This window comes from Delphinapterus leucas, chromosome 18, assembly GCF_059928025.1.
Source record: "Delphinapterus leucas isolate spDelLeu-1000000601 "Yukka" chromosome 18, BTC_Dleu_Yukka2, whole genome shotgun sequence".
NCBI lineage: Eukaryota > Metazoa > Chordata > Mammalia > Artiodactyla > Monodontidae > Delphinapterus > Delphinapterus leucas.
In genome coordinates, this window is record NC_143146.1 from 44841229 (window position 1) to 44985407 (window position 144179).

Here is a 144179-nt window from a genome sequence, read left to right on the forward strand (position 1 = left end):
GGTGCTCTGGCTCACTCATGCCCAGGGGAGGGAGGAGTACAGTAGTTATAATTGGAATGCAGGGCAAGCCTGCGGTGGCAGAGGCCAGCATGATATTGCAACAGCCTGTGGTGCACCATGTATTCCTCCAGGGAACTAGTCCCTGGATCACAGTACCCTGGCAGTGACTTGTTGCACAGGCTCCTGTGGTGGTGTGGATAGTGACCTGTGCTTTCACACAGCATTCTTGGTGTATGCAGCAGTAGTGTTAGCATTTCATGCCTGTCTCTGGGGTCTGAGCTGATAGCCATGGCTTGCATCCATCTCTGGAGTTCATTTAGGCAATGCTCTGCCTTCTGTGGGCAGACAGAGAAGGAATCCCCTCACCTCACACACCCCCAAAAAATGGTCCATTACTTCTTCTGCAGTTCCAGACTTTTCCCCTGGCTTCCTCCCGACTACCTGGGGCATGCTAGTCCCCTCAGGCTGTCTTCACACATCCAGCCCCAGTCCTTTCCCTGGGGTATGATCTATATTTCCTTTTTTTGTGCCAGTACCATACTGTTTTGATTACCCTAGCTTTGTAGTATAGTCTAAAGTCAGGGAGCCTGATTCTTCTAACTCTGTTTTCTTTCTCAGCATTGCTTTGGCTATTCAGGCTCTTCTGTATTTCCCAATGAATTTGAACATTTTGTGTTCTAGTTCTGTGGAAAATGTAATTTGAAGGTGATTGCATTGAAGATATAGATTGCCTTGCAGAGTACAGTAATTTTGATGATATTAATTCTTCCAGTCCAAGAATGTGGTATACATTTCCATCTGTTTGTGTCATTGTCAATTTCTTTCATCACCACCATATAGTTTTCAGAGTACAGGTCTTTTGTCTTATTAGGTTGGTTTATTCCCAGGTATTTCATTCTTTTTGATGCAGTGGTAATGGGGATTGTTTCCTTAATTTCTCTGTCTGATCTTTTATTGTTAGTGTACAGAAATGCAACAGATTTCTGTGTGTTAATTTCATACCCTGCAACTTTACCAAATTCATTGATTAGCTCTTATAGTGTTCTGGTATCATCTTTAGGATTTTCTACATGTCCTATCACGTCATCTGCAAACAGTGACAGTTTAACTTCTTCTTTTCCAATATGGATTCATTTATTTCTTTTTCTTCTCTGATCACCATGGCTAGGACTTCCAAATCTATTTTGAATAAAATTGGCAAGAGTGGATATTTTTGTCTTGTTTCAGATCTTAGAGGAAATGCTTTCAACTTTTCACTGTTGAGTATGATGTTATCTGTGGGTTTGTCATATATGGCTTTTATTATTTTGATGTAGGTTCCCTTGTATGCCAACTTTCTGGAGAGTTTCTAATATGAATGGATGTTGAATTTTGTCTAAATCTTTCTCTGCATCTATTGAGATGATCATATGGTTTTTATTCTTCAATTTGTTAAAATAGTTTATCACTCTGATTGATTTGTGAGTATTGAAAACTCCTTGCATCCCTGTGATAAAGCCCACTTGATCATGGTGTATGATCCTTTTAATGTGTTGTTGTATTCAGTTTGCTAGTATTTTGTTGAGGAATTTTGCCTTCTATGTTCTTCAGTTATATTGGTCTCTAATTTTCATTTTTATTTGTGGTATCTTTGTCTGATTTTGGTATCAGGGTTATGGTGGCCTCACAGAAAGAGTTTGGGAGTGTTGCTTCCTCTGCAACTTTTTGGAAGAGTTTCAGAAGGATAGGTGTTAAGTCTTCTGTAAACGCTTTATAGATTTTGACTGTGAAGCCATTTGGTCCTGGACTTTTGTTTGTTGGATTTTTTTTTTAATCCAACAAATTTTGGATAGAAATTTTGATTGAAAATTTGATTCTCCATTCATATTTTTCTTGTAATTGTCTGTTCATATTTTTCTATTTCTTCCTGGTTCAGCCTTGGAAGTTTGTGCCTTTATAAAATTTGTCCATTTCTTCTAGGTTTTCATTTTATTGGCATATAATACATGTAGTAGTCTCTTATGATCTTTGTATTTCTGTGGTGACAGCTGTAACTTCTCCTTTTTCATTTCTAATTTTTACTGATTTAGACCCTACCCCCTTTTTTTCTTTTTGATTCTGGCTAAAGGTTTATCAGTTTTGTTTACCTTTGCAAAGAACCAGCTTTTAGTTTCATAGATCTTTCTATGGTTTCCTTCTTATTTCATTTATTTCTGCTCTGATATTTATGATTACTTTCCTAGTAACTTTGGGTTTTGTTTCATTTCCTTTCTTTCAATTAGGTGTAAATTCAGATTGTTTGAGATTTTTCTTGTTTCCTGAGGTAAGATTATATTGCTTTAAAATTTCCTCTTTGAAATGTTTTTGCTGCATCCCAATGTTTTGGGTTGTCCTATTATCATTTTCATTTGTCTCTAGGTATTTTGTGATTTTCTCTTTTTGTTTTTTGGTGATCTACTGGTTGTTTACTACCACATTTTTTAGCCTCCATATGTTTGTGTTTTTTTACACTTTTTTTCCTGTTATTGATTTCTAACCTCTTAGCATTGTGGTCAGAAAATATGCTTGGCATGATTTCAATTTTCTTAAATTTACCAAAACTTGCTTTGTGGCCCAGCATGTGATCTGTCCTGGAGAATTTTCTCTATGCACTTGAGAAGACTGTATTCTGCTGTTTTCACATAGAATGCTCTATAAATATCAATTAAGTTCATCTGGTCTAATGTGTCATTTAAGGCCTGTGTTTCCTCATTGATTTTCAGTCTAGAGGATCTTCCCATTGATGTAAGTGGGGTGTTAAAGCTGCCCCACCTTTATTGTGTTACTGTCAATTTCTCCTTTTACGGCTATTAGCAATAGCATCATATATTGAGGTGCTACTATGTTGGGTGACTATATATTTACAATTGTTATATCTTCTTCTTGGATTGATCCCTTGATCATTATGTAGTGTTCTTCTTTGTCTCATGTAATAGTCTTTATTTTAAAGTCTATTTTGTCTGATATGAGTATTGCTCTTCTAGCTTTCTTTTGATTTCCATTTGCACAGAATAACATTTTCCAGCCCCTCACTTTCAGTCTGTATGTGTTCCTAGATCTGAAGCTGGTTTCTTGTGGACAGCATATATATGGATCTTGTTTTTATCTTTCAGCCAGTCTATGTATTTTGGTTGGAGCCTTATTCCATTTACATTTAAGGTAATTTTTGATATGTATGTTCTTATTACCATTTTGTTAATTGGTTTGGGTTTGTTTTTGTAGGTCTTTTTTCTTCTCCCCTCTTTTGTTCTCTTCTCTTTTGATTTGATGACTTTCTTTAGTTTTGTGTTTGGATTGCTTTTGTGTGTGTGTTTTGTTTGTATCTATTGTAGATTTTTGGCTTGCAGTTACCATGAGGTTTTGATATAGCAGTCTATAGATATACATACAAGATTGTTTTAAATTGCTGGTCTCTTAATTTCAAATGCATTGCTACTATCCTGCATTTCTACTCTTCTGTTCTCATGATTGCTGGTTTTTATATCATATTTGTGTGTGCATGATTTTCTACCTTTACTCTATGTTTATGTTTACACATGAATTTTCCCATTTGTTGTTTTCTTGTTTCTTGTTGTGACCTTTTTCTTTTATGCCTAGAGAAATACCTTTAGCATTTGTTGTAAAAGTGGTTTGATAGTGCTGAATTCTCTTAGTTTTTGCTTGTCTGTAAAGTTTTTGATTTCTATGTAGAATCTCAACAAGAGTCTTTCTGGGTAGGCTATTTTTGGTTGTAGATTTTTCCCTTTCATCACTTTAAACATATTGTGCCACTCCCTTCTGGACTGCAGAGTTTCTGTTTTAAAATCAGTCAATAACATTGTTGGGATTCCCTTGTATGTTATTTGTGGCTTTTAAGATATTTTTGTCTTTAACTTTTGTCAGTTTGGTTAATATATGTCTCAGTGTGTTTCTCCTTGGGTTTATTGTGTATGGGACTCTCTGCACTTCTTGGATTTCAGTGAATGTTTCCTTTCCCATGTTAGGAAACTTTTAGCTATTATCTCTTCAAATATTTTCTCAGGCCCTCTCTCTATCTTCTCCCTCTGGGACATGTATAATGTGAATGCCAGTGAGTTTAATGTTGTCTCAGAAGTTTCTGAAAATGTCTTCATTTCTTTTCATTCTTTTTTCTTTATTCTGTTCTGTGGCAGTGATTTCCACTGGTCTTTCTTCCTGGTCACTTATTCATTCTTCTGCCTCATTTATTCTGCTATTGCTCCCTCCTTGTATACTTTTCATTTCAGTTATTGATTGTATTGTTTATCTCTCTTTGCTCTTTAAATCTTTTAGCTCTTTTTTAAACATTTCTTGTATTTCTAAGTCTGTGGCTCTATTCTTTTTCTGAAATTTTGAATCATCTTAACTATCCATATTCTGAATCCTTTTTCAGGCAGATTGCCTATCTCCACCTCACTCAGTTGTTCTTCTCAGGTTTTATGTTGTTCCTTCATCTGGAAATATTTTTCTGCCATCTCATTTTGTCTTATTTTCTATGTTTGTAGTCTCTTTTCTGCAGGCTGCAAGATTGTAGCTCTTCTTGCTTCTGTTGTCTGCCCCGTGGAGGGTGAATTTGGTCCAGGGACTTATGCAGGCTTCCAGGTGGCAGAGTCTGGTGCCTGCTCACTGCTGGGTTGATCTGGGTCTTCTCTGGTCAGCAGGGCCATGCCAAATGGTGTGTTTAGAGCCAGCTGTGGGCTCAGGATGACTTTAGACAGCCTGTTTGTTGATGGGTCAGGCTGTGTTCTGACCTTGTTTTTAGTTTGGCCTGAGTCATCCCAGCACTGAAATCTGCAGGATGTTGGGTGAGGCCAGGTCTCAAAGCCAAAATGGCAAACTCCGTTAGAACTCACACTGATGAAGATTCGCCATGGCCTCCACCACCAGTGTCCTTGCTTCTGCAGTGAGCCACAGATGACCCCTACCTCCCCAGGAGACCTTCCAAAACCCACAGGTAGGTCTGGACCAGGCTCTTATGAACTCACTGCTTTGTTCTTGGGCCCAGTACATGTGAAAACTTGTGTGTGGCCTCCAAGAATGGAGTCTCTGTTTCACCCAGTCCTGTGGAGCTCCTGCACTCAAGACCCACTGGCCTTCAAAGCCTAATGCTATGGTGGTTCCTCCTTCTGATGCCAGACCTCCAGGCTGGGGAGCCTGACTTGGGGCTCAGAACTCTCATTCTGTGGGAGAACCTCTGGGATAAAATTTTTTTCCAGTTTGTGGTTTACCCATTTGGCAGGTATGGGATTTGACTAAATTGAGAAAACTCCCCTCTTACCAAGTCATTGTGGCTTCTTCTTTATCTTTGGATGTAGAATGCCTTTTTTGGTAGGTTCCAGTCTTTTTTGCCAATGGATGTTCAGCAGTTAGTTGTGATTTTCATGTTTTTGTGAGAGGAGGTGAACTCAAGTCCTTTTCCTCCACCATCTTCTACCCTTTTTATCAATGCCTCCCTTGCACAAACACCAATGATTTGCAATGATAAAGGTTATACTCCATTTATAGTTATTATAAAATATTATCTATATTCCCTGTATTGTACAATATATCTTTGTAACTTATTTTATACCTAATAGTTTGTATAGATTGATGTTTTTAAGTTAATGTTTCATTAAATAATGCTAACACATTATTTAACAAGTCAACATAAAAGACTTCTGCTTTTGTCTAGGACTGAGTAACAGGGACTTACTTGGCTTACTGCCCTCCCCCTCCCCCTGCCCACTTAAAGAACTAGAAAATTAGATAAAATATATAAAACCAAGAGCAGAATAATTAAAACTTTTAGAAGCTGATAAAACCAAGTACTGGAATAAATGTGGTACAACTGGAACTTTCAGAATAAAGATTGTACAGCTACTTTAGAAATCATTTTGGTAGTTTCTTATATTTAACAGTTAATGTTACTCAATACAGCAATACTCCTAAGTATTTACTCCAAATTAAATAACACGTGTGTCCATAATATCTTTTATTTGAATCATTATATTTGAGTCATTCAAAATAAACATTTTTTCTTTCAGCTTTATAGAGATATAATTGGCATGCAGTACTGTGTAAGATGTCCTGCATAATGAGTTGGCATACATATATCATGAAATGATTACCATAATAAGTTTAGTTAACACATAATGTACAACATGATGATTATAGTGAACACTGATGTGTGGTATGTTTGAATATTGTTAGGAAACTAGATCCTAAAAGTTCTCATCACAGGAGGAAAAAAAAACATTTTTTTAACAATATGAGGTGATGGATATTAACAGCCATTTATGTTTATAGTTTCATTTAAATTTAAGGAATATCATATAAATTATATTATTAAAATTATTTGCACATCATGACAAATACATTAATATAATTTATAAATATTCAATATTACCAGAGCTGATAAATAATAAAAGAAATCCATTTAAATTTATAAAAAATGATTCAGAAAAAGACAAGGAAGAAATGTTTTATGACAAATCAATAAATTATTATAATATGTAAAATTATAACTATAATTTATCTGTATAGAAAATCAACTTTTTCTATTAATATTTTCATTGTAAATAGTAAATCTTACTATGCTAGTTTTACTTTGCTTTGGTGATATAAAATTTATATACAATTTTAAATTAACTTGTATGTAAATTTAATATTTTTATAAATTGCCTAAGGCATGTTAAGCTGCCTTACATATAAAGATAAATTGCTTAAGACATTCTAATTTTTACAATGAACTAGAGCTCATTCATACATTCATATGTAAGCACCTGAGATAATGTAATTTATGTGTCTTAAACAGACATATAACTTGTAATAAAAATAGAAGCATAATTAACAAAATGATGATTTTGTACTGATTAGCAGGAACATTTTGAGATTAAAGAATGTAGAATTAAGCTTTTGGTCCCTAGTATTCTAAAAGATTATGATTAGTTTCCTTCCTTCGAGTCATTAATTGGGCATTAAGTTGGAAGTGAGAATCCTCTTTAAATGATTTATTTACCAATCTTTAAAAAATTATTTATTAATAAATTTTAATTTTTGTTGCGTTTTGTTTTTAATCTTGGGGCATTCTTACAATTCGTGGTAGGAGAAGAAAAATATCAGTAGTTTGTATTCTTTCTATTTAATGAACTATTGATGACTATAACACACGTCAGTGGCATATTCTTTTTTCCAAATCCAAGAAAATGTAATGGCATATACTATTTATTTTTAAAAGAAGAAAATGCTGGTATGATGCTGAATATAATGTCATTTTTTTATGAGCACTTTCAAGAAATACCTCCCCTCAGCTGACTCTATATTATCTGAGATCCTTATTGATACACACAGGGCTTGCTGCCCAAGAATGAATCCCCCCCCTTTATTATTTATTTATTTATTTATTTATTTATTCCTAGCTGTGTTGGGTCTTTGTTGCTGCGTGTGGGCTTTCTCCAATTGTGGCAAGCAGGGGCTGCTCTTTGTTGTGGTGTTCAGGCTTCTCATTGCAGTGGCTTCTCTTATTGCAGACTACAGGCTCTAGGAGCACAAGCTTCCGTAAGTGTGGCACACGGGCTCAGTAGTTGTGACACACAGGCTTAGTTGCTCCGTGGCATGTGGGAACCTCCTGGACAAGGGCTCAAACCCATGTCCGGTGCTTTGGCATGCGATTCTTAGCCACTGCACCACCAGGGAAGTCCTGAATTCTCTTTTTATCTGGAGAGATTCTAGCCTTTCCTTTCTTATCTCTTTTCATCCACTTTTCCCTAATGTCATTTTTTAAGTTACAGAACCCTATCCAGGATAGCATTTTCATTTGATGATTATGTCTCCTTAGCATCCTCTTGGCTGAAAGAGTTTTTCAAATTTTTCTTATTTTTGTTAACCTTGAAAAATTTTGAGGAGTACTGATGAGGTATTTATGTAGGATGCCCCTCTACTGGAGTCTGCTGATAATTTTCTCACGATTAGACTACTGTTACGTGTTTTTTGGTGAAAAATTAGAGAGCTAAAATACCATTTTTGTCACATCATATCAAGGATATGTACTATCTACATAATTTGTCACTGTTCATGTTGATCTTGATGACCTGCTTGAGATAGTAGTATTTATCAGGTTTTGCCACTGTAAGGTTATCTCCACCTTTCAATAGTTTAATTTTGGGAGGGGTCAATACATGTGCCCATATTTAGGAAATAAGGACTTATGCTTTCCTTCCTTTAAAAAAGAATGTACACATAAATGATTTGGAATTTTTCTATATGGAGATTTAACACTTTTCTCCAGTCATTTATTCAATCAATAGTTTATATCAGTGTGGACTAAGGGATATTTATTTTATACTTTGAGTTATAATTCAATGGTAATTTAATTTTTTTTGACTGCTCAAATTGTTCCAACTTTGGCCATCAAGAATTCTCAGTCAGCTCCTGTATCTCTTTGACATACCCTCATCAATATGGTTTTGTTGTTCTTGTTGCTATTTGTTATTGTTGTTGTTTGTTATTGATCAATTTCTTTACTTTCTGGCACTGTAAGATGCTCCAGACTCATCTTGTATATTTCTTGCCTGCATCGTAGGATCAGCCATTTTCCAAGGAGCCCTAGTTCTTTATACTGAAAAAAGTATTAGAAACTAAGACCTAGGCACTAGATATGTTCATTGCTAATGTTTTCATTGTTTATTGATCCTCTTAGCTGACAAATTAAGGATACATATTTGTGTGCCGTAACCTAAATATCTTTAATTATGTCATACATAAGCATTTATATCCATATTAAGCTACATATGAGTTAATCCATGGTCACAGTGCATAATTTTTTACACACTATTGGATTCAACTTGCTAACATTTTGTGAAAATCCTTGTATTTTTGTTCATGAGAGATATTGGTTTATAGTTTTCCTTTCCTTTAATGTCTTTAACTGGTTTTAATACTACGGTAATGCTAGCCACATAGAAAGAGTTAAGATATGTTCTCTCTGCTTCTATTTTATGGAATACTTTACTGCAAATTGATATCATTTCCTCCTTAAATGTTCAGCAAAATTCACCAGTGATACTGTCTTGGCCTGATGCTTCTTTTGGGGAAGATTATTAATTGTTGATTCAATTTCCTTAATAGATATAGGCTATTCAGGTTATGTATTTTCCCTTTGTGGGTTTTGGTTGTTTGTGCCATTCAAGAAATTGGTCCATTTTATCTAAGTTATCAAATTTATAAAAAGAGTTAATATAATTGATAAAGATCTATTGTCATACAATGGAGAACATATTGTTAATTGCATAGGAAAACACACTCCACAATTCTGCAACTATCAATTTAGAAAATTTTATTGAAAATTGTTGAAAGGTCAAATATTGTATTCTTCCAGTGTATAAGTTGTACTCAACTTTCTTAGCACTAACATTGAATTTTCAGCACTTCACAGAATCAAAGTAACATTTTTAGTCAAAGCAGCTGTAGAAGTGTCTGTTCATGTAGGTGAGGTAAAGAGTAGAGTCAGTAATAGTCAAGTTACAGTGTTGGTAATCTGGCAAAACAGTGATGTTAAGAAGATTTATATTTTAAGAATAAAATATTTTACAAACTGTAATTCTGCAATGTATGATTTTTATACCTACTTACTAAAAAACTAAGGAAATGCATATTAACTTTGAATAAACTAACATGAAAATAGGAATGTATTTTAAAAAAAATTATACAGCAGGTTCTTATTAGTTATCTATTTTATACATAATAGTGTATATATGTCAATCCCAATCTCCCAATTCATCCCACCGCCACCACCCTGCTTTCTTCCCTTGGTATCCATATGTTTGTTCTCTATATCTGTGTCGTTATTTCTGCCTTTTAAACTGGTTCATCTGTACCATTTTTCTAGATTCCACATATATGCGTTAATATATGATATTTGTTTTTCTCTTTCTGACTTAGTTCACTCTGTATGACAGTCTCTAGGTCCATGCATGTCTCTACAGATGATGTAATTTTGTTCCTTTTTATGGCTAATATTCCATTGTATATATGTGCCACATCTTCTTTATCCATTCATCTGTCAATGGGTATTTAGGTTGCTTCCATGACCTGACTATTGTAAATAGTGCTGCAATGAACATTGGCGTGCATGTGTGTTTTTGAATTATGATTTTCTCTGAGTATATGCCCAGTAGTGGGATTGCTGGGTCATATGGTAATTCTATTTTTAGTTTTTTAAGGAACTTCCATACCGTTCTCCATAGTGGCTGTATCAATTTACATTCCCACCAACAGAGCAAGAGGGTTGTCTTTTCTCCCCACCCACTCCAGCATTTGTTGCTTGTAGATTTTCTGATGGTGCCCGTTCTAAACAGTGTGAGGTGATACCTCATTGTAGTAGGAATGTATTTTTACTAATCTACAAAAACAAAAGATTTACTAAATTATTAGAAAGACTTTAAAATATACAGAGACATATTGATCATTAAGGAGGGATTCTACAGAAAAGCACTTACTAAGTTATCAACTCTAGGGAAGATCAGTTCAAAGATGAATTAGATGCCCAATATGGGGAGAGATGGCAGGTATAAGAAAAAGATAAGGCTTAACACTTACTGATAATAATGGTTTGTCTTCATCATCTAATGCATTTGACAGAAATTAAATTTTTATAAAAATTTTACCCATGAATAATTACCCAGAATAATTCAGCTTAATTATTCTGTGTACAGTAGAGGCTTTTTTAAACTATGCTATTCTTATTTTGTCAAAATATTATCTTTACCTTTTCTTCATGGCAAATGTTTCACACTCTCCACCCCAATACACCTACAACTAAGAGCAGCATACTTCATTAGAGAAAATATGTAAGATTTCTGTTCAAAATCTCAGCAAAAGCTAATTTTTTTAATTGACTACAAAATTTAAAAGATTGATCTGAAGAATTGAGTTGTTACACTCATTCCATGATGATAGAGTATGATATTATTTAATAAACATTGGCTGACAAATTACTATTAAAATGCAACATTTCATTAAGGAGGGTTTTTTCTTTACATATCTGAAAACTAGTAGAAGTGTCTGAATTTCCTAATATCAGAAACTACAGTCTTCTTAAAGACAAAGTCTGTAAAACAATTTAATGCTTAGTGTTTGTAGCATACAAGGCAACTTAGTGCAGAGGATAATTTGACAACTCAATCTAAGCAAGAATAGTGGTTACTGAAAAATAAGTCTTTAAGAATTTCATAAACCCAGATTCACCAATTTTCCATTTACCATATATTGGCAGAAAAGTTGTCAAAAACAGTGGGGATTTATTCTCCAGGGAATGCATTTGTTGTGTAACTGATCAGTAGGCAAGTTTTACTTACATTTAAATCTCCCACAATCACACACTTGGTGGCCTGAATTTGGGCCACTTCAAGGGTTCTGAGAGAGAAGCAGAAGGAGTTAGTTGGCTCCCCAAGGCTTCACATTTATACTGTGAAATAAAATTCATATTTTATGGCAAGACAAGAAAAATTTAAAGATAAAAAATTTTCTCTGCCCTTTGTTCTCCTCTCTCCCCCCGCTACTGTGCACTGTATCTGCATTAGGCATCAACCAAAGCTCCCCCATTGGCAGAAATACCTGCTCATCAATAAAGAGCAACATTCTCCTATCATCAACAAGACAACTCCTTAAAAGACAACATTTCTTCTTGATCTTGTAAGGGACAACCATGTTGCTTACATCTGGATTGTGTAAACTGTCAATAACACACCATTTAACGTGCAGCCCTCTGTCTCAAAAAACTTATGTAACTGTGCCTTGACTTCTAACAGTTGGAACAGTTCTCAGACCTTTCTGAGATGCTCTTCCCAGGTTATAATACTCAAATTTGGCTCAAATAAAATTTTACATTTCTTTCTTAAATCAACTGATTAATGTTTTATCGACAATGTTAAGTGGTATTTTCCAAACCAGATATTTATTGATTAACTTCTTCCTATATAATGTTGCATGTTTAAGAGTGAAAGTGATAGACTTAGAATATCTGACTTAAAATCCTTTATTAGCTGTCTAACATTGGAGGTTGAATTTGCATCTCAGTGGTACAGTTCCCTTATCTGTCAAATAGGTATAGTAGAGTTAATATAGTTGTAAGTATAAAATAAGGTTATATATGTGAAGTACAAAAATAGTGTCTTACTTTCAGTAAGTATTCAATATATACAATTTATTAAAAAATTAGTATTACTACAACTTCTCAGTTTTCCTCCCACATGGCTTGAAACATCTATTATTATTCATCCTCTCCTGGGAATTAGTAGCAACATTACCTGGGAACAATAACAACAACAACAACAACAAAACAGCAGTTACTTCACTTAAAGGGAAGTAGTTAACCCATAGCACAGAAGTATTTATATGTTTGTCCCTTAAGGAAGGGCTGTGAAAAAGGCACCATTACTTGGGTTTACAACAGAACCCTGTAGATCTTGGGGAACTCTGGGTAAGGACCTCAGAGCCTAAACTGATATTCATTTTTTCTAGAATAAATAACCAGTATGACATTTCTCAATCAGTAACTGATTTTTCATAAAAATACATTCATCTACTCCTGGGATATAGTTTTTTGATTAAATAATAATAACAATCAATCATTTGCAGTTTGTTTTGCTTGAAAAGAGAGATTATATCTATCAGACATAGTCTAGATTTTGCAGAGTGGTAAGAGTTTTGGAACCACACATTTCTTATGCACAGTTTTCAATATCATATTAACTGAATATTAACCTAGGATAGCAATTACATACAGTTGACCTCTTTAGAGGGCAAATGTCTCATGGAAATGGTAAAAAATCCATAATGAATAAGCATTCAAAACATCAGATAGTGAAAAAGATATTCTAATCAAGCCTCTCCAAATCAAATATGTGTATAATGAAATTTCTTATTATTTATGCTTTGTTAAGAATAAATTATTTTTCAGATATTAAAACCAGGCCTGGTCAGGGCTTTTGCCCTTTTCTGAGGAAAAAGACTAACTTATTGCCAAAACTACTGTTCTAAGTATCCAGTGATGTATTAAATTGTTCATGAATTCTTCAGACAAAAAATTAATAATATACAAACTAAACCTTAATCTACTTTTCTCTAAATCATTCAATTTTCAAAATCTTTAAAAGTAAAATACCCACTAGGGTATATATATGTGTGAGTGCAACCTATTAGAATTTCAAATTAAGGTAAATTATGAGATAGATCATTTTGCCTTACAATGTGTGATGAAATTTTAGCCAACTGGCATCAAATCTCCTTTATAACAGCACCACAGTTTTTTCCTATTATGATAATTTTAAAGCTTAGTTTTCTAGACTATTCCACATATTTAATTTTACCCTTTAATATAAGTGGTCAGAATCAGATTCTGTTACTTGTGTCCAAAGTACCATAACTAATACACAGTCTTTCAAAATTTTATTGTCCACACAGATTCCATTACACTATAGAATATAGGTAATTCTGACAGAATGAAGAAAAATTTTTAAGCCTGCATATTATAATTTCCTTAGAATATGTCAAGTTCTAGTATCTTACATTTCTATGGCTGTACATGTAACAGAGATGACCAGAAGTCTTTATCTCTTCAGGATAATTTTCTCTTGATACTTTTTGACTTACATCATCAGCAATAACTTCAGCATTTTAAATTGAGTATAACACATTAGCTAAATGGTACATGTTATTGTTACAGGTACATGTACTGTTACATACAAGAAGTATGTGAGCAATTGTTTGGTAATCTAAAGCAATTAGTTTGGATGGTAAAATATCGGAACAACATAAAAATCTCCTGTGTGTTCATGACTTTTGTGATGTGAAAAGAAAATATCCAAGTGTGAAGTGTGGGAGGATTCAAAATTTCCTCTACCTTTTTTTTTTTTCTTTTTTTCAATTCTGTTTGAATTTTAATTGCATTTAGGAATGGTTTAGTGATCTCTAGCCTACAAATCAATAGTTCTCAACTATTTCTGTTTACAGAATCAAATAAGTTACCTGGAAATATTAGAGGAAAACTATTTCTCTAGAATTCTCTGATTGATTAGAAGGCATTTTAAATACCTTCTGCCATCCATTTATCTGGATATTACCAAAAGGTAGCATAAGTGATTGAAAAGTGTTGGATAGAAATTAGAATATCCAGATTTAGTCTTATTATGAAATTTGTGTTCTTGGTTTCCTCATGTGATAAATGGGTGTAATATGTCATCCAAGTGAGAGTAACTATTGAATGCATCATAAATTCATAAATATTTGACAGAGCTTGTGACATGAAGTCATATGTATTCAGTTACCTAAAAAAATCTAAGATCTTTTATGGAATAAAAGAGAAAAAGATTAAACAATTCATTGGGGCTAAAAGACAGCTCTCAGTCTAGACTCTTGAACTGATAAAGTTCAAAAGCAACATTTAATTGGTTAAATAATATATGATTTTATAAGATATGCATTTTGTCAAAAAAAATGTAGTCTATCACCAAAAGGTGATAATCACAAAAAACAGACATCTCAAGTTAATGATTTTAATGCTTTTTTATGTATGGGAAGATGCAAGAATCTGGGTTCATTGAAATTATTTCTTTGATACGCATCTTAACTACCTAGGGCCAGTATCCTGTTTTTCTTCATCCTGAATTCCCTTCAGGGTGCACTGTTGGGGGGTGGATGCAGTGGCTGATTGCTTGATAGTGGCAACTAAAATGGCAGGCAACATTCTGTGTTCACAGTACCTCCTCTTTGTCATAAATTTGACCAAGGTTTGGGAGGAATTTCACGACCAATTTTTCCCACAGTGGTAGGAGAGCTCATTCCTAGATCAGGCGAGAATTCTAGTGATAAGCCACTCAATGAGTTAATTTTTGGATTAGCCACTGTTGATAACCTTAAATTCTCTGGATCACCTGTCTTACTCCTCTATTATGATCCAGGAAGTGTTTTCTCTTTTTGCTTCTTCCCAAGTCTAGAGTTGCACTACTACAATTATTCTATGTGGAGTTACACACACACACACACACACACACACACACACACACATGATTCATTGCCTCAAGTCACCTAGCCATCATTTATTTTGTCAAAGAATGGCTACACATTAGGTAATGAAAGAGATAACAATCTTATGAAACAGACATGATATAAGTAATACAGCTAGTAACATTAATAAAGTCATAAATAAGGACTTAAGTAAGCCATGAGCTTCTGGAACCAAACCAGCTCCCTAAAAGATCACCACGAGTAGGAAGTGGATCAGATAAAGCAGAAATCTGATTTTTCATGTGAGTTATTAAATGTGTTATATTAGAGAATACATCTGATTTGAAAATACAAAGTTCAGTTTGAATTATAGTCCAGGTGCCTCCTTGAAATGCTGTTACAATGTCAAGGGCCATGTGATTTTGTAACACAGCTTTCCTCATCACAGAGATCTCAGAATTCAGTAGGCTAATATCCATAATATCCTGGTTACTATCATTTAAGGCCTTTGGGTAAAACCTGTTAAGGCTTCAATGTGGATGATTACATCTCTCAATTCTATTGAAGGCACAAAAATAGCTGCTAAATGATCATACTAGTGGAATACAAATCTCTTGGTCCATCAGGCTCCTATTAATGACAAATTTGCAGGAGTCATATCTAAATTGGCATGCTAGTGGCCTTGAGTTCAAGGAAATCCTAAAGTACATCTTCCTATCCATCCTGGTGAAAGCCAGGGCCATAGATTAGTGCCAGAAATCCACTGAGTTTCATTAGATGAGACCCAGTATATTTCTTGTTGCCTGACTCAATCTGTTCCATACCAATTGCTATCTTTAAGGGAAATGATACATTGGCATATTTGATAATGTGCCCAACCTAATTTTCTAGTGTTACTAGGCTGATTATCTTTAGGATGATTTAATTGTTCTTAACATGGGTGGCCTTTACACTTAAATGTCCATAACCTGGTGTTAGCAGTATAAATTCATCCCATAACTGAGGGATGGCTCCTCCTAATAATTGGGAAGTTATACTTTTGACTGACGTTAATTCATTATTTCTGTTTGAGCTTGAGTAACTTTAAAGGAAACCTCATACCTATGGCCAGGGTCAGATCAAGTGTCCTTGATTGGCCAAGTGAGGCTGTTCCATCTAGTAATATCAACAGGGGCTCAAACAGAACTACAATTTATTTCTTCTAAAATAAATTTTCTAGGGGCCATCCAATCAGAGCCTTGGTGAGGAGAAACCCACCAAGGTAAACCAGATATATTGGACATAGGTAAGTGACCAAAAACTCAACAACTATTTTCTAAAATTTGCATAGGATTGTGCCCATGATAGAAAAACATTTGACTCATGTGCAAAGGTCCAAGAAGTTAAGATAACATAAATAATCAAACAGGTCAGGTTTGGCATTTTGAGATACCTGTCTTCTTCTGAGGTCATTTTCTTCTTGTCCTGGCATGGGTTTTTCTTTCTATTAGTTATTTTAAGGTGAGTTTGAGATCAGCAGTTTTCTCTATAGACCAGTCTAGTTCAGGGGCCCTTTTTAGGTGGGAAATATAAATCCCAGAATGAATTACCTTCAGTTTTGCTGTGTGTAAGCTAATTAAAAGAACCTGATAATGGCCCTTCCATCTAGGTTGGAGAGATATCTTTGAAAGATACCTTTTTCAGTATACATAATTTCCTGGTTGTAGGTCATGGGGTATCTGATCTTCATTTGAGGATAGATTACTGTGTTAACCTTCAGAAACAAGTTTAGAATGTCCTGTTGATAATTCAATTAAAGACTTGCAATAATATACTATATCCCCTTTCAGTAATATAGGTTCATCTAATACTTTATTCAGTACCATTGGTCTCCCTGTGATAATCTCAAAAGGAGAAAAAATGATGTTAGCCAAAAGAGGTGGACTGTGAGTTTGAGGAGGACCAATGGAAGGGCTTTAGACCAGGGAAAGAAATAAGCAATCATAATCTTAGGCAATTAAGTTTTAATTGTTCTATTGTTCTTCCTACTAACCCAGAAGGCTGAGGGTGATAATCACAATGGAAATGTTGCATAATTGGCCAAATATTACACATTTAACAATGAGTTAACTCATGAATATATTGTAAAATAAGATATTGAGCTCCAAATGGAAGGAGAAGCTTCCAATTTGAGCCTATTCACAGTTGCTAGATCTGAATCTTCCTCCCTTTTGGGTCCAGATATCATTTCCTTTTTCTGGCTCTATTCCCTGAAACTTTAACAATATGTCAGTAAGGTTACTGGGAGACTAAAAAAGAAAGCAATGGTTAGTTGGTTGTTGACTTGTAAAGTCACTGTTTTGTCAAAGTGATCAGCCATAATTTCCTATTGCTTTTGCAGCGTCAGACTTTGAAAGAACTGATACCTTAATAATATCAAGCCCACTCAGCAGCACAATTGCATTTAATAATTTTGCTACTGGTTTCCCATTTTCAATAGGCTATCCTGAGGATGTTAAAAGTCTTCTTTGTTTCCAAAGCATACCAAAATCATGTGCCACTCCAAAAGTGTAGCAGCTATCTGTGTAAGTATTAGCAAATTTTCCTTTTGCCAAATGGTAGGTTTTATTAGTGCTATTAATTCAGACTGTTGGATGGAAAAGACATTAGGCAAGGGAGCATTTTCAAAAATGAACACTGGAGAAGCAATGGCACAGCCAGCCTGGTTTCATGAGGTCCTCACAGATATAAGCCATCAGTGAGTAATATAAAATCAGGATTATCTGTAGACCTATTCTGAAGGTCAATTCTAGGAGATAAAAGATTGTTAGTTAAAACAATACCATCATATTTTCCATTAATGACGTCTCTACCTTCTAGGAGAAAGGTGGCCAGATTAAGTTTGTTACACCTGTGGGGAGTTATGTTTGGTGAGAGCAAGTCAATTTTATGAGAAGTTAATAAGCTTGCTGAATAATGTTGTATGTGAGGAGACATACAGAATGGGGCACAAAAAAAGTGAGAGGATGACTCATGACTCTCTTTCTTGTGGTCTGACACAGCACAGCTGTTGCTGTGACAGCTTAGAGACAAGAGGGAAGGCCCTTAGGTATTGAATCTAGCCGTTAGCTGTTGATCAATATCCTATTGGTCAGTAATAACCACCATGTTTCTGGGTTAATACTCCTGATGAGACACCCTTGTTTTCATGTACAAAGAGAAAAAAAGGTAAATCATAATTTGGATGCCCCAAGACTAAGGCCTTTGACAGGACTATTTTTTAGGGAATCGATGGTTTCATAATGTCTGTTTCCTAGCAAAGAGTTTAAGGTTGGTCTTTTGGTTTTGGTTTTGGTTTTGTTTTTTTTTTGGCCACACTGCTCGACCTGTGGAATCTTAGTTCCCTGACCAGGGATTGAACACGGGGCTCTGCAGTGAAAACACTGAGTCCTAACCACTGGACCACCAGGGAATTCCCAAGGTTGGTCTTGTTTAAGCAAATGATAAAATGGTTGAGCCACTAAAGAAAAAAAAATAGAATCTAATTCCTGCAGTAGCCTGCAAGGCCTAAAAATCCTCCTAATTTTCTTTTGTCTTTTAGGTAGGGAAAGCCAAAATGCCTTTCACTCTACCTAGATCAATTAAAAGCCCGTCTTTAGATATAATATATCCTAAATATTTCACATTAGCCTTATAGAATTCTGATCTTTTATTTTTGGACACTTTATGTCCCTTTAAAGTAAGTACAGTGTGTCTTGCTGAATATTTATCAAAGAATTTTGATAAACAAAACAGCAAATCATCTACACACTGTATCAAAGCTGACTTATGAGGAAAATCTAGATAATCTAAGTCTGCTCTTAATATCTGGGTAGAGTACGTGGAGCTTTCAGTATAGCCCTGTGGCATGACAGTCCACATATATTACTGTTTATTCCAAGTGAAAGCAAAAAGATATTGGTCATCAGGATGTACAGAAATACTAAACAATGCATTGCAGAGATTTATCCCAGAAAAGAGGGTCACTATATTTAGGAATATGGTACACTAAGTTACAGGGATTCGGCACTACAGAAGGGTGAGGAATAATAATAACATTGATAGATCTCAAATCTTATACAATTTTCCAACCCTTGACATTAGTTTTTTTGTTTTTTGTTTTTTTTTTCCTGCACAATGGGCGAATTTCAAGGGTTGGTGCAAGGCACAATAAGTCTTTTCTCAATGTAAGCTGATATCAAAAGTTTTATTCCTTCTATGGCTTCCTGCGTCAGTGGTTATTGATCAATATTTGGCAGGGGTTTAATTTAGTTTATGGTAATTTTAATGGGTGATGCCAAATGGATTTTCCCTATGTCAGTAGGATCAAGTGTCCATAATTCTTCAAAGACTAAGCTTAGCAATTTTTCTTACTCTGTATAACCCTCATTATGGCTCAAAAACTGTACATGATGAAAGAAATCTGATTGAGCCTTCAGGTCTAGAAACATTTCTCTCTTAAGAGTAAAAGAAATATGAACTTCATAAGTTTCTAATAAATCTCCATGTATCAGGTGAATAGGGGCACTATCTACTAGGAAAAAGGAGTGCTTTCCTTTAAGTTCTCCTAAATAAAATTCTAAAGGTAATGACTTAAGAGACTTCATACACACATTAGAACCCACTACCATCTGCACTGAAGTATTATTCAGAGAGGGAGGCTTTGATTTTGGTAGGGTTTAAGACTGAAAAGGTGACCCCATATATATTAGGGCTTTAATTGTTTCTCATTTTATTATCATGGATAATTTTCCCTGGGCATTAGAGAAGAGGAAAGACTCTCCAAGTTCCCTCTGAGCAGTCTTATTCTTGTTTAGCTTGGTATTCTAGTCTGAAATCCAGTTTTCCCTTGAATCTCTATTTTTCTACAGTCCCTTCTCCAATGACCTGACTTTTTACAGTAAAGAAAAATACTAGGTTCATGTCAGATGTAGACTGAACAGGATTTGTTAAACGTAGACTGAACTTGATTACTTAACTGGTACAATTGAAAATTCATACTGTCAATAGATGTATTTCTCTCCTTCTCTTTGATGGTTTTGGAAACTAGGTTGGCCAGTAACAAGGGTGATTGTATGTAATACAAATCAACTTAATTTGTGTATTTTAGTTAGACTAGCCAATGCCTCTTCCATGCCTTCTAAAAACGTTGAGTTAAGCAAAGGATCATTTTGGTGCTTAGAGAATGATTCAGATGTCATGTCAGAATATTGTTTAAAAGTTTTCTCAAGCTTCTCATAATAATGTGGAATTGAATCATCTGCTAAATCTTTTATACTGCTCAATCTTTGTCCAGTCTACAATTTTCAGAAAAAGCTCTGAGATAAAGTTTATTAATTTATGAGCTAATACTTTGCATTCAACTCAAGCCTGTGGAATAGGCAAATCAAAATCCCTTAATGGGTGTTTTCTTTTTTTTTTTTAAACATCTTTATTGGAGTATAATTGTTTTACAATGGTGTGTTAGTTTCTGCTTTATAACAAAGTGAAACAGCTATATACATATATCCCCATATCTCCTCCCTCTTCCGTCTCCCTCCCTCCCACCCTCCCTATCCCACCCCTCTAGGTGGTCACAAAGCACCAAGCTGATCTTGCTGTGCTATGCAGCTGCTTCCCACTAGTTATCTATTTTACATTTGATAGTGTATATATGACCATGTCACTCTTTCACTTCGTCCAGGTTTAGCCTTCCCCCTCCCTGTGTCCTCAAGTCCATTCTCTATGTCTGCATCATTATTGCTGTCCTGCCCCTGGTTAGTTAGAACCTTTTTTTTTTTTTTTTTTAGATTCCATATATATGTGTTAGAATACAGTATTTGTTTTACTCTTCCTGATTTACTTCACTCTGTATGACTGACTCTAGGAAGATCCACCTCACTACAAATAGCTCAATTTAGTTTCTTTTTATGGCTGAGTAATATTCCATTTCATATATGAGCCACATCTTCTTTATCCATTCATCTGTCGATGGACACATGTTGCTTCCATGCCCGGGCTCTTGTAAATAGAGCTGCAATGAACGTTATGGTACATGACTCTTTTTGAATTATGGTTTTCTCAGGGTATATGCCCAGTAGTGGGACTGCTGGGTCATATGGTAGTTCTATTTTCAGTTTTTTAAGGAACCTCCATACTGTTCTCCATAGTGGCTGTATCAATTTACATTCCCATGAAGCATGTGAAGTATTCCCTTTTCCACACACCCTCTCCATTATTTATTGTGTGTAGATTTTTTGACGATGGCCATTCTGACTAGTGTGAGGTGATACCTCACTGCAGTTTTGATTTGCATTTCTCTAATGATTATGGATATGGAGCATCCTTTCATGTGTTTGTTGGCAATCTGTATATCTTCTTTGGGGAAATGTCTGTTTAGGTCTTCTGCCCATTTCTGGATTGGGGTGTTTGTTTTTTTGAAATTGAGCTGCATGAGCTGCTTGTAAATTTTGGAGATTAATCCTTTGTCAGTTGCTCCATTTCAAAATATTTTCTCCCATTCTGAGGGTTGTCTTTTGGTCTTGTTTATGGTTTCCTTTGCTGTGCAAAAGCTTTTACATTTCATTAGGTCCCATTTGTTTATATTTGTTTTATTTCCATTTCTCTCAGATGTGGGTCAAAAAGGATCTTGCTGTGATTTATGTCATAGAATGTTCTGCCTATGTTTTCCTCTAAGAGTTTTATAGTGTCTGGCCTTACATTTAGGTCTTTAATCCATTTTGAGTTTATTTTTGAATATGGTGTTAGGGAGTGTTCTAATCTCATTCTTTTACATGTAGCTGTCTAGTTTTCCCTGCACCACCTATTGAAGAGGCTGTCTTTTCTCCATTGTATATTGTTGCCTCCTTTATCAAAAATACAGTGACCATAGGTGTGTGGGTTTATTTATGGGCTTTGTATCCTGCTCCATTAATCTATATTTCTGTTTTTGTGCCAGTACCACACTGTCTCGATTACTGTAGCTTTACAGTATACTCTTGAAGTCAAAGAGCCTGTTTCATCCAGCTCCATTCTTTCTCAAGATTGCTTTGGCTATTTGGGGTATTTTGGGTTTCCATACAAATTGTGAAATTTTTTGTTCTAGTTCTGTGAAAAATGCCATTGATAGTTTGATAAGGATTGCATTGAATCTGTAGATTGCTTTGGATAGTATAGTCATTTCCACAATGTTGATTCTTCCAATCCAAGAGCATGCTTTATCTCTCTGTTTGTATCATGTTTAATTACTTTCATCAGTGTGTTATAATTTTCTGCCTACAGGTCTTTTGTCTCCTTAAGTAGTTTTATTCCTAGGTGTTTTATTCTTTTTGTTGTGATGGTAAATATGAGCATTTCCATAATTTCTCTTTCACATTTTTCATCATTACTGTATAGGAATGCAACAGATTTCTGTGCATTAATTTTGTATCCTTCTACTTTATCAAATTCATTGATTAGCTCTAGTAGTTTTGGGATAGCATCTTTAGGATTCTCTATGTATGGTATCATGTCATTTTCAAACAGTGACAGCTTTACTTCTTTTCTGATTTGGATTCCTTTAATTTCTTTTTCTTCTCTGATTGCTGTGGCTAAAACTTCTAAAAGTATGTTGAATAATAGTGGTGAGAGTGCACAACCTTGTCTTGCTCCTGATCTTAGAGGAAATGGCTTTTATTTTTTCTGGCTGTGGATTTGTCATAAATGGCCTTTATTATGTTGAGGTAGGTTCCCTGTATGCCTACTTTCTGGAGAGTTTTTATCATAACTGGGTTTTGAAATTTCTCAAAAGGTTTCTCTACATCTATTGAGTTGATCATGTGGTTTTCCTCCTTCAATTTGTTAATATGGTTTATCACATTAATTGATTTGCTTATATTGTAGAATACTTGCATTCCTGGGTTAGACCCTACTTGATCATGTTGTATGATCCTTTTAATGTGTTGTTGAATACTGTTTGCTAGCATTTTGTTGGGGATTTTTGTATCTATACTCATCAGTGATACTGGCCTGTCATTTTCTTTCTTTGTGACATCTTTGTCTGGATTTGGTATCAGGGTGATGGTGACCTCGTAGAAGGAGTTTGGGAGTATTCCTCCCTCCGCTATGTTTTGGAAGAGTTTGAGAAGAATAGGTGTTAGACCTTCTCTAAATGTTTGATAGAATTCACCTGTGAAACCATCTGGTCCTGGGCTTTTGTTTGTTGGAAGATTTTTAATCACAGTCTCAATTTCAGTGCTTGTGATTGGTCTGTTTAAATTTTCTATTTCACCTGGTTCAGTCTCAGAAGGTTGTGCTTTTCTAAATATTTGGCCATTTCTTCCAGGTTGTCCATTTTATTGACATAGAGTTGCTTGTAGTAATCTCTCATGATCTTTTGTATTTCTGTAGTGTCAATTGTTACTTCTCCTTTTTCATTTCTGATTCTATTGATTTGAGTCTTCTCCCTTATTTTCCTGATGAGTCTGGCTAATGGTTTATCAATTTTGTTTATCTTCTCAAAGAACCAGCTTTTAGTTTTATTGATCTTTGCTATTGTTTCCTTCATTTCTTTTTCATTTATTTCTGATCTTATCTTTGTGATTTCTTTCCTTCTGCTAAATGTGGGCTTTTATTGTTCTTTTTTCTCTAATTGTTTTAGGTGCAACATTAGGTTGTTTATTCGAGATGTTTCCTGTTTCTTAGGGTAGGATTGTATTGCTATAAACTTTCTTCTTAGAACTGCTTTTGCTGCATCTCATAGGTTTTGGTCATCTTGTCTTCATTGTCATTTGTTTCTAGGTATTTTTTGATTTCCTCTCTGATTTCTTCAGTGATGTCTTGGTTATTTAGTAGTGTATTGTTTAGTTTCCAGTGTTTGTATTTTTTACTGTTTTTTTTTGTGTAATTGATAGCTAGTCTCATAGTGTTGTGGTCAGAAAAGATACTTGATACAATTTCAATTTTCTTAAATTTACCAAGGCTTGATTTGTGACCCCAATATGATATATATTGGATAATGTTCCATGAGCACTTGAGAAAAAAGTGTATTCTGTTGTTTTTGTATGCAATGTCCTATAAATATCAATTAAGTCCATCTTGTTTAATGTATCAGTTAAAGCTCGTGTTTCATTATTTATTTTTATTTTGGATGATCTGTCCTTTGGTGAAAGTGGGGTGTCAAAGTCCCCTACTATGATTGTGTTACTGTCAATTTCCCTTTTTATGGCTGTTAGCATTTGCTTTATGTATTGAGGTGTTCCTATGCGGCATGCATAAATATTTACAATTGTTATATCTTCTTCTTGGATTGATCTGTTGATCAATTGATCTGTTGATCATTATATAGTGCCCTTCTTTGTCTCTTGTAATATTTATTTTATTTTTTTATTTATTTACTTTATTTTTATTTATTTACTTTGTTTTAAAGTCTATTTTATTTATTTACTTTATTTTAAAAGTCTATTTACTTTATTTAAACGTCTATTTTGTCTGATATGAGAATTGCTATTCCAGCTTTCTTTTGATTTCCATTTGCATGGAATATCTTTTTCCATCCCTCACTTTCAGTCTGTAGGTGTCCCTAAGTCCTAAGTGGGCCTCATGTAGACAGCATATATACGGGTTTTGCATTTTTATCCATTCAGCCAGTCTATGTCTTTTGTTTGGAGCATTTAATCCTTTTACATTTAAGGTCACTATTGATATTTATGTTCCTATGACCATTTTCTTAATTGTTTTCGCTTTTTTATTGTAGGTCCTTTCCTTCTCTTGTGTTTCCTGCCTAGAGAAGTTCCTTTAGCATTTGTTGTAAAGCTGGTTTTGTGGTGCTGAATTCTCTTAGCTTTTGCTTGTCTGTAAAGGTTTTAAATTTCTCCATCAAATCTGAATGAGAGCCTTGCTGGGTAGAGTAATCTTGATTGTAGGTTTATCTCCTTCATCACTTTAAATATGTCCTGCCAGTCCCTTCTGGTGTGAAGAGTTTCTGCTGAAAGCTCAGCTGTTAACCTTATGGGGATTCCCTTGTGTGTTATTTGTTGCTTTTCCCTTGCTCCTTTTAGAATTTTTTTTTTGTATTTAATTTTTGATACTTTGATTAATATGTGTCTTAGTGTGTCTTTGGAATTGTGTCTTTGGAATTATCCTGTATTGGATTTTGGAATTATCCTGTATTGGACTCTCTGTGCTTCCTGGACTTGATTAACTATTTCCTTTTCCATATTAGGGAAGTTTTCAACTGTAATCTCTTCAAATATTTTTTCAGTTCCTTTATTTTTGTCTTCTTCTTCTGGGACCCATATAATTCGAATGTTGGGGTGTTTAGTGTTGTCCCAGAGGCCTCTGACACTGTTCTCAATTCTTTTCAATCTTTTCCCTTTATTCTGCTCTGAGGTAGCTATTTCCACTATTTTATCTTCCAGGTCACTTATCCATTCTTCTGCCTCAGTTATTCTGTTATTGATTCCTCTAGAGAATTTTAAATTTCATTTATTGTGTTGTTCATCATTGTTTGCTCTTTAGTTCTTCTAGGTCCTTGTTAAATGGTCCTTGTATTTTCTCCATTCTAGTTCCAAGATTTTGGATCATCTTTACTATCATTACTCTGAATTCTTTTTCAGTAGACTGCCTATTTCCTCTTCATTTGTTTGGTCTCCTGGGTTTTTACCTTGCTCTTTCATCTGCTGTGTGTTTCTCTGTCTTTTCATTTTACTTAACTTACTGTGTTTGGGGTCTCCTTTTTGCAGGCTGCACATTTGTAGCTCTGTTGTTTTTGGTGTTTGCCCTCAGTGGCTAATGTTGGTTCAGTTTCTTGTGCAGGTTTCCTGGTGGAGGGGAGTGGTGTCAGTGTTCTGGTGGATGAGGCTGGATCTTGTCTTTTGATGGGCAGGACCACATCCTGTGGTGTGTTTTGGGGTGTCTGTGACTTTTTTTTATGATTTTAGGCAGCCTTTCTGCTAATGGGTGGGTTTGTGTTGCTGTCTTGCTAGCTGTTTGGCATAAGATGTCTAGTAGCTTGCTCACCGTTGAGTGGAAATGGGTCTTAGTGTTGAGATGGATATCTCTGGGAGATCTTTCATTGTTTGATATTACATGGGGCTGGGAGGTCTCTGGTGGACCAATGTCCTGAATTCAGCTCTCCCACCTTAGGGGCACAGGCCTGACATCTGGCCAGAGCACCAAGATTCTGTAAACCACATGGATCAGAAGAGAAGGTACAAAAAGAGAAATAAATAAAGAAAAAAAAAGTAAAATGAAATAAAGTTATTAAAATAATAAAAGTTATTAAAAATAAAAAACATTAAAATGTAATTAAAAGAAAAAGATCAAACAAACCAAAAAACAAATCCACCAATTATAACAAGTGCTAAAAACTATACAAAAACAAAGAAAAAGAAAAAAAGAATAAAAAATTAAAAGGAACAGACAGAACCCTGGGACAAATGGTAAATGCAAATCTATACAGACAAAATCACACAAAGAAGTCTACACATAGACAATAACAAAAAGAGAAAAAGGAAAAAATATATATGTATATATAAAAGAAATAAAAAGGAAGAGGTCAACCAAATCAATAAACAAATCTACCAATGATAATAAACTCTAAATACTAAACTATTGTAAACCTAAAACTATAAACAAATTAGATTCAGAAAGCAAACCCCAAGTATACAGGTGCTCTCAGAGATCACCACCTAAATTTTGGGATGATTCGTTGTCTATTCAGGTATTTCAGTGATGCAGGGTACATCAAGTTGATTGTGGAGATTTAATCCACTTCTCCTGAGGCTTCTGGGAGAATTTTTCCTTTCTCTTCTTTGTTCACACAGCTCCTGGCTTTCAGCTTTGGATTTGGCCCTGCCTCTGCATGTAGGTCGCCTGAGGGTGTCTGTTCTTTGGACAGACAGGACGGGGTTAAATTGGCAGCTGATTAGGCTGGCGTGACGTTGCAACAGCCTGAGGGATGCTGTGTGTTCTTTCGGGGAAGTTGTCCCTGATCACGGGACCCTGGCAGTGGTGTGCTGCAGACTCCCAGGAGGGGTGGTCTGGATAGTGACCTGTGCTTGCACACAGGCTTCTAGGTTGCTGCAGCAGCAGCCTTAGCATTTCATGCCTGTCTCTGGTGTCCACGTTGATAGCCACGGCTCAGGCACATCTCTGGAGTTCATTTAGTCGGTTCTCTGATTCCCCTCTCCTCGCACACCCTGAAACTATCGTCTTTTTCCTCTTAGGCAGTTACAGGCTTTTTCCCGGACTCCCTCCTATCTAGGTGTGACACACCAACTCCCTTCAGTTTGTGTTCACACAGCCAACCCCAATCCTCTCCCTGAGATCTGACCTCTAAAGCCCGAGCCTCAGCTCCCAGTCCCCACCCGCCCCAGCGAGTGAGCCGACAAGTCTCTGAGACTGGTGAGTGCTGGTCAGCACTGATCTTCTGCGTAGGAATCTCTCTGCTTTACCCTCTGCACCCCTATTACTGCACTCTCCTCTGTGGCTCTGAAGCTTCTCCCCTGCCACACACCGTCTCCACCAGTGAAGGGGTTTCCTAGTGTGTGGAAAATTTTTCCTCCTTCACAGCTCCCTCCCTGAGGTGAAGGTCCCATTCCCATTCTTTCTTTCTTTATTTTTTTAGTATCTTTATTGGAGTATAATTGCTTTACAATGGTGTGTTAGTTTCTGCTTTATAACAAAGTGAATCAGTTATACATATACATATGTTCCCATATCTCTTCCCTCTTGCATTTCCCTCCCTCCCACCCTCCCTATCCCATCCCTCTAGGCGGTCACAAAGCACCGAGCTGATCTCCCTGTGCTATGTGGCTGCTTCCCACTAGCTATCTATTTTACGTTTGGTAGTGTATATATGTCCATGCCACTCTCTCACTTTGTCACAGCTTACCCTTCCCCCTCCCCATATCCTCAAGTCCATGCTCTAGTAGGTCTGTGTCTTTATTTCCATCTTACTCTTAGCTTCTTCATGACCTTTTTTTTTCTTTCTTATATATGTGTTAGCATATGGTATTTGTTTTTCTCTTTCTGACTTACTTCACTCTGTATGACAGACTCTATGTCCATCCATCTCACTACAAATAACTCAGTTTCGTTTCTTTTTATGGCTGAGCAATATTCAATTGTATATATGTGCCACATCTTCTTTAGCCATTCATCCAATGATGGACACTTAGGTTGCTTCCATATCCTGGCAATTGTAAATAGAGCTGCAATGAACATTTTGGTACATGACTCTGTTTGAATTATGGTTTTCTCAGGGTATATGCACAGTAATGGGATAGCTGGGTCATATGGTAGTTCTATTTGTAGTTTTTTAAGGCAACTCCATACTGTTCTCCATAGTGGCTGTGTCAATTTACATTCCCATCAACAGTGCAAGAGGGTTCCCTTTTCTCCACACCCTCTCCAGCATTTATTGTTTCTAGATTTTTTGATGATGGCCATTCTGACCGGTGTGAGATATCTCATTGTAGTTTTGATTTGCATTTCTCTAATGATTAATGATGTTGAGCATTCTTTCATGTGTTTGTTGGCAATCTGTATATCTTGTTTGGAGAAATGTCTATTTAGGTCTTCTGCCCATTTTTGGATTGGGTTTTTTGTTTTTTGTTATTGAGCTGCATGAGCTGCTTGTAAATTTTGGAGATTAATCCTTTTGCCTCTGTTTTTTCTTTTGGCCTGCCCAGGTATGTGGGGACTTTCTTTCCTTTTGGGAAGTCTGAGGTCTTCTGCCAGCGTTCTGTAGGAGTTCTGTAGGTGTTCTGTAGGAGTTGTTCCACATGTAGATGTATTTCTGCTGTATTTGTAAGGAGGAAGTTGATCTCCACTTCTTACTCTTCTGCCATCTTGAAGGTCTCTCTTAATGGGTGTTTTCATCCTGTTTTCTCTATCTATTCATTTGTCTTACTTTCAGAAACCAATGGCTCTATTAATTGATATAGATCTGAAAACCTGGGGTTATAGGTTTGAACAGTTAACTCAAATTCTGTAGCAAACCCCAAATAGAATCAGGAAAGCTCTAAGTTCTGCTCAGGTTCACAGTTTTTATGTAAGCACAAATGACTGTCTGCCACTTCCTGTAATAAGTTTCTCCTAAAAAGAAGCTATATATTTTTCTGATTTTACGTCACCCTTTACCTGGGGAGAGGAAGCAGCAGGAGGTGGGTGATGGAAAAGAGGAAGACATTGTCTTGGTTAGGTGGTTCAGAAAAAAAGAGGATATGAGGGAGGAGCAGAGGGAGAGACAAAGTTAATTTTAGGGACTTGTTTTCTGTTCTGATATTGTTTCAAGCAATATTTTTTTTTTGGTTCCTGAAACAAAGTTTCTTTATCATTACCTTTTTAGAACATTCTAAATACCAACTGAAATAAGCATTCCATTCAGTCTCTTTGATCTTATGGCCAGGATGCACAAAAATTGGGGGATATCCAAATAATTCCAATTTGGCCATTTTAGGTTGAGATCTCCTTTAGTATAGTTTCTCCAATCAAGTATTTGCAAGTATGAATTCCATATATATGGTGCATAAATCTGGCTGAGGTGTTAGTTGGAGACTGGCAATCTGTAGCTCCTTTTTCTTTTGCTTTGTAAGCTTTGTTCTCCTTTCCAGGGTTGGTTTGTCAAAATAAAAACACTAGTGATGATTGTGTGGTGTGCCAACATGCTATTTGGGAGATTAACTCCTCTAGGTGTCACCCAAGAGTCACTTCAGCTCTCATGTGTCTCAGTTTCTCCCTCAGCCATCTAAAACCACCCTGGGTACTTGGATCACTGAGTAGCCAGCTCTTGTATATTGTCCCTGGACAAGCACATTTTTAGTTAGATGAGTGGGTTTCTATATGAGACTGATACACAGTATGAGGACTTGCCCCCTCCACTCCCAAAAGTTTCTCAGTGGCCTGAGAAAGTGAATGCTGGCTGAGAGATGTCCTTTCTTCCGAGCTGAAAGCTCTCATGAGATATCTTCCCTTTTATCCTGACAAACTCTTTTAAAGTTTTCAATTCAAGGAAAAATGGCAGATCAGTCTCCTACTTAATTACCCATTTCAACCATACTCAGTGGCTTTCAACTGAGAAAATCTCCCCAGTGTTTTTCAATGGAAGATAAACCAGGTACTTCTTCTTGAACCTAAGTTCAAGGAAACCTACTCCTCCAGAGAAGAGTTTAACACCATAGGGGAGATCCAAGACCCAGGAGAGATTCACTCAAATTCATCTGGAATCACCAAGGAGGCAGATGGACCCGAGAGGCTTCTGCTGGTACCAATGCTCTGAGTTCTTGTAGAGTTCAGGTGAAGAAGAGAAGTCTGATTTTAGTTGGTCACCAAAACTATTGACTGAATAAAAATGTACAATCTAAAAGTTGTGAATTATGTTTTATTAGGAAATTTTACTGAGGGTTATAGCCTGGGTGACAGCCTCTTGGATGATTCTGAGAAACTATTCCAAAGAGGTAAGGGAGGAGGCAGGATATATAAGAGTTTTTGCTAACAATGTATATAGTGGAACATCAAAAGATTACTGCTAGTCACAGAAACAGGCACCTCAAGTTAATGATTTTAGTGCTTTTCTATGTATGGGGAGATTCAAGAGTCTGGGATCCTTGAAGTTATTCCTTTGATATAAATCTTAATATCTACAGCCAGTACCCTGTTTTTTCTTCATTCTGAATTCCCCTCAGGATGCACTCTTGGTGGGGGCTGCAGTGGCTCAAGGATTGATGGTGACAACTGAAATGGCAGGTGACATTCTTTTCCCAAAATTGTAACTGGAGATTTAGAAATCTTAAGGTAGGTGTGGCAATAACACTCTTGGTTATGTCAAAGAGGAAGAAACCTTAGGCATTGGATTGTGTCCTGCCATTTAGATGGACTTCCAGACTGGTTATTTCTGAATAAATTCCAAAACCTTGTTTAAAATGACCTAAATAAATTAGTGTGAAATACAACATTTATTATTAGAATTCATTTAGGTATTTATTAGTGTTTTGTAAGGGATAAAAAAAGGAAGAGAGAAAATCAGGTTGTTGATACAGTGAAGCTTTACACAGCAGTGTAACAACTTTCTCTGGGCAGTCACTCAGTATCAAGCAAGAAGCTGATTATCTGAGCAGAATTAGATATTTGGGCCGCTAGAAATGGTATCTGTCATAGGATAATTTACATAGAAAAATAAATGATAGAATAAAATTCGTAATATTTTCTCCTCTCAGCTGTTTTGAGTCTGATGGGAAGGAATTGTTTAGGTGATACAGTCTCTGAAATGTTTCTGCTCTTGTCCATGCATATTAGGTTTATTTTTAAAATAATGTTGCAAATGTTTCCTTCTTCCCTAAAAAGAAGCTTTGGGTAAGGTAATGTGTTGGGAAAAAATACATCTGCTTGAAGACATATAGTTATTTTCATATCAATGGAAATGGCTGCCTTCTGATCTGTATGATTTTCTGAATACCAGTACCATACTGCTTTAAATATTGCAGATTTGTAAAATAAATATATTTTAAAATCTGGAAATATGATGCCTTCAACTTTTTCTCTCATTGACATTTATTTTTATTATTATTATTTTTTTAATTTATTAAGCAATACCTATTTATTTTCCTCAGCACCTTCTCTGTGCTAGGCATGAGTCTGTTTTACCTACATCATTTCATTTAATTGCATTATCACCCCAAACTCAGAAGAGAAGTAACCCATTCAGAGGTCCAACAGGTAATGGTTCCTGACATTTGTAGTCAGGTGAGAACTGGCATCCCACAGTTCTCTACAGCACAGATAACCTTGACCTTGCATTGCCATGTGGATAAATCCCAAGGCCCCTGGATGATGTTACAGTTATGAGCATCCTGTCTTCTGAAGCAGGCCAGTGTTGATTTGCTATAGCTCTTAACAATTCACCAGCAGAGAAAGTAAAGAAAGAACTCTCCTACACCAGAAGAGGGATCTTTCATTATTTTTATAGCAGTCTCTATAGGATAGGAACAGCCTTGCCATTGGAAACTGTATGCCGTCTGTGTTCATCAGCATAGTACATTTATAATCATTTTTAGATAAACTTTTAATATAATTTCAAAATTTATAGAATCATTTATAATTTATTTTTTTCAGTTGTCTTTTAAATCATATATGAGAAAAAAGGACTTACAAAAATAAATTTATACTGTCTTTTATATTTACATCTGTAGTTACCTTTATCAGTGCTCTGTATTTCTTGTGTGCATTTGAATTACAATTTAGTGACATTTTATTTCTGCCTGAAGGACTCTCTTTCTTATTTCCTCTAGAGGAGGTCTGCCAGTAAAAAATTCTCTCAGTTTTTGTTTTTCTGGGAATGATTTAATTTATTTTTCATTTTTGAAGAATAGTTTTGCCAGATATGGAATTCTTGGTTGAGAGATCTTTTCCCACCTTTAGCTCTTTGGATATGTTTTTCCATTGTATCCTGATCTCCCTGCTTTCTGATAAGAAATCAGCTGTTAATCTTACTGAAGATCCCTTGTACATGATGAGTCAGTATTCTCTTGAGGCTTTCAAGATTATCTTTTGTCTTTTGACTGTTGTATTATGATATGTCTGGGTGTGGATCTCATTGAATTCATCCTATGTGGAGTTCATTGAGCTTCTTGGATATACAGATTAAAGTTTTGGATCAAATATGGAAAGCTTTTGGCCATTAGTTCTTTAAATATTATTTCTACCCCTTTCCTCTGTCCTTCTGTTCCATTATTCTTTTGTTGGTAGACTTGATGGTGTCCCATAGGTCTCTGAGCCTCTGTTCATTTTTCTTCATTTTTTCCTATTTCTTATATTAGATAATATAAATTGCCCAATCTTAATGTTTTCTGATTCTTTATTTTGCTTGTTGAAAACTGTTGTTGAGCTCCTCTAGTGAAACTCCCATTTCAGTTATAATTTTAAACTCCATAATTTCTACTTGATTCCCTTTTATACTTTCTATCTCTTTATTGATTTTCTCTATTTGGTAAGACATGATTCTCATGCTTTCTTTTAGCTCTTTGGACATGGTTTCCTTTAGTTCTTCGAACATATTTAAAAGAGCTTATTTAAAATCTTTGTCTAGGCTGTGTTTCCTCAAGAACAGTTTCTGTTATCTTTTTTTTTTTCCTGCAACTGGGCCCTACTTTCTTATTTGTTTGTAGTTTTGTAATTTTTTTGGTTAAAAACTGGCCATTTAAAATCATCAAATGATTTTGGAAATCAGATCTCTACCCTCCTGAAGGTTTTCTTTTTCTACTGTAATAATTGTTTGTTTGTTTAGAAACTTTTCTCATCTAATTCTGTAAAGTCTGTTTTCTTTGTTATGTGTAGTCATTGCAGTTTCTACTTAGTTAGCTTAGTGGTCATCTAATGATTGGACAGAGATCTTCTTAAGTATTTGCAACCAATAAATCTCCTGGTATTTGCCAAAGGGCCCTGTGTGTGTGTGTTGTGAGCATGTTTCCCACAGTTTCTTTGTAACTATCACAGTGTCTAGAACATCATTTATGCTCAATAAATATTTTGGAAATTGAATTGAAGACTATAGGAAGCTGATGAAAGTTACAAGCAATATAGAGGTATAATATGTGGGTAAAATATAGAAGGTTGACACTCACTATTCATTCCCAATTTCTGTGCTTTATTTAATATAGAAATTAGAAAATATAAACTGTATTTCATATACAGTCTTTAGTGAGGATTCTTGATGTAAATTAGACCCTGTTAATTAAATGTGTTCATTAAATATTTAGGGAAAGACAGATTTCTTTTTGTTGCTTTAAAATTTTCTGCTAAAAATTAAAAAAATAAAATTTTCTTCTAATGAGCAAAAAAATTGTAGATGTGTGAATTTCTTGTGGCAACATTGGTGGTGAAGACTATTCTCAGTATTTCATATCTAGTTTCTCTATTCCTGGACACCAAGAGAAAGAGAGGCATTGCCTATTTCATTTTTCATTTCTTGAATTATAGTAATGGCAGGGTTTTTTATTTTGTTTGTTTGTGTGTGTGTGTGTTGGGGGGAGGAGGGTCCTTGAAATTATTAGTTATAAGAGTAGCTTATTACATTCCATGCCCCAGAGCCTCAAAGAATATATAAGCAGCTATATCCTTGTATTAATATGTTTTCCTAAAATACTGAGATTATTTTTTCTTTTTCAATCTCAATTTTGAATGACACAGTATTGAAGACAGAAATGATTCCAGGCAGTTAAGGAAAGGAATGAACTTGATTATTTGAATGAGTTATCATTGAAGGCAGTCACTATCTGGTTATTAAAAAGTGAGACACTAGTAGATTATAGCAAATTATGCCAAAATAATTACTTAAATTTTACTTAGATGATCATCTGAAATGAAGACTCAATTAAGATAACTCTTTGAAAGAACACATCTCAAATGTCTACTGCAATAAAACTTTGACAGTAATGAAAATCATGCATGGACTGTCTCCTTCTTTCTTTACTAGAAAGACTAAAGAAAGAAAATAACAAGTGCAGGATTTTAAATTAGTGGCTCAAAACACAAAAAGAGAACTGGAGCAATTCAAATATCCAAAAATATATATTATTTCTTGTAATTACAAGGCTGTTTTCACATAATATCAATTCAGGGTCTGATAATGTGAGTTGCTGGATTACCATGTAAATTTATTTCTTCACATTCTTGCCATATGTATTATTTAAAATTAGGAAATTTATGGGATAAAGTTGGATGGTGAGGATTGAACTGATAATTTATGGATGAATTTGAATAATTGTGAATATAACTATATGATGGGCTTATCTGATGGTCTAGACTTGGCTTATTTAGGAATACTGTAGTGATTGATCCTAAGAGAGTTCCCTTGCAAGAGTATGACAAAGGACCTTATGTGGCATCTCAGCTATTTCAATCACTGTCACATCCATAAGTGGGCCTAACATACAATCAGGAAGATAAGTGCAAATTTCAACCTGAAATGAGAAGGCTTACGTGACAAAAATATTGTAGCATTATTCTAAAATACCAGTAGAAATCTGGGTGATATTTGTGGAAATTTATTATCTGTTTGTTAGAAGTAAAAAGAAGAAATACATATTTAAATAAGGCCAAATATATCTAAGGGGTATACTGAACAGATATTGTGGACCCAAAAGACTAACTTGAGCATCTGCAAGTGGTTTTGAAGTTTGTTCAGGTGGTTGACTGAAATCTGGACTCACTGGGGTTGGAATATCAGATACCCCTTCTATCTTGTAATAAGAAGAGTACAAATGATGAACAAAATAGAAATATTCAAGTAGATTATCATATAAGACTTGATCCCCTTCACCTTAACTATATCTCACAAGAAATCCTAAACATTTAATTCAGTCAGGTGATGAAAAATAAATTGAAGAGGAAAAGACCAGCATCCTTAAAAAGCTTTGCAATGCCCAGTTGGAAGGTCAGTGGTCATAGCCAGTCTTAGCTGGCTGGGGCTGTAACTGGATGCTGCTGACTCCAAGTCTCTAAAAAACAACTCAGGTGAACATCTTACTGTTTAGGTTACATGGTCCTTGGAGGACATGACCCTCAGAGCCTCAGAATACCCGGTGAAACCAGTCTCAGGTGAACCTACTGAAGCTTACCATGTTGCAGGCATGGGAATCAGACCATGTAGATTCCATACCATTAGCCACTAACTAGATGTCTAACAAAGAAGACATAGCCAAAAAGCACACTATAAGAGTAATGCTAGACAGATTAGTTCAAGATGGTGGAGTAAAGGACATGCACTCACTCCTTCTAATGAACACACCAGAATCACAACTAACTGCTGAACAACCATCGACCAAAAATCTCTGGAACCTACCAAAAAAAGATAGCCTACATCCAAAGACAAAGGAAAAGCCACAAATGTAGGAGGGGTGCAACTGTGATAAAATCAAATCCAATACCCACCAGGTGGGTGACCCACAGACTGGAAAACAATTATATCCTAGGAGTTCTCCCACAGGAGTGAAAGATCTGAGCCACAGGTCACACTACCCAGTCTGGGGGGTCCAGCACTGGGAGGAGGAGTCCCCAGAGAATCTGGCTTTGAAGGCCAGGGGGATTTGATTGCAGGACTTCCATAGAACTGAGGAAAACAAAAAGTCCACTGTTGGAGGGCACACACAATATCTTGTGTGCACTAGGACCCAGGGGAAGAAAGCAATGACCCTCATAAGAGACTGGGACAGACCTACCTGCTAGTAATGGAACAGGTCCTGCAGAGGCAGAGGGCTGGTGTGGCTCACTGCAGGGACAAAGACACTGACAGCAGCAGTTCTGGGAAGTACTCATTGGTGTGAGCCCTCCAAGAGGACACCATTAGTCCCACCAAACAGCCTGTAGGCTCCAGTGCTGGGTTGCCTCAGGCCAAACAACCAATAGGGCAGGAACAAAACCCCACCCATCAACAGACAAGCAGATTAAAGTTTTACAGAGCATGGCCCTGCCAACTAGAGGGCCAAGACCAGCTCTACCCACCACCAGTCACTCCCATCAGAAAGCTTGCACAAGCCTCTTACATAGCCTCATCCACCAGAGGGCAGACAGCAGAAACAAGAAGAACTACAGTCCTGCAGCCTGCAGAACAAACTTCACAGTCACAGTTATACAAAATGAAATGACAGAGGATTATGTTCCAGATGAAGGAGAAAGACAAAACCTCAAAAAACAACAAAGTGAAGTGGAGACAGGCAACCTACCATAAAAAGGATTCAGTATAATAATAGTGAAGATGATCCAGGATCTCAAATAGAATGGAGGCAAAGAAGAAGAAGATACAAGAAATGTTTAACAAAGACCATGAAGAACTAAAGAACAAACAAATGGAGATGAATACAATAACTGAAATGAAAAAATACACTAGAACGAATGAATAGGAGAATAACTGAGGCAGAAGAACAGATAAGTGACCTGGAAGACAGAATGGTAGAAATCATTTCTGTGGAACAGAATAAAGAAAAAATAATTTTAAAAAATGAAGATAGTCAAAGAGACTTCTGGGAGAAGATTAAACGCACCAACATTCACAACATAGGGGTCCCAGAAGGAGAAGAGAGAGGACTTGAGAAAACATTTGAAGAGATAACAGCTGAAAACTTCCCTAACATGGGAGAGGAAACAGTCACCCAAGTCCAGGAAGTTCAGAGAGTCCCAGGCAGGATAAACCCAAAGAGGAGCATGCCAAGACACATAGTAATCAAACTGACAAAAATTAAAGACAAAGAAGAAATATAAAAAGCAACAAGGGAAAAATGACAAATAACATACACAGGAACTCCCATAAGGTTATCAGCTGATTTTTCAGCAGAAACTCTGCAGGCCAGAAGGGAGTGGCATGATAAAAAGTGATTAAAGGGAAAAACCTACAACCAAGAAAAACCTACAACCAAGAATACTCTACCCATCAAGGCTTTTCATTCAGATTTGACAGATAAATCAAAAGCTTTACAAACAAACAAAAGCTAAGATAATTCAGCAGCAGCAGACCAGCTTTGCAACAAATGCTGAAGGAACTTCTCTAGGCAGGAAAAAGAACAACAACTTAAAACAGCCTTGTACATAAGTAGACTGTAATATCAAAACCTCATGGGAACAGCAAACCCAAAACCTAAAATAGATAAAAACACAAAAAAGAAAAAGCAACCCAAACACACTAGAGATGGTCATCAAACCACAAGAGAAGAGAACAAAAGAGGAAGGGAAGAATAAAGACCTACTAAAACAAAACGAAAACAATTAAGAAAATGGTAATAGGAATATACATATCAAAAATACCTTAAATGAAACTTGATGAAATGCTCCAACCAAAAGAGGCAGACTGGCTGAATGGATACAAAAACAATACCCAAATATATGCTGTCTACAAAAGACAGACTTCAGACCTAGGGACATGTACAGACTGAAAGAGAGGGGATAGAAGTAGGTACTGCATGCAAATGGAAATCAAAAGAAAGCTGGAGTAGCAGTACTCGTATCAGACAAAATAAATTTTAGAATAAAGACTTATAGTAGACAAGGAAGGACACTACATAATAATCAAAGGATCAATACAAGAAGAAGATACAACATTTGTAAATATATTGGCACCCAACATAGGAGCATCCCAATATAGAAGGCAAATACTAACAGACATAACAGGAGAAATCAATAGTAACACAGTAATAGTGGGGGACTTTAACACTCCACTTTCATCAATGGACAGATCATACAGAAAGAAAATCTATATGGAAACACAGTCCTTAAGTGACACATTAGACCAGATGGACTTAACTGATGCTTATAGAGCATTCCATCCCAAAACAGCAGAATACACTTTCTTCTCAAATGCACACAGGACATTCTCCAGGATAGATCAGATGCTGGGCCACAAAGCAAACATTCTCCAGGATAGATCACATGTTGGGACACAAAGCAAGCCTCAGTAAATTTACGAAAATTGAAATCATATCAAGCATCTTTTCTGCCACAACACTATGAGATTAGAAATAAACTACAGGAAAAAAACCTGTAAAAACACAAACACATGGAGGCTAAACAATATGGTACTAAATAACCAATGGATCACTGAAGAAATTAAAGAGGGAATCAAAAAATAACTAGAGACAAATGAAAATTAAAGTACAATGATTCAAAACTTATGGGATTCAGCAAAAGCAGTACTAAGAGTGAATTTTATAACAATACAATCTTACCTCAGGAAATAAGAAAAATCTCAAATAAAAAACCTAACCTTACACCTAAAGGAATTAGAGAAGGAAGAACAAAGGAAACCCAAAGTTAATAGAAGAAAAGAAATCATAAAGATCAGAGCAGCAATGAATGAAATAGAGACAAAGAAAACAATAGCAAAGATCAATGAAATTAAAAGCTGGTTCTTTGAAAAGATAAACAAAATTGATAAACCTTTAGCCAGACTCATCAAGAAAAAAAAAAAAAGGAGGACTCAAATCAAAATTAGAAATGAAAAAGGAAAACTTACAACTGACACCACAGAAATATAAAGGATTATAAGTGACTACTACAAGGAACTATATGTCAATAAAATGGACAACCTGGAAGAAATGGACAAATCCTTAGAAAGGGACAATCCCCAAAGACTGAACCAGGGAGAAATAGAAAATATGAACAAACCAATTACAAGTACTGAAATTAAAACTGTGATTAAAAAACTCCCAACAGACAAACGTCCAGGACCTGATGGCTTCACAGGCGAATTCTATCAAACATTTAGAGAAGAGCTAACACCTAACCTTCTGAAACTGTTTCAACAAAAGGCAGAAGAAGGAAAACTCCCAAACTCACTCTATGAGGCAATCATCACCCTGATAAAAAACCAGGCAAAGATACCACAAAAAAGAAAATGCAGGCCAATATCACTGATGAACATAGATGCAAAAATCCTCAACAAAACACTAGCAATCCGAATCCAACAATACATTAAAAGGATCATACATCATGATCAAGTGGGATTTATCCCAGGGATGCAAGCATTTTTCAATATCTGCAAATCAATCAGTGTGAAAATCCACATCAATAAACTGAATAATAAAAAAACATATGATCATCTCAATAGATGCAGAAAAAGTTTTTGACAAAATTCAGCATGGATTTACAATAGAAACTCTCCATATAGTGGGTATAGAAGGAACATACCTCAACATAATAAAGGTCATATATGACAAACCTACAGGTGACATCATACTCAATGGTGAAAAGCTGAAAGCATTTCCTCTATGATCAGGAACAAGACAAGGATGTTCACTCTCAGCACTTTTATTCAACATAGTGTTGGGAGTCCTAGTTATGGCAATCAGAGAAGAAAAAGAAATTAAAGAATCCAAATTGGAAAAAATGAAGTAAACCTATCACTGTTGGCATTTACTATGACATTATACATAGAAAATCCTAAAGACACTACCGGAAAACTACTAGAGCTCATCAGTGAATTTGATAATGTTGCAGGCTACAAAAGTAATGCACAGAAATATCTTGCATTCCTATACACTAACAATGAAAGGTTGGAAACAGAAATTCAAAAAACTATCCTATTTATCATCACCTCAAAAAGAATATGATATCTAAGAATAAACCTACCTAACAAGACAAACACCTGTACTCCAGTAACTATAAGATGCTGATGAAAGAAATCAAAGATGACACAAACAGATGGAAAGATATACCATGTTCTGGGACTGGAAGAATCAATATAGTCAAAATAAGTATACTACCCAAGGCAATCTACAGATTCAATGCAATCCTTATCAAATTACCAATGGCATTTTTCACAGCATTAGAATCAAATATAAATAAATAAATCTTAAAATTTGTGTAGAGACACAAAAGATCCCGAATAGCCAAAGCAATCTTGAGAAAAAAAAAACAGAGCTGGGGGAATCAGGATCACTGACTTCAGACTATATTACAAAGCTACAGTCATCAAAGTAGTATGGTACTGGCACAAAAATAGAAATATAGATCAATGAAACAGTATAGAAAGCCCAGAAAGAAACCCACAATCCTGTGGTCAATTAATCTATGACGAAGGAGGCAAGACTACACAATGGTGGAAGACAATCTCTTCAATAAATGGTGCTAGGAAAACTGGACAGCTACATTTAAAAAAGTGAAAATAGAAACTTCTTTAACACCATACGCAAAAATAAGCTCAAAATTTATTAAAGGCCTAAATGTGATACCAGACACTATAAAACTCTTAGAGGAAAACATAGGCAGAACACTCTCTGACATAAATCTCAGCAATACCTTTTCCAATCCATCTCCCAGATTAATGGAAATAAAAACAATAATAAACAAATGATAACTAATGAAGCTCAAAAGCTTTTGCACAGCAAAAGAGACCATAAACACAATGAAAATACAACCCACATATTGGGAAAAAATATTTGCAAATTATGTGACCTGCAAGGGATTAGTCTCCAAAATTTACAAACAGCTCCTGCATCTTAATACCGTCAAAACAAACAACATAATCAAAAACTGAGCAGAAGACCTAAATAGATATTTATCCAAAGAAGACATACAGTTGGCCAAGAGGCACATGAAAAGATGTTCAACATCACTAATTATTAGAGAAGTGTAAATCAAAAGTAAAATGAAGTACCACCTCACACTGGTCAGAATGCCTATCATAAAAATAAACTCACAAACAATAAATGCTGGAGAGGGTGAAGAGAAGGGAGCCCTCATACACAGTTGATGGGAATGTAAACTAGTACATACACTATGGAGAACAGTATGGAGGTTCCTTTAAAACTAAAAATAGAGCTACCATATGATCCTGCAATCCCACTCCTGGGCATATATCCAGAGAAATGTATGGTCCAAAAGAATACATGCACCCAACATTCATTGCAGTGCTGTTTACAATAGCCAAGACATGGAAGCAACAGCAATGGATAAAGAAGTTGTGGTACATATATACAATGGAACATTACTTAGCCGTTAAAAAGAATGAAATAATGCCATTTGCAGCAACATGGATGGACCTAGAGATTTTCATACTGAGTGAAGTGTCAGAGAAAGAGAAATATTGTATGATATTGCTTATATAAGAAATCTAAAATGAAATAATGCAAATGAACTTACTTACAAAACAGAAACAGACTCACAACTTAGAGAACAAACTTATGATCACTGGGGGGAGGAATGAGGGGGGTATTTTGGGAGTTTGGGACTGACATGTACACACTGCTATATTTAAAATGTGTAACCAACAAGGACCTACTCTATAGCCCAGGGAACTCTCCCCAATATTATGTAACAACCTGAATGGGAAAAGAAGTTGAAAAACAATAGATACATGTATATGTATAACTATACATATACACTTTGCTGTACATCTGAAACTATCACAACAATGTTAATCAACTATACTCCAATATAAAATAAAAGTTTTCTTTAAAAAAGCTTTGCATTACCTATACTTGCAGGCTGTGAAAGATGCTAGAGGACAGATGGGCTCCTGAAGCAGTAGAAGCTAAAAGACAGCATATAATTACCAGACACTTTACTGTAATAATCAGCAGTGCTGAATAGTTATCAGAATGGTTTTATACAGCAAGATTTCTATTGAATTAGTCATGGGATTCCAGAAAGCAAAACACAGCCAACATCCCCAAATCCTATTTGAGATATATATAGATATAGATATAGATATAGATAGATATATAGATATATAGATATATAGATATATAGATATATATAGATATATAGATATATAATAACTCTAAATTAGTGCATAAGTCTATATATAAGCCATATAATAGAGAGAATAAAAACTTCTCCCACAAATAGCTAGATAGTTCACTTGATCTAGAAGAAGAGACCTAGGATTCTCAAAAAAGTTTTAATGACAGTGTTACAAGGATACACTGCAAGTTTCCCTTCTACCATTTGCCAAAGGTACTCAAGATTATTTCTGAGGACAGAATATATGGGGAAAGGGATATATATATATATATATATATATATATATATATATATATATGTATATACATGTAATATGCTAGCACTTAAGCACATTTTAAGACAGTGCCAAGGATGGTACTAATATTCACTGTATTCTTTTCTGCTATGCATTTGCAACACCCTCACATCCACAAACAGAGGACAATTTGACTTAAGAATAACCTAATGAAGCTGTAAAAATTATTCACCTTATTGACATTTGACTACATTTGGCAAAATGATAAGTCTGCAAAAGTACTTCTGCTTCAAGTCAATGTTGCATGATTGTCTAAAGTAAAAGCACTTATGCACTTGTTTCAGTTACATGTTGAACAAGTTTCTTATTTTAGACAAGGTTTTCATTTAAAAGGATGGCTGCTGGAAAAATTATAGTAATAAAGGCTTAGGCATTTTTCTGATATTTCTTTGAAAATACATAAAGTGAGTTGAAAAATTTGAGAGCATTTTTTGCCAGTGACAAAATTGTAGCTTTCAAATGGAAAGAATAAAATTCTGCCATTGGCAACAACATGGATTGACCTCGAGGGTATTATGCTTAGAGAAATAAGAAAGAGAAAGACAAATGCTGTATGTTATTACCTATATGTTGAATCTAAAAAATAAGACAAACAAATATAACAAAATATAAACAGACTCACAGATATAGAGAATAAACTAGTGGTTGCCAGAAGGAAGAGCGGTGGGGGAAGGGGCAAAATAGATGAAGGGGATTAAGAGGTACAAACTACTAGGTATAGAATAAATGTTACAAGATGTAATGTACAGCACAGGGAAAATAGTCAGCATTTTATAACTTTTTATGAAGTATAATCTATAAAAATATAAAATTAATATATTGCACATCTGAGAGTAATATAAACTTGTAAGTCAACTATATTTCAATTTTAAAAAGTTTATTAGATGCTGCAGATTTCATTGAAAAAAAAACATTTTCCAAGTTTTGTTGGAGTATCAAAGAAGACTAGTCATAATTGTCTGGAATGCTATTAAAATGTGCCTCTCTTTTTCTAGCTACATGTCTTTGTAAGACTGCGTATTCTTCACATATTTTAAAGGAAATTGCATACAAAAATTGATTATGAGAATTCAACTTTGTTCTACTAATCCACATATTAAAGTGGTTTACAGTATTCTAAAACAAGGCCACTCTTCTCACTATATTTTTGAAAATACTGTGGGGAAAATTTTTCATAAAATTATGTATGATAAGTGACAACTTATCCTTATCCTTCAATGTTTTATTACTTGAATTTAAATGAATTGATAAATGCACATTCAACAAATTTCTTGGTTTTAATATCTAATGCAATATATACCTATAGATTTTACACATATAAAAAAAGTTCTTTGGGGTCCTCAATAATTTTTTAGAGTGCAATGTGACTCTGAGACCAAAAATTTTGAGAACTAGACAAATTCAGCAACTAAAGTTCCTGATGAGAGTGATGTCATCAAGATGACAGAATAAGCAGTTTTCAACTATAGTCTGAGGGGTCACAGTCAGACCAACTAGCAACTATCCATAGACAGGATGCCTATGTGAGAATCCCAGAAACCAAGAGTGAAGCTTAAATACACCCTTGGACCACAAAAATGAGAAAACCACATTAGAGGGCTAAGAGGAGCAGTTTCACTTTGATCAAATTTCCCCTCCCCAAGGCTGACACAGTGCTACACTGAAAGGATCCCCTGTGCCTATGGTTTTTCCAGGGGGAAAATAGAGAAAAATTGGACTTCCAGCTCCTCAGCATTACCGAATGCTTCCTGTGAGGTTCACTTATGTCTTGCCTAACAGGGATCACTGGGGAAATCAATGGAGCTAGATCACTAGGGATCAGCTACTGATGGAAAGAGGGGCAGCTCACAGCAACCAGCATGCATATCTCACTGGACTACATTTCTGCTTACAGCAGTTCCCAAGTAGAAAGCCTAGCCAATGACTCTGCTGATCTTAAGAGCTGAGCCAGTGGCCCCATCTGGCCAAGTAGTATGGTTGACAGCTCTACCTAATTTTGGACCCTAGTCATTGACATCTTCCAACTGTGGAACAAATCCTACTGCCTGCTAGACAGGGAAGCAAGTCAACAGCCATGTACAAATTGCTGAGCATAGCCTCTAGCCCCTCGTGAGCAGGGAGACCATCAGTGACCATGTCACAATCCCAGAGTCCATTCTATAAACCTGTACAGGCAGAGAGCCAAGCCAGCAGCCCCACCCAAATTTGTAGCATAACTTCTGTCCCCACCTTACCAGGGATCCTGAACAGTGACCTCCAGTGAAGCTGGACAGTCTCAGAGCACAGCACACTGTACTTTCCAGGTACAGAGCATGGTTGCTAGTCCTGCTTAATTTCTGAACACAGCCTATGACCTTGCCTAGGCAGGGATCCCTGTCAGAGACTCTACTCAATCACAGATAGTAGCCTGCAGTCCCCCAAACGAAGGAGCCCAAATAGCAAGAGGAGAGCATAGCCTTCAGCCCCAACCAAATAGCAGAAAAAGCTGTTGGCTGTTCCTGAACAGGCTGTCTGGCCAGTGATCTATCCACTATTTGAGCCCATCCCATGGTCTTGGCCAACTTCAAGGCACAACCTCTGTTCCTACCTGATCACAGAGCACAGCTTGATAATCCATCCAGTCACAAAATCTTGCCTTCATGCTGCATGAATGCAGAGTCCATCCACCACTACCATCAAGATAAGGTCAAAAGCTTGGGAGCTACCAAAGTAAGGGTGATTGCAGAGCCCAGTCTGTAGCCCTGCCCAATTGCAGAGTCCAACTACAGACACTGCCCTGCCTAGGAACACAGGCTGTGATACTGCATACCAGAGGTGATTATGAAGCCTGGCAAGTGATGCCACAAGACTGTGGACCTCAACCAAAAGCCCCATCTAATCATGAAGTACAGCTAGCAGGCCAAATTGGATAAGGACCATAGCCAGCAAGCCAACCCAAATATGGAACCCAGCCAGCAGTCCCCAATCAGATCACACTGAACTAGAGATCACAATAGAACATGACTTGCTTCAGATGCTATCAGCTGACCCATCCAGAATCCCAAGCTATGTTAACGGATGAAAGTCTTTCTTTGCTGAAACAAACCTGTAAATACTAAAAGAGGAGGTTGCTTCCTCAAATGTGTGGATAACAAAGCAAGTATACAAAGTCCACAAAGAATCAAGTAAACATGACATTTCCAAAGGAAACTAATAAAGCTACAACTAATAAAGCTGACCCTAAAGAAATGGAGATCTACGAACTGACAAAGAATTCAGAATAATCCTCTTAAGTTCAGTGAACCACAAGAAAATGCAGAGACAGCTAAAGAAAATTAGGGGGGAAAATGCATGAACAAAATAAAAAGTATGGCAAAGAGATAAAAACCAAAAAAAAACCCAGAAATCCTAGAGCTGAAGAATGATTGAACTAAAGAATTCAATAGAGAGCTTCAACAGCAGACTCATCCATGCAGAAGAAAGAATCCATGAATTGCAGACAAGTAATTTGAAATTGTCCAGTCAGGGCAGTGAGAAAAAAAAAGAAGAAGAATGAAAAAGAGGGGAAAAAGCTAATGGGACTTATAGGAAAACATGAAGTAAAACAACATATGACTTATATGAATTAGGAATCCCATAAAGAGAAGAAAGAGAGAAAGGGACAGGAAGTCTATTTCAAGAAATAATGCCTGAAAACTTCTAAACATGGGGAGAAAAACAGACATCCAGATTCATGAGACTGCAAGGACCCCAAATATATTGAATCCCCAAAGGGATAGAATGGGGTACATATAGCTAAATTTTCAAAAATCAAAGACAAAGAGAATTTTCAAAAGTCAAAAACAAAGTAACAAGAGAAAAGAGACTTGCCTCATACAAGTGAAATCACATAAGATAGTCAGTAGATTTCTCAGCAGAAACTTGGAAGTCCAGGAAAGAGTGGAATGATATATTCAGAATATTGGAAAAAAAATCTGTCAACCAACAATGCTAGCCTGGCAGAGATTTCTTACATAAATAAAGAAGTAATAAATCCTTTCTCAGACAAAAAGCTTAGGGAGTTTATCACCATTAACGTGCCTTACAAGAAATTCTAATGAGAGTTCTTCAAATTGACATGAAAGGACACTAAATAACCATATATATATATATATATATATATATATATATATGAATATGTAAAACTCACTGCTATATGTAAATATATAAAATGAGTCCCTAATATTGTAATAGTTGTGCCTCAATAACTTTCAACTCCAGTTTAAAAGTTAAAAAAATGAATGTATTAAAAATAACTATAACTACAATAATTTGTAACTGTATTCCAACGCAATAAAAATGTAAGCTGTAACATCAATAATCTAAAATGTGAGCGGCGGAGAGGTATAAAATTTCTGCATGCTATTGAGCTAAAATTTTTATAGGAAAACTTTTGCTTTAAGGACACAGAAGAGTGAAAATTAAAGGATGGAAAAGATATTCCAAGTAAACAAATACTAACAAACTGAAAAGGGAAATAAACAGCATTTCAATGATGGTAATTATTTAATACCTGAATCTCAACAATGGCTAAATCATCCAGGCAGAAAATCTATTATGAAAGAGTAGATTTCAAAAACACTATTGAACTAATGGACTTAACTGATTATATATATATATATATATATATATATATATATATATATAAAACATTCCATCTAATAACACCAAACACATTCTCTCAAGCATGCAAGAAACATTGTTCAAGATAGATCATATGTTAGACAACACAACAAAGTCTTAGCAAATTCAAGAATTTTGAAATTATATCAAGTACCTTTTTGACCATAATGGTATGAATTAGAAATTAATAAAAGGAAAAAAATTGGAAAAGTTTGGAAATTAAACAACATAGTCCTGAACAACTAATGAACCAACAAAGAAATCAAAAAGGAAATCAAAAATATCTTGAAACAAACAAAAATGGAAATACAAAAATGGAAATACAGTATACCAAAATGCATGGGATGTAGCAAAAGCAGTTAAGAGGAAAGTTTATAGCTATAAATGCCCACATTAAGAAAAAAAAAGAAGTATGATCTCAAATAAACAACCTAACATTACACCTCAAGGAACTAGAAAAAGAGAAACAACTTAAGCCAAATTTGGCAGAAGGAAAGAAAAAATAAAGATTAAAGTGAAATAAATAAAATAAGTACTAGGAAAACAACAGAAAAGATTGATGAAACTAGAGTGGTTTTTGAAAAGATAAACAAAAATGACAAATCTTTAGCTGGACTAATCAAGAAAAAAAAAGAGAGCTCAAGTAAATAAAATTATAAACAAAACAAAACATTACAATTGATTCAGTAGAAATACAAAGGCTCATAAGAGACTACTATGAACAATTGTATGCCAACAAATTGGAAAACTAGGAAAAAATAGATAAATTCTTCAGGCTAAGGGGAATCTAGCAACTTTGAAGATGTTTGTGTGGGCTCACTTTTGTAGGTTAGAGATAATATGTGAATGTCATTCTTACAATAGAAATAATGTGATCCTGGAGGAACAGAGGCCAAGTTTTGTTAACTATCTGAGAGAAGATGAGCACAGTTGCCGCAATAAGCCAAGGCATAAGAATAGTAACACAAAGTATTGTTTAAGCAACCTCTAGTGATGGTTAATTAATCACAAAGTCCCTAGAAATGAAATAGGCACACTATTAAGCTGCTGCTTGATATATGTTGGAGAAAAAATTTAAACATTATAATTCAATTCACAGTAATGGGAATTCATGGTCTGTTTTTTCAGTTTCTAGAGCTAAGTTAGTTCTCAGACCTGGAATCCTTTGACTGAGGTGGAGAAAGTATCATTTTGAGGAAAGATCCTGTTTCATAGTCACATGTGTATTCCATGAATCTTCCTTAAGTTTTGCTTGTTTTCCAGGTGAGTGTAAACATGGGAAAGATAAATAGCTATACCTTTAGGATTATTAGATACCAACTCTGAGCTTACATTGACTCTGAGAGACTCGAAATGCCATTGAGGTCCAAAGGTAAGAATGAAGACTTGAAGAGTTAGGAGTTAGATAAAGACTTAGCCTCCTGAAATACTAAATACTAGAGTAAGTAACAAATAATATGTATATGTACATATATAATGTGTATATTTATGTATAAACAATTTATATTTATGTGTGCTATTATAATTTATGTCATATATAATAATTTGAGACATATATATCAGATTTTGTGTAGATATATACATATATAGCAGCTGAAGACAAATTTTAAATTGATTTTTATCTTAAATAAATTTGTTTTTGTAATGTTGGCCTCTGATATTAAGGAACCTTTTAGCTTTAATTAGAAATATTCTTCATATATATTTTTGGTTATGCTCTAATTTACCCTCTACACATTAGGAAGGGAGAAAGTGATTTATTATATTAAACAGAAGAATCAGATTTACAATTTGAATTTTATTATAAAAACTTGGAGTATCTAAATGCCTTTCTACCTTCTTGAAAATTTAGTACTAGGTGTACTAATAAAAGCATGGCAACAAATAAAACAAGTGTTCAGAGCATCAAGTCTGTTTATCAAAAATTCTTTCCCAACCCTATAAAATAAATAAGCTACAAGGGTAAATTGTACAACATAAAGAATACAGCCAAAGTTTTATAATAACTGTAAATGGAGTATAACCTTTAAAAATTATGAATCATAAGTTGTACATCTGTAACATATAATATTGTATATCAGCTATATCTAAATTTAAAAATGAATAACTAAATAAAAAGAAAAAATTATGTAACCATCCCTATTGAGACCTGTAGTCAAAAGTGTTTGAATTCCCCTCCAAATTATTTGTGTAGCTTTCAAATGAAGATAACTAAATGTAAGCAATTTTACTTCTATAATGTTTCCACATAGTAGTAATCATATTTACATTATAAAATATTATAATTTTAAAGATTTAGGGGTTTTGATGAATAATGAGTTGGAAAACATCAGGAATATTCTTTTGTTAAAAATTTGAACAAAATACTGTTCTGTATACTCACTTGGTAAGCAATGCCCTGTTTAAATTCAAAATTTTTTTAAGTTTCAAAAAGTGCTTACTAATTGCAAAGTATCTTAGGCATTGATAAACTATAGTTCCTATGTAAATAATTTATTGTTATGGTGTTACTACATAACAGTGAAAAATCCCAGTGGTTTACTGAAGTAAATGTTTATCATTTATGCATCTGAAATCAGCTGGGGTTAGTTAGGAGATATTGACTGCCTTTTTTGGATTGACTGGCTAGGGATTGACCTATATTTTCTTTAGCTGACCTATATTTTCTTTCCCCTCAATTTGTGTTTCATCTTTCAATAGGTTCTCATGCTGTCTTAATCAATGTTCTCCAGAGAAACAGAACCTATAGGATTTGTGTGTGTGTGTGTGTGTGTATGTGTGTGTGTATACAGGAGAACCTATGTTCCAATTCAAGTCTAAAGACAGTTGACTATAGAAGAAAGAAGAGTCAATGCTGCAGGTGAAGTTTAAAGGCAGTCTGCTGGAAAATTCTCTCTTATTTGAGGAGGCTGGTCTTTTTGTTCTATTAGGCTTTTAACTGATTGGATGAAGCCTACTCACATTATGGAGGGAAATCTGCTTTACTCAAAAGTCCACCAATTTAAATGTTAATCCCATCCAAATACACCCTCACAGAAAGACACAAAGTAATATTTGACAAAATGTCTGGGTGCCTGATGCCACAGACATGTTCGCACATAAAATTAATCACCACACATGGAAATAGCAGAGGCTTAGGAACAAAAGAGAAAATATGCAAAACTTCTTCAGCTATAGGCTCAGAACTGGCATGACATAATTTCTGCCACAGTCTATGGGATGAAGTGGGCTTCCCTGGTGGCACAGTGGTTGAGAGTCCACCTGCCAATGCAGGGGATACAGGTTCGTGCCCCGGTCTGGGAAGATCCCACATGCCGTGGAGTGGCTGGGCCCGTGAGCCACGGCCGCTGAGCCTGTGCATCCGGAGCCTGTGCTCCACAACAGGAGAGGCCACAACACTGAGAGGCCCGTGTACCGCAAAAAAAAATAATAATAATAAAATAAAATAAATCTATGGGATGAAGCAAATCACAGAGTCAACACAAGTTCAAGACATAGGGAACAAGGCACCAACACTTCAATGTGAGGAATTTCAAAGTCCTACAACAAAGTGTATGAATACTGACAGAGGTGATTATTTGAAGTTATTAATGCAATCAGTCTAAAATATTTTTTTAAATATTTGGTATGATTTTATTTTAACCAATGCTTCTTCATTGCCTGATTTTATCATACACTTAGATGAATAATTCAGAATACTTTCTTACAAGTAAGTCCAGGTAAGATTTGTGAGATTTAAACTGAAGAGATGTTTGTCAGTCCTTGAAAAATGATTAACAAACATATTATACAACTTGCCAGATATGCAAAATAGAGTTAGAATTTTTAATTACTATAGTAAAGAAGTCAGCCAGACGTTTAGTTATCTATCAACAATTTTGTAGCCTGTAGAGTATATAGTGTTGAGCTGACTGAGAATTTATGTACTTTATTCCCTGACTTAAAGCTGAATCCCCAAGGTTTAATGATTATATGATGTAAATAATGAGCATTTGAATTTCATATTTTTGTTCTGAGTGATGCTCTTTACTTTTTCTTCCTTCATAGATCATTTTATAGAAGGAAAGTGTTAGATACATCCACATAAATGATGCCAAAGAAAATTTTAAAAACTGAAGCAAGGTAAAAATAATTTCATATAAATATTGACAGGAATTGTTTTTTAGGTTAAGAAAAATTTTAGTAATAATTTTATTCATGCCTAGCACACCAATATTTGAAAAATAATGTAAAATTGAGAAAAAAATGTATGAAGAAACTTTCTAATCATCTCTGAAAGTGAATACTGAAAGGAAAGTAGTTAAGAAGAATACTTATTTGTAATTGATGTAAAGTATGTATTTAAAACTTTTCTTCTCTTTGTTGTAAATGTTAATCTGATTTGATAATGTTTTAAAATTTTATTATTCATGAGGAATATTTTTACCATGCTTATTTGAAAAAGCTTTAATTTTTTTTACCATTTCCTGTCTTTAGCTTAAAATTTTTCTTCCTAAATGGTAAGAAAGACACACTCTCTTATAAATTTGAATAAATTATGCATACAAACAGCTAGAACTTGCCATATATTTGGTATTGCACATTGGTTTTCAATATTGGTAAGTGACTAGTATTATTCTTGAATATAATTAACTGAAGTATAGTCAATCAATTCTCTGATACAGTTCACTGATACATTTTAACTATATAACGTTATCTTTCTAAATCAGCATTTATGTTACCATTTTCAGGGCAAATCAAAGCTCCCTCATTTTTCTGGAATTACATAGAGAAGAGACCTGTTGGTCTCTCAGTTTAATTCATGATGCCTGCAAGCAACAAGAAAGCAAACAAATAATTTTTTAACCATACTTCAAAGTTGTAAGTAGTTGCAAAGATTTAGAGACAGGTAAGAACTTTTTCCAAAACATTTAATTTCTCTCCAGCTCAGCTTCCTTTTAACAAATTCCAAAATAGACAATTTGATCTTGTCAGAATATATAAAAAGAATAAACTTTACAATTAATCTTCATATTCAAATCAAAGATTATTTTTTTTAGAACAGTACCATCTGAGTAACAGCTCTTTGTAGGATGTTTGCACTTTTTGAACTACTGTAAGCCTAATTAATCTGTCAATCTTCCAAATAATCAGAGGAACCTAACTTTCAGGCAGCTATGTGCCACTGTGAAATGTCTTGGACCTTCACATTAAAAATTTCAGACTACATAAATCCTATGTTCCAGAGGCAGAAAATTTTCATCCCCATTAATAATTAAGAACTGGCCTATAATAACAAAACCAAAATAGTTTCAAATGTATTCCTCCAGATTCAATCTCTTAGTAAGGAACAGTATAGGATCTGGAAAAAGTCCAGAATTACCTCAGTAGAAAAATCTGAATATAATATTTTTTAAAGGAAAACTACAGATGAATACAGTTCTTTAATTGATACAAATTAAAAATATATATTTGCAGAAACAATTAAGCAATATGTAAAAATATAATTTTAAAAGGTCAAATTGGGTATAGTCCAGGAATTCAACACTAGTATAACATTTAAAAATCTATGGACTGTTCCACTTCAAATTAGAGAAAAAAATGTATAATTATTGCAATAAATTTAAATTGCTTGATAAAATTTATATCTATTTTTGACAAACAAAAATATTTTTTAAAACTACAAACAATTTAAAAAGTCTTTATCTAATAAATTTAATGGAAAAATGATGAAAATTTATCCACTCTTTGAAATCAAAAATGTGATAAAGGGCTTCCCTGGTGGCTCAGTAGTTGAGAGTCGGCCTGCCAATGCAGGGGACATGGGTTTGTGCCCCGGTCTGGGAAGATCCCACATGTCGCAGAGCAGCTGGGCCCATGAGCCATGGCTGCTGAGCCTGCACGTCCGGAGACTGTGCTCCGCAACGGGAGAGGTCACAGCAGTGAGAGGCCCGCGTACCGCAAAAAAAAAAAAAAAAAAAAAAAGTGATAAAGCTACTTGTCACTCTCCCTTCTATTAAGAATTGTACAGGAGGTAAAATCAATAAAACAAGAATGAAATAAGAAGAAATGAAGTATATAAAAGTATAAATTTTAAAGTCTGCAGATGACACATTTGCTTGTAAAGTCCAAAGTAACATGCAACTAAACTATTAGAATGAATAAGGAAATCTTCAAGGTCTCCAGGAAAATGAAAATATGCACAATTATTTCTCTGTATATTAACAACAACAAAAATAGAAAGCAAATATTTTAAAATTAATGTCTTTTCAAAACATTGAAATTTTAAAAATAATATCTTTTCAAAACATCAAAAATCAGATACTGGGACTTTGTGTTTCTAGTTCTGCATGTAAGGATCTTGGAATTTACCACTCTTTCTAACAAGTAAACATCTGAACAGACTGAAAAATTAACAGTTCTTCTTGGATTTGTAAGAGAGAGCAAGACAAAGGGCACATCAGTGCTCCCAAGACTGAAGAGACTCACAAGTGGAAACAGCCTCAAGAATCAGTGTCAGGGTCAAAAATCATGAACTGTAATTGACAGATTGCTGAAGACTCAGTGTGGACAACTCTGAAAGTTCAAAACCCCAGGTGAATCTAGTCAACAATACTGTGAGATTCACCTTGTAGAGCTCCACCAGGTTCCCACAGTAAATATAGGAGAAAAAGAACCCTATCCAGTTTCAGGTAGGGGAGAGGAAAGAAACCATTTTGAAATATTCCAGAGAATTCTGTTCTTCTTAACAAGTCCTGTCCTCAGGTGAAACTAGTTACCTTATGTCTGAGCAGGTGGGGGTGTTATCAGACTCTGACCTCAGGGAAGGGAAATATTCAACTCCAGCCCACTCTAGTCATCCTGGTCCATCTAACGGGTAGAAAAAAGAAAAAAAATGGAAAAACACTTGTGAAGTTCACAGTCCAGAGTCACAGGCTTACTAAAAGACTGAGACCCAATCTTAGGACTATAGAATGCTGTTCCTCCCCACACACCTCACCACCACATTACTAAAGATCTTTTTACAGCATTTCCCTTTAGCCAGTACATCATTTTCCAATATCAAAAAAACAAAACAAAACAAAACAAAAACCCAAACAAACAAAAGAACTAAAACATATGAAAATGCCAAAGACACAGTTTGAAGAGATAGAGCAAGCTTCAGAAACAGACATGGCAGAAATGTTGTAATTATTAATCAAGACTTTTAAAGAGCTATGATTAATATGCTTTAATGGGCTCTAATGGATAAAGTAGACAGCATGTAAGAATAGGTGGGCAATATAAGCAGAGATGAAAATCCTAAGAAAGAACCAAAAAGAAAAGCCAGAGATAAAAAAAAACTCTGGCCTCATAACAGAAATGAAGAATGCTTCTGATAGGCTTACTAGTAGAAAGCGCACAGCTGAGGAAAGAATCTCTAAGCTAGAGAATATATTAATAGAATCACTGAAAACTGAAAAGCAAAGAGAACAAAGACTGAGAAAAACAGAACAGAATATTGGAGGACTGTGGGAAAACAACAAAATGTATAACCTACATATAATGGAAATAGCAGAAGTAAAAGAAAGACAAAGGAACAGAAGAAATATTCGAAAGAATACTGCCCTTGAATTAATGTCAGATACCAAACCACAGAAGCTAGAACAACAAGCAAGATAAATGACAAAAAAAAAAAAAAAAAAAAAAGCCACACCTAGGCATATCATTTGTAAACTATAGGGAATCAAAGATAAAGAAAAAAATCCTCAAAGAAGCTAGAGGAGGAAAAAAAGCTTATCTATAGAGAATCAAGGGGAAGGGATAAATTGGGAGTTTGGAATTGACGTATACACATTACTATATTTAAAATAGACAACCAATAAGAACCTACTGTATAACACAGGGAACTGCTCAATATTCTGTAATAACCTAAATGGGAAAAGAATTTGGAAAAGAATACATATATATATATTTATAACTGAATCACTTTGCTGTATACCTGAAAGTAACACAACATTATAAATCAACTATAGTCCAACATAAAATTAAAAAAAATAAAATAAAGGTTACATCTGACTTCACTTTAGAAACCATGCAAGCAAGAAGAGAATGGAGGAAAAAATATATAAGGTGTTGAGAGCAAAATAACACTAGCTTAGAATCCTGTACCCTGGAAATTATCCTTCAATAGTGAAGAAGAAATAAAGACCTTCTCAGAAAAACAAAAATTGAAGAAATTTGTTTCCAGCATAACTGCCTTGCAAGAAATGTTAAAAGAAGTTCTTTAAAGAGATGAAAAATAATATTGGTCAGAAACTTGGATCTATATAAAGTAAGAAAAAACATAGAAAAAGGAATAAGAAAGGGTAAATTAAATCTTTTATTTGTCTTTTTCTTAATTGATCTAACAGATAATACCTTGTTTAAAATAATAACAAAAATGTATTCATTTATGTATACACATTCATTTATGTATACACATAATTTATGTATACACAGACATATATATATGTATATATGACTATGTACACTTACATTGTATTATTTTATATAAGTAAAAGGAATGACAGCAAGGGACAGGAGTAAAATGAATTTTTTGTTATTGTAAGGTACTCACAACACCCATGAGGTAGTATAGTGTTATTTGAAAATGAAATTGGATTAGCTGTAAATGGTGCAAAGTCAAGGGCAACCACTTAGAAAAGGAAAAAAAAAAAAGTATATATTCTAAGAAAAGAGGGAAGTGGAATTATATAAAATGCTCCCTTAAAACCACAAAATGAAGAAAAAGAATAGAAGAAAAAATAGGCACAAAGAACAAGAGCAACAAATAAAAAAGAGGAACAAATGTAGATATAATCCAACTATGCCAGGAATCACTTTGAATATCAATGTTCCAAATGCACCAGTTAAAAGAGAGTAGCAGAGTGGATCAAGAGACAAGACTCAACTATATGGTGTTTACAAGAAACTTATTTTAAATTTAAAGACATATATGGATTAAAAGCAAATGGATAGAGGATAATATACCATGCTAAAACTACTTAAAATAAAGTAGGAGTATGTATATTAATTTTAGATGAGCAGAATTCAAAGTAAGGAAAATTGTCAGGGATAAAGAAGGGCATTACATAATGATAAAGGGGCCAGTTCTCCAATAAAACATAATTTTTACATGTATGCACCTAACAACAGAGTGTCAAACTATATGAGGCAAAAACTAACAGAATTGAAAAGAGAAATATCAATAGATAAATCCACTATCATAGTTGGAGACTTTAGTACCTTTTTTTCAGAAATGGACAGATCCAGCAGGCAGAAAATCAGTAGGGACATAATTAACTCAATGATACCATCAGTCAACAGGATATAATTGACATCTATAGACTACATTTTGTCCAAAGACAGCAAAATATGTAGAGATTAAATAAAACACAGATAAAAGAAAAAAAATCTCAACAGAAATTTTAAAATATTTTGAACTAAATGAAAATGCAAACACAACATCAAAATTTGTGGAATGCAGCAAAAGCAGTGCTTAAAAGGAAAATTCATAGAATTGAGTGCATATATTGAAAAGAAGAAAGATTTAAAACCAGTAATCTAATTTTTTACCCAGGAAATTAGAAAAAGAAGACCAAATTAAATTTAAAATAAGCAAAAGAAAAGAATGAGAATAAGAGCAGAAGTCAATAAAATTGAAAACAGAAAATCAATAGAGAAAATCAATGTAACCAAAAATTAGTTCTTTGAAAAGATCAATAAAATCAATAAGCTATTGGGATTAGGTGAGCTCATAAGAGTGGAGTCCTCATAAATGATATTAGTGCCTTTATGAGTCTTGAGAAAGCTGTTTTCTCTTCTGCTCTAATGCCATGTTTTCTCTTCTGCTCTCTGTTCTCAATACCTGGAGAGAAATTGTCATTCTCTAACATATAAGAGGTCTGTTATTAGAACCCGATCATGGTGGCATACTGATTTTGGATGTCCAGCCTCCAGAACCGTGAGAAATAATTGTCTGTTGTTTAAAAGCCACCGATATTTTTGTTATAGCATCCTGAGCTAAGACATGTAGTGAACATTATTTTTCTACTTCTCCAAATTGCTCAATTATACTAATTTTCCTCCTTTATGTGCTTTTTTGAATTTGTTTTACAATTTATTTTCTATTTCTTTTCTTTAATATATTTTTATATTTTTAATTAAAATTAAGTTGTATTTATAAAAGCAGATTTCAGTATACTTAGTGAGGCATGTAGTTAAACAGTTTTTCAGTTGCAATATTTATCATCACTAGATCATATTATTCCAAATACAGTCTTTTTTTAATGGGTACCTATTGCTAATTTTATCTTCCCTGCAGAACAATTATTAATGGGGCACTGTGCTTTATTACATGACCACATGCCCTCAACCTCTTTCAATGGCCTTCATTTTCCTATTCTAGTAACTGGAATATGATTCAGAAAGAATTAATAGTTTCTGTATTATTATAAATTATATCTCTTCAAGAAATTTGACCATTATCATGCCTATTATGCACAATTTATTTATAGAGAATGCATCTCAAAAACACAGAGCTACTTCACATTTTAAATCTACTATATAGATGTTTATGATAATACTTTTCCCCCAAGTACTCTGAACTGTGAAATTATTGTCACATACTTTCTAATTCTAGATGTTTAAAAGATTATTTTGTATTAAGTTATGGCTGAAAGTCTCACATGCTTAAGTGCTTAAATTAAAATTATTAAAAGTATATTATTTTTCTATAACATTTTCAAGTAATAAATTAAATATTTTAGAACATTTAAAATACTTAAACAATATTCAGTGATATTTTTCTAAATTTTATGTATTTCTAATTTATTTTAAAAATTTAAATGTATATTATCTTAAATAAGGAGATTCTTTAATAAGAAAATTAAAATGGCCTTTATCAGAAATGAAAATAAACTTATTTTCAGAAAAAACAAACTACTAACATTTTGGGCTATGTAATCTCAGGATTATTTCCATCTGTATGTAACCCCTCTCTCGACTACACAATTTCTATATTCATAGGAATATAATGAAATATCTTCAGTTCTTTAATGTTTTAAACTTAGAAACAAAATTTGAGATTCTATCAACAGATTGTGGAGTGAAGCAGATTACAGGCTTACTCTCCCAATTAATGTTGAAATGCATTCAAAAAAAAAAAAAGAAGAAAGAAAAGAAACAGCCAAATAAATAGGAACAAACTGCATGCTGTGAAATCTGAAAAAGAAAATAAAAGCATGAGCTAAATAAATAGTATTCTGGCAAAGAACGGCAAGACCCCTAACCCTAGCTCTGAAAAGAAGATGGAGTGTTGAGTGAGAAAGAGAAACACTCAGAACTGTCAAAAATTTCTCACAACTTTGAAGAAAGTAGAATTGGAGTCAGGGAGGTAAAGTATGGAAAATTATGCCTCTTTCTCCCCTATGATTTTTGTTCTGGGTTCCGGTGAGATCTATTAATGGAAATATCTTCTTAAAAAGGGCATGTCAAACAGTCAATGTGAACAAACACAAAGGTTGCCCCTGAAAGTATAGGTGCTAGGCTCCACACATCCACTCATTTATTCATTTATTTAACATATCTTTACTGAGTGCTTTCTTAGTAATAGCAACTATTCTAGACATTAGTACTAATGACAAAAATGAGATATCATGGGTTTAAATTCTAGCGGGTGAGAGAAATAAAGACTGAAACTATAGAATATAGATTACTTCATGGCATGGTAAATGATTGAACTAGATCATTAAGGATAATGTGATAGAGACTAACTAGGATGAGAAGGTGGGCACCATTAGACAGGGTGGTGAGGCCTCTCTGAGACAATAATTGTTGAACTGTAGCCTGAATGAAGGATCCAGCAGGGCAAAGATCCAGCAGGGAGATAGACTGATACACACAGAGGTCAGAGGAAGAAAAAGGGCCTGAGGGGAAAACAGGTTCATCAAGTTCCCTGACTAGATAATAAGACATCCATAGCAGAAGCTTCAAGAGGGGAAAGAGGTTAGATAACACACACCACAGAAGAGCTGGGGTTTTATTTGAAGAGGAATTGGGAGTTTCTCCCAATGACTCTGCCCCAGGATGCAGGAAATGCAGCACTCCCTTGGGATTTGGGGAGACAGACTGACCACAGGGTGGACATCAACTCTCAGCTCACCAGGAAAGGGCAACCGCATTCTCGCTCCTTGGACCCTCAGCATCATCTTCCTGCTTTTTGTGAAATGTACAAGCCTTTAATATGCTTTAAGTAAATGAAGAAGCTAGAAATTCAGAAACATAACCAAACACATATGGAAACTTGATTGTTTTCCATTATTAGTGGGGAAAATGTACTATTCTTATTATAAACAGGATATAAAATTATCTTTCCACATGAATTAAATAAGATGAAATTATAATATATATAACTCCATACACAGATATGATTTGTGGTGACTTAAAAATATAAGAAAAGAATGAAACTTTAAGTTTCTTGTATTTTATTATTTATAACTAAAATCTGTTTTACAGAATGACAATGTAAACAAAGTTAAATGACAAACCGCAGAGACTGAGTATGTTTCCAACAAAAGCAAATAAAATTTAAAAAGATAAATTGTAATATACAAAGAATTCACCCATAAATAACTTTTAAAACAGACTAATTATGTAAATGACAGTTTCTAAAAAGGGGACACAAGCATATGCAAATATATTCAATCTGAAGGACGTTGGCCAAGACGGTAGAGTAGGAAGAACTTGAGCTCACCTCCGGCCATGGGCACACCAAAATTACAACTATTCACAGAGCAATTATTGATGAGAATGACCTGAAGATAAGCATAAAAGATCTTCTACAACTGAAGATATAAAAAGGAACCACAATGAAACTGGATAGGAGGGGTAGAGATTCAGTACAGTCAACCCCACATACCTGGTTAGGTGACCACAAATGAGAGAATAATCACAATTGCAGAGATTCTCCCCAGGGAGAGAAGGATCCAAGCCCCATATTAGGCTCCCCAGCCTGAGTATCCTGCACCAGGAAGGTGATCTCCCAGAATATCTGGCTTTGAAAGCTAGTGGAGCTGGCATTCAGGAGAGCCAGAGGGTTGTAGGAAACAAGAGACTCCATTCTTAAAGGCACACACAAAATCTCATATGCTCTGAGACCCAGGGAAGGACAGTAATTTGAAAGGAGCTTGGATCAAACCCACTTGCTGATCTCGGAGAGTCTCCTGGTAAGGAAGGAGGCAACTGAGACTTACCCTGGGGACATAGATACTGGTGACAGTCATTTTGGGGAGCTCATTTTACCGTGAAAACACTAGTGCTGGCAAGAGGGGTTTTGGCATCCTCCCTCTAGCTTATTAGCACTGGAACTCAGCTCTGCCCACTAGACAGTTAATGCATGAGTACTGCATTAATGAAGTCACTGTACTTAAAGGGCAATCTGGCATCCTTGGAAACATGCTGTTCCACCTGAGCACTGTGGTGGCCACTTCTTCTCTGCACCCAATCTGCTATATCTACTGAAGGGTCATTGCTAGCATTCATACCTGATCATAGGGCATCAGCTTCCTAATTGCTGAAGGGGGGCGGTTGTCAGTGATTTATTAGCTGGGACATTGAAAACAGTGAGGACTGCCTCAGGCACTTGCAGGTGAACCCACATGTCCCTCCACACATCCTGACTCCACGAGGTCCCACACGTGAATCTTCCACCCCTTGACTTCCCGTTGTGCAAGCAATACAGTTAATGTCTTTAGAACAGCCCAACTGTTAGTGCAAAGGATTAATGGCCAGTGCTCACGAATGAACACTAGTCAAACCCACTGGCTGCTGTGATTTATTCCTTCCTGAGAGGCTCAATCTGTGTTTACTGCTAGGAGATGTAGCTCTATGGGGGTATATCATGTTTCTTCTCTCTTCCATAGCTGGGACCAAAATCCTATGGATACTCTCTCCTTCTGCTGTCCTTGACACAGTGCCTGAACCATAATTTCTGGAATTCACAGATACATCCAACTCAGGGTGATAACAAGAGACTTAATCTACTTCCCTAGTATTTTTGTCTTTTCAAAAGTGGTTGCTGCCCAGACTCCCAGTCTTACATGTGCCATCTCTTTACCAGGCAGTATAAGGGACAGAGACACTGTAGCAGGTAGGGAATAAAAGTCTTCCAAAACCCCCAAATTCCTACAAAGACTTGCAATGATTTCATGTTCTTAGGAGTTGGACAGGCTTTCACAATATCAATTACAGCTTTAGTGACAACATGCATCTCACCTGACAAAATGATTCCCCAAAACTTACAGAGGTGCTTCGGTCTTGAATTTTCTATGGGTTTGCTGCCCATCTTTTCCCTGGCAAATGTTCCAGCAAAGTCTGCATAGTGTCCTGCAGCAGGGGCAAGTCTTCACATGTTAACATTACATCATCAATGTTATGGGTCCATTTTTACTAATGTGGGAAGGAGAATAGGGACAGGCCTCTGGCTACCAGCCTACAACATATCGTAAGGCAATGCAAGCAGCTTTAGGGAAGGATTTGAAATGTTTATTATTGTCCCTCCCCCATGAAAGCAAATTAATCTTAGCTATCAGAAGCCTGTACTTGTCAAAGTCTTTTCCATGAATTTCCTTGAAGATGAAATAGTTTTACAGGAACACATTTTGCCAAAGCATGAGAGTAAAATAATAACTATTTGCAAGTGACAAAACATTAAAAATGACTATGGTTAAAGGACTGATGAGAGCTCATTATAAGGCATTTGACAAAGGAATTTGGTTAATCACATACATATTAAAATCATAAATGTTAACATTATACCAGGACATAGCAGAGTTTTAGAATTTCATACAAATATACCCTAAAGAAAGTTTAGCATCATTTTTTTTTCTTTTTTTTTTCTTTTCTTTTTTTTTTTTGTGGTGCGTGGGTCTCTCACTGTTATGGCCTCTCCCATTGTGGAGCACAGGCTCCAGACGCGCCAGCTCAGTGGCCATGGCTCACGGGCCTAGCCGCTCCGTGGCATGTGGGATCTTCCCGGACAGGGCACAAACCCATGTCTCCTGCATCGGCAGGCAGACTCTCAACCACTGTGCCACCAGGGAAGCCCTAGTATCATTTTCTATTTGACAATGTTTCCCATGAAATTTAACATATGCAAAATGTTATATAATTGTAAAAACTTAGCTCTTTTAAATGAGAAGACTCTGTTTTCTTAAATAATCAAAAACCTGATAAAGACAAAACACAGAATCTCTGTTGTCTAGACAGGTTCCATTGAAAGTAAGGAAAAACCTATGTTTACAATGTATTATTAACAGCAGACCAATAATCTAAGACAACTTTATCCTTTTAATGGAGAGAAAACAAGATTCTAATTTTTCATCAGTGTACTTTTGATACTATAATTCTCTTTTTTTCTTTTTAACTTGAATAAACCTATTCTTAGTTTGATACACATAAAATTCCTTTCTCAATATTCCTTTTTTACCTTACAAACCTTCCATATAACTGTCTATATCCATTCAGTTTTTGTCCTATCATTTTTTTTTTATTTTGAAACAATCATTTTACTTTCTTAAAGAAAGGACAAAATTACTTTCTTTTTTTCTTATCAAACACACACACACACACAAACACAAAATCCTATGTTCTTTATATTTTTCCTTATCCCTCCTCAAAAAAAACAAACAAAAAATACACATTCTATTTCTCTTACCTATTTTTTACATAGTCATTTCCTATCACCCTTATTACTACTAGTAGTTTTGGGAGAAAAAAAAATTCAGCATTTTAGAAATCTTTTACAAATATTGACAATACCCTCCATAGGTAGTAAAGCATCACATATGCACAACCTAGGTAGATAGGTAGATAGATAGATAGATAGATAGGTAGATAGGTAGATGTACAAAAGTATACATACAGACACAAATAGAAACCCCATAGTTGTCATTCCATATATTGTATATTTTGCTTAGCATCCATGCTTATATATAATTATTTTCTTTATTTAAAAAAAATATAGTGAGTGAGAGAAAAATCTGGGATGGTGCAGTAAATGCTGTCAGTGTCTCTGACTAATAGTTGTCCTAATGCATTTATAGAACTGTTCCTTGAAGCTTGGAATAAGCAATGGGCTATGGCAGTTGAGATAAAAGTTTCATAATTGAATCCTAAGAAGTCTTAAATCCTAAATCCTTAGAATCCTAAAATGAAGTCTTTCAGAAAAGTCAGAGAAGTTTTATTACATTAAAGCATATTATAATGAATTTATTAGGTAAGACTAGATAACCCACCAGATGATCATGTTTTCTTCATTAAAGTAATGAGGAGTATGCTAATAAGATCTGAATAATATTGGTAGATTGTTTCAATTTCCATATTTTGCTTGTAATATTGTAATACAGTTTTATACGATGTTACTGTTGAAGAAAACTTTGTAATGGATACAGAATATCATCCTGTATTATTTCTTACAAATATATGTGAATTTATAATCATCTCAAAAGTAAAAGGTTAATTTAAGAATAAAAATTAGCTCCTGGTATACTACAAGGCCTAGGTAGAAACTAAGAATATTATCGGGAGACATCAAATAATTTTGTGCTCACAGTTGCTCATTACGAGTTCGGTTTTATAAAGCTCCATGTTATTAGGTCAAGCAGGTGCAAAATAGTCCATAATACAATGCAAATAGTGCATATAAATTAAGACCAAGCAGATCTGAGGGTACATAAATGGGTGATCAAGACTCCCATTAACCTCAGTTATAATAATGTCTCTTCATTGACTCATGTGTATAGATAGCCTCATGAGTAGTTTTCTTTAACCAACAAGTGAAAAAAGAAAAAAAATCAGTCCTGCTTTATAGAAAACTCAACATGTTACTGTGAAGAGAAGATGGAAAGACCCATGTAGGGGTTACCTGAAAGACAGGCTGAGGTGAAATTGTTCCAAAGAACATGGGCATACCTTGCCATTAACTTGGTGAATGAATCGCTGAGGCTGATGGTTCAGGGGTCTGGGAAGAGCAGGATAGGACAACCCAAAAGAGAAAACTCTGTGATAAAAAAATAATGAGGACAAACCTAAGAAAGTACAGTGCTCACCAGACAGCATATCCTGCAGAGGAGGTATTCAACAAACAGAAAGAAAGAATGCCTCTCCAGTGGACGTCCCTTTCTCTGACCTCAGCCATCCCAAATGTGTTCACAATAGCACATGGACATCATAGCTATGGTATCATAGTTATGGTATCAGGGATGAATGCTATACATGGATCCAACAGCATGATCTACCACCATCTGCAGCTGCTAAATATGCAACCTGTCAGCAGTAGGAATGGACACTGAGTCCCTGGATATAGGACCTCTCAAGGAAACCAACCAATTTCTTACTGGCAAGTTGATTATATTGAAACGCTTCCATCCTGAAGAAGATAGTAATTTCTATATTGATTCATGTTCTATTAAAATGGATTTGTTGAACCTGTCCACACAACTCTACCAGAACCACCATCACCATTGCAAACATCTTATTTAACAACATAAGATCTCATGTAACCTCACCTCAGCCCAAAAGACCTAGTTTTAGATGTGAAAATTACCATTTGATCACAATCCACTGGATGTGCTATATACTGCCTCACTTGGAAATTTATGGTCTGACAGCACCTTGAAATGGCCTCTTCAAGGGTCAGATAATACCACATTAAAGATGTCACCCTAGGGTTAGAACACCATTATTCAGTATCGGTATGCAAGTTATAGTACTATGTCCTTAGCATAATAAAAAATTGGATCCATATAACAGGTGTAGAATTAGCAGTGACCTCTGTCACCACTACTCTCTGTGATACACTTTGGTTTTGTGTTTTACTGCTTTTAAATTTTTAGACTTGGTAGAATTACAGGCGTGGGATTAAAAAGGTGGAATGTTTTCACTTGTAGACATAGGTTGCATGAACCTAAGCAATGATGTCAAAGGGTCACTTTGGACTCCTCATGTTAGTTTACCTACAGGAGAAAAAATAAATCAATACATTTGTGAGGATAATCAACCCTGAATATCATAAAAATGTAGGATTGCTACTAAGTAACAGGGGAAGGAATGAGTAGATTTGAAACTCCGGAGATCTACTAGGGTGTCTGTTTGTGCTCCTATACTCAGTAAAATGGAAAATTGTAGTAACTGTAGCCTGATAAGAATGAGGAGATTAGGGATTCAGAATTCCACTGGATAAGGATTTAGCTAACCCTACCAGGCAAGCAGTCTAAAACAGGAAAAGTGTTGCCTCATTTTTAACCATTTATTTGTACTTCCTAAATATTAACTTTAATAATCAACTGTATATAAAGTATAATAGTCTTATATCTGTAATATGTATGGCATATAACTTGTGTGCATGATTAGTATTTGTCTGATGTGCCAAACATCCTCATCTGCTTATGGCTCATTTCATCCCCTAGAGGAAAACTCCACTGGTCTGTCTGCTGCCACTACTTAAATTGAGGACCCTACAGATCCACCTTCCAGTTCTGTGTATTCACAGTAACAATGGAGATCTTGAGAGGTCCACTGTTAATTGTCTTATGATTTTCCAGACCCTATCACGTTTATTCATCAGTGTGGGGAAAGTCCCTCTAAGATTGTCCCACTCCCCATACCAGAATGTTTTATGCTTTACTGGGGAGGAGATAAAATTATGAGAAGAACAGTGACTGCCTTCAGTTTCATAGGTGATTATTACATTAATAAAAATGTTTGTAACATATTAGCACTGCACTGATGTATTTCCCTTACTTTTATAACCTTGTAGTAATTTTGAAATATATCTGGTAGCCACTGCGAAAAGGATAGAGCTTTGAACTTTATAAAAAGTTTTTCATGAATTGGGAGATTGGGATTGACATATATACACTACTGTGTATAAAATAGATAACTAATGAGAACCTGCTGTATAACACAGGGAACTCACTGCTCTGTGGTGACTTAAACAGGAAGGAAAACTAAAAAAGAGGGGATATATGTACATGTATAATTGACTCACTTTGCTGTACAGCAGAAACTAGCACTACATTGTTAAGCAACTATGCTCCAATAAAAATTTAAACAAATGTTTTCATATTTCCAAAACATTTCAGATTTTCTTGTTTATAGTGCATATCAATCTTTGATGACTTCCTTGGTATTTTTTAATAATTTTGTTGATATATAATTTATATACCATGAATCACACTCATCAAAGTGTATAATTCAGGACTTCCCTGGTGGCACAGTGGCTAACAATCCATCTGCCAATGCAAGGGACACAGGTTCAATCCCTGGGCCAGGAAGATCCCATATGCCACGGAGCAACTAAGCCCATGCACCACAACTACTGAGCCTGTACTCTAGAGCCTGTGAGCCACAACTACTGAGCCCGTGTCCTGCAACTACTGAAACCTGCACGCCTAGAGCCCATGCTCCGCAACAAGAGAAGCCACCGCAGTGAGAAGCCTGTGCACCACAACAAAGAGTAACCCCTGCTCGCAGCAACTAGAGAAAGCCTGTGCGCAACAATGAAGATCCAATGCAGCCATAAATAAATAAATAAATAAATAAACAAATTTATTAAAAAAAAACAAAGTGTATAATTCAATGATGTTTAAGTATATTTACAGAATACATCACAAGAATCTAATTTGAAATGGTTTTCGTCACCCACAAAAGAAACTTCATACGCAGAAAGAAACCTCATGCCCATTTGTATTCACTCCTGTGGTCCCTCACAACCTTAAGCAGTCACAAGTCTACTTTTTATCTGTACAGACTTAACGTTTCCAAACATTTCATGTAAATTAAATCATACAAAATATACAATGTATGGTCTTTTACATCTGCCTTCTTTCACTTAGCATAACATTTTGAGATTGCTAGACATTTTATGAAAAAAGCAAGGAAAAAAAAACTACACTAAAATATAGAGACTCTTTGAAAAGGTTGATGCAAAAAAATATAGCATAATGAAGAACAAAATTTAATTTAAGATGTCTCTTTAATAATTACATTTCTAATTTTATGGCAACACCACTATGAAGAAGAACATGTTGCTGTTATATACCAACCCAACACTATCATCTCACCAAAAATAATCTCATTTTATTTTATGAAATATTTCCAAGGTCCAGAATCCACTAATCATATATGTAAAATAAAATGACAGGCATTTAGGAAATGAAACCTGAAAAATATTTTATAATCAAAGGCCTTGAGAACTACCTGCACTCTAGAATATCTAAGTAATGTAATTTACAAGTGATGCAAAGGACAATTATCTTTATCTACATCTAGTTAATGATACTTAAATTTGAAAGAGTGCTAAAAACTGTCAAAAATCTTCAAAATGCAGTACTGTCCTAGGTCTTTTTTGACACCTTTGTAGAAGAGTATAATTTTGTATAATTTTTCCTAACAGAGTTATCAGGATGAGACTATTAAGTATAAAATCTAAAATGCATAAAGAAGGTAAGATTATAAAACACATAATATGTCTATGCTGAAATATTTTACTTTTTAAAGATATTCCCCAAGTTAACATTAACAGAATTACCTCCAAAATTACCTTTATTCTATACCTTATACTATACTTTCCCCAATATGTATACTGCAATGCCTGGCCTGCGGACTGATGTTTTGTTCCCTGACTGTGGCTAGTGTTAGCAATTCAGAGTGAATAGCTGTGCAATGAGCCCAGGCAGGAAAGAAGGAGCTGTAGGGACTTAGACTTGGCAGATTCCTGTGACTGAACTAGACTAACCAGAGCTGAGCCACTGCCCTTGTGGAGCCATGTGAACTTGGGCATGAAACACATCAGAATAGTAATGAGACACTAAAGCCCTGTGACCTGCACTCTTTTTTTGGCCTCAATCTTAGGATAAAAAAATATAACACATATAGAACAAAGGTCAGGAATAATTAACACAGTCAGCAAGAAGCACAATTAAATAAATACACAATAACAAATTCAAACAGCATATATGAATTTTACTCCATGGACGTTTTTGTGCAAAAGCGTCAAATTGGCATATTTTCTTGTATCAGATAAAATCGTAATGGTCATTGCCTTAAATAAATGTGTGAAATTCAGTCATTGAATTGTTTTCTATTATGATTCAAGCAAAAGTTCATACAAAAGAGTAAAGTTAGAAAATTATAGAAAATCAACGCAAGATTCCTGAAGATAAAGATTGTCTCTGTAAACCATTTATCATGGGAAAATACCTTGATAAGAATTCAGCCTGGGCTTCCCTGGTGGCACAGTGGTTGAGAGTCCGCCTGCCTGATGCAGGGGACACGGGTTCGTGCCCCGGTCCGGGAAGATCCCACATGCCACGGAGCGGCTGGGCCCGTGAGCCATGGCCGCTGAGCTTGCGCGTCCGGAGCCTGTGCTCCGCAACGGGAGAGGCCACAACAGTGAGAGGCCCGTGTACCGCAAAAACAAAAACAAAACAAAAAAAGAATTCAGCCATCTATTAGGTAATAAATTCAGTAGTCTACTGTTGTTTTAAAAAATTAAATTTTTATCTCACCATGAGAAATGTGGAAATTATCCTTACAAAATGTCAAAATGTATTTAAGCAGTGACTGTGCTACTCTGAGAAGAATGAAGTTACCACAACTGTGTTAGCAATTACTAATGCAAAATGTGCTAGTTTCAACTGTATAACCTTGTTAATGAAGTCTGAGAAGCACAAGACAAAAATTTAAAAAAAAAACAAAACTTTTCTTTGGATAACAGAAGGTAATAGAGGCAAACATATGTGTCTTATTGCTAACATGTTGAAACAAGAAAATATTTGAACTGCATATAAATCTCTGTCATACACTTTGTTTCTCTTAAGGAAAAGGGGCAAGCAAATTAGAGCCATTTGGATAACAAACTAAAATTTTGATTTTAATTTAGAGTCATGTATTCTTTCAACAAATATTTTATGAGTGTCTGTTATGTGGCAAAGTAGTTTGGCAACGGGATTATAATATTCCAAATGTTGGAAGAACTTATATTCTAGTACGAGAGACAGGCAAACATTCATAAAATGTTAGTGCATAAGACAGTGCAATAAGATATTACAGAGAATACCAAAATTGAGAATATCATACTATTGAAACGAGTGTGGATTAGTACCAGTTACCAAAACAAAGGAAAATGTAGTGAGTTTTCAATAACTAAAGGCATTCAACCTAGACAAATGACTTTTATCATTAAATTCTGTTTCCAATTTGTGTTAAAGTGTCCTTTGTTTTATGTGTAAAATATTAATAAATAGAAACCGCAATTAAATAGAGTCTGAGACCAGAAGGGGGAGCTCTCACACCCTGGAAAGATAGCAGAGCCCAACAAGCAGAAGAAAGACTCCTCTAATTCCTGGCAAGGACTCAGGCAATGAAAAGCCCTGCCTTTGTTAACTACAGTCCTCCCAGCTTCCCTTTTCTCTCTATAAAAGCATTTTCCTTCTTTGCCATGTGGGGATTTGCACATGGCTCGCCATGTTTGCAGACCTCAAATTGTAATTCTCTACTGATCCCAAATAAAAACATCTTTGCTGCAGAAACATCTGGCAGTCTATTTGTTTTAGGTCAACACCTGAACCTAAGTTAACTATGAATGATGATATTTTAATAGACTTACATGAAAAAATAAAATGCGGGTAATCTTCTTTTACTTCCCATCCTTCTATTTTTGATATATAAAATTCAGGGAAATACTGATTTGACATACAGTGTGTGCACCAGTTAATACCAAAATCATCCTCTCCCAGGAAACTTGACAGTATGTAAGTACCTGTGAGGAAAACTCTATTACTGTTGAAGAGTAAACCGTTAGACTTTAACCTTTTAGGTTTAAAGAAACTTTGTAGCAGATGATGTTTGTCCAGACTCTCACCACTCAGCAAAACACAGGTGGAGGACTAGACTCACTTCACAAATCACAAAAAATCACTGCTACCAAGGACCATCATCAACATTTCACTTCCACCGCTAATGAGACAGTTGTGAAAATGGCAGTGGAGCATAATGTCATCCTCAAAAGTCACCTCCGTGTACACATATGGCCTGGAACTACATGTACAGCTCTGACTGAGGTGTTGAATTCTTACCAAGTCTAATTCATGAGCATATGTAATTATACCTGCATTTCCCAGAGGTTTTTGGAAATTTTGGAAATTTGTGGGAAATTCTGTAAAATTCCAAGTTAATATATAAGTGAAGGACAAGAGAACACAGATAGATGGGCCCTCCTTTAATAGGACTTCCTGAAATGAGACTGATAGTTGTAGTGGAATTGGGATATCAACATAAATGCCAACATAACTATATCACTGACTTTCCCACCCCACTAAATGACATTTCACACATTTTTATTTTTCTGTAAATGTTCCCACTAATAACCTTGTCTTATACTCCACTGAGAAAAGAGCAGTAACCTTAAGAAAATACCTTAATCTGAAAATTAGAGAATTTATTGATCTACCTTGTTTTCAAACTTTTCTCTCTGCCTTGTCTCCTGTTATAGAAGTAGCATTGCTTCTATTAAGTAAATCACCCTCTCCTAACTTACCCAGTACTTCCTAAGGACTTCACTTCTACTATACTCTTTCTATATCTACTTCATCATCAGTTTTTTTTTAATTTGTTTTAGTTCATAAGTTACTCATTCTATTCAGAAATACAAACATTCTTTAGAACCTCTACCATTGCAAAAACAAAAACAAATCAACCATAACTTGACATCTGCTTCCTGTTTTTCTGATCCCTTCACAAAATGACTTATCAGAAGAAATCCTTAAGCTCATACTTCCCCTGTCTCATTCTCATTCTTTCAGTCTCAAATCAATCATCTATAATAAGGGTTTGGTCTTGTACATTTTGTTAAAACTTCTGGGTTTTAGGTCACCAATGATTGGATTAACACACTTCCCAATTTTCATGAGGCAGCTTGCTTTACATTTATTGCTCTAACTAAAAGTTAATAGTATCCCTTTTTATTCTCAAAGTTACCTAGTTGGACAATAAGTTATATATGTAACTCTACCATGATATCTATTTTGTCATATAGAGTTTATTTTTGACTGTAAGTCAGTAACAGCCAGCAAAGATGAACCTACGTTCTTTTAAAATTTTCTTTCCTTTGTTCCTATGACATCTCATGCTCCTGGTTGGTCGACTGCAGTAAAACTTACCAAATTTTCCCTCTGCTCTGTTACACTTCCCATGTTCTTTCAATTAGTGTCATGTAACAGGTTCTAGACAATAAAATGTGTGGAAAATAATGTGAGTCACATATATGACTCTTTAGTCCTTTTCTTATTAAAAAATAAATTCTTCAAATTGTGCATCTATGAGATGTTTTAGCATCCATCAGTGAGGTTCCTATGTGACTATATGACCATCACCTGATCACCTAGGTGGGACAGAAAGCATGAATGAGAAATAAGTTTTAGATGTTGAACACTGATATATTAGAGTTGTTTGTTACAGAAATAAACCCTGGCCTATTCTGAATAATATACCTACCTTAATTTTTTTTCATTTTCAATTTTTATCCTGGGTCTGCCTCCTTTACTTGACATTAAATATATCACACTATCACATTACAGGATTTGATTTTCTTCCTAACACTACTTATCAATTTGTTTGCTTCTGTGATTGTTTAATCCTTACCTAGAATGCAAGCTTCATCAGAGATTAAAATGTATTTGCCTTGTTTATCATTTGATCATCAACTTTAGAACATTTCCTGTCACAAAGTAGTCACTTCCTATTTTCAACTGAATGAAAGAACCTGAGACATATAATTCAAAATACCTAAAATATTTTTATTTGTGTAGCTATTTTTAATTTTGAAAAGTTTTTACTAGAAAATGTCCAAGCCCTTGCAATTTGCATTAGTGGGTCAATAATTTTCAGCCCAGGAAAGATTCCTCCCAAAGTGGCCCAATATGGATAATTTATTATTCCACTTGTTTTAACCTGTTTTCCAAGGCTACTAGTTAACTATATGCTATGATTTGAATGTGTCTCCCCACTCCCCGCAAAATTTATGTGTTAAAATACTAACCTCCAAAGATGACGGTATTAAGAGATGGGGCCTTTGGGTGAGGCTTAAGTCGTGAGGATGGAGCCCTCATGAGATGAATTAGTGCCTTATAAAACAGACTCCAGAGAGCTCCCTAGCCCCTTCCACCACAGGAGGACACAGCAGAGGAGGTGCTAGCTATGAAAAAGAGAGTGGGCTCCCACTCTCTGGGGAGTATTCTGGGGTTATATTCCCCAGAATATAACCATGCTAGAGCCTTGATCTTGGACTTCCCAGCCTCTAGAACTCTGAGAAATCAATGATTCTTGTTTATAAACTCCCCAATCTGTGGTATTTTGTTATAGCAGCCCTAATGGACTAAGACACCATAGTTACATAAAGTTACCTTGAACATGTGTTTTCCAAGTTGCTAAATATCTGAAAACATCTTTATCTTTTATCATATATTATTGACAACCTAAGTTTAATATGGCTGGGTCACAACACTTTTCTTTCAAACCATTGTAAACTTTGCTTCATTAGCTTCTTTTTCTGGTATTAGTACAGAAAATAATGAAGACACTCTGATTCTTATTCTCCTAAAATAAGCTCATAATTTTAATATTTTTATTTTAAAATATTTTATGTGTGAATTTTAAAAACTAAAAATAATTTTGTCTAAATATGGATCTCTTTTCATTAAATTTGAGAGATGAAATGATATAAATTCTCATTGGTAGGAATAGGCTCTTTTTTAAAGAATAAACTTTTTTTTTCTTTGATTATACCTTTTATATGCCCTAATCAACTGAAAAAAATGCACAACTAAAAGTTGAGAATTATGTTTTATTCAGTGGGATTTCTGAGGACTTCAAGCCTGGTAAGCAGCTTCTCAGACAGCTCTGAGGGACTGTTCCAAAGAGGTAAAGGAGGAACCAGGATATATGGGAGTTTTGCAAAAAGACCAGGTAGTCTGAACTTCAAAATATTACCTTTAATTTAAAAAAACCCAGACATCTCAAGTTAATGAATTTAGTGTTTTTCTACCTATGGGAAGATGCAAGGGTCTGAACTCATTGAAATCATTCATTTGATATGCACCTCAGCTGGCTAGTTGCAAAGATACCTGTTATTTTCCATCCTGAGTCCCCTCAGAGTGCACTGTTGGGGGTGGCTGCAGTGGCCGAGGACTTGGCAGTGGGCAGCCCATTTGTCTCCATCCTGGGTTCCCTCAGTGCTCACCATCCAAGGTGGCTGTAGTCACTTGATGGCTGCAATATCCTTTGTTTATTGATATGGCAGGCAACATTTTTCATTCACACCCTCTAATCTCTTTTTAATATAGAAACTATTATTATGTATAGAACTCATTTCCATTTATCTTAACATTTTCCATATTTTATACTTTTATCATTTTCATATGTTTATGGGAGATTCTTCTAGATTTTCTCCTCAGTCCAGGATTCAATTGTATTTATTTCCAACAGTCTTCATTTTCCTAAGTGTATTTGTTTGAAGACAATGATTATATTTTTTAATCCCAAAGCTTTCTTTTAATGCTTTCTTTTAACTTTGGTAATAAAGGCTTTGGTAGTTTCACAAATATAATGTAGACTTGCAATTTTAAAAGGTGAATAGGGTGTCATAAAATATTATCACTTTTCAGTCAGTAAATTTGGGAGAAACTATGCTTTAGTTATTCAGAAAATGTTAGTCCTCTCCTTTTCTACCACAATTTATTTTCATACATTGCTTAATGTTTACTTTTGTTAATTACTGCAAGAAGAAACTTTACTTGCATGAAATTGGCAGTTTTCTAAAAGCAATTTCTGATTTACATCTGTGTCTGTGTATGCCCAAATCTTTCACAGAGATATATGATAGTCAGGAAAATGGTAGGGAGGTGGGGAGTTGCAATGAAAACAAACAAAAGCAAAACAAAACAAGAAATAAATAAAAAAGAGAAACTAGACTATAACTGCAGAGTTCTACCAGTCTGGTGTGGAAATATTACTGTATTAGTATTAGTAATAAAAATGTGTTTTGTTTGTTTTGTTTTTCTTTTCTGCTTATTTCCATAGATACTCAAGATCAAGTGGCTCTCTGACAAATCAGATTTTCTGGTTAGTGAGCCATTTAGCAGAAGTATATTCCAATGCCTCCTGAGAGTATGGTTGTGATTTCTGCACAAATCAGACAAATGAGAGAAAGGTCATGTGTGTGTCCATCTTTAGTCTTTTAAACTGTTCTTATTTTACAAACAATCTGTCAACCAGAAGTTAATGGGGGGATGGTTCCCCTGCCTCATCTCCAAGCAGGCAAAACTATTTTAAAAGGATGGTTTTCAGGGCTTCCCTGGTGGCGCAGTGGTTGAGAGTCCGCCTGCCGATGCAGGGAACGTGGGTTCATGCCCCGGTCCGGGAAGATCTCACATGCCAGGGGGCGGCTGGGACCATGAGCCATGGTCACTGAGTCTGTGCGTCCGGAGCCTATGCTCCACAACGAGAGAAGCCACAACAGTGAGAGGTCTGTGTACCGGGGTGGGGGGGGAAGGATGGTTTTCAGACCTTAGGGACTTTAGTTCTTCAGTACTCTATCTATTAGAGATCCCCCTAATTTTCAATCAAGAAAAATTATCAATTATCTTCAGTCCTTTTCTTCTGTTTGTATAGTATATGTTTATTTTGGTATAAACGGTTCACAAGCTATTTAATTCCTAAAGATAGCATGATTTTTCTCTACATGAAAGCATGATCATGCCACATAATTCAGTGGCTTCTCATTGCTGAGAATATCTACCCTATTTATGAGGCTGCTTTATTATTACACCCCTTTTTTTCATTCTTTGTCAATTTCTTTCTTTATTTTTTTTAAATGTAGCATTTATCATTCTGCTCTTCTATCTTCCTCAGCACAAAATTTAGAAAGGTAAATACTAATCCATGGAGGAGTTAAATCTGGGGAATATTGGAATCTACTTCTTGGTAATTTGTCATTGAGAAACGTACATGTGTGTAGTTAGGAGTGAAAAAGTGACTACCGTAGAGTTAGTCTTTCAGGAGGCTCTGGGTTATTTGTGATTTTCAGCATTCTATAATTGTAAAATGTAGCTAGTTTTTTTTTTTTTTTGCGGTGCGCGGGCCTCTCACTGCTGTGGCCTCTCCCGTTGCGGAGCACAGGCTCCGGACGCGCAGGTCCAGCGGCCATGGCTCACTGGCCTAGCCTCTCCGCGGCATGTGGGATCTTCCCGGACCGGGGCATGAACCTGTGTCCCCTGCATCGGCAGACGGACTCTCAACCACTGCCCCACCAGGGAAGCCCTGTAGCTAGCTTTGCAAATAGTTTTTATAGTTGTGCAGTTTGCTCTCATTTCTATGTGACTTTAAGCCTTATATCACAGAGGACGTGGGAATTTTTCCCCAGTGGGCCATGGAATCCCATGCTGGTTTTAAACACATCAGAGTGACTGTCCATAAATAAACCTTGATGGCTTTAAGGAAGTCTAAATGAGATTAAGAAAGTTTAAAACAGGAGAGTTCCATGAGCATCAGCAAATGTATGTAGGCCTGGCATGGGAGTGGCGTTTTTTTACAGAGGCTGGGATAACCTGATAAAACCACACAGAATCAGCAAGGAGGCAGAAGTCCAGCCTTGAAATGTTCAGACTTCAGGGTGTTCACTGTAACACTGTGTGCAAGGTGGGGCTGTTGCAACCTGGTATAAAGGACCAAATATTCCAACCTAGGGAAAAATCTTCCCATACACATGTCTTTGATTTATTAAAGAGATGAAGTAAATATTTGCTTGTTTAACTTTGTTTTTTCAGCAGGCATGCAGCCTAGGATTTTAAACTGCAGTTAAGTTCTATCTATAAAGAACAAAAAGAATACAAAAGAAAAATGTATAAACAACTTGAACAGGTACTTCACAGAAGAAATATAAATGGTCAATCAATATATCAAGATGTGTTTAATATCGTTGATGGCCAAGAAAATGAAAATCAAGACCACAACAAAATAAAATTCTAGGTCCGTTTTATCAGCAAAAATTTAAATCCAATATTACCAAATGTTAGAGAAATGGTTGCAAACCATGATTTACAGTTTGCTGATAGGAGTATGAGTTGTTGCAACACCTTAGAAAAGTTTAAGATGATCATTCCATATTTCATACACTGTAGTCGATCAATGCTGTCCCTTATAAAATAGCAAAAGAGATATGATAATAGTATTATTAGTCTTTTCTTTCTTAATTGTTGACAGCCTTACTTTATATATTCCATATATAGGTCCTTTGGTTATTATAAGTATAAATAAAATTGTTCCTGCCATCCAGGATCAAGTCATTTGTTACTGGTCACCCAACAACAGTGTACCCTAAGCGGAATTCAAGATAGAAAAAACAGGAATATATGGGCCCCTAGGTAGTTAATATGCATATCTAAGGAAGAATTTCAATGACCTCAGGTTCTTGCATTTTCCCTAATAGAGAAAAGCATTAAAATCACTACCTTGAGATGTCCGTTCTTCATGATTAGCTGGAATACTTCTTTGCTTGACTACATGTATTTCCCAGCCAAAATATTTATACATATACTGGCTTCTCCCCTACTTCTTCAGAGCAGTTCCTCAGAGCAATCTGAGAGGATGTCTCCTGGGCTACAGTCCTCAGTAAGGCCCTGAATAAAACTTAACACACAACTCTCACATTGAGCATTTTTCCTTCAGTTGACTTAAGTATTTCATATAACTTCTTACATACTGGCTTTTCACTTATTTAATGGTTTATTTAATGACCAAACATCTCTAATATTAATATAATAATATTGATTATTTTTGTGGATAAGGCTTTCTGTGTGCTTTTCAAGATATATTTACTTTACCTATATAATAAATATATTGTATATTAATATGCAATTATGTAATTTATAATGTATGTGTAATAAATTACATATAATTTATGGTTTCATTTGGTCATTTATAAACATAATCTACCAAGAATTGATTTTATGGCATAATTGATTTTATGGCATATCAAAAATTTGTTTTGATAGAGCACTACATTAAATAAAATATCCTTTATTCTTATTATGTACATATTCTTTCAGTCTTTTTAAATGAGCATCCTTATTATTTCCCTACTATTTCAGTATTATTTTAGTGGGTACCCTAGGATTGTAAAGCATATCCTTATTTTATTAAAGTATAATATATATTAGAAATTTTACTGAAGTCTTCTGACAATATTAATGCTATTCACTTCCCCCAACTGTTTTTTAAAATTTAATTTTACACAATATTTTTATATAATTAATCAACATGCAAGACATAATTTTGCTTAATATAATCAATATTTAGATTGTGTAATATAGTCTACTATTCTCTATTTTTCTTCTCTTCCCACTTTTATCTTATAGTTGTTTCAGCACACAACTTTTTTTTTTCTCATACATTTGAGACTTTAAATACATAGTATTTTTCTTGCTTTTTCTCCTTGGAAAATTCATATTTCATTTTTCAGGTATCAGTTCCTTAATTAGTTCCTGTATATTCTTTGATGGTTTTCAATAAGAAACATATTTCTCTCAGATATACTTACCATCCTCTGCCAAATTTCCATTAGTGTAATAATTATATTGTATTTAATTATGTATTTTCCCAATTGTTTTCTCCCTAGGTATTTGAAGGCAAAGAATGCATGTTTCATGTTTTTATCTCTACTGCCTTGTGCATAACAATTACCTGGTAAATAATGGTTAGATCCACAAGTAAATTAACTCTCTGCCACAGATAATGCCCGCCACTTTATAAAGGATATCAAACAAATCCAGCTAACAGCAATGTAAAATTCACATTTTAGCATTTCATTTTATCTAAAATTCTAGACTTGTAAAGAAGCAGTAAAATAGGAGAAAAAATTCTTGATACAAATAGATCAAGAATAATGAAATTAGCAGACAAGGATTTAAACCAGCTACTCTCAATAGTATAAGCAGACAATTATTTGAAGCAAAACATCAACATGATAGATGCTATTAAAATAACACTTCTGAAGATAAAATTTTTAATATTTTTAGTTAAAATACATCAGATGAAACTAAAAGCAGATTAAAAAAAACTGCAGAAGAAACAATATATATATAATGTACCTGATGGTATAGCAATACTATCTATTCAAAATGAAGTACAAAGAGAAAAAAAGACTAAAAAACCATGAACAGATCATCCGAGACGTAGGGGACAATATCAAGCAATCTCTAGAAGAAGAGGTTTGTTGGTTGGTTGGTAGAGGGAATAAAAAACTATTTGAAGAAAAAAATAGCCAAATATTTTCTAAATTTGTCAAAACAATCTAAAGCTAAAAATCCAAGAGACTAAAAACCCTAAAGACAAATAAACTTAAGAAAATCAAACCAAGGCAAGTCATTCTCAAATTGCTGAAAATAAGTGATAGAGGAACGTATTTCATACTGAGCAACATTGTTAAAGACTTCGTCAGACTCATCTGAATTTGTGCAAACCTACAGACCGCAGTACAGAAAGGAAAAAAGCAAATCAAAACTGTGTTGGTTGGCAACCTCAGGAGTTCCTCCACATGAAATATGAAACAAACCCCCATACTTTGAGGGCAAGGAGAGACCCAAAAGAAAAGCAGGCCACTCCGAACTTGTAGGTGGCAGGTTTAATAAGCAAGGGAACTTACATAAGAGGCTTGTATTGGGCAGCTGCAAGAAGAATAGATCTCCATACCCACATACCAAACCTTAAAATTTATATAGAGGACTTAACTGGGTTCAGCCAGGTATACTGTCCAGGGGGTCTCAACAGCACATTGCTCTCTCAAGGCTGTGTCCCTGAAACAGCTCTCAGCATGGGAATGGTGGACAGAACATACATGCTAAGGACAGGGGAAGGGGGAAGAACCTCCAATTGCCTGAGTCCAGCTCACAGGTCAACTGGCAATCACACTCTCTATGATATCTTCCAATAAACTATCTACTTAGAATTCTAGGTCCAGTAAAAAATTCAAAAGTAAAAATAAGATTTTTTAAGCTAAAAGTTGAGAAAATGTATCACTGTTAGATCTGCATGACAAGAAATGTTATAGGAGGTTCTTCCACCCAGAAAGAAAATGATACCAGATATATATTTAGATCTATGCAAATCAATGAAGAGTGCCAAAAAATGTTAAAACAGGAAGAATGACACCAGTTAGCACAGCACTTTAAAGTAACATACATGGAGATGTTAGAAAAGTTTAGAAAAAAGGTGGACTAAACTTTTAATGAATTGATCTCTATTATAAGTACATTTCAAAGCAGGAATGTCATTCTTTACCAGAAGCAATAGGGAAATAAATAGACAAGAGTGACTGCCACTGTGTAATTTTCTAAATGTTTTATGAATTTTAGCTTCAGTCATAAAAACCCTCCCTTTCTCCCTTTCCCCTTTCCAATCTTTACTTCATGTTGACATCATTGTAGCCTTAGTATATGCTACAAAAAAATCACCATGCTAGGCTTAGACCAAATAGTTGGCTACTGTTGTGAATGAATCTGGTATTATGGTCATTTTAAGACAAACTTAAAGAAAACTTTAATGCTGCCTCTAAGATTATCTGATTTCTTTCCAATTAAATCTACATGTGCAGACACTTTCTTTTTTAATAAATGTAATTTATATTTACTATAGAAAAATTAGTTTTAGAACTCAATATTTTTGACAACAAAATCATATTTTTAACAAGTTTCTTTGAATGGAAAAACAGGAAATATTTTTAATCTGCATGTTTCCTCATCATTCTTCATTTTTTGTTAACCTAACTTTATATACACAATTAAAACTACAAAAGTGAGACACCTCAGACTGTCACTGATACCAAAACTTTTATTTTCCAAGGGCCAAATAGTAAATATAAACTATATTTGTGCATGCAAAACTGGTTGTAAAGTATTATGACTACTCCTACTTCTCAAGACAATGTACCATTTGGCTAACTGCTAGGGCTCATTCTTAGGAAGTTCAGTATTTTGGCTTGTTTTTTTCCTATTTAGATTTTTTTACAGTCATATTGAGAATGAGAATTAATCACTTTTGTCTTTCTTTTCAAATACTTCTGAATTATGTATAGCTAAAACTGTTCTTTTTCAGAAATATAAATTATTAAATTGATCTTTCCAGGGTCAGCAGAGATTGTCTTTACTTTGTACTTTAATCATGTTCTTAACCAAACTACTTAAAAATATTTTTTATAAATTTGTGAGGAATATGTTTTCAGAGAACATCTTTTTATAAGTCATAAAATTTACTCCTATAACTTACTTCTAACAGACCAAAAGAGAAAGAATATAAAACTGCAGAAAATGTGGTAGAAATTTTATTGTCACTTTGTTCTGGTTTTACACTCCACATAATAGGGAGCAACTTAGAGCATAAGAATCTAAAATCACCATCAATATCCCTTCTTAGAGATTGACTTTTATGTTTAGTATTGACTATAAAAATTTAAACTGACAGACGAATAAGTAGAGAAAGAGAGACAGATGGGAGGGTGGATGAGAGCGGGAGAGGAAGAGATAATATCCATTGAATGAATAACAAAATTTACAACAAGGACATGTAACAAACAGAAAAATCAGTAGAGGCAATGGTGGGTGTGGGTGTGGATTGATCTTCAAGAAAGGATTATGTAAGCTACCAGAGTAGCCAAATTAGTGTATCATATATTAAATATTGCCTTGTTCTATGATAAAGAGAATATAGCAACAATTGAACAGCAAGTTTTGTTCTGATAATTTTGGTTTGCAAGTATGTAGTATGTAATACTAAAGAAACAAGTATATTCTCTTTATTAGACTAAGTGTAAATCACCTTGTAATCTTGGGAATTCAGAGTTTTCAATTGTACCTATTTACTCGAAATCAATTTTTCACTACAAATCAATTATTAAAACAAAAATATGATTATTTTCTCATAAATCAATCACTGGTATGTATACTAATAAGTATTGTGTTTTAGCTTGTTATTTGAATCTTAATCTTTTAAGACACATTTCAGAAAAATTACATTTCCCTCATTGTATTATTGCTAGACTCAGTAATATCTTCAATTTTAATATCTGTGCTATTTTGCAACATGTTTTAAAAAATCCATGGCAAAAACAACGTTATTCTTATCTTTTGTTGATCAAGCATTCTTTAATGTAAATTAAATAAGTATTCAGTTTTAATATATACTAAATTTAAATAGCTCTTGTTAATGTGGAGTACTATCCTAGGCCATCAAACTAGCAGATTAAAATAAAATTATGATTAGCCCTGTAAATTGTTATGTTATATCTTTGCTTATTTAATTGTCTTTTAAAAAATATTTATCAAAATTTCAAGAATAAATGATGAATTCAGAGTTTATATTTCTCATTATTTTTAATAAAGTTGGTAATCATTTATCAAATAAACCATTAGATAAAACTCAACCAAATCAGTAGAAATCTGCTAATTTTCAACTGTTGACAAATATTAGCCAGTTGATGTATTTTTGTCAATTTGACTGGAAAAATATATTTGCCACCTTTTTAGCTAATAACAATATAGATTTTCAAAAAGTACTTTATGAAAAAGTTGAGTGAGTAATTTTTTTCTTTATAGTTGGAGAGTTAACTTATCTACTGTCATAAATATTTCAGTTCATACACTGTGTATATTAGCACTTCAAAATATCCCTGCCTTTTGAAATAATGTATATCCTCACCTCTTACAACTCCATCAGGAAGAATGAGACAAGGGTTCACTTTTAGTTCTGTGTTTTTTGTTTGTGATCTTAGGAGTTATTAACATGAGAAAAATCTGAATCCTAGTTTTGTTATCCAGAAAGTAAGGGGCTATATTATATGACTCTTCTCATTGTTTGATTTAATGATTAATCTACTAAGGTATGTTCTCTTTTCAGTGAAATATAAATTATGATATATAAATGATAATACACTTTTTTTTTCTGTCTGACTTTGAGAACACTTCTTATTATAATGTCTTTACATGTACAACAAAATTAAACATGGACTAAGTAAGACATTACTCTGAGTTATAAAGCTATATGTCTATCATGAAATCCTAGTAATATCATAAAAGATAAAAGCATGTTTTATTTTTATAGACTCACTATGACAAAAGATTAAATTATAGCCTAATAATTCATGTTTCCTGGCTTTTATGTCATTTATGTGGCATGCAATTATCAGATGTATTTTCAACATATTTTTGGTTCTTTTCTAATTTTATGAATGCTATAAACCACTATTTTTGAATATGGAGGTCATATAACTATATACTAGAATATGAAGCTACTATTCACTTGCCAAAATTTAAAAGGCATGTAAAATAAATATGTACTGTAAGAAAAGATGAGTTTTGTTGATAGGCTCAAAATGATAGAAGGAGCATAGCTTGAATTCATAACCATACAAAAATATTCAATACTTTCATTTAAATTATATCTACTGGGATCTGAGGCAGTTTGTGTTAAAACTAAAGTAGTAAAAACCCGATATTTCCAAAGAGAAGATAATGTATTATATAGATTTCATTTTAGAAATCTGAAAATCTCCTAAAACATACCATAACACACACACCAATAAAATAATGTCATTCAACAGCAGTATCTAATAAATAGAAGCCACTGGGGATTTTTTTTTTTTCTTTTGTGGTACGCAGGCTTCTCACTGTTGTGGCCTCTCCCGTTGTGGAGCACAGGCTCTGGACATGCAGGCACAGCGGCCATGGCTCACGGACCTAGCCACTCCATGGCACGTGGGATTTTCCCGGATCGGGGTACGAACCCGCGTGCCCTACATTGGCAGGCAGACTCTCAACCACTGCACCACCAGGGAAGCCCCACTGGGGATGATTTTTAACCTCAGTTACCCACTGGTGAATACCTGCTCCCTGGTAAAGAAACATGGAAGGCTACTTCAGTCATAAAGCTCATTTGGAACTCATCTAAGGCAAGTCAGGACATATGTGAATCAAATGTAAATTTACCTTAGGCTCAAACTGAAATCCTAGTTGTATAAGGAAAAAGAAAAAAAAAATTCTAGAAATAAACTCAATTTTGAGCTTTCTAAAATTATAAATATAGAAAATTGACACTTTTTTTTGCTCACTTACATATTAGAGGTCTAACTTCAACAATTTACTAAATCTTAATGTAAATTGGTACATTCATCACTAAAACAACAGCAAATAATCCCTATCACACATGAATGTTGCATTCATTGTACCAAATTTACAAACACTTTAGCATCATTATTAGTCATAATTAAATGTTAATATATACACTGTCTTATGCATGTTATAGTTTCATTCCTTTCTCACTTCAAAACTGACTATATCAAAGTTAAGAATGTCCATTCATCATAAGATACTATTAAGAGATTGAAAAGAAAAGCTACCAAGAGGGAAAGATATTTATAGTATGTACATCCAACAAAGCGCTCAAATCAATTACAGAAGACAGAACCACCACCAACTTAAATTGGACAAAATTTTGGGGGAAAAATAAAACACTTAAAAAAAGAGGATAACCAAAGAGTAATTAAACATATGAAAATGTTCTCATCATCATTGCTGTTCAGAGTATTTTCAGTTAAAACCACAGTGAACTACCAAATGCACCATCCAGGTGGAAAATCCCAGATGTTAGCAGCAATTAGAAGCAAATGGAAATCTCATATTCTTCTGGTGGATCTATTTATCAGTATAAAACAGTTCAAGAGTATCACATATAGTAAAAATACACATACACTGTGACAAACAATTTTATGCAGAGGCATTTATACAACAAAAATGTTTACATATATTTAAAAAAATACATGGTAGCAGTATAAATAATAGTCATAATAGAAGCTACCTGAACCTACATCAGTAAAATGAATAAATAAATTATAATGTAGTCTCATAATGAAACATTATACAACAATGCAAATGAAGAAACTTCTACTATATACATCAACACTGGATGAATCTCCAAAACAGTACTTGGAGTGAAAAAACTGAGCACAGAAGACTATATACTGTATGAGTTAAATTTTATAATATTCAATAGCAAGAAAAATTAATCTATGCTTTTAGAAGCCAGGATATTGTTTACATTTGGAAATGGAGATCATGTAGTGACTAGAAGATTTCCTGAATCAAGATAATATCACTTGATCTTGTAACAGGTTATATAGATGAATTTTCAGTTTGTAAAAATTGTGTGCTCTATACTTATAAATTGTGTACTGTTATGCTTTTATATATTATGAAAAATGTATAAGAATTATAATAAATGGAATTAAATCTACTTAAAAAAATAAAGAGTATAGTCTTGCTTATCAAATATGATATACTAAAAATACAGTATAATTTTAAAGATATGGTACTGGCATAGGACTAGAAAAATAGACAAATGGAAAAGAACAGAGACCCCAGAGACAGTTTTACATACAAAGGAACTTGAGATATAATCAAAATCATATGGCAAAATCATAAAGATAAATTAACAGCTTTAGCATTAAAGAAAAACTCACTTTTTAAATTTTGTTTTATTGTTCGCTTTTAGCAAATCCATCAAGTGAAGAATTTGATTCCTACCTTACTGCACCAAATGGGTAAAAGCAAAAACTGGAAAGTAAGATTATAAATCTAGTGAAAGAAAATACTGGAGAATATATTTGTACCCTAAGGATGGAAGTAAGCTCAAAACACACATCAAAATATAAAAACAATTGGTATTGACAAGAATTCTGTCCTTGACCAAACTTTAGTCAGGTTTCTTTGAGCTCTCTTCTAGATGAAACCCAACCTTTGGGCTTCCATGTCTGCCACTTTTTTTTTTTTTTTGCAGTACACGGGCCTCTCACTGTTGTGGCCTCTCCCGTTGTGGAGCACAGGCTCCGGACGCACAGGCTCAGCGGCCATGGTTCACAGGCCCAGTCGCTCTGCGACACGTGGGATCTTCCCAGACCGGGGCATGAATCTGTGTCCCCTGCATCGGCAGGTGGACTCTCAACCACTGCGCCACTAGGGAAGCCCCATGTCTGTCTTTGTATCACCCAATTTTAGCAACAATCTTGTTAAGTTGGTTTGTGAGAATTCCCCATCCTCAATATCTGATTATCCCTGATATCTAATCAAATTCCTAATCCTCCACCATCCCTCAGGTGATATCTGATCACCCTGGCCTGCTTTCAGCAATAATTCTATGAGATTTGTTTAGCTAGAATCTTCTCTTTCCCCTGATGTCTCCTCTGAATAATTTTCCATTCACCAATCCCCTACCACAATCTTTGGCTATAAATCCCCACTTTTCCTTGTCATATTTGGAATTGAGCCTAGTTCTATACTGAGATTTATTTGCTCTTATTACAATAGATCCTGAGTGAAATCTGTTTCTAACCATTTTAACTACTGTCAAGCTCTAGTTTTTCATTGACAGGTAGCATGATTAATTTTATCAAAATTTAGGTGATGAAGGACATTGGCAGATAACAGATTGAGCAAAGATATTTGTAACATTGAAAACTAAAAAGAGACAAAAATCCAGAAATGCAAGACATCCTAAAACTGAAAAAATATGCAAGGGATGTAACCAGGTAATCAACAGAAAGAAAACACAAATGGGTAACTATACAAAAAGAAGTACTCGTATTCATTAGTAATAAGGGAAATGAAAACTAAACCAATATAGATACCAGATTCTACTCAAGAGATTAGTAAACATTTCACAATTTGGTAATGCTAACTGGAATAGAATTAGGACTAAACATGTCAGCCCTGCACAAAAATATCTGGAAGTGCTTGGGCAAATTGATCATTTTTATATCCTATTATATAGAAAGCCTTCTCCTGGGAAAAAATATCTTGTGAAATGCTTGGCAGATCTCTAATGGGACACACATTTATCTATTCCTTGTTGCACTGCTTTTTTGATGGGAAAATAGAGGGAAACTTGGTGTCCATCACTAGCAGAAGATAAAAGTACAATGCAACTTATACATGCCATGGAACACTTGGCAGACAATTAAAGCAATAAAACTAGATGCACACAGTAATATGGGTAGATTAAAATCTCTTGTTCAGTTAAAAAAAAAAGCAGAATGTCACTTTCTGTATACTGAAAACATTCAAATATAACATAAATTTTATACTACACAATATATAAAAATTACAATGAATACACATTAATTCAAGGCACCAAACCAATCACATTAAAGTGGTTGTTTTTGAGAGGGTGGAGAAAGGAGCGAATGTTGTTATGAAAGAATAAATGAACAAAATAAATGGAACCCTCTATTGATCAATAATAATAGTTGCTCAATAACGAAGCAAGAATGAACTCAAAATTTTTAAATTTACATATAGAAGAGGGCATTGATTTGACAGACAAGCTCTGCATGAAAGAAAAGCACTGAAAGAGGATGTAACAAACAACACAATCAAAAAATGGGTGTAATACCTAAATAAACATTTCTCCAAAGAAAACATAGAGATCGCCAAGAAACACATGAAAAAAATGCTCAAATCACTAATTACTAGAGAAATGCAAATCAAAACTACAGTGAGATATCACCTCACACTGGTCAGAATGACCATCATCCCAAAATATACCAACAAAACATGCTGTAATGGGTATGGAGAAAAGGGAACCTTTTTGCACTGTTGGTGAGAATGTAAATTGATACAGCCACTATGGAGAACAGTATGGAGATTCCTTAAGAAGATAAAAATAGAACTACCCTGTGACCCAGCAATCCCACTACTGGGCATATACACTGAGAAAACCATAATTCAAAAAGACTCATGCACCTCAATGTTCATTGTTCATTGTAAATGTTCATTTACAATAGCCAGGACATGGAAACAACATAAGTGTCCATTAACAGAGGAATGGATAAAGAAGATGTGGCACATATATACAATGGAATATTAGTCAGCCATATAAAGACTGAAATTGGGTCATTTGTAGAGATGTGGATGGACCTAGAGGCTGTCATACAGAGTGAAGTAAGTCAGAAAGAGAAAAACAAATATCATATATAAATGCATATATGTGAAATCTTAAATATTGGTATAGGGCTCCCCTGGTGGCGCAGTCATTGAGAGTCCACCTGCCGATGCAGGGGACATGGGTTCGTGCCCTGATCCGGTAAGATCTCACATGCCGTGAAGCGGCTGGGCCCGTGAGCCATGGCCACTGAGCCTGTGTGTCCGGAGCCTGTGCTCCACAATGGGAAAGGCTACAACAGTGAGAGGCCCGCATACCACAAAATTAAAAAAAAAAAATAGAACTTGGTATAGACGATCTTATTTAAAAAGAAGAAATAGAGACACAGATGTAGAGAACAAACTTATGGATACCAAGGGGGAAATGGGGGGGTGGGATGAATTGGGAGATCGGGATTGACATATATAATCATTGATACTATGTATAAAATGTATAACTAATAAGAACCTAATGTACAGCACAGGGAACTCTATTCAATGCTCTGTGGTGACCTAAATGGGAAGGAAATCAAAAAAGAGTAGATATATGTATACATATAGCTGATTCACTATGCTGTACAGTAGAAACTAACACAGCATTGTAAAGCAACTATACTCCAATAAAAATTTAAAAATAATAAAAAGCTCAGCAATAGAAAAAAAAGAAGAGGATGAATGTACTGTGAATAAGAATTTGTTTTTAATGTTTCTGAAAGTCTGGATTACTTCAAGAATGAAAAGTTTTCCTTTTTTCCTGAGGGTTTTCAGAATTTCAATTACACTCACAATTTTATATTTTATATATATATATATATATATATATATATATATACACACACACACACGTATATATAGTGTGTTGTTATGAATGAAGAGTACCAGGTACCAAAGATATTATATAATAGGAATAAAATTACAGAAGATATCAAGAGAAAAATTAATAAATTAAGACCTAACAGCAGAAATTTTGCTACTCAATGCATTTGAATTAAAACTTTATTATTACTAATTTATAAAACTTCATAGCATACTTATTCAAATCTTTACTCATTATAACTTTTTTCCTATCATGGAACAGATTTTCCATTCTTAAGATTCACTGAGCTAGAATCTTTAGAAATCTTAAATATAAATTAAAATTTTTAGAATTTTTTTAAAGCGATTATTTGGTAAAATAAGATTATTTGCAACCTGCTACCAGTTTAGGACACAGTCAATTTAAATTAAATTTAAAGCAATGTAAATTTAAACATGAATCAATATTTATAAGCTTACAGTTACATAATTATTCAAAATTTATCCACGAAAAATATTAAAAATGAATCCCATATTTTACTATAATATAACAAAAATAAAGAACACATTGTCATCATTTTTTAAGTGGTCAATAACTAAAAATAGTAAACCAGGTTCCAATATACTTGGATTCTAAACATTTGTTGAGTAGATGTTCTGTGAAAGTGGTTCCACATGTAGATGTATTTTTGATGTATCAGTGGAGAGAAGGTGAGCTCCACATCCTACTCCTCTGCCATCTTGATCCACTCCCCTAAACATTTGTTAATATTTCTGTGGTAATATTAGAAAAGATGGACATGCTCAAAGCTGTACACTTGACATATAAGCCTTTACTACAGCCTTTACTTTTTAAAATGTTTCTCTTATTATAATTAAAATTTGTTCAACCCCAAAAAATTACTCAAGCAAAAAACTAAAACTACTTTTAGTATGGTTCTATAGTATGGTAGTAAATTGTGCATAAAATGCTATTCTTTTAATTACAGGATGAAAAAAATAGCCAAATTAGCCTCAGAAACAAGTTCGAGTAGATTCTTGAAATGATAACATATTTTGCTTTCCCTTCAGACATGAATTTATGCAAAAGTGTAAAGAGATCACAGTTACTACTTGCTTCAGGAGGCAGTAACATGTTCTACTAAGCTAACATCAATAGTTAAAATATTTTCTCCATTTCAGTTAATTTACAGGAAGAAATTTAGCAAGTCTCAACTAATCCACATTAAATCAAATATCATTTCTATTTTTTAGGATTTACTAGGGAAAAATTTAAAAGTTAAATCACATTAAGTGAATTTATCATGACATAGTGTTAATATAAAAGAAATGTAACAACATATATATGTATCATAAAAAAGCAGTCCTATAATACCACTTTTAACAAATATATTATTTTATTTAGATATGATGGTAAGCTGGGACGAAGTGAGAGAGTAGCATTCACATATGTATACTACCAAATGTAAACTAGATAGTTAGTGGGAAGCAGCCACATAACACAGGGAGATCAATTCGGTGCTTGGTGTCCACCTAGAGGGGTAGGATAGGGAGTGTGGGAGGGAGACGCAAGAGGGAGGGGATATGGGGATATAGTTGATTCACTTTGTTATACAGCAGAAACTAACACAACATTGTAAAGCAATTATACTCCAATAAAGATGTTAAAAAAAATAAAATATATGTAACACTAAAAAAAAAGATGGTCATTTAATTAAAAAGAAAAATGTCATACTCTGCTAATATTAACTTGTATTCCAAGACTAACTCACATTCAAATAATTGTAACATTCAAACTTCTTAATTAGCATGTGTGATATCAGATAGATATTTAAAAGCAAATGGTTAGAATTACATAATTGGAAAGAGCTATTTACTATTGAGTTCAGGAACTATTGTTTTCAATTACTAGATTATAACCTATGAAATTTGACAAAATATCTAAGCCTACTCAGTAGGCAACAAACCCAATTCTAGGTAAGAGGAAAGTCTATAAATAGTTCTGTAGAGGACTATACCTAAAAGAGACTGGAATATTGGGTATATTGCAAATTTTATACCTCAGGAACATAATTGCTCTGGTGTTTCATGCAATCTAGAAAATCTATTCATACCATCAAGAGTTGATCCAGTAGATTTTGCCATAATCAAAAATAGTGAAAAGTGAAAGTAAAAAGCAAGGTCTTTAGAAGCAAGAATTAGATTGATACACAGAATGAAACATTTATAATAATAGAGAATTTTTTAGCCATACTTAAAAATATATGTGTTATGGAGTGAATATTTTGTGCCTCCACAAAATTCATGTGCTGAAATCTTAACCCCTTGGTGTGGCTATAATTTGGAGATAGGACCACTAAGGAAGTAATTAAGGTTACATGAGGTCATAAGGTTTGTTCCTTGATACATTACAATTAATGTTCTTATAAGAAGAGACACAAGAGAACTCACAAGAGCCCTGAGGACATAAAGAAGAATGCAATCATCTGCAAGACAAGAAGAGAGCCCTTACCCAAATCTGAATTGACTAGAACCTTATGCTTGGACTTCTAGCCTCTAGAGGCATGAGAAAATAAATTTATGTTTTTTAAGCCACTCACTCTATGATATTTTGTTATGACAGCCGTAGTTGACTAATACAATGTCTGCTAATTGTGCATTTCAGCTTTATGAGAATCTGTGAGTTGGTTAGATATATCCAATGAACTTGGAAATGAACTCAAAATGTTACTCAACATTATAAAATTTTTTTAAAAGAATGTTAAATATCTTAATTAACTTATTCAGTATGCCATTTTAAAATATAAATTTTTTAAAACAGTCATACTGAAAGCAACAATCACTCACTCACCAAAAGTGCTTTAATCTAAGTTTGGGGAAAAATAAGTAATCTAAGTAATCTTTGCTATCAGAAGTGCACTTTATATTTGGGTGCATAAATTTACAACACAGGCTTTGGAGGTAGAGAGAGGAAATCAGGGGAAAAAAGCTTCTTTAAAGTATTTTAATGAAAAGGACTTTGGGATGATCTTGTAGATATTGAGGAGACTATAAAGAACTTTAAGAAAAGGAGCAGCATGATAAAATTTGTGCCTTAAGACTCCTCTGACTTCAGAGAGAACAGACTGAGAGAGAAAAACCCAAACCAATAGCAGAGAGGCAAGATAGAAGAATAATAACATCTATTTGTGAGAAAATGAAGGCCTGACACCATGCAACTGCCAATGTATTGAAGAAGAAGGGTAAGTCTTGATATATATTTAGTTTTAGAATCAATTTAATAGGCTCTATGCCTGAGTATATTTTAGAGAGATAGTTAATTAAAATAAATATTTCTGGCTACTATGACTAGGGACATTCTGGGACTGAAAAACATGGCAGATATAGTAGTAAATATATCAAATTAAATTTTAGAATTATTGATTTTAAGTTGTCAGATGTAAAAGTGGACATATTCATTACATATAGGTATATAAGTTTAGAGCTCAGACTGGAGAAAATTATGATCTAGAGATTCATGTGTGGCTAAACACCAAATACAGTTGTACTTCAATACCCATTGGGGATTTGTTCCAGGAATCCCCACACCAAAACCTGAGGATGCTCAAGTCCCTCATATAAAATGGCATAGTACAGTCAGCTCTGCATATCCCTGGGTTCTGCATGCATGGATTAAACCAACGGTGGATCAAAATCTGTGCTTGGTTGAATATGCAGGTGAAGAACCATTCGAGACCAAGGGAGGACTGTTCATCAACTAGCAACATCTTATCTAGTGTGATATAAAGAAGAAAAAGGTACACTTCATAAGCTATTCACTCCATATTTATTAAGTATCCATTTCTGCAAACGAATAAACCCAAAGTTACTAGTTTGAAACAAAAATAAGCACTGATTATCTCTAGTTTCTGTAGGCCATGATTCAAATAAGTCATATGAGTATGAAATATTTTCTTGACAAAGTCTGTGGTACAGCTGTAATATATGAAAGCTAGATCTGGAGTAATTTAATTCATTCACATGTCTGATAGATGACGTTGACTATCACCTGGGGGCCTAGCTAGGACTATCAGGCAGAACACCTGCATGTGGCCTCTGTATATAACCTGATTTTTCTCACAATATTTTGACTGTATTACAGGAGTAACCTATCAGAAAAAAGAGTGTTTTTTTGGGAGGAAGCCATGTTATCTTTTATAATCTAGCTTTGGAAATTAAGCAGTATCATTCTATTTGTTTTAGTTACAGAGGTCCACCAAGTTTAAAGATTATATCTTACTATTTGGTGGTCAACATAACAATGAAAAAAAAGCATTGGGATATGAAAAAGGAAATAAAGGTGAGACCAGATATTGATGAAATTCAAAAGAGAAAAAATGTTTTTAAAACCTATGAGAATATGTCCAGTAGTGAGATTGCTGTGTCGTATGGTAGTTCTATTTTTAGTTTTCTAAGGAACCTCCATACTGTTCTCCATATTGGCTGTATCAATTTATATTCCCACCAACAGTGCAAGAGTATTCTTTTTCTCCACACCCTCTCCAGCATTTATTGTTTCGAGATTTTTTAATGATGGCTGTTCTGACCCGTGTGAGGTGATATCTCATTGTAGTTTTGATTTGCATTTCTCTAATGATTAATGATGTTGAGCATTCTTTCATGTGTTTGTTGGCAGTCTGCATATCTTCTGTGGAGAAATGTCTATTTAGGTCTTCTGCCCATTTTTGGATTAGGTTGTTCGTTTTTTTGTTATTGAACTGCATGAGCTGCTTGTAAATTTTGTAGATTAATCCTTTGTCAGTTGCTTCATTTGCAAATATTTTCTCCCATTCTGAGGGTTGTCTTTTGGTCTTGTTTATGGTTTCCTTTGCTGTGCAAAAGCTTTGAAGTTTCATTAGGTCCCATTTGTTTATTTTTGTTTTTATTTCCATTTCTCTAGGAGGTGGGTCAAAAAGGGTCTTGCTGTGATTTATGTCATATAGTGTTCTGCCTATGTTTTCCTCTAAGAGTTTGATAGTGTCTGGTTGATTTTTGTGTATGGTGTTAGGGAGTGTTCTAATTTCATACTTTTACATGTAGCTGTCCAGTTTTCCCAGCACCACTTATTGAAGAGGCTGTCTTTTTCTCCACTGTATATTCTTGCCTCCTTTATCAAACATAAAGTGACCATATGTGCGTGGGTTTATCTCTGGGCTTTCTCTCCTGTTCCATTAATCTATATTTCTATTTTTGTACCAGTACCATACTGTCTTTATTATTGTAGCTTTGTAGTATAGTCTGAAGTCAGGGAGCCTGATTCCTCCAGCTCCATTTTTCATTCTCAAGATTGCTTTGGCTATTCAAAAAGAGTCATGTACCAAAATGTTCATTGCAGCTCTATTTACAATAGCCAGGACATGGAAGCAACCTAAGTGTCCATCAACTGATGAATGGATAAAGAAGATGTGGCACATATATAGAATGGAATATTATTCAGCCATAAAAAGAAGCAAAATTGAGTTATTTGTAGTGAGGTGGATGGACGTAGAGTCTGTCATACAGAGTGAAGTAAGTCAGAAAGAGAAAACAAATACTGTATGCTAACACATATATATGGAATCCAAGGAAAAAAAAGGTCATGTAGAACCTAGGGTAAGATGAGAATAAAGACACAGACCTACTAGAGAATGGACTTGAGGATATGGGGAGGGGGAAGGGTAAGCTGTGACAAAGTGAGAGAGTGACATGGACATATATACACTACCAAACCTAAAATAGATAGCTAGTGGGAAGCAGCTGCATAGGACAGGGAAATCAGCTCGGTGGTTTGTGACCACCTAGAGGGGTGGGATAGGGAGGGTGGGAGGGAGGGAGATGCAAGAGGGAAGAGATATGGGAACACATGTATATGTATAACTGATTCACTTTGTTATAAAGCAGAACCTAACACACCACTGTAAAGCAGTTATACTCCTATAAAGATGTTAAAAAAAATAACATTAGAATAAAAGGTGGTTCTTTAAAAAAAGTCGATAAAATTTATAACCCTCTAGGTAAAATTGCTAAGAAAAAAGGGAAAAGACGTTCTCAATATCAGGAAAGAAAATGAGGGTACCATTACAGATCCAACAGTCATTAAAATAATAAAAAAAAGAAATACTTTGAAAAAAATTAAACTCATAATTTTGAAAACTTAGGTTAATTGGAACAATTCTTTGAAATAAATTTTAAAAAACTATCAAACTTAACTAAAAAAGAAACAGATAACCTGAATGGCTCTAGATAAATTAATAAAATTAAGCTTGTGGTTAAATCCTGCCAAAGAATGAACTAAAGACCTCAAAATAGCTTCACTAGGAATTCTCCCAAGTGTTTCAGGAAGGAATAATTGCGATTTCACAAAATTGCTTCCAGGAAACAAAAGAAAAAATAATAATATATCCAAACTTTTTTATGAAGTCACAATAACCCTGCTACAACTATCAAAGATATTACAGGAGTTGTTAACTAAACACCAACATGTCTCATAAAAATAGACACAAACATTCTTCCAAAACATTACCAAATTGAATCTAGCAACATGTGTAAAGGATACTACATAACAGCAAAATAAGGTTGTCCCAGGAATGCCAACATGGTTCACCATTACAAACTCAGTCTAAGAAATCATAATAAGAAGAGAGTAAAAAATAAAAGTCATATGAACATCTCAGTAAATGACAAAAAAGCATTTCACAAAATTCAACAACCATGCAGGATAAACACTCATCAAACTGTGAATAACATTGAATCTATATAACCTTATAAAAAAGCATCTACAAAAATCCTACTACTCACATCATACATATATGAAAAACTGAATGCTTTCCCCCAAGATCAAAAATAAGATTGTCCACTCCCATCACTTCAAAACAATGATGTAGTGAATGTCTCAGTTAGTAGAATAAGAAAAAATTAGTAATAATAAAGGGCATAGTGCTTTAAAGGGAAAAAAATAAACATGTCTCTAGTCTCAGATGATTTAAGTATCTATGGAGAAAATCTAAAGGAATCTTAATAATGTTTTAAAAGCTCCTGAAGTAATAAATGAATTTAAGAAAGTTGCAAAATACAAAGTCAACATAAAAAATCAATTCTATAACTGCACTATAAACAATTAGAAAGTGAAAGGTAAAAGTATCATTTAAAATAGCTTCAAAAGCATGAAATATTAGTTAAATATCTAATAATATATGCAAAATATGTATGCTGAAAACTGAAAAACCATGATAACACAAATTAAAAGATACCTAAATCAATTTCAGGGGCATAATTTGCAGTATTTTTGGTACATATTCATAAACTGAGTCCAAAATTTCCATGGAAAGGTGAAATAAATGTAATTTATTCTGTTTAGCCAAAACAGTTTTGAAAAAGAGGAACAAAATTAGAGAACTTGTCCTCAAGAATTACTATAAACTACAGTAATCCTGACAGGGATTATTACTCCCATGTACTTGAAAAATACACATAAGAAAGAGTTGGCAGGTAGGCTGGACTCTTTTGGATTCTAATCCATTATAACATGAAGGTACTAAAAGTTTGTTAGAGGTTAGTTTTTTTTTTTTTTCCTTATTCCCATCTATAGTAGCTTTTTCCTCTTCCTGTTTTACCAGTTAATATATCAGCTGTAGGTGTTTTAAATCCTAGAGTTTTATTTAGGTGGCTTTAGTTCTGTTCTCTGTTGAATTTTAAAGATTGTATTTTTGTAATTCACTCTTTTCTTTTTAATGGAGACGGTGACAGGTTTATGGTTTTTCATGCTGTTGTTTTTCTTAATGTTTTTCATGAATTTATGTATTCCAACCAGAAGTACATAATGCACTATTAGTCCTAGTTTTAAATTTAAAAAGTAAAACATGTTTCTCAGAAAGAGCATATTGAATTTTCTACATGCCACTGAATAAAGGTAAAATAAGGTTAGTAATGATGTTCTCCACATTTATTTAATGCCTACTCTGTGTCAGGCACTGTCATAAGCATCCCTAGTTACTCATGCACCAACTCTTACAGTATCTATCAAATGAAAAAAGATGATGTTAATTTTTTTGCTCAATGTTACATAGTTTGTAAGTTGTGGAATTCATAGTTGAACACTTGTATTCTAATTACTGAGAGAGGTTTCTCTTCCAAGTTTCTGCTTGATCAAAATCTGGAAGTTGAAACAATAAACACATTTCACAGTCAATTTCATAACATTGAGCCATACTTCCTTCTTTTTGGTTGTTTTTACTTATGGAAGTAATATATCTTTACATATTACACTTAGGTAAAAATGTATTAAGGCAATCTCAGAAAAATACATCTTCATCAACTTATGGTTCTGTTCCTCTAACAATAACATTACAAAGCTTAAATATTTTACCACAGTCAACAGACATTCTGTCAAGCATTTGTGTGTGTCTGCATTCATTAATTTCACCTCACCTCCATTTACTAATTAAATATACAGCAGAATTTGTACTTATGTTCTTCTCCTTTGACACTTTGTTGCCAGTAGAATGTCATTCCATTCTCATCCCTATAAATTCCAGTTCCAAAAATGTCATTTTTAAAAGGTCATTTCTGGTCTGTCCCTCTGGATAGATGTACCTCCTTTCTTGAAAAGGGAAAGTTAAGTAGATTTCTTAAAGGTATAATGATTCATTTTTTTCTTAAATTCTTATATGCAAAACATGGTCAAATGAATCATTTGAAGAGCTTAGATATTTTCATTAGCCTTGAAACATGTAATATATAAGAAAGTTTCTATAATTTATTATTTCATAATTTTCATGAATTCTTATGTAACTTTCTTGGTGAAACCCTAAGCTGGCAAATTGTACTGAAAAGTACTATGAACTCAACAACAAAGATATGTTCAAAAAAAGTTGTCAGCACTAAATCAGAAGTTCTGAAATTTTGCCAAAATTATTATTCAATAGTCTCCTTTCTTTAACAAGGTTATAATTTTAGTTTTAAGGAAGCAAAAACAAAATTCATCCTTTGACTTTCACTATACACAGCTTTGGATATCCTTGTTTATGAATGAATAATTATGTTATTTGTTAAGATTTTTGGTATTTAATGACATTAATGTATTTAAAATACTTTCAAAGCATAAGCAATTATGTCATCCAAACTACTAATTCCACTGAGAATTCAATGAATAAAATCATCAAAACTGTTTTAGGTTTACATATTTATGAATGCCTTATGTCCACCTTCACATTCTGATCAATTCAAAATTAATTCTCTCTCTGCTCAGTTGTAGCCACTACATTTAAGCTAACTATATAATGGAAGAAATGTGTATGATATCTGTGGTAGGCAGAATTGTAAAATGGTTACCTAAGATTCCTGACCCCTGGTTATTAAATCAAACAATAATCTAGATGCTTTTGTGAAGGAATTTTGCCAATATAATTTAGGTTACTGATCAGTTATTTGTTTGAGAGATTATTTCTATGGGCCTAATGTAATCACAAGCAAAATTCTCTCCAAGTGGCAGCAGAAGAAGTCAAAGAAATTCAAACATGGAAAGGATTTGATATGCTGCTGCTGGCTTTAAAGATGGAAAGCATCACATGCAAGAACTGGAGAGTGGCCTTCAGGTGATGAGAGCAACCCCTTGAGATTGCCAGCAAGGAAATGGAAACCAGAGCCCTACAACTGCAAAAAAACTGGATTTTGCCAAAAGCTTGAATGAAGTAGATTTTTAGAAGTGGATTTTTTCCCTGAGCTTCCATGCGTGAACCCAACATTGCTGACACATTAATTTCAGCTTTGTGAGGCTCCAAGTGAAGAAATCAGTCAAGCCCACCTCTACTTCAGACCTAAGAAACTGAGACTAAAACAAACTGGGTGTTGTTTTAAGCTGCAAAGTTTTGATAAATTTGTTATGCAGCAATAGAAAGCCAACAATATATTTAATTCCATCAGTGTGACACAGTAGATCACAAGGCACAAGATAATTATTTAAACATTTTGCCAGTTCTTCCATCAGTTCATTGTAATTTTGTACTTATTGTGTTCTTCTCTTCCAATTATTATTTGGAATAATTTGGAGGTGAAATAATAGATTTTAATTAGGTTGAACTGGAATGTTCTAGATGCAATGGAAGTCATTATCTGTTGTTCATCTTATGCAAATTATTGTAATTTTTAAAGCATGATAGGCATTTTATCTTATGTATTTATTATGACTATTGGTCCAATAAATCAGAAACTTAGATATTTATATTTTAATACTAAGTTAAGTTATTCAAAAAGTATCTGTTCTCTAACTAGAACCCTCAAAACACTACAGCAGGTACTGGACTTAAAATGTTGAGCACAAAAGATAAGGTCCTGAATTAAATCATTCAATAAAGTTATTATAAAAATAAATATATAACTATAATTGTAAGAACCCCTATGAAGAAAAAGAATATACTGCTGTGAAAGTATATAATATTGAATTGTTCCTAGTTTAGGGTTTTAGGAAAAAGCTTCTCTGAAGAAATATATATCAAGCTGACATTGGAAAGATGAGGAAGAACCGTATAGATGAAAAAAGGGGGAAGATTATTCCAGATAGAGAGAACAATGTGTGCAAAGCTTTTTGGTGGGATAAAGCTTAATGCCTTTAAGAAACTGTGAAAAGACATTGTGCTGAAGTGGTAAGAATGTATTGGGTTGGCCCAAAAGTTCGTTTGGTTAATGAATACATTGTTCAATAAAGTTCTTGGTGAAAACGAAAAATGTGTCTTCTATTTTTACTTAAAACCAAAGGAACTTTTGGGCCAACCCAATCCCTGCGGATGAGGCTTAAGATTTATAAGCAGGAGGCTAATCATAGGGTATTGGAGGCTTTGTTAAGGATTTTGGTGTTCATCTTAAACAAAATTGAGGGAATCAAATCAGAATTATTTGGCAAAATCAAAACAGAATTTTTAAAATTCTGCTTTGGTTTGTGATTTGATACTATGTTGGAAGGAGCCGGTTAGAGAATGAAAGAGTGGTAAGAAGAAATTAAAGTATTCTAGGCAATAGATTATGCTTAACTGGATTAAGGTAGTAACAGTGAGTGTAGAAAAAAGTACTTGAGTAATTAGAGGTACTCAAAAGTTTTATATATATATATATATATATATATATATATATATATATATATATAACTTTTTGATATATTGAATGTGGAAGCTCAAGGAATTCTTTATGATAACTTATAGATTTCTTTTTTAACAACCTGGATATACAGGGGTGACACTTCATGAGACAGATAACATAGGAAAGAGTCTATCAAGAGAGAGAAAGATTATGAAGTGACCCAGGGCATATTAGATTTGTTGTTTTATTTGGGACATCTAGATAAAAATTTCAAGTAGTGAGTTGGCTGCATTGTTCAGAATTTTAGAGAAGAGTTGAAAGTCTATGATGGGAATCTTGAAGTCCTTGACATATGTATAATATTGGGGACAGTGTACATAAATGAGGAAATAGGACTCTATTTCCCTCTAGTTCTCTACATTCAGGGAGAGATATAAGAAACTAAGAGGAACTGAGACTTGTTGTTGAGATATACACACAGTTTAATGACAGAATAAATGATGAGACTAAAACAGATTTACCAAAGAGATGGGAGAAAACCCAGCAGAGAGTAGAATTGTGGAAATCCAAGAGAGTACATGTTTCCAAAAGGAGCAGGAGAATAACACTGTCAAATATTTCTGAGAGTGCAAGTGAGATAAAAAATATATATATATGGAAACTATGCTTGGAACCACCATGATTGAGAATTCTGTTGTTCATCTTTTAGAAAAGCTATTTAATAGTTACGTCTGGGGGATAGCTTCAAGATGGTGGAGGAGTAAGATGTGGAGATCACCTTCTTCTCCACAAATACATCAAAAATACATCTACATGTGGAAGAGCTCCTACAGAACACCTACGGAATGCTAGCAGGAGATCTCAGACTTCCCAAAAGCCAGGTGGCAAACAGAGTCTTGGTGTTCCAACCGGGTGTCAGGCCTGAGCCTCTGAGGTCGGAGGCTGAGTTTAGGACACTGGTCCACCAGAGACCTCACAGCGTCACATAATATCAAATGGTCAAAGCTCTCTCATAGGTCCCCATCTCAATGCTAAGACCCAGCTCCACTCAATGACCAGCAAGCTACCGTGCTGGACACTCTATGTCAGACAACTAGAAAGACAGGAAAACAACCCCACCCCTTAGCAGAGAGGCTGCCTAAAATCATAATAAGTTCACAGACACCTGAAACACACACCGGATGTGGTTCTGCCCACCAGAAAAACAAGATCCAGCCTCATCCACCAGAACACAGGCACCAATCCACTCCACCAGGAAGCCTACACAACCAACTAAATCAGACTTACCCACTAGGGACAGACATCAAAAACAGCAGGAACTATGAACCTGCAGCCTGCAGAAAGGAGACCTCAAACACAGGAAGTGAAGCAAAATGAGAAGACAGAAAAATACACAGCAGATGAAGGAGCAAGGTAAAAACACAACAGATCAAAGAAATGAAGAGGAAATAGGCAGTGTACCTGAAAAAGAATTTAAAGTAATGATAGTAAAGATGATCCAAAATTTGGAAATAGAATGGAGAAAATACAAGAAACGTTTAACAAGGACCCAGAAGAACTAAAGAGCAAACAAAAAATGATAAAGAGCACAATGAATGAAATTAAAAATTCTCTAGAAGGAATCAATAGAAGAATAACTAAGGCAGAAGAATGGATAAGTGACCTGGAATATGAAATACCGGAAATAACTAATGCACAGCAGAATAAAGAAAAAAGAATGAAAGGAATTGAGGACAGTCTCAGAGACCTCTGGGATAACATTAAATGCCCCAACATTCGAATTATAGGGGTCCCAGAAAGAGAAGAGAAAAAAGAAAGGAGCTAACAAATATTTGAAGAGATTGCAGTTGAAAACTTCCCTAATATGGGAAAGGAAATAGTCAGTCAAGTCCAGGAAGCACAAAGAGTCCCATACAGTATAAATCCAAGGAGAATTACAGCAAGACATATATTAATCAAGCTAACAAAAATTGAATACAAAGAAAAAATATTAAAAGCAGCAAGGGAAAAGCAACAAAAAACATACAAGGGAATCCACATAAGGTTAAGAGCTCATCTTTCAGCAGAAACTCTGCAAACCAGAAGTGTGTGGCAGGACATATTTAAACTGATGAAAGAGAAAAACCTACAAACCAAGATTACTTTACCCAGCAAGGATTTCACTCAGATTCGATAGAGAAATTAAAACCTTTATGGACAAGCAAAAGCTAAGAGAATTCAGCACCACCAAACCAGCTTTACAGCAAATCCTAAAGGAACCTCTCTAGGCAGGAAACACAAGAGAAGGAAAAGACCTACAATAACAAAACCAAAACAATTAAGAAAATGGTAAATGGAACACAAATATCAATAACTACCTTAAATGTAAATGGATTAAATGCTCCAACAAAAAGAAATAGACTGGCTGAATGGATACAAACACAAGGCCTCTATATACGCTGTCTACAAGAGATTCAATTCAGAACTAGGGACACATACAGACTGAAAGTGGGGGGATGGAAAAAGATATTCCATTCGAATAGAAATCAAAAGAAAGCTGGAGTAGCATTCTCATATCAGGCAAAAGAGACTTTAAAATAAAGACTATTACAAGGGACAAAGAAGGAAACTACATAATAATCAAGGATCAATCCAAGAAAAAGATATAAGAATTGTAAATATTTATGCACCCAACGTAGGGCACCTCAATACATAAAGCAACTGCTAACAGCCATAAAAGGGTAAATTGACAGTAACACAATAATAGTAGGGGCTTTTAACACCCCATTTTCACCAATGGACAGCTCATCCAAAATGCAAATAAATGAGGAAACACAAACTTTAATTGACATACTAAACCAGATGGACTTAATATATACAGGACATTCCAAAAAAAAAAAAAAGCCAGAATACTCTCTCTTCTCAAGTGCTCATGGAACATTCTCCAGGATAGATCATATCTTGAGACACAAATCAAGCCTTGGTAAATTTAAGAAAATTGAAATCATATCAAGTATCTTTTCTGACCACAATGCTATGAGACTAGATATCAATTACAGGAAAAAAATCTGTGAAAAATACAAACAGATGGAGGCTAAACAATACACTACTTAATAACCAAGATATCACTGAAGAAATCAAAAAATACCTAGAAACATATGACAATGAAAACACGATGATGCAAAACCTATGAGATGCATCAAAAGCAGTTCTAAGAGGGAAGTTTATAGCAATACAATCCTACCTCAAGAAACAAAAAACATCTCAAATAAACAACCTAACCTTACACCTAAAGCAGTTAGAGAAAGAAGAATAAAGAAACTCAAAGTTAGCAGAAGGAAAGAAACCAAAGATCAGATAAGAAAAAAGTGAAAAAGAAATGAAAGAAACAATAGCTGAGATAAATAAAACTAAAACCTGGTTCTTTCAGAAGATAAACAAAATTGGTAAACCACTAGCCAGACTCATCAAGAAAAAAGGAAGAAGACAAATCAATAGAAGTAGAAATGAAAAAGGAGAAGTAACAACTGACACTGCAGAAAAACAAATGATCATGAGAGGTTAATACAAGCAACTATATGCCAGTAAAATGGACAATCTGGAAGAAATGGACAAATTCTGGATGAAATGACAAATTCTTAGAAAAGCACAACCTCCTGAGACTGAACCATGAAGAAATAGAAAATATAAATGGACCAATCACAAGCACTGAAATTGAAACTGTGATTAATAATCTTCCAACAGGGGGTTCCCTGATGGTGCGGTGGTTGAGAGTCTGCCTGCTGATGCAGGGGACACAGGTTCGTGCCCCAGTCCAGGAAGATCCCACATGCTGTGGAGCATCTGAGCCCATGAGCCATGGCCACTGAGCCTGTGTGTCCGGACCCTGTGCTCTGCAACAGGAGAGGCCACAACAGTGAGAGGCCTGCGTACTGCAAAAAAAAAAAAAATCTTCCAACAAACAGAAGTCCAGGACCAGATGGCTCCACAAGTGAATTCTATCAAACATTTAGAGAAGAGCTTACATCTATCCCTCTCAAACTATTCCAAAATATAGCAGAGAGAGGAAAACTCCCAAACTCATTCTATGAGGCCACTATCACCCTGATACCGAAACCAGACAAATATGTCACAAAAAAGAAAACTACATACTAATATACTAATATGATGAACATAGATGCAAAAATCCTCAACAAAATACTAACAAACAGAATCCAACAGCACATTAAAAGGATCATACACAATAATCAGTTTGGGTTTATCCCAGGAATCTAAGGATTCTTCAATATATGCAACTCAACCAATGTGATAAACCATATTAACAAATTGAAGGAGAAAAAACATATGATCATCTCAATAGATGCAGAAAAAGCTTTTGACAAAATTCAACACCAATTTATGATAAAAACCCTCCAGAGTGTAGGCATAGAGGGAACTTACCTCAACATAGTAAAGGCCATATATGACAAACCCACAGTCACCAGTGTTCTCAACGGTGAAAAATTGAAAACATTTCCACTAAGATCAGGAACAAGACAAGGTTGCCCACTCTCACCACTACTCTTCAAAGTAGTTTTGGAAGTTTTACCCACAGCAACCAGAGAAGAAAAAGAAATAAAAGGAATCTAAATTGGAAAAGAAGAAGTAAAACTGTCACTGTTTGCACATGACATGATACAATACATAGAGAATCCCAAAGATGCTACCAGAGAACTACTAGAGCTAATCAATGAATTTGGTAAAGTAGCAGCAAATAAAATTAATGCACAGGGCTTCCCTGGTGATGCAGTGGTTGAGAGTCCGCCTGCCGATGCAGGGGACACGGGTTCGTGCCCTGGTCCGGGAGGATCCCACATGCTGCAGAGCGGCTGAGCCCATGAGCCATGGCCGCTGAGCCTGCGCATCCGGAGCCTGTGCTCCGCAACAAGGAGAGGCCATAACAGTGCGAGGCCTGCATACCACAAAATAAATAAATAACTAAAATTAAAAAAAAAAAAAAATTAATGCACAGAAATCTCTTGCATTCCTATACACTAATGATGAAAAATCTGAAAGAGAATTTAAGAAAACACTCCCATTTACCATTGCAACATAAAGAATAAAATACCTAGGAATAAACTACCCAAGGAAACAAAAGACTTGTATGTAGAAAATTATAAGACACTGATGAAAGAAATTAAAGATGATACAAATAGATGGAGAGATATACCATATTCTTGGATTGGAATAATCAACATTGTGAAAATGACTATACTACCTAAAACAATATACAGATTCAGTGCAATCCCTATCAAACTACCACTGGCATTTTTCGCAGAACTAGAACAAAAATTTCACAATTTGTATGGGAACACAAAAGAACCTGAATAGCCATAGCAATCTTGAGAAAGAAAAATGGAGCTGGAAGAATCAGGCTCCCTGACTTCAGACTATACTACAAAGCTACAGTAATCAAGAGAGTCTAGTACTGGCATAAAAACAGAAATATAGATCAATGGGACAGGATAGAAAACCCAGAGAAAAACCCACAAACATATGGTCACATTATCTTTGATAAAGGAGGCAACAATATACAATGGAGAAAGACAGCCTCTTCAATAAATGGTGCTGGGAAAACAGAACAGCTATATGTAAAAGAATAGAATTAGAACACTCCCTAACAACATACACAAAAATGAACTCAAAATGGATTAAAGATCTAAATGTAAGGCCAGACAGTCTAAAACTCTTAAAGGAAAACATAGGCAGAACACTCTATGACATAAATCACAGCAAGATCCTTTTTGATCCACCTCATAGAGTAATGGAAATAAAAACAAAAGAAATAAATGGGGCCTAATGAAACTTAAAAGCTTGTAGAACCAAAGAAACCATAAACAAGACATAAAGACAACCCTCAGAATGGGAGAAAATATTTGCAAATGAAGCAACTGACAAAGGATTACTCTCCAAAATACACAGTCAGTCCATTCAGCTCATTATCAAAAAATCAAACAACCCAGTCCAAAAATTGGCAGAAGATCCAAAGAAGATATACAGATTGCCAACAAACACATGAAAGGATGCTCAACATCATTAATCATTAGAGAAATGCAAATCAAAACTACAATGAGGTATCACCTCACATGAGTCAGAATGGCCATCATCAAAAAATACACAAACAGTAAATGCTGGAGAGGGTGTGGAGAAAAGGCAACTCTCTTGCACTGTTTGTGGAAATGTAAATTGATACAGCCACTATGGAGAGCAGTATGGAGGTTCCTTAAAAAACTAAAAATAGAAATACCATACGACCCAGCAATCCCACTACTGGGAATATACTCTGAGAAAAGCATAATTCAAGTAGAGTCATGTACCACATTGTTCATTGCAGCTCTATTTACAATAGCGAGGACATGGAATCAATCTAATTGTCAATTGACAGATGAATGGAAAAAGAAGATGTGGCATATATATACAATGGAATATTACTCTGTCATAAAAAAAATGAAATAGAGTTATTTGTAGTGATGTGGACGGACATAGAGACTGTCATACAGAGTGAAGTAAGTCAGAAAGAGAAAAACAGATACCATATGCTAACAAATATATATGAAATCTGAAGAAAAAAAAAAATTCTGAAGAACCTAGGGGCAGGAAAGGAATAAAGATACAGACATAATGAATGGACTTCAGGACATGGAGATGGGAAAGAGTAAGCTGGGATGAAGTGAGAGCATGGCATGGACATATATACACTACCAAATGTAAAATAGCTAGTGGGAAGCAGCCTCATAGCACAGGGAGATCAGCTCGATGCTTTGTGTTCACCTAGAGGATTGGGTTTGTGAGGGTGGAAGAGAGTCGAAATTGGAAGGAGATATGGGGATATATGTATATGTATAGCTGATTCACTTTGTTATACAGGGGAAACTAACACACCATTGTAAAGCAACTATACTCCAACAAAGGTGTTAAAAAATAATAAATAAATAAAATAAAACACAGGGAAAACAATAAAATATAGAATGAGATGAAAAATGTCATTGGTACTCATAGAAAAAATTAGTTTTCTATAGGAGAGGATGGGAAATTATATCAGATGAGTTACAAAGTGATTGTAGAAGGGGAAAAGTTTCAGTGATTAATGCCTATACTAAGTAGCTGTTTGTGAAAAAAAATGTGTAGAAAATATGGATAGTAGCTGACATAAAATATGTGGTTAAAAGTTACTCTCTCCTTTTTTTAAGGTAAGATTTCAAAAATTTAAAATGTTTTTTTAAGATATTCTAGGAATATCATCAAAAAGAGATATTGAATATAGAGAACAATGATGTAAGAGTTCATTTATGTAAGATAAGAGTCCATTCTTTTGCATGTGGATATCCAATTTTCCTAATATCAATTACTGCAGAAACTATCCTTTCTCCATTGTGTATTCTTCGCACCCTTGTTCAAGATCAGTTGACTGTATATGTGTAGGTTCTCTATTCTGTTCCATTGAGCTACAGGTCTGTTTCTATGCAAGTACCATGCTTTTTTGATTACTGTAGCTTTGTAATACATTTTGAAATCAGGAAGTGCAATGCCTTCATCTTTGTTCTTCTCTCTCAAGATTGCATTGTCTATGTTGAGTCTTTTCTAGTTCATATGAATTTTAGGATATCTTTTTTATTTCTGTAAAATATGCCATTGGGATTTTAAAAGGGATTTCACTGAATCTACAGATAACTTTGTGTACTATGGATATTCTAACAATATTAATTCTTCCAATCCATAAATGTGGGTTTCTTTCCATTTATTTGTGTCTGATTTAATTTCTTTCATCAGTGTTTTATAATTTTTAGTGTACAAGTCTTTCACCTCCTAGGTTAAGTTTATTCTTTTTGATGCTATTACATTGCTTATATATATATATATATTACTGTTATATTATTTTTGTTATTGTTTCTTAATTTCTCTTTTGGGTAGTTTGTTTTCAGTGTATAGAAACACAATTGATTTTTGTGTGTTGATTTTGTATCTTGCAAATTCACTAAATTCCTTTATTCTAACAGTTTTTGTGGAATCTTTAGGGTTTTCTGGGCTTCTTGATACATGATGGCTTCAGGAAAGTCACATTTCTCACCTGGTAGCTACTTTCCAATGAAGATTAAGGCAGAAGTTCCAGTAGTCTTACAAGCAACACCCATAATGAGCACAGTGTCACTTCCACTGCACATTATTATTCAAATTGTTCACCAGCCTGCCCAGCCCATGTAAAAATATACATGTTCATTTAATATATATGCAGATGTGTATATGTGTTTTTCACATGCATGTATGTACTCACACACTACATATATAATCAATTTAATTGCATTTTATGCACACTTATCTATGTCTTATTTTCATTTTACTCAAGAATACTTTGTGGAAATCCATCCACTTTCTGGTATATTTATAATTAGTCATTTTTAAAGCTACATAATATTCCATATTGTGGATTTCCATAATATATTCAGACATAATCTTATATTGAACATTGACTTTGCTCTAAGTTTTCCAATTGTGTTTATGTGTTTTTTTATCACTACAGATGATGTTACACCAAACATTCTTTACATAGGACTATCATACTTACTTTGTAGGTTGTTCTGTGGATAAGGCTCCTTGCCAAGTAAATGAGTGAGGACTGAAACACAGCCCATGTTCTACTCTGTAAATCATGAGGTTGGCATCTGCTCTTGGGGGTGGGGAAGAGGGTAGGCATTATTTTCTGACAAAACTCACATTGCTAAAACAAATTGCTTCTATATAATGTGGTACGCAGAAATAATGGTCTCCCATCCCTGACCTCCCCCACCCCAAATCTAAAATGACCACATTCTAATACCTGGTACCTGTGAATATGTTACCTTACATTGCAAAAGTGAGTTTGAAGATGGAGGTAAGGTTGTTAATCACCTGACCTTAAAATAGAGAGTTTATCTTCAATTATCCAGATTAGCCCAATGTAATCACAAGGGCCCTTGAAAGTAGAAGAGAGAGGCAGAAGAAGAATGAGAGGGAGACATAACTGTAGAAGAAATGAGCAGAGATGTAATGTTGCTGTCTTTGAAGAAGGGGGTAGGGGTCGACTAGACAAGGAATGAGAGAGCCCAGTAGGAGTTGGAAAAGTAAAGGAATGAATTCTTCTTTCAAGCCTCCAAAATGGAATGCAGTTCTACCCAAACACCTTGATTTTAACCCAGTGAGATCCATTTCAGATTTCTGACATACTGAACTGTAAGATGACAAATTTGCGCTGTTTTAAGCTACAAAATTTGTGATAATTTTGTATGGCATCAATAGAAAATCAATCCTATACATCTATACTTAATAGTGCTTTTATTTTTATGAGCCGTATTCACAACAGTGGGATTGCCTGGCCAGAGTATTTTTAATTTATTGACTAATTACCTAGACTTTGATTCCAACAACTTTCAGGACTCCTGGCTGAAATATGTTCCTAAAGAACTGTGTTGAAAGAACTGAAAAACCATATGTCCTTCACTGACATTATAAAAGATGTTCCAGGAGATCTGAAGCTGATAGAGTATAATTGAAATGAGAAAACCCACTTCTGAGTCAGCATTCTCAGATAGCTGTTCACTGACCTGTGTTACACATATGAGAATTCCTTGTTTTTCTAGAAAGAAAAAAATCACTGTCCTTGTATGCTACTTGAGAATGGTATAATTAACACATTTAAAAATAAAATTTTAAATAACATAGCTGTTTGTAACTGTTGACATGGTAGGAATTTTAAGAAATTTGACCTCAAATTTTATTTATTTTAAAATGTGAAAATATCTCAGTTACCAAAATATATGTACTATTGTATAATTTTATAGTGATGCTATTCTTAACAATGATCAGTGCTTACAAATGATTATCTCTATAGTATTTATTGTGTATTCCTCAAAGTAAAATATGAAATACATCTACTTTGCACAAATAAAAATTATATAAGTACAATTTGTGATGTGAAATTGACAAAGTACCATTTTTAACATTTGTGGATTTCATATGTGAGACAATTAAGAAAAACACTGAGAATCCTTCATCATTGTGGCATTTTTTTTTCAGGTTCCAATGACGTGAAAGTTTTATTTTTATTTCACCTAAACATTTTGAGATTTACAAAACACAACTCATGTTTTTACCTGTATATTTATATCAAAGGTGAGTACTCATAAGTGGATGCTTGTTTTGTAGCAATTAATGATGAAGCACTATGTTCTGCTTTCCTTCATAAATGTGTTTACTTGTACACAAAGAGCAATACTAATCTCTTTTGTAGCATACTATTTTTCTATCCCAAGAGTAACTGATTGTTTCTTGGTTCACAGGTTTCCCCTCTCACTATGACAGTTTTAAAACATTGATGCATTGATGTGCTTAAGACAAACGTATGTGGGCTTCCCTGGTGGCGCAGTGGTTGAGAGTCCGTCTGCCGATGCAAAGGACACGGGTTCATGCCCCGGTCCGGGAAAATCCCACTTGCCGCCGAGTGGCTAAGCTCGAGAGCCATGGCCACTGAACTTGCTTGTTCAGAGCCTGTGCTCTGCAACGGGAGAGGCCACAACAGTGAGAAGCCCGCATACCGCAAAAAAAAAAGAAAAAAAAAGATAAACGTGTGCTATTTTTCTTATTTTTACATGTTTTCAGTTTTTAGGGTTTTTTTCCCTCCATGGGTATGTGATTTTATGACTAGATAAGAAAATTATGTTCCGAAATTCATAAGCTACATGATTAATAAAGTTCTGAATGATGTTTTCATTTAAAACTTTGTCTTAGTTATTTCTTTAAGGTGCAAATAAATAACTGGGGAATATTTTGATATTGATTTATATACTTTAATTTTGTGTCTTTAATTGTATGTATGGTGTCTCTCTCTGTTCAAGATGTTTATATGTGCGACTATAACTTGTTATTAGATAGTTGAACTTTTCAACACATCATTGAAATTAGTATTTGAACCATAAAATACCACAATATTTAGTTCTAAGATCCACTATGAGCTTCTTGAAATAACATGGGTACATAGTTTCTCTTCTTTTATTAATTCAGAATTCTCTCATTCTTAAATAAAGTTTACAGTTCTAAATCAAAATATTCAATTAAGTATGAAAACAAAATCTGAGATTCAAGTACTTTAGTCTCTTTCTTATGCCAGAGATAAGGGCATGGTTACCATTCTCTTGTTTTAATTACTACTTAAGTACAAAAATTTTGTTATTTAGAGTTAATGGTTTCACAGAATTAAATTAATATAGATTTTTCTTTATTTATATTTAAGCTACTTTGACATCAAGTCCAAATATATTTTTGCAAGGAGGAAAAAAATCAAGGCTCAGCAAAATTTTTTGACTTGCCTAAGTTTAGTAAATAGAAATATTCACAAAGAATTGATTTACCTCTTTACTTTTACATGTGAACCTTAGGCAAATTTAATATAAGTAGTACTGAAAGAATAATGAGTTTAGAGAATTGTTATCCACTGTAGAATGTGTGTGTATAGCATTTAAAATTGAATTTCATATGTACCCAACTTTTCAGTCACCCAACATTTTTTTTGTTTCAAGTACAAGTCTTTCAATTAGATCCATTATTTTTTTAAACTAATTTTGTAGGTTATTGAAACATGAATATTATTTATTTATAATATTTGTGGAGAATTCTACAGAATCTGATAATGTCATTCTATTTTATTGTGATTTATTAACCTTTTGATGCATATGCTATGAACTTCTTATTTCTAAAGCTAGCAGTCTGCGAGTGTTTGTGTGTGTGTGTTTAGGAATGGCGGTGTGCATATATTACATGGGCAGCATTTGCATTTAGGTAACTCAGACTAAAGAAAGCATGATCATGAGTAAGCACACACTAATCCTTAATCAAAATTTTTATAAAGCTCAAAGCAAATATTTAGATGTCAGCCCCAAAGCACCCAGGACCATAAACCAAATCCTCCAGAATCCTAACCTTAGAAAACAGATCTCATAGTCAGGAGAAATGGGAAACTCATTTAGGAATTAAATCACAATATATTTTCCAGTTCATAGCTTTCTAAACAAAACACAAAGTATCTCCAAATGTGGTTCACAGGCTAAAAAAGAGACAGAGGCAACAACCAACAAATTAGCTGTTATCTGGAGATAACAACACACTGTCTAATAATGAAAGATACACTGCTATATTAAATTTCCTAATGTCCAGATACTGAAGGAAATATCTCCTAACAAGCACTCAACATTTAAGGGAATATTATTTCAAAGTTTCAAATTGTGAGAAATAATTAATATAATTATAATACTAAAATTCCAAGAACAACAATCACCACAAAACCTCAAAAACAATGTTAGCATATGGTCTTTGTTATTAACCAAGGATATTCATTTCAATTATTTATTAGTTTAAAGGCTATGTAAATTTTGAAACACAAAACATGCCCAAAATACTCAATTTGAATAAGATTAGTAAAATGCTTAACCTCTTTCAACCATATTTTGCTTATGCTCTAGCATCATGGAAAAATATGATAGAGGAATATTACGCTGACCATAGAGTCAGAAAAGGGGAAATTAATGGCAAACCAAGATCTGAAACATGCCATTCTTCAGAGAAAGAATCGAAAACCCTTGACAATGCTTGATAGAGATTTTTTCCTATGCACAGAGTCGCTGCAGAGATAGACCTATTTTGCTGTTAGCTGCCTGATGCTTCAGAATGAAGAATGTGGCTGCAGGATGAAACAGCTAATTCTGGGAGAGTGGCCAGAGGGAAATCAAATTTCCCTCATGGGAATTGTTGGTAGTGCAGTCTTGGATATATAAAGAATTATTTAGGTAGAACTTCTCTTACAGCCAGTCTTTTGCCCTTTCCCTATAAATTTAATTTTCTATGTTAAATGCACATTTACACACTAAATAGTACTGTAAGTACATGTGTAGTTTTCTTCTAAGAAAAAGTAAGGAATATGCAATCTTATCAAGCTTCCAGGTTGCAAATTCTATCAGTGAAGAAAAGAAAAAGCACTTGTTAAAAATATGTGCTATTGTTTAAGATCTAAATAATGTGGGTACTTAAAATACAAGTGCTTTTCTAATTGTTGACTTTGGCAAAATTCTCTCATTAACAAAAAAAATGTAGCATGGCCTCAGACATAGAAAATTAAAATTTGTTTTTGAGCTTCAACCTCTAATTAGTGCCAAGATGCTGTTTGTGACACAGCACGTTCATATTAATAGTATGCAAGATACTTAATTTTGAAATAAGTGCTTACTGTCAGTGTATCAATGTGACATGTACAGGCTGCATGTACATTTGCAACAAGAGAGAAAACTTATAAGCATTACAGTCTTTCCCTGAGAAATGAGTGTAGGACAATGCATATCTCTCTTGAGTAAAGCTTTGAGAAGTGGTAGAAGACTAATCTTCACTCAACTAATTGCCCAATAAGAGGACTTTTTGATATGTTATCTACATGTGAATATCTTTCCTAACTACTTTAGGCAGCATTTTGTTGCTTTACACAGTTCTCCAAGACAACACATGACTTGCTAAAGAGTGTCAGATTCTTGCCTGAAACAAGTTACAGCTATCATATTAAATAAATCACTGAACCATTGTGTTCTACAGGGAATGAAAAAAGTGATGCAATTCATGCAGGCCTGCTTCTACCTGAATCCATGAATTGATGGTTTGATGTGTATTCTTTAGTTCAAACAGAAATAAAAATCTTAAGAGGAAGTTTATAGTCACTGATATAAATAAAGGAATTATTTCTCTTATCAGTACATTTAAAGCATACCATAATGAAATATAAACACATGAAGGAGTTAAAGGCTTGCAGATGACCAAATTACAGCCATATTCCATGGTAGCTTAGCTTCTGTGTTCTGCAAATATGGAAGTATTAATAACACATGGACTTCAACAGAAATATTTCCCATAGACATAACACAGAAAATATTGTCTCCTGCCATGCAACTGACTACATTATGGGCTTGTTTTAAATAAAAAGAAATTCATTATGAATGTTTGTCACTTTTAATTCAGCAACTATGAACAACTATAAATAATTCTGTTTAAAAAACAAGTTTCAAAATCTGTCTGTATGATAACACACAAAATTGCTTGGGACATAAATTAAAGAGAGCAAGTATGTCCCATCAGCATACAGTAAAAAATGCAATAATGACAATGGCTAATTTTTTTAAAGTCAGAGATTCATGCACTAATTCAAAGTTTTAAATTTGCTAATTTTTCATAATATCATCTTGAATTACCATACACCATATACTTTCTACTGAAGTATTTGATTTATGCCTAACTAATTTCATAATTTATTAAAAATTAATGTAATAAACCTAGATGATACTTCACAATTTATAAGCACATTTATATATATTAATTTTTTGATTTTCATCTTCACAATAGCCATGTGACAAAATCATGTATGTGAATTTGATCATGGAAACTGAACTCTGAGGCTTGAACTGTTCCATCTTTATACCCATCAACAATCTCTCTCTTCCTTATCTCTCTTTTTCTAGGTCAGTCACACACACACACACACACACACACATTTGTGCGGAATAGATAATAATGAAAAAAATCTTCCAAGTTTAAAAAGCAACCATCTATTTCCACACACACTCTTGTAAAGTTTTTTAATCCAAATTTTGGTAGCTTATAAAACAATTTATGGAATCAAAGAATAGTTACAAGCCCACACCAGGTGCTAACTAGGCAGAAATGGAAGGCTTTAAAGCAAATGATAAGAAAAGAGCACAACTACAAGCTCCCAGTTTGCAGTGGGATGATGGTCTAGGACCAGCATAATGAACAGGGTCCTGCTCCTTAGTGAACCAGGAGCCAACTTTGGAGGGCCATGACACTTCTTTCTGGATCTCAAAGGCAAAGAGCTTGAGCCTTTTAATTAAGTCATCTATTTATAGTTGAGAAATATTTGAAATATTACAGGGTGGTCCTTGGAAATCTCTAGATACACTTTTTCCTTTGGTTCTGTCTAAAAATTAGACTTTCCTTTAAATACCTGCTGCTATAATTTACTGATGTCATGAGCAAAATTTGATGAAAACTATCTCCATTCTACTCCCTCATTTTAAGTGTTTCTCAGAAAACTTTCATCATTAATATTAAAATTTACTCCATATTATATAATATGTTTCCTCTAAGTGTAATAAGAAGCATTATGATTATATAAGGAATTTTTGTTCTTTTTGAAAGTTATGATGGCATAAATTCTAATAAACCAAAAGTTGATTTTTAACTCAGAGAAACCTGTTTGTTCTCTGATTATTGTGTATTGTATGAATAAGTATAACTTCTGACAAAGTAAAATTTCTTCACTTGTAAGGTGAGCAAGAGTATTGAGTGCCAAATATCTCTTAAAACTACTAATAAGTGATTAAGCAAGAATTTTATCTAGAAACCTATGTAGATACTTTAAATATTTGTGGTGTCCTACAATTAAGCAGTCATTCTACACTTTAGGATTTACATGCTGATTAATATGGAAACTTTATTAATGAAATTAAATTTTGGAATATGAAGGTTATTTATGTGGAAGAGACAGCATCCTGTCCCCTAGAATTCATTTATCCTCTCTTTGATTTGGTAATAGACACCCTCTGCCTTTGAGTGTCAGCTGGATACTTGATGGTCCAGCTAGAGTGTACATTTTCCAGCGTCCCTTTCATTAGCTGTATCCTTGTGGATAAGTTTTGAAGAGTGGAATGTGAGCAGAAATAATGTGTACAAATTTAATTTCATATTTAATTAAGAAAACTGATTATGTTCAACTTTTTCCTCTTTTCTACTACAGGAAGTGGTAATAATTGGAGTAGCCACCTTGTTCAGACATGGAAGCCACGTGATGAAAATAAAGGACATTCCGCTAACCTGGATGCCTGAATGACCATGTGAATAAAATTCACAAATCCACCCAGGACCACTTACTTACCTCTGGACTCTTGAGGGAGAAATACAATTCTGTCTTGTTTAATCTCATTATTATTGGATCTCTTTGTAATGGCAGCCTTACTAACCATACATTGTCCCAGATTTAATTAATAAAAGCACATTTTCTAAAGTCTTTTGAAGTCAGAATATTCACCATCATCATCAACACTCATTATTTAGATATGTAAACATAACAAGTTGAAACAAGACTATGAGTAGATTATTGTGCATATAGCAAAGACATGTAGCACTAACTTATCAAATATTTTATAAACATTAAAATATTTATAAAATGATCTTTAATAATATCTTGTGTATGCTATTTATAATTAAAATTCCCTTCAAATGTAATTCTTAATGAAATCTGACATTTTAACGACAGACTAAAGGCCTATTCAGGAGATTAACTATGTATCTCAGACCATAATGAACTTTTAATAAAATTATGTCTGTAGTAAGGCAGAATGATATTGCCAACAGAATTCATATGGAGACGTGTAGAAGAGCTAACAAGTAATATTTATGGAATACCAGCTTTGTACCAAACATCCTTCATATGATATTTTATTTAATTCTCAAAACAAAATCCTCATAAGATTTTTATTATCATGGATGCTTTGCTTCTAAGGAACTCTCAGATGTAGATGACTGCCTCTCTCCCAACCCTTATCAGTTATCATTGTCCCAAAGCCTGCTCTTAGAGTAGAATATCTCAAATGGTTACAGCTTGAGCAGCCCCTTAACCTATGCCTTCTCTTCTTCTTAAGTAAAGGGTGTAATTCAATTGGAGGTTGAGGGAGACAATTTTTTCATCTACTCAATGTTTCTGCATTATCAGTTGCAGGATAGTGTAACAAAAGTGCTGACTTCAGGACTACCTGTATTATAAGGAAACAACTTTCTTGATGGTGAATATACTAGGTACATGTTTGACTCTCCTTTTGACTTTATTCAGATCATGACTAATAGTGACAGAGCTCAGCTTGGGGAGTGAAGGAAAAGTAAGTATTATTTCTTAACAGTAATCATGTTATCTATGAATAAGTATATTTGACAAGCACTCAATCACTGACTCTTGGAGGAGGAAAAGGGTGAACTTATTATAAAGGGTTGGGTGAGTCATTAAACTTACCTTCACAGCAGATATAATCTTCCCCTAAAGCCATGGTCTTAGGGTAGGTAAATATAGTAGCTATTAGGTAGAAAAGTCAGTTAAGTTCATTTTTATGAAGTCTGAGGAGGTTTCTATAACAAAAGAATAATTATCTCTTTTTTTACAACTTAAGTCCTAGTAGCTCACTCCTGAGCAAAAGGGAAAAGTCACAGTGAATATATATTATCTAGTAAATCCATGAAAATTGCTTCTGAAATTTTTTTTTGATATTGCAATATCAAACAATTGAATCCAAGTCATTCAAAATGTGAAAAGATTTTCTGTAAACATTACCAAACAATCCCTTAGATCACTTTCTTAGAAAAAGAACACACATAGAGGGGTGTCACTGCCATTATAGCTGAATGTAAAGATTGTACAAATTAACTTTTAAATTAGTTAATTTAATAATATTGTTTTGCTATCTCTCATAAACCAGTGTATTGTTGAGATTATAATTGCAGGAATATGATTCAATGGTTCATTTTGGATCATTGCTATACTTTGGTATTTTTCACAGAACTAAAACAAAAAATTTCACAATTTGTATGGAAACACAAAAGACCTCGAAAGGCCAAAGCAATCTGGAGAATGAAAAACGTAGCTGGAGGAATCAGGCTCCCTGACATCAGACTATACTACAAAGCTACAGTAATCAAGACAGTATGGTACTGGCACAAAAACAGAAATATAAATCAATGGAACAGGATAGAAAGCCCAGAGATAAACCCATGCACATATGGTCACCTTATCTTTGATAAATGAGGCAGGAATGTACAGGGGAGAAATGACAGCCTCTTCAATAAGTGGTGCCAGGAAAACTGGACAGGTACATGTAAAAATAAGAGATTAGAACACTCCCTAATACCATACACAAAAATAAGCTCAAAATGGATTAAAGACCTAAATGTAAGGCCAGAAACTATTAGACTCTTAGAGGAAAACATAGGCAGAACACTCTATGACATAAATCACAGCAATATCCTTTTTGACCCACCTCCTAGAGAAATGGAAATAAAAACAAAAATAAACAAATGGGACCTAACGAAACTTCAAAGCTTTTGCACAGCAAAGGAAACCATAAACAAGACCAAAAGACAACGCTCAGAACGGGAGAAAATATTTGCAAATGAAATAACTGACAAAGGATTAATCTACAAAATTTACAAGCAGCTCATGTAGTACAATAACAAAAAAACAAACAATCCAATCCAAACATGGGCAGAAGACCTAAACAGACATTTCTCCAAAGAAGATATACAGACTGCCAACAAACACATGAAGGAATGCTCAACATCATTAATCAGAGAAATGCAAATCAAAACTACAATGAGATATCATCTCACACCGGTCAGAATGGCCATCATCAAAAAATCTAGAAACAATAAATGCAGGAGAGGGTGTGAAGAAAAGGGAACACTCTTGCACTGCTGGTGGGAATGTGACTTGGTACAGCCACTATGGAGAACAGTATGGAGGTTCCTTAAAAAACTACAAATAGAACTACCATATGAACCAGCAATCCCACTACTGGGCCTATACCCTGAGAAAATCATAATTCAAAAATAGTCATGTACCAAAATGTTCATTGCAGCCCTATTTACAATAGCCAGGAGATGGAAACAACCTAATTGTCCATCACCAGATGAATGGATAAAGAAGATGTGGGACATATCTACAACGAGATATTACTCAGCCATAAAAAGAAACGAAATTGAGTTATTTGTAGTGAGGTGGATGGACATAGAGTCTGTCATACAGAGTGAAGTAAGTCAGAAAGAGAAAGACAAATACCATACGCTAACACATATATATGGAATCTAAGAAAAAAAAATATCATGAAGAACCTAGGAGTAAGACAGGAATAAAGATGCAGACTTACTAGAGAATGGACTTGAGGATATGGGGAGGGGAAAGGGTAAGCTGTGACAAAGTGAGAGAGTGGCATGGACATATATACACTACCAAAGGTAAAATAGATAGCTAGTGGGAAGCAGCCGCATAGCACAGGGAGATCAGCTCGGTGCTTTGTGACCACCTAGAGGGGTGGGATAGGGAGGGTGGGAGGGAGGGTGACACAATAGGGAAGAGATATGGGAACATATGATTATGTATAACTGATTCACTTTGTTATAAAGCAGAAACTAACACCATTGTAAAGCAATTATACTCCAATAAAGATGTAAAAAAAAAATTAGCTTAACTATACATGTGTATACATGTTGGGTGTTTATATATCACAAACACACAAAGAGACACAGCGAGGAAGGGGAGTTTTTGTTTTTACTTTTAACTTTTAAAGGTCATAAATCTCAACATCTAGTTGTGAGTTAGAGGTTTGATATTTTGAAACTAACTTTTACAAATAATGTGTAATGGTTTCCTTGGGCTCATGGTTAACATTTAAGTAATATTTCCATGCATTTTATTGGTACTCATATCAGATGTTTACTTCAAACCTTTAAACCAGAATTTTGTTTAGAGGAACAAAATTATTGCATTAAATAATACTTAATATATTTTTCTCATACTTATTTTTAAGAAATAAATAAAATATTGTATGCCACTAAAAGGATCAAGAAAATGAATACAATCCATGTTTTACTGTATTGAGAGGTTTATATTTCCAACAGTAAAATGAGAATTTCTGTTATATTTGGTGAAAACTGTAGAGCCAGTAATATTTTGCTTTTACGATCTGAAAACACACTGATTATTTTTTAAAAGAGATATTTTGTGTGTGAAATTTAATTCCCTTGGCTCTTTACCAGTTGCACTGATGATAACAGTACATAGTGCTTCGCTAAAATTGAGACTTCATGAAAAATGCAAAAACTCTATGCATAAGTCACTTTTTATCCATACACAGATTTTGATGGCAATCACCTTATTTTGTGATCATTGGGGTAAGTATAAGTAGAATTATATTTTGCACAGGTTTAACAACAGTTGATCCTTATACATCAGAAAATGAAAAATTAGAAAATTAGCATCTTTTATCACGTATCTTTTGAAGATGAGTAAATTTTTTTTTTTTGGCATTTCTGTGGTCCTTGAAATTCTACAGTGCTTGAGAAAAGCACAGCTAGATAGAATTCTAAGTGTGTGGTACCCAATTCCAACCTTGAACTTACAATAACTAGGGACATATAGTTAGTGAATAAATTATTATTTTTTCACAAAAGCAAATATTTTGAGATCTGAAATACCTGGGTATAGCTGCAAAGGCGTACAATTAGATGTTTTTAAATTATAAAAGCATTGCTAACAGATCTGACATCTCCTAACAATTCTTATTATGCTGTTATCATCCAGTTCTCTATCATCCTTCGTATTTCTTGCTACAATAGATCAGAAATATGGATTTCTAATTTTATTCTAATGGCAATGTTAAAACATTTTCAGACTTGTGAGTGATAAAATAGGATTTAAATTTTAGAAGAACCTCTCTGCTTGCATGTTAGAAAATTGACTGTAGTTGGAGAAAATAATGAGGGAAATCAATTGAGAGGAAATTCAGTAGTCAAATGGCAGGAAAGATGGTGATATGGACTATAGAGTCATAGCAGGAAACCAAGAAGTAAAAAAAATACTTAAGGTACATTTGGAACAAAGATGAAAATATATGGTGATGAATATGGTTTAAGGGAAAGAGAAGAATGAAGGATGATTCCTATGATGTTTTTGGTTAGGAAAACTAGACAGATTATGGGCTTATTTTCTAAATGAGGTAAACTCAGGAAAAAACATTTAGGAGAGGAAGCATATGAACCCAACAATTCTGTTTTAGACAAGATTAAATTGAGATGATAATTAAATATTCACTTAAGGTATAACTGAAGCAATTGAATATAGAAGTCCAGCCCTCAAATAGGAGGTCAGGGCTAGGGAGACACACTAAAAGGTCAACATTATATGGGAGGTATTAGGCTCGTTGATCTGACTGAAAAAATTTACGGTAATAATACAAATAGAGGGAAAAAAATCAGAGGAGTAAGGTATGGGGATACAAACATTTTAGGGATCATATAAAAGGGCATTTGTATAAAAACAGACAAAAAGTGTGAGGTGTCATGAAAGTCAAAAAAGAAAAGAAAAGTCAAAAAAGAATAAAATTAGAAAAGGAAATCTACTGTGTGGAATATAGTGAATGGTTGAGTAAAATGAGGATACAGTGGTATCCATGGAAAAGGCAAATGGAGGTCATTGTTGATCTTAACAAGAGCAAATTCACCTAGGTGAAGGTTTTTAGGGGATATAAGCCTGAAGGAAGTGGTTTTAATAAGTGGAAGATGAGAAAGAAAAATAAATGAAGTGAGGAGTATTATAGAATTATATATAATGTTTTTTTAATGAAGGGTAATAACAGTACATTTTTGTGAAGAAATGTAAGTCTACAAATAGCAGGTGTATTTTTCAGTCACTCTTTTACTTGGTGGTTGACAATGTTGCTTTTACTATTTCTGATTTTTTCATTGTGTATGACGAGTAGTCATCAGCTAAATAGTGGGAGAGGGCAGAAGGAGATCTGGGTAAAGAAGAAAAACATAAGATAATTTTCTCAGAGAGTAGGGAAATTATATTGGAAAATATATGGAACTGACAGGTAGTATAATATGACAATGTAAGTCCTGTGACCATAAATTTAAATTAATCTACCTAACTCACAGAGGAAATTTTCTGAGATGGATTTCAGAAGAAATCCTCCCAAATGCATGATCAGTCAGATCTACCACTCTTAGCTTTGACAATTCTATGAGAAAACTGACCATTTCTACAGTCTTTAATTACTTCATCAGGTATTTGTAGACAAGCTAATGGATAAGCAATAACTTTACTTTTTAAAGCTGCATCAGAGTTTAATATTATAAAGACATTTTAAGCAATAATGAGACATGGGCTTAAATTCATGTTAGTCAAATGGTCAAAAATCATATGAAAAGATACTCCACATTAGCAGTTGTCAGAGAACTATAAGTTAATAACTCAAGGCAATACCACTATATACCCACCAAATGGCTAAAAAGAAAAAGACAGAAAAACAACTATTTTGGTGAGCATATGGATCAATTGAAACTTAGAAACATTACAGGTGGGAATGTAAAATGGTAGTATCACAATGGAAAACTATTTCAGCTAAGACTTTTGGTAGTAGTCTTACTTAACACATCCCAATTTCAAAAGTATTGTTACTGTTAAACATGCAATTTAAGATTGAGAAAATAAGTTAAAATAAATTATATTTGCTGTTATGGTAAACCAGCCGTATCTGGAGAAGCTACCAAGCTCATAATGCTTTTTTTGGTTTTCTAGCAATAGATCTTTACCTAGATACACACGGTTAATTATGGGCTACCAGCAGTTATTTTATTCCATGTACTTGTCCTATTCGCCAGATTTGATTGGACTCCAACAGGGAATCAAACAATTTGTTAATTATGACTTTGGAATTGGAACTAGAAACATCCTGTCCCAGTCTGACTAATATTTAAACAGAGGATATACATTTTTACTTTAAGACATACAGACTAGGAAGGAGAAAATGAAGTTCTGCAATGAGGGAAAAAATCCAAACCAAAACAATGAAACAAATGCACAGATGTGAGATGCAATGTGATACTTCTTGTACTGAAGCCATTTCATTTCCCAGTTTTTAGTCCATTTATTGTTGTCTGCAAACAAAAGATTATTAATAAATGTACATGAGCAGAAATGGAGAAGTCTGAGTATGAGACACTTAAGGTTCATGGAAAGGAAGAGAAGTCACTCCATGTATGTGAAGCAGAAATGTGTGTAACAATGTGGATTTAGATACTTACAGATTTATTGGATGGGCTGCAGTCTGCAGACATTGCAGAACTATTGTATTCAGGGAAATATAACAAAGTTCTAATCTCAAGGTCAGGAATCTCCTGCTGTTGCTGCTGCTGCTGCTATGATTATATTACATAACCACGAACTGATAAGTAGATATAAAAGTGTTGAGTCTGGCCACTGAAACTGCTGGTTAGCACTCATATGTTTTTGTCCTTGCTTAATAATGTCAAAACAGATGGCCTCAACCTCAACTTTGCATTCCAAAACCCACGTGTGTGTATCTTATGAGAGAAAATAAATGTATATATAGAACCGCCATTGCAGAGATTAAAATACGTGATTTTAGGTGTCAAACTATAGTAATAACAGTAGGATCAGATGGATATTAATAAACCAATTCATAACGTGCATCACATATGTGATTAAGGGAGTCGTATTCACTGTAGAAAGTCCTACCTGTCTTCTGAGAATTTGGACAGTCACTACAAAAATTAAAAATTGAAATTTTTTCTATGTTAGGCAAAATGGCAAATAAATGTAATTTTTTACACCATTGATTTTTTTCTCTTTATAAATATTCTGTTTACACATTCCTCAAATATTTAATGAGAATATACTGAGTACCACATACTTCCTAAGTGCTGAACAATCAGCATTAAAAAAAAAGACCAAAAAAAAAAAGAAATAATCTCTACTGTCTTAGTTTGCATAATCTAATGGGACAGGGGTATATGTTAATCCAATGCTCCAGGAAATATGATTAAAAATAAAAGAAAATGCCAGAGAGGAATTGTACATCGTGTAGTTATTATAAGGTCTTATAATAAAATACTCTGTTTCAGGGAGGGCTTTCTTGAAGAAATAACAATTTAGCAGAGCTCTAAAAAAAGAAAATGAATGAATACAGGTCTAAGCTTAGGAAATAGTATGTGCAAAGACCCCAAGTTTTTGGAACCAGTTGTGCAAAGGAGCCCACTCAGACTTACTCAGGTAAGCTAATTGTGTGACTCTTTTCCCAACTCTATATTTCTTTTATAACTTTTTCCAGCTTCTTTGGGGTATAATTGACATATAACATGCTGTAAGTTTAAGGTATACAACAAAATGATTTGCAATATTATATATTGCAAAATGATCACCATAATAATGTTAATTAACACACCTTTCACCTCACATAGTTACAATTTTTTGTGTGTATGTGATGAGAACTTTTAAGATCTACTTTCTCAGTAACTTTAAAACTTACAATACAGTATTGCAAACTATAGTCACCATGCTGTACATTACAGCTCCAGAAATTACTCATCTCACAAATTGAAGTTTATACCCTTTGACTACCTTTACACATTTCCCCCACAACCTCCCAATCTGTGACCTCCCTATCTGTAACTACCAATCTTCTCTCTCTTTCTGTGAGTTGGTCTTTTCAGATTCCATAAATATAAGTGAGATCACACATCTCTTTCTCTGTCTGACTTATTACAATTAGCATAATGCCCACAAGATTCATCCATGTTGTAGTAAATGGCAGAAGTTCCTTATTTTTATGGCTGAATAAAATACCATTCTATATATATACAACACATTTTCTTTATTGATTCCTTGATCGACAGGTTTTTTTTTTCATATTTTGCTTATTATAAATAATGCTGCAATGAACATGGTGTTGCAGATATCTCTTTGACAGTATATGTATGGATTTATTTCTGGGTATAAGTCCTGTAGACTTTCTTGAATACTTTTCATTATTTTTTTTTCTTTTACCCTCTGACTAGATAATTCCAAATACCCTTTTCTCTAATTCATTCATCCTTTCTTCTGACTGGTCAAGTCTGTTGTTGAAGCTCCCTACTGAAAGTCTAAATTTGTTGATGTCATGTTAGCTGGATACCAGTCATGTTGAAAATATTTACACCACAGAAATTATCAAACACTATAAATCATTATTTTATTTACCCCAGAAAACTGGTGTTAGCCATTTTCCAACACACCACTAGTATGAACATCAGAAATAAAAAGCAATAATAGTATGAAATAAAGCTAGAGAGGTAGGCAAGTGTTCAGAACAATAGCCCTTACACGGGAGTTTTAAGCATTATCTTAACAAAAATAGAAAGACTCTGATTGCAATTCAATTGGCATATGGCATTACCAATTTGCAATTTGAAAATACCACACTAGTTGAAATAGGAAGAATGATTTGCATTGAGAAACTAAAACCAGCAGAGAAATCCATTGAGGGGCCTAGAGTAGTCCATGAGAATAAGAATATTAATTTAGGCTAGGCTGATGGCAATGAAGATACAACAAAGTGAAGAGTTATAATAGCTATGTAGGTGGTAACATAGACTAAAATCATAATGGATTGGATAAGGGAGTGAAAGGAACTGTGATGTAATGGGTAACTTATTTCACAATTTTACAGATGGTAGTGATATACAATGAAAATGAAAGAGTGTAGAAAAGTGACCAATTTGAGAGAAGGGGGAGTAGGGGTGTTTATTTATTTATTTTTAAATTAATTTTTTTTTGGAATATAGTTGCTTTACAATGTGGTTTAGTTTCTTGCTGTACAGCAAAATGAATCAGTCTTAGGTATATATATATATATATATACATTCTTTTTAGATTCCTTTCCCATTTAGGAAACAACAGAGCACTGAGTAGAGTTCCCTGTGCTATACAGTAGGTTCTCATTAGCTATCTATTTTATTTATTTATTTATTTTTTGCGGTACGCAGGCCTCTCACTGTTGTGGCCTCTCCTGTTGCGGAGCGCAGGCTCCGGACGCACAGGCTCAGTAGCCATGGCTTACAGGCCAAGCCGCTCCATGGCATGTGGGATCTTCCCAAATCGGGGCACGAACCCGTGTCCCCTGCATCGGCAGGCAGACTCTCTACCACTGCGCCACCAGGGAAGCCCACTATCTATTTCATAAATAGTAGTGTATATATGTCAGTCCCAATCTCCCCATTCATCCCCCCACCACCACCTTGGTAGCCATAAGTTTGTTCTGTACATCTGTGACTATTTCTGCTTTGCAAATAAGTTCATCTCTACCATTTTTCTAGATTCCACATATAAGTGATATTATACAATATTTGTTTTTCTATTTCTGACTTACTTCAGTCTGTATGAAAATTTCTAGGTCAATCCAAGGCTCTGCAAAGGACAATATTTCATTCCTTTTTTATGGCTGAGTAATATTCCATTGTATATATATACCACATCTTCTTTATCCATTCCTCTGTTGATGGACATTTAGGTTGCTTCCATGTCCTGGCTATTGTAAATAGTGCTGTAATGAATATTGGGGTACATGCATCCTTTTGAATTCTGTTTTTCTTCACATATATGTCTAGGGGAGGGATTGCTGGGCCATATGGTAGCTCTATTTTTAGTTTATTAAGAAAACTTCATACTGTTCTCCATAGTGGTTGTATCAATTTACATTCCCCCCAACAGTGTAGGAGGGTTCCCTTTTCTGCACACCCTCTCCAGCATTTATTGTTTGTATATATTTTTTTTATTATGGTTACTCTGACCAGTGTGAGGTGATATCTCATTCTAGCTTTGATCTGCATTTCTCTAATAATTAGTGATGTTGAGCATTTTTTCATGTTTTTGTTGACCATCTGTATGTCTTCTTTGGAGAAATGTCTGTTTAGGTCTTCTGCCCATTATTTTTTGATTGGGTTGTTTGTTTATTTGATATTGAGCTGCATGAGATATTTGTATATTTTAGAGATTAATCCCTTGTCAATTATTTCACTTGCAAATATTTTCTCCCATTCTGAGGGTTGTCTTTTTGTTTTGTTTATGGTTTCTTTTGCTGTGCAAAAGCTTTTAAGTTTAATTAGGTCTAATTTGCTTATTTTTGTTTTTATTTTCATTACTCTAGGTGGTAGGTTGAAACAGATGATGCTGTGATTTATGGCAAAGAGTGCTCTGCCTGTATTTTCCTCTAAGAGTTTTATAGTATCCAGCTTTACATTTAGGTCTTTATTCCGTTCTGAATTTATTTTTGTGTATAATGTTAGGGAGTGTTCTAATTTCATTCTGTTACATGGAGCTGTCCAGTTTTCCCAGAACCACTTACTGAAGAGGCTGTCTTTTATCCATTGTATATCCTTGCTTACTTTGTCATAGATTAGGTGGCCATAGGTGCATGGATTTATCTCTGGGCTTTCTATCCTATTCCATTGATCTATATTTCTACTTTTGTGCCAGTGCTATACTGTTTTGATTATTGTAACTTTTTAGTGTAGTCTAAAGTCAGGGAGCCTGCTTCCTCCACCTCCGTTTTGGTTTCTCAAGATTGCTTTTGCTATTCAGGGTGTTTTGTGTTTCCATACATAATGTACAATTTTTTGTTCTAATTCTTTGAAAAATGATCCTGGCAATTTGATGGGTATTGCATTGAATCTGTAGATTGCTTTGGGTAATAGAGACATTTTCACAATATTGATTCTTCCAATACAAGAACATGGTATATCTCTCAATCTGTTTGTGCCATCTTTGATTTCTTTCATCAGTATCTTATTGTTTTCTGAGTATAGGTTTTGGCCTCGTTAGGTAGGTTTATTCCTAGGTATTTTATTCCTTTTGATATGATGGTAAATGAGATTGTTTCCTTAATCTCTTTTTCTGATTTTTCATTGTTAATGTATAGAAATGCAAGAAATTTCTGTGCTTAATTTTGTATCTTGTGACTTTACTAAATTCACTGGTGAACTCTAGTAGTTTTCTGGTAGCACCTTTAAGATTTTCTGTGTATAGTATCATGTCATCTGAAAACAGTGACAGTTTTACTTCTTTTTTTCCAATTTGGACTCTTTTTACTTCTTTTTCTTCTCTGATTGCCATGGCTAGGATTTCCAAAACTATGTTGAATAAAAGTGCAGACAATGGATACTTTTGTCTTGTTCCTGATCTTAGAGGAAATGCTTTTAGCTTTCAATCATTGAGTATGATGTTAACTGTAGGATTCTCATATATGGCCTTTATAATGTTGAGGTAGTTTCCCCCTAGTCCTACTTTCTGGAGAGTTTTTATCATAAATAGATGTTGAACTTTGTCAAAAGCTTCTTCTGCATCTTTTGAGATGATAGTATGGTTTTTATTCTTTAATTTGTTGAACTGGTGTATCACATTGATTGAAGAATCCTTACATCACCATGATAAAACCAACCTGATCATGGTGTATGATCCTTTTAATGTGCTGTTCGATTCAGTTTGCTAGTATTTTGTTGAGGATTTCTGTGTCTATGTTCATCAGTGATACTGACCTGTAATTTTCTTTTTTTGTTTGATATCTTTGTCTGGTTTTGGTATCAGGGTGATGTGGGCCTCGTAGAATGAGCTTGGGAGTATTCCTTTTCTGCAGTTTTTGGCAGAGTTTCAGAAGTGTAGGTGTTAACTCTTCTCTAAATGTTTTATAGAATTTGCTCATGAAACCATCGGGCCCTGGAGTTTTGTTTCTTGGAAGATTTTTAATCACAGTTTCAATTTTGGTACTTGTGATTGGTCTGTTCATATATTCTATTTCTTCTTGGTTCAGTCTGGGAAGGTTGTACCTTTCTAAGAACTTGTCCATTTCTTCTAGGTGGTCCATCTTACTGGTGTATTGCTGCTTATAGTAATCTCTTATGATCCTTTATATTTCTGTGGTGTCCACTGCAACTTCTCCTTTTTCATTTCTAATTTTATTGATTTGAATCCCCTCCCTTTTGTTCTTGCTGAGTCTGGCTAGAAGTTTATCAATTTTGTTTATTTTCTGAAAGAATGAGCTGCTTTTAGTTTAATTTACTTTTGCTGCTGTTTTCCTTTTCTCTATTTCATTTATCTCTCCTCTGATCTTTATGATTTCTTTCCTTCTACTAACTTTGGGTTTGTTTATTCTTTATCTAATGCTTTAGGTGTTTATTTGAGATTTTTCCTGTTTCTTGAGGTAAGATTGCATTGCTATATACTTCTCTTTTAGAACTGCTTTTGCTGTGTCCCATAGGTTTTAAATTGTTGTGTTTTTGTTGTCTTTGTCTCTAGGTATTATTTTTCCTCTTTGATTTCTTCAATGATCCATTGATTATTTAGTATACATTGTTTAAACACAGTATGTTTGTGTTTTTTACAGTATCTTTTCCTGTAATTGATTTCTAATCTCATAGTTTTGTGGGTGGAAAAGATGCTTGATATGATTTTGATTTTCTTAAATTTACCAAGGCTTGACTTGAGGCCTAAGATGTGATCTATATTGGAGAATGTTCTGTGTGCACTTGAGAAGAAAGCATATTCTGCTGCTTTTGAATGGAATGTCCTATAAATATCAACTAAATCTACCTAGTCTAATATGGCATTTAAGGCTTGTGGTCCCTTATTAATTTTCTGCATTGATGATCAATCCGATGCTGTAAGTAGGGTGTTAAAGTCTCCCACTATTATTGTGTTACTGTCAATTTCCCCTTTTATGGCTGTTAGCATTTGCCTTATATATTTAAATGTAGTGTATGTTGGGTGCATACATATTTACAATTGTTATGCCTTCTTCTTGGATTTATCCCTTGATCATTATGTAGTGCCTTTCCTTGTCTCTTGTAACAGTCTTTATTTTAAATTTATTTCATCTGCTATTAGTATTGCTACTCCAGCTTTCTTTTCATTTCCATTTGTATGGAATATCTTTCTCTATACACTCACTTTCAGTCTGTATGCGTCCCTAGGTCAAAAGTGGGTCTATTGTAGGCAGCATATATACTGGTTTTCATTTTGTATCCATTCAGCCAGTAAGTGTCTTTTGGTTGGAACATTTAATCAATTTACATTTAAAATAATCATCAGTATGTATGTTCCTATTGCCATTTTCTTAATTGTTTTGTGTTTGTTTTTGTAGGTCATTTTTTTTCCTTGTGTTTCCCTCTTAGAGAAGTTCCTTTAGCATTTGTTGTAAAGCTGGTGTGGTGGTGCTGAATTCTCTTAGCTTTTGCTTGTCAGTAAAGCTCTTGATTTCTCTGTGGAATCTGAATGAGATCATTGCTGGGTAGAGTAATCTTGGTTGTAGGTTTTTCCCTTTCATCACTTTCAATATATCATGCCACTCCTTTCTGGTCTGCAGAGTTTATGCTGAAACATCAGTTGTCAACCTTATGGGGATTCCCTTGTGTGTTACCTATTGCTTTTCCCTTGCTGCTTTTAATATTTTTCTTTGTATTTAATTTTTTTCAGTTTGATTAGTATGTTTCTCAGCCTGTTTCTCCTTGGGTTTATCCTGTATGGGACACTCTGCAGTTCCAGGATTTGGGTGACTATTTCCTTTTCCATGTGTGTGAATTTTTTGACTATAATCTCATCAAATATTTTCTCACACACTTTTTCTCTTCTTTTTCTGGGACCCCTATAATTCAAATGTTGATGCATTTAATTTTCTCTCAGAAGTCTCTGAGACTGTCCTGATTTCTTTTCATTCTTTTTTCTTTATTGTGCTTTACAGCAGTTATTTCCACTATTCTATCTTCCAGCTCTCTTACCCATTTTTCTGCCTCAGTTATTCTACTACTGGTCTCTTCTAGTGTATTTTTCATTCCAGTTACTGTGTTGTTCATCACTGATTGTTTGTTCTTTACTTCTTCTAGGTCCTTGTTAAACATAATTTTATCTTCTTGATCCATGCCTCCTTTCTATTTCCAAGATCTTTGATCATCTGTATTATCATTACTCTGAATTATTTTTCAGGTAGATTGCCTATTTCCTTCTCAATTATTTGGTTTTATGTGTCTTGACCTTGCTCCTTTGTCTACAACATATTTCTCTGTCATCTTATTTTGTCTAACTTACTGTTTTTATGGTCTTGTTTCCACAGGCTGAAGGATCATAGTTCCTTTTGCTTCTGGTGTCTGCCCCTGGTGGGTGAGATTGGTCCACGTGCTTGTGTAGGCTTCCTACACAAGGTGGAAAATACTGGTGTCTGTGCTCTCATGAATGGAGCTGAGTCTTGTCCCTCTAATTTGCAGGGCCACATCAGGGAGTGTGTTTTGCACTGTCTGTGAGCTTAGTAGGACTTTAGGCCACCTGTCTGCTGATGGGTGGAGCTGTGTTCCTGTTTTGCTGGTTGTTTTGTCTGAGGCATCCAGCACTGGAGCTTGCAGGATGTTGGGTGGAGCCAGCGATTGGTGCCAAGATGGGGACCTCTGGGAGAGCTCATGATAATAAATATTCCTTGGGGCTGGGAAATCTCTGGTGGTCCAGAGTCCTGGACTTGGTGCTCCCACTCTTGGGGCCCAGGCCTGACCCCTGGCTGGGGGAGCAAGACTCCACAAGATGTACAGCATGCCCCCCCCAAAAAGGAAAAGAAAACAAACAAGCAGTCAAACAAAACCCAAGAGAAATAACAAAAACTAACAAACAACAACAAGAAAAGAGAAGAAAACAAAGAAAACCCATGACAAGTAATAAAAACAAACCAAATAATAACAAAAAGAAAGAAACAAACAAATTAAAATAAAAAGAGAAGAAAAAGCAAGAAAAAAAAAAACAACCAAAGAAACCAAAGACCAGAGCAAATAATAAAAATAAAACGAATAAAAATAAAAAAATAAAAACAGAAATGGAAAGCAAACTAAATAAAGCAAAGAAAACAAAAAAGAAACACACAAAAATGACCATAAAAAAGTTAAAATGAAACAGAACAAAAAAAAATCAAACAAACAGAAAATAGCCAAGCAAAAACATAAAATAAAAATAGAAAAATAAAAATATATATTTAAAAATTTAACAAATAAACAACAAAACAAAACAAAACTTTTCCTGGGGCCTCCACTATCAGTGTCCTTGCCTGCATGGTAAGCCACAGCTAACCCCCACTTCCCAGGAAGCCCTCCAAGACCCCTAGGTTGGTCTCTGGGCTTGCTGTGTGCACTGTGGGGGCAGCTCAGACTCTGACCTGGCCCAACTTCCATGTATACTTGCCCCCCAAAACCACAGCTGCTAAAGCTAGACAAATCTCAGTTGTGGGATCACTCATTGTCCTTTCAGATATTCCACAGGTGCAGGGTTGACTAAGCTGATCACTTGGGTTTGATTCATGGCTTGTGCAGCTGCAGGGAGAGATTTCAGTTTCTCTTCCTTCATCACACAGCCCCTGGGGCTCAGCTTTGGTTGTGGCGCCACCTCTGCATGTGGGCCACACTCAGGTGATTGCAGCACCTGGGTGGGGCATGCTTGCTTGCTCAGGCAGGAGAGAGATAAGATGGCCATGACTGGGGCACTCATGTTTGCTCCAATGGGATCTCCCTCTAGTGCCTACAGAGTCAGGAGCTGGTGTGTGGGGAGAGAGTCTACAATGGTGCCTCCACCCCTTGCACACCACTCAAAAATGGTGCCTCATTTCCAAGGCAGACCCTGCTTCCTCCAGGAAAATTTCCAGCTGTGGAGCTCCTCACTCCCTTCCCCTAAGGCAGTCTCTGAGCAGCCAACAGCAATCCTCCCTCTCTGTCCCAGCAGATTTCCCCACCATGAGGGGACAGCTCTGAGTGTGGGAACCTCTCCTCACCTTCAGCTCCCCTCTAGGGGTGCTGGTCCCTTCCCATTTCTTCCTTTTTTTTCTTTCTTTCTTCCTACCTGGCTGTGTGGGGATTTTTCTTGTCCTTTTAGGTGTCTGAGGTACTCCACTAGTGTTCACCTGGTGCTCTGTGAGATTTGTTCCATTTGTAGATGTATTCTTGATGTACTTGTAAGGAGACATGAACTCCATGTCCTCCTATTCTGTCATCTTGACTCAGCCCCCTCTAAGGGTCTTTCATGTGTTTTATGTACTATATCTAAGGTATCTTTGAACAGCTCAAGTGTTATTGAGTAGGTTGTTACTTTGATATTTTTACTCTCTGGTGATCTGAAGGAAGACAAAATTACCTGTAGATGATCTATTATTGTAAATACTGCCTATTTTCTGGAAATTGTATATTTCCCAAAATCATATAATTCTTCCCAAGCATCTTGGTATTTTGGTAACAAAATAATAATCAAAATAGTGTTGTAAACCCACATTCAGAGAAAGATATTATTAATAAAGGTAAATTAGACTTTATTCTACATTTTATATGGCCATAATTTCATCTGAATAGCAACTTTTCAGTTACTGTAAGAGAGAAGGCCATAGTAGATAGTGGGTGAATGCTGTCAGATTTTTGAAGGAATGTTTCAATCAAGCCACAAAAAAATATTGATAAACTGGTTTAAAGTAAAATTAGGCTTAAATATTCATATTTAGCAGACAGAAAAAATTATCATTCTTGTTTGGAAAATGGCTATATAAACATTGATAAACGTTTACCCATTTACTCTCCATTTTCATGGGTGGATGCAATATATCACTTTGCTATGGGAGAGCACAGAAAAAAAAAGTCACATGTGTTGCAAGGCATTTTACATCACTTATATCCCAGTTCCACTTTCCTCAGGTCACAGTATTAGAATCTTTCATTAAACTGTAATAATGACCATGGTTTTCTTATTTGACTTGGGAGATAATAAGTTTCCATCAAAATTTTGCTTATAAATCTTTTCTGGACTATGTAGAATGTAGCAAATAGCACTGACAGACATCTGAATTGTTTCATATCTAATTGTGTTTGATCCATGGTCCTCACAGCAATATTACTACATACATTGAGGTTTAGAAAATAGGATCAGATAATTCAAAATGTTTGCCCAATATTTGAATATCCACCCATTTTGAGAATTCAGACTACCATATTTTTATTATGTCACAACTGACAGAACATTGTTAATCCAAACTAATTGTGTTAGTTTACTCATTTCAAAATCAGAAGTCTATTTCATGTTGTAATTTATTTCCAAAACTTTGAGATGATTAGTAGTAAATGCACTGAGAGATAAGTAGAGTCAGAATATGATAGCCTTCAATTTCAGGCTAAGTGGGTTTTTTTATGTTTTATCCTTAAGTGGAGGGAAATAACTGTAAGATTGCAGTGATGAAATACAAAATGAAATCTATATTTTAGGAAGCAAGTTTGTGAATAATACATAGGTAATTTACATTGTCCATGATAACTGGCATTCAAACAGTGTTAATGTGAATAAAAAGAAAGTTAGTAGTCATATATCATGTAAGAAATGAAGGACTTAATGGATGAATATATTTCTAGAGTAAATATTTAGAGGAAATAAAGATTGATAGATGAGGGAAAACACTTCCAGAGTTGGAGAAAAGATGTATGAAAATTCACCACTCAATAAAAGCAATAAGAACACGGACAAAATTTATAAAAATCAATTTTTTTTCAGAATTGTTCAAATTAATTAAAGAATCCCAACAGTATAAAGAGTATTCAAGAAAAATAATTGAATCTAGGTAAAAACAGCAAGCTTGATAGCATTTTAATGTGCCTTAATCTCATCTCCCTCTTCCCAGCTCCACTGTAGATTTGAATACCTTTATCCTAGTAACAGCTGTAGCTGTGAAAACCTGGAGCCAAGAAGCCACTAAAGGGGGTAGAAGGGTCTAGAATTCTCCGAAAATCTAGGTTTCCAGAGGATTACCACTATTTGAGTTATCTTTCTATAAATCTCTTTTCTCAAGGCTTGTTTTACCTGATTCAGAGCTTGCTCTATTTGAACAGTGCTATCACCAGAATGCTTGAGGAATACAGTCAGGAGCAAATGTTAATACTGTAGCTACCTTAACTGCTATTATTAATTGCCCAACTGACCAAAATTGAAAAGGAGTAACTAGGAAATGAGATGTCCATGAGTGGGTTTATAAATCTCCAACATATTTCTGGGAATCTATAATTCCAAAAGCATGTCCAGAGCTGTGTGCATGCCAGGAATGACCTAAGAAAATGTTAATCTCTCAATTCTGGCTGACCTTGAAGGTCTGCACAAGAAGCAAGTAAATGCCAAAGCAGAGTTTCAAGCTGCCTGCTGGAATGTGGAAAAGTATGGACCCAAACACACAGAGCCACTCAACAAAGTCTAGGAGATATACACGTTCAAGGCACTTAAAAAATCTCTGTCCAATCATTAGCCAATCATTAAGCTAAGCAAGTATACACTTTACTGGCCACACATAAACCCACAAAATACACACTTTGCAAATTTAGTCAAGGAAGGTAACTAAACAAACAAACAAACTGGCAGGGGGATTTGATTTCCAGAGTTGTCACATTATATTGTTTAAAATGTTGATTTTTCATCAAAAATTATGAGACATGCAACAAAACAGAAAATTATGGCCTGTATATTGCAATAAAAACAGTCCTTGTAGAAACTGCCCTTGAGGAAAACTAGATGTTAGATTTAACAGAAACTATTATAAATATATTCAAAAATACTTTAAAAACCATGTCTAAAGAATTAAAGGAACATATGAAAATGATAGTTCATCAAATAGAGACTATCTGTAAGGAAATAGAAATTATAACCAAACAGAAATTCTGGAGGTAAAAAGTACAATAAAAGAAATGAAATAATTCATTAGAGTAGCACAGACATAGATTTGAAGGGATAGAAGAAAGAACAAGTGAAAATGAAGAAAGATCAATAGAAATGATCTGGTCCCAAGAACAGAAAGAAAAATAAGTTTTAAAAAATGAACAGAGCCTAATAGTATTGTGAGACATCATCAAGCATACCAACATAAGCATATTACAAGGCTCATACAGAGAGAAGTTTCAGGAAGATTGTTTGAGGATATAATGGTATAGCACCACTCAAATTTGTTGAAAAATATTTATATAAACATCCAAGACATAGGATTAACTCAAAGAGATTCAAAAACAGACACATCATGGCAAAAATATTGAGGAAATAAAAAGCAAAGATAATTTTGAAAGCAGCAAGAGAAAAAAAGTCTCGTCATGTACAAATGAACCCCCAAAAGATTTATAGCTAACTTCTCATTAGAAACAATAGAGGACAAAGGAAAAGTGATGATATACTGCTCAGGGTTCTCCAGAAACAAAATCAATGGGATATCTATCTATCTATAAATCTATCTATTGATCTATCTATCGATCTATCTATCCATATATATCTATCTAAATCTTTATGTATTTATTTATTATAAGGAAAGGATTTATGTGATTATGGAGGCTGGGAAATTTAAAATGTAAATTTTGGGCAAGCAGACTTGATACCCTGGAGAGTGAGCAGTGCACTTTTATAGTCTGAATGCTGACAGGCAGAGACGCAGGAGAGATGATGGCACAGATGAAATCTGAAGGCAGTATGCAGGAGAATTTTTCTCTTACTCCAGCAGGACACCCTTTTTGTCCTATTCAGGCCTTCAGCTGATTTGATGAAGCTTACCCACATCATGGAAGGTAATCTGCTTACCCAAAGTTCATTGATTTAAGTATTAAGGTTATTTAAAATCATCCTTCAAGTTTACACAAAAATTAACTATCACTGGATGGACATAGAGTTTGTCATACAGAGTGAAGTAAGTCAGAAAGAGAAAAACAAATACTGTATACTAACACATATATATGGAATCTAAAAAAAAAAAGGGGGTGGACAGAAATAAAGATGCAGACATAGGAGGTTGAGGAAGATGGCAGAAGAGTAAGATGCAGAGTTCACCTTCCTCCTCACAGATATATCAGAAATACATCTACACATGGAACTGCTCCTATAGAACACCCACTGAATGCTGGCAGAAGACCTCAGACCTCCCAAAAGGCAAGAAACTCCCCACGTACCTGGGCAGGGCAAAAGAAAAAACAGACACAAAAGAAGAGGGATGGGACCTGCACCAGTGGGAGGGAGCTGTGAAGGAGGAAAGGTTTCCACACACTAAGAAGCCCCTTCGCAGGCGGAGACTGTGGGTGGTGGAGGGGGGAAAGCTTCGCAGCCACAGAGGAGAGCGCAGCAACAGGGGTGCGGAGGGCAAAGCAGAGAGATTCCCACACAGAGGATCAGTGTCAACTGCCACCCACCAGCCTGAGAGGCTTGTCTGCTCACCCGCCGGGTCAGGCGGGGGCTAGGAGCTGAGGCTCGGGCTGCCGTCGGATCGCAGGGAGAGGAATGGCGGTGTGAACACAGCTTGAAGGTGTTAGTGCACCACGGCTAGCCTGCAGGGAGTCCGGGAAAAAGTCTGGACCTGCCGAAGAGGCAAGAGACTTTTTCTTCCCTCTTTGTTTCCTAGTGCGCGAGGAGAGGGGATTAAGAGCGCTGCTTAAAGGAGCTCCAGAGACGGGCGCGAGCCGCGGCTATCAGCGTGGAACCCAGAGACGGACATGAGATATAAAGGCTGCTGCTGCCACCACCAAGAAGCCTGTGTGCGAGCACAGGTCACTATGCACACCTCCCCTCCCAGGAGCCTGTGCACCCCACCACTGCCAGGGTCCCGTGATCCAGGGACAACTTACCAAGGAGAACACACGGTGTGCCTCAGACTGGTGCAACATCACACTGACCTCTGCCGCCACAGGCTAGCCCCACATCCGTACCCATCCCTCTCCCCAACCTGAGTGAGCCAGGGCCCCCGAATCAGCTGCTCCTCTAACCCCGTCCTGTGTGAGTGAAGAAAAGATGGCCTCAGGTGACCTACACACAGAGGCAGGGCCAAATCCAAAGCTGAACCCCAGGAGCTGCGCGAACAAAGAAGAGAAAGGGAAATTACTCCCAGCAGCCTCAGGTGCAGCAGATTAAATCTCCAAAATCAACTTGATGTACCCTGCATCTGTGGAATATATGAATGGACAACGAATCAACCCAAATTGAGGAGGTGGTCTTTGAGAGCAGAATATATGATTTTTTCCCCTTTTCCTCTTTTTGTGAGTGTGTATGTGTATGCTTCTGCGTGAGATTTTCTCTGTATAGCTTTGTTTTCACCATTTGGCCTAGGGTTCTTTCCGGCCATTTTTATTTTATTTTTTACTTAAGAAAAATATTTTTCTTAATAATTATTTTTAGTTTTTCTTTTAATAACTTTATTTTATCTTACTTTATTTTATCCTTTTTCTTTCTGTCTTTCTTTTTTCTTAATTTCTTTCTTTCTTTCTTTTTTCTTCCTTCCTTTCTTTCTTTCTCTCTTTCTCTCTTTCTTTCTTTCTTTCTTTCTCTCTTTCTCTCTCTTTCTTTCTTTCTTTCTTTCTTTCTTTCTCTCTTTCTCTCTTTCTTTCTTTCTTTCTTTCTCTCTTTCTCTCCCTTTCTTTCTTTCTTTCTTTCTTTCTTTCTTTCTTTCTTTCTTTCTTTCTTTCTTTCTTTCTTTCTTTCTTTCTTTCTTTCTACTTTTTCTCCCTTTTATTCTGAACCGTGTGGATGAAAGGCTCTTGATGCTCCAGCCAGGAGTCAGTGCTGTGCCTCTGAGGTGTGAGCACAAACTTCAGGACACTGGTCTAAAAGAGACTTCCCAGCTCCGCGTAATATCAAACAGCGAAAATCTCCTAGAGAATTCCAAATCAACAACAAGACCCAGCTTCACTCAACGACCAGCAAGCTACAGTGCTAGACACCCTATACCAAACAACTAGCGAGACAGGAACACAACCCCACCCATTAGCAGAGAGGCTGCCTAAAATCATAATAAGGCCTAAGACACCCCAAAACACACCACCAGAAGTGGACCTGCCCACTAGAAAAACAATATCCAGCCTCATCTGCCAGAACACAGGCACTAGTCTCCTCCACCAGGAAGCCTACACAACCCATTGAAACAACTTTAGCCACTGGGGACAGAAACCAAAACGAATGGGAACTATGAACCTGCAGCCTGCAAAAAGGAAACCCCAAACACAGTAAGATAAGCAAAATGAGAAGACAGAGAAACACACAGCAGATGAAGGAGCAAGGTAAATACCCACCAGACCTAACAAGTGAAGAGGAAATAGGCAGTCTACCTGAAAAAGAATTCAGAATAATGATAGTAAAGATGATCCAAAATCTTGGAAATAGAATAGAGAAAATGCAAGAAACATTAAACAAGGACCTAGAAGAACTACAGAGGAAGCAAGCAATGATGAAAACAAAATAAATGATATTAAAAATACTCTAGATGGGATCAATAGCAGAATAACTGAGGAAGAAGAATGGATAAGTGACCTGGAAGATAAAATAGTGGAAATAACTACTGCAGAGAAGAATAAATAAAAAATAATGAAAAGAACTGAGGACAGTCTCAGCGACTTCTGGGAAAATATTAAATGCACCAACATTCGAATTATAGGGTCCCAGAAGAAGAAGAGAAAAAGAAAGGGTCTGAGAAAATATTTGAAGAGATTATAGTTGAAAACTTCCCTAATACAGGAAAGGAAATAGTTAATCAAGTCCAGGAAGTACAGAGAGTCCCATACAGGATAAATCCAAGGAGAAACATGCCAAGACACATATTAATCAAACTATCTAAAAGTAAATACAAAGAAAACATATTAAAAGCAGCAAGAGGAAAACAACAAATTATACACAAGGGAATCCCCATAAGGTTAACAGCTGATCTTTCAGCAGAAACTCCGCAAGTCAGAAGGGACTGGCAGGACATATTTAAAGTGATGAAGGAGAAAAACCTACAACCAAGATTACTCTACCCAGCAAGGATATCATTTAGATTTGATGGAGAAATTAAAATCTTTACAGACAAGCAAAAGCTGAGAGTTCAGCACCACAAAACCAGCTTTACAACAAATGCTAAAGGAACTTCTCTAGGCAAGAAACACAAGAGAAGGAAAAGACCTAAAATAACAAACCCAAAATAATTTTTAAAAAGTCAATAGGAACATACATATTGATAATTAGCTTAAATGTAAATGGATTAAATGCTTCCACCAAAAGACACAGACTGGCTGAATGGATACAAAAACAAGACTCATATATATACTGTCTACAAGAGACCCACTTCAGACCTAGAGACACATACAGACTGAAAGTGAGGGGATGGAAAAATATATTCCATGCAAGTGGAAATCAAAAGAAACCTGGAGTAGCAATTCTCATATCAGACAAAATAGACTTTAAAATAAAGATTATTAGAAGTGACAAAGAAGGACACTACATAATGATCAAGGGATAGATCCAAAAAGAAGATATAACAATTGTGAATATTTATGCACCCAACATAGGAGCACCTCAATATATAAGACAAATACTAACAGCCATAAAAGGGGAAATCAACAGTAACACATTCATAGTAGGGGACGTTAACACCCCACGTTCACCACTGGACAGAAAAAAAAATAATAAGGAAACACAAGCTTTAAATGATACATTAAACAAGATGGACTTAATTGATATTTATAGGACATTCCATCCAAAAACAACAGAATACACATTTTTCTCAAGTGCTCATGGAACATTCTCCAGGATATATCATATCTTAGGTCACAAAACAAGCCTCGGTAAATTTAAGAAAATTGAAATTGCATCAAGTATCTTTTCCGACCACAATGCTATGAGACTAGATATCAATTACAGGAAAAGATCTGTAAAAAATACAAACACATGGAGGCTAAACAATACACTACTTAATGACAAAGTGATCACTGAAGAAATCAAAGAGGAAATCAAAAAATACATAGAAACAAATGACAATGGAGACACGTCGACCCAAAACCTATGGGATGTAGCAAAAGCAGTTCTAATTGGGTAGTTTATAGCAATACATCCTCTCTTAAGAAACAGGAAACATCTCAAATAAACAACCTAACCTAACACCTAAAGCAATTAGAGAAAGAAGAACAAAAAAATCCAAAGTTAGCAGAAGGAAAGAAATCATAAAGATCAGATCAGAAATAAATGAAAAAGAAATGAAGGAAATGATAGCAAAGATCAAAAAAACTAAAAGCTGCTTCTCTGAGAAGATAAACAAAATTGATGAACCATTAGCCAGACTCATCAAGAAAAAAAGGGAGAAGACTCAAATCTATAGAATTAGAAATGAAAAAGGAGAAGTAACAACTGACACTACAGAAATACAAAAGATCATGAGAGATTACTACAGAAAACTCTATGCCAATAAAATGGACAACCTGGAAGAAATGGACAAATTCTTAGAAATGCACAACCTGCCAAGATGGAACCAGGAAGAAATAGAAAATATGAACAGGCCAATCACAAGCACTGAAATTGAGACTGTGATTAAAATTCTTCCAACAAACAAAAGCCCAGGACCAAATGGCTTCACAGGTGAATTCTATCAAACAATTAGAGAAGAGCTAACACCTATCCTTCTCAAACTCTTCCAAATTATAGCAGAGGGAGGAACACTCCCAAACTCATTCTATGAGGCCACCATCACCCTGATACCAAAACCAGACAAAGATATCACAAAGAAAGAAAACTACAGGCCAATATCACTGATGAACATAGATGCAAAAATCCACAACAAAATACTAGCAAACATAATCCAACAGCACAATAAAAGGATCATACACCATGATCAAGTGGGGTTTAATCCAGGAATGCAAGGATTCTTCAATATACGCTAATCAATCAACATGACACAACATATTAAAAAATTGAACGAAAAAACCATGTGATCGTCTCAATAGATGCATAGAAAACTTTCAACAAAATTCAACACCCATTTATGATAAAAACTCTCTAGAAAGGAGGCACAGAGGGAAATTCCCTCAATATAATAAAGGCCATATATGACAAACCGACAGCCAATATCGTGCTCAATGGTGAAAAATTGAAAGCATTTTCACTAAGATCAGGAACAAGAGAAGGTTGCCCACTCTCACCACTATTATTTAACATAGTTTTGTAAGTTTTAGCCACAGCAATCAGAGAAGAAAAAAAAAAAACTAAAAGGAATCCAAATTGGAAAAGAAGAAGTAAAGCTGTCATTGTTTGCAGATGACATGATAATATACTTAGAGAATCCTAAAGATGCTACCAGAAAACTACTAGCACTAATCAATGAATTTGGTAGAGTAGCAGGATACAAAATTAATGCACAGAAATCTCTGGCATTCCTATACACTAATGATGAAAAATCTGAAAGTGAAATCAAGGAAACACTCCCATTTACCATTGCAACAAAAAGAATAAAATATCTAGGAATAAACCTACCTAAGGAGACAAAAGACCTGTGTGCAGAAAAATTATAAGACACTGATGAAAGAAATTAAGGATGATACAAATAGATAAATATACCATGTTCTTGGAATGGAGGAAACAACATTGTGAAAATGACTCTACTACCCAAAGCAATCTACAGCTTTATTGCAATCCCTATCAAACTACAACTGGCATTTTTCACAGAACTAGAACAAAAAATTTCACAATTCCTATGGAAACAAAAAAGACCCCGAATAGCCAAAACAATCTTGAGAAAGAAAAATGGAGCTGGAGGAATCAGGCTCCCTGATTTCAGACTATACTACAAAGCTACAGTAATCGAGACTGTATGGTACTGGCACAAAAACAGAAATATAAATCAATGGAACAGGATAGAAAGCCCAGTGATAAACCCATGCACATATGGTAAACTTATCTTTGATAAACGTGGCAGAAATGTACAGTGGAGAAAGGACAGCCTCTTCAATAACTGGTGCTGGGAAAACTGGACAGGTACATGTAAAAGTATGAGATTAGAACACTCCCTAACACCATACACAAAAATAAGCTCAAAATGGATTAAAGACCGAAATGTAAGGCCAGAAACTATCAAACTCTTAGAGGACAACATAGGCAGAACACTCTATGACATAAATCACAGCAAGATCCGTTTTGACCCACCTCCTAGAGAAATGGAAATAAAAACAAAAATAAACATATGGGACCTAATGAAACTTCAAAGCTTTTGCACAGTAAAGCAAACCGTAAACAAGACCAAAAGACAACCCTCAGAATGGGAGAAAATATTTGCAAATGAAGCAACTGACAAAGGATTAATCTTCAAAATTTACAAGCAGCTCAATAACAAAAAACAAACAACCCAATCCAAAAATGGGCAGAAGACCTAAATAGACATTCTCCAAAGAAGATATACAGATTGCCAACAAACACATGAAGGAATGCTCGACATCATTAATCATTAGAGAAATTCAAATCAAAAGTACAATGAGATATCATCTCACACCAGTCAGAATGGCTATCATCAAAAAATCTAGAAACAATAAATGCTGGAGAGGGTGAAAAGAGAAAAGGGAACACTCTTGCACTGCTAGTGAGAATGTAAATTGATACAGCCCCTACAGAGAACAGTATGGAGGTTCCTTAAAAAAACTACAAATAGAACTACCATATGACCCAGCAATCCCACTACTGGGCATATACCCTGAGAAAACCATAATTCAAAAAGAGTCATGTACCAAAATATTCATTGCTTCTCTATTTACAATAGCCAGGACATGGAAGCAACCTAAGTACCCATCATTGGATGAATAGATAAAGATGTGGCACATATACACATGGAATATTACTCAGCCATAAAAAGAAAGGAAATTGAGTTATTTGTAGTGAGGTGGATGGACCTAGAGTCTGTCATACAGAGTGAAGTTAGTTAGAAAGAGAAAAACAAATACCATATGCCAACACATATATATGGAATCTAAGAAAAAAAAATGGTCATGAAGAACCTAGGGGTAAGACGGGAATAAAGACACAGACTTACTAGAGAATGGACTTGAGGATACGAGGAGGGGGAAGGGTAAGCAGTGACAAAGTGAGAGAGTGGCATGGACATATCTACACTACCAAAGATAAAATAGATAGCTAGTGGGAAGCAGCCACATAGCACAGGGAGATCAGCTCGGTGCTTTGTGACCACCTAGAGGGGTGAGATAGGGAGGGTGGGAGGGAGGTAGATGCAAGAGGGAAGAGATATGGGAACATATGTATATGTATAACTGATTCACTTTGTTATAAAGCAGAAACTAACACACCACTGTAAAGCAATTTTACTCCAATTAAGATGTTAAAATAAAAACATAAAAATAAAATAAAATAAAATTTAAGAAAAGATGCAGACATAGCGAATGGACTTGAGGACACAGGGAGGGGGAGGGGTAAGCTGGGGCAAAGTGAGAGAGTAACACTGACATATATACACTACCAAATGTCAAATAGATAGCTAGTGAGAAACAGCTGCATAGCACAGGGAGATCAGCTCGTGCTTTGTGACCACCTAGAGGGATGAGATAGGGAGGGTGGGAGGGAGAGGAGAGTATATGGGGATATATGTCTACATATAGCTGATTCACTGTTATACAGCAGAAACTAACACAACATTGTAAAGGGACTATACTCCAATAAAGATGTTAAAAAATAATTAACCATCACAAGTCCACCCCTTATCAATTTGGCACGAAATTGTATATCTTTAAATCATACTTATTCTCCAAACAAAGATAATCACAAGGTTACACTTCCATTTTACATGGTCCTGCTACTATTCATACAACCAGAAACATACCATCCTTTATCCCAGAAGAGGAAGCAAAGTTCTTGGATGATGTAACTGTTCTTGGTATCTCATAACTAAAATATAAAGTTAATAATACTTAAATACTATGATATGAAGTCAATATATCTTTTGTTTTATGATAAGGGGATAAGAGAGAGAAGAAAACAAAGATATATGCTTTAACAGAATTATAATAAAATAAAGAGGATATATGACAATTACAGAATTTGATTCTGTAACTGGTCACATGGTCATAGCTGGCATTCATAACTACAATTTCCCACTCTCCATTCTATATTACCTTTTCCTTCAGTAAGTATCTTAGCTGATCATGGTTCTTTACCTGGTAGTGTGACCCAAACCTTCACTCCTGAGAGCTCTGTGCCATTAATAGTTCTATCTGAATTGAGTTGTTGTAGCTTTTCATTGGCTTTAACCACAGAGCATGATAACAGTAAGATACTCTAGTATGCCTATATTTCAGACATACTCTTCTTTACCTCCATTTTGAAATAGTAGTCCAATTTCCCCTTGATAGTCAGTGAAAATAACCCCAGCCAGCATTGTAACTCTCTTCTTTATCTGTTAATTCAGAGGCATGAGGAATTCAAAATGGCTGAGTGGCAATATTTACTTTCAGTTCAATTCCTTTCTTTAGATCTAAGATCTCTAGGCCAGCAGAGCATAAAGTTGTGAGAACAGGAAGCCAAACTTGTGTTACTTGGACACTAGGGATAATAGTGAATAGTGCCACTACCATTTCCACCTCTTGAT